We start from the raw sequence: 141,301 nt of genomic DNA, 5'->3' as shown, positions 1-141,301 counted from the left end.
GGATCAGATCAATGATTGAGGCATGACATGTTCTGAAGACAGATCTCAGCATAGGAAGCAGATGTTCTGCTGTCTATAGCATCCTGTTTGAATCAAGGCTGCTGGCAAAAGCAATACAGAGGAAGCCAAATGCGCAAGGATGTTTCCTTATAGGATGCTGGGGATTATTGCTACCTTACTGCTTCCAGAAGTGGCCATGAGGGTACAACCTCTTAAGTGCACTGGAGATGAAGCCATTCAAATTCCACAGGAATGGTACCAGGAGGGAGAACTTCTCATTGGCGGATTGATGTCCCATCTCCATTACTTGTTCCCCAAACTGGTTTTCAATAGACATCCTTCTGAGGAATCGGTTGACTTCCCCTTGTAAGAAATCATTCCCTAACCTGATTTTAATCTAATCATGCTCTGTTCTTTCCATCTCTGTAAAATAGAGAGGCTCCTTCATCATCTGTTAAATAATATAAATGTATCATGGGCCTATGGTCAGAGTCACTGGTCTGAGAGGGGTGGCTATATTAATTGAATAAATAAATAAATAAATATCCTTTTTACTAGCTTGATAAATATAAATGATTTGTTAATTCAACATCCTATTTTCTAATTTAAGCAAAAGCCAATAGACCAGGGCAAGCAGATATTCTGTGGAGAACTGAACCCTGTTCCCAGTTGGGCATAAAAGCACCAGCCCTAATTCGCCATAGCTTAAAAGGCACAATAGTATTTTAAATATTTTCTACCCTCAACCTTTTCTTAATCCATTAGACATCAATTCATTGACTGTACAATGAAAAATATTCCAAAAACTTGTGGAGACATTAGTTATTAATGCCATGTCTCTATTTTTTCATTTATTTATTAGATTGCTGATGTCCACCTGTCCTAATTTCAAAAAAGCCACAGGGCATCTTTTTTATTAAAAAAAAAAAAAAGTGTATCAAGGACTAACACCTGCATGAAAAGTTTAACATGGAAATAATCTCTCCTTTCTAAGGGCAGGAAAAAATGGGACTTCTTCTGTAGACCTCTTCTACATGACAACTGTTAGGATATTTCAGGAATCTTATAATGTCTCCCTTCTGAAAACTCACAGTTCCTCCACTTATTCCAAAAGGAATTCATTACTTTACATTCAACCATGTAGAAGACCTTTCCTTTAGATATTTCGGGTGTATCACAGTTTAAGTATCCATTAAATGGTACAGTTAAACAATCCACTTTACATTGGATATGAATCTTCAGCAGTAAGAAACAAACTGTGGAACTTCAGCAATATCTCTAATATGCACAACACAAGGGCAGTCTAGGGATGCCAAACGAAAACATATTTCCCTTGATCTCAATCTGTCTTTCTTGTAACTATATTTGCCACTTGATATCTCTTCCTCTAGCACCATAATGCATAGCACAATTCTCTTTTGAAGCAAGTCACTTTATTTGCAGTGTGGTGACAAAGTTCTACCAACACATCTTGGCTTTAGTGTTTGCCGTAAAAGAGATCAACAAGGATCCTTGGATCTTGCCCAACATCACTCTTGGCTTCCACATCTACGACAGCTATTCTGATTCACTAATGACCTATCGTACCACATTGGACCTACTTTTTAAGTTACATAAAATTGTCCCCAATTATATTTGTGGGACTGAAAAGGAAATTATGGGAATCATCGGAGGAATGAGCCCTGAAACATCCATACGCATGGCAGAAATTTTGCAGCTTTTCAAGATTCCACAGGTTGGATCCGTAGATAAAGATGATCTGAATGATAACTATCACACAGATTATCTACTTTTGATTTCCCCTTCAAGGAGCAACTTGATGGTTTATCACTAAAGAGATGTAAAATTAAATAAGAAATAGGGTAAGGTGTGGAGTTTAGTTAATATAAAGATCCACTAAATATATGGTTGCTTTCAGAAACTGTAAGATGAATTGACCCAAACAGAATTATTGAGTATAGTGATTTGAATCTGTGTGATTATGCTGGCTATCCTTGCCTCACTTATTTCAGTTCATATATTTTAAGTATAATGAACAAAACCATCTGGGTTTAATATTTAAATATGTGGAATACAACATGTTCAAGAATGTTGACTTAGGAAGAATTCAGACATTTGAATCTTTAAATTCAAAAGCTTGTTCTAGATTAGCTACAACAAAAAGGCCTAAGATAAATAGATGAGATAAATAGGAGAGAGAGAGAACATTAAAAAAATGTATGTCCCTTTTTGGGAGATCTCTAAACCAAATCAATATATTCAACATCCATATTTTGAAAACTAAATTTCTAAAATTGTTGACATCAATAAAAATAGAATGATTCCATCCATACTTTCTCTCTATCTTTCTTTCTCTTATTCCTCCTTTCTTTCCTTTAGATTTCATATGGCTCATTTGAATTGGCAGTGACTGATGAATCCCGTTTCCCCCCTTTTTATCGCATGGCCCCCGGAGAAGCTCTTCAGTGTGAGGGTTTGGTCCAGCTTCTTCTGTACTTTGGATGGAAATGGGTAGGACTTGTCATTGCAGATGACAAACATGGAGAACATTTCATACAAACTCTGGAACCCATGCTCTCAAAAAATAAAATCTGCTCTGAATTCACCGAAAGGGTAGACAGAAATTTTCACTTTTATGAGCTATCTGATATGATTGAACGAACTGTGAGTCATGTTACTTTGTTCACAGAGAAGACAACAAATGCAGTTATTATATATGGAGAAAATATCGTCTTTATGTGGCTGGCCTCTACTCTGCTGGTGACCACAGTTCTTCCTCTAACAACTTCTGACTCTACACTGAAACTTTCTGCAAAAAAAGTGTGGATTACGATGGCTCAAAATGATTTCACATTACATTCCTTACAAAAGGCTCTTGATATGCAAATGTTCCATGGTGCTATTTCCTTCTCAATTAGCACAAAAGAACTTCCAGGTTTCCAACCATTTCTACAGGCTCTCACCCCTTCTGGGGTAAATCAAGATGGCTTTATTAGAGATTTCTGGAAGCAAGCTTTTGACTGCTCGGTACTAAATCGTGATGTTCCTGAAGATGAAGAATGTACTGGAGAGGAACGGCTGGAGGACCTTCCTGCTACTTTCTTTGAAACCAGCATGCTTGGCCATAGTTACAGTATCTATAATGCTGTCTATGCAGTGGCTCAAGCCTTACATATTGCTGGCACATTTAGGACAAATCAGAACATACTAAAAGACAAGCATCAAGTGCCATCAAATAATGTAGAACCCTGGCAGGTAAGATTTCCTCTTTTTCAATGCTCTTTTAAAATATTCTCCATGTTCACAACAGAGTGGCAAGATTTAATTAGTCAACAGATTACCGTAGGCCAACTACCTGAACCTCACTGATATTCACCTTTGTCCACCATTCATACATTACAGATGTTGACCCATTGAAGATATTGTCCTTTGCCTACACATCACAGTTCAACTTTTCCCTCTTTTCACAGCAACACAAGTGGTCTTCAACCTTCTACCTTTCTAGCCCTCTGCCCTAGATTTCCTTCCCTTTGCTTCTACTTGCTGTTTTCCAACTTCCTTTCTGAAATGTCAGTAAAGAAAATCATCGAATACTAAAACAAGTTTTAGTATCTAATATGGAATAAGGTCCAATAATAACAATTAAACTTCTGCAATCCTCCATACTTTTTTATTCCTGGTGAAGAAAGGCTTCCTATCTGAAAAGGTGTGTTGTGTGAGGCCATTAGGAAGCATATTTGTTCCTGTTTAACCCTTATTCTCTTTCTTTGGGAAGCTCCACTCATTTCTGCAGAGAATTTCCTTCAACAACAGTGCTGGAGATGAAATAAAGTTAAACAAAGATGGAGTATTAGAAGCTGGATTTGACATTGTAAACCTGGTCACTTTCCCAAATAACTCCTATATCAGGGTCCACGTTGGAGAACTGTGCCCACATGCGTCTCCAGGAGAAACCTTCATCATTAATGAAGACAGAATCCAGTGGCATCATGAATTCACTCAGGTACCATAACAATAACATGGGCTAAAAGAATGGATTTCATATATACTTCTTTTCACACACCTAGCCTTTCTTTGGCCGGTTGCTAGCAAGTAGCTCATATGCCCCAAGTACATATCTGACCATTTCTGTCACAGGTGTGCAAAAGCAGATTTATTATTGGACTGTTTCAGGATGGATATTCTAATACTTCAGAGTTTCCAACTTGTGCAAGAAAATCTATTTTCCTCTCATTAAATGTGGGAACCACAGTGACATGCCCAGATGTGAGGCTGCCCAACTGAAAGAAGTATTGATATCTAGTGGTTCATTCCCCAGAAGGAACTCAGTTTCAACCACATTTCATTGATATATTTCATGCTGGAGGAGGCAAAGTCTCCTCTTTTTCCTGTGAAAGAAACAATAACAACTTCAAGCACACAGCTCTATTCAGAACCTCAAAGTAAGAACAAATGCATAATAACCCAGAATCGAGAAGACAGCAACAGAGAGCAAATGCTGCCTCTGCAAAGAAGTTGAAGAAACAGTGGACCATCTAGTTAGCGGCTTCAAGAAGATGCACAGACTGACTACAAACAACAGCATAACGAGGTAGCAACAATGGTGCACTAGAATATCTGCAAGAAATACTATTTGCCTGGAAGCAAGAACTGGTGGGACCACAAAACAGACAAGATAGTAGAAGATTAGGAAGCTAAAATTCTCTGGGACTTTAGAATTCAAACAGACAAGTACCTCCACACAATACCCCAGAATTAACAATTGTTGATAAGAAAGACAAAAAAAAAAAATCTGGATCATAGACATTGCAATACCTGGAGACACCAGAATAGAAGAGAAAGAACTGGAGAAAATCACAAAATACAGAGACCTGCAAATAGAAGTAGAACTCTGGCAAAAGAAAGTGAAGATAGTACCAGTAGTAATAGGCACCTTGGGTAAAACCCCAAAACATCTGGAGAACCACTTGAAGACCATCGGCATTGGAAAAATCACCATCAGTCAATTGCAAAAGACAGCTTCGCTTGGAACAGCTTATATCCTGTGACAATACCGTTAATGCCATCAAACTTTCTGCCTATCCCAGGTCCTTGAGAAGGACTTGAGAGGTGAATAAAAATGCCAAATCCAGTCTAAACCTCTGGCTGAGTGTGCAACCAACAATAATAGTTTAAATCTATATGCCGCTCAACTCCTAGTGACTCTGGGCAGTTTATTAATCGTTAAAAGAATTGAAAAACAAGGAACAATTAAAATCACACACAAAAATAACACAAAAGAGTACAGCTGGTAGAGAAAACTACCTGGATGGGAAGAAGGAGAAGAAAGAAACAGACATCCATCATCTTTACCAAAGGTCTGGGTGAAGAACATATCTTCAGGGCCCTCTGAAATACAACTAGGGTGGGGGCATTTGAATTCGGGAGAAACCTCATTCCCGAGGTCAAAGGCCGCTATAGAGAAGGTGGGCTTCTGGGCTCTTGATAGATGGCCTTGCTTCATCGATGGAACCTGGAGTGCACCAACCCTGCCAGATCAATTCAGCTCGGCAGATACTATGGGGGACAAGCAGTGTCTCAAGTAACCAGGCCCAATGCCCCTTGGGGGTTTACAGGTAGTAACCGGCATCTTGAATGGGGAAGAATGGGGAAAACACATAAAGATTTGGATATAAATGTGGGCTGTATTTCATTAATTTAAGTTCAACTAAATTAAAAATGAAATACAACTCCAGTTATCATCCTGGCCCTGGCAACATTTCAGAGCATTTCCCCAAGACATTGCTCAAAAGCAGACTGAAACAATTCTGCATCCCTGTTCTGACCCAGAAAACTCCCACTCATAATTCCCAGCTTCTCCTTCCTCCTTAAATTGTCCGAGTCTCCTTCATGGCAGAGCTGGCTATGACCTCCCTCATTCTTATTCATTGGCTGTAAGACAAAAGCAAACCAAAAACAAAAAGTTTGCCTAATACTAATACTCTTTCTTTATTTTTGGATAGCTACCACCTCTCTCATTATGTAATGAACCTTGTCCTCTTGGAAACAGAAAGAACAAGATCGAAGGACAGAAGTTTTGCTGTTATACTTGTGCTCCATGTCCAGAAAAGATGGTATCAAGACATATGGGTAAGATTCATAGCATCCAAAGGAACCTAGGTCTGAAAGTTCAGCCCGTATCCCACTTAACAAGGATCTCCTCAATATTATGGCTTGCTTTACTGATGTACATCAGGGCAGCCTGTTTACCATTTCATAGCTTGGATAACAAAATCAAACTCTGAATGTGTTTATTTTAATGGCTTCAAAACAGGAAAATCAGAGAAACATCTCTCAATGATGGTACTTCCAGCCTTCCTGATTTCCATGAAATAGGAGTTAAAAGAGTGTCCCTCCTCTATTTAATTTTCCCTCTAGTTATTGGTCTAACGAATTATAAGATGTCATACTTTTGAAGAAGCTAAAGCAGAATGCAGAAATTATGGATAACCCAATGACCTGAAAAAGAACATGTCTCTCTGAGTCAGTGTTCTGCCTCTTTCTGTTTGGCTTGAAATTAAAACAGAATGAAATCAAAACTCTGGAAGAAAAGCAGTATGAATTGGTTTTGGTGGAAGAATTAGACTGAAGCCATTTTCAAGGATCATCAAAGCAAAATATACAGGTAGTGCTCACTTAATGGCCACTTGTTTAGTGACTGTTCAAAGTGAAAATGACACTAAAAAAGCTATTTATGAATGGTCCTCACATTTACAACTCTTGAAGCGTCCCCACGGTCACGTGATCACGATCTGGGTGTTTGGCAACCATCTCGCACTTCTGTCGGTTGCAGCAACCCAGGGTCACATGAACGCCATTTGCTACCTTCCCAGCCAGTGTCTGGTAAGTAAAATCAAAGGGAAACTGCATGATTTATTTAAGAACCACATGATTCGCTTAATGACCATATGATTCAATTAATGACCACCGCAAAAAATGTTGTAAAATCAGGTGTGGTCATGTGACATTTTGCTTATTGACTGCCCCACCTAACAACAAGCTTTTTGGTCCCTATTGTGGTCATCAAGCAAGGGCTACTTGTATCTGTGTTGCACCTGGCCCATCCATCCGAAATCACAGGATCTGAAATCAGGAGAGCAGAAACATTCAACAGTTTGAAAGAAAAGAGAATGGCCTCTCAAAGCATGTGACTTTTGCTGAAATCAGAACATACTGAACATCATCAGCAATCACAGGCCTTAAGATCAAGAAAGCAAAAACCTGAAACAGCTCAAAAGAAAAGGGAATTCTTAGTTTGTGATGGACCAGTTCCAGTGGGCTTCCTACTTCCACTGTAAACATATATTTCACACAGGAAAAAGAAGAGAAGCCAGAGATGTCCTCAGGTCCATCTCCATGTCCTTCAGGTTGAATCTGACACAAGGGATGGGGCACCTCACATGAAGCCAGCAGCCATCAAATGGGACACTTCCTATTCGCCTACCCTCTAGTGCTACTGCCTGTTTTCTGTTTCTTCTTCTCCTTTCTCTTTCCCACTCGATGTCAGACACTTGGAAAGTGAGACATGCTGTTCACTTGCTCAGTAATGCTACTAAACCTAGTGCAATCCAACAGGCCAAAAGGCTTTAAATGTAGAAAAATCTAGAATCCCTTTTTCCTACTCATCTTTTACATGCATGTTGGATAGAGACTGACAAAACGTTTTAGGAACACTCATGTTGGAGGAAGTTCCAGAAAGGCAATTCTGAAACTTTGGGAAAGTTTGATTTTGTTCAGAAACTCTTTTCTTCTTTTCAGACATGGAGAATTGTGACAGTTGTTCAGAGGATCAGTTTCCAAACCAAGCTCATGATGACTGCATCCCAAAGACAATGAATTTCCTCTCCTTTGAAGAACCACTAGGCATTACTCTGGTTTCGCTGGCTCTTCTCTTTTCCCTGAGTACAGCTTTGGTGCTTGCAATCTTCATTAAGCAGCGGGACACTCCCATCGTCAAGGCCAACAACAGAAGTCTCACCTACCTTCTCCTTATCTCTCTCTTTCTCTGTTTCCTCTGCTCAGTTCTGTTCATTGGGCAGCCCAATATGGTGACCTGCCTCCTCCGACAAACAGCATTTGGCATCATCTTCTCCGTTGCCATTTCTTCTGTCTTAGCCAAAACCATCACAGTCATTGTAGCATTCCTTGCTTCTAAACCTGGAAATGTTTTCCACAAATGGGTGGGGAAACGGCTGACCTATTCTATTGTCTGGTGTGGATCCCTTCTTCAAGCAGGCCTTTGTATGTTTTGGCTGAGTTCTTCTCCTCCATTCCCAAATCTGGACCCACACACCCTGCCTGGGGAAATCATAGTAGAATGTCATGAAGGCTCCGTCACCATGTTCTACTGTGTCTTGGGCTACATGGGCCTCTTGGCCCTTCTCAGCTTCACGGTGGCCTTTCTAGCCAGGAAGTTGCCAGACAGTTTCAACGAAGCCAAGTTCATCACTTTCAGCATGTTGGTTTTCTGCAGCGTTTGGCTGACCTTTGTGCCCACCTACCTGAGCACCAAAGGAAAATACATGGTGGTGGTGGAGATCTTTTCTATCCTCTCTTCCAGTGCTGGCTTACTGGGATGCATCTTCACCCCAAAATGTTATATTATTGTAATTAGGCCAGAGTGTAATACAAGAGAGCAACTCATACGCAGAAAAATATAGGAACTTTTCTTATTTCATCACAACTGCCAGTGTATCACCAGATGTAGACCAGTCTATTCACTGTAGACTTAACACTGTGCATTGCCCTCTTCTCTGTTTCTGCATAAAACTGAAGCATAGATTATGTTGTTTTTCACAGTATAGGAGGCTTCCTGGATTAATTGCATGATGGACAGATCCTAAATTGTTTGTCTCTTGCAATCTAATGATTTCAACTCAATCCTATTTGAAAATCTTTGTTAAGTATTTGTGTGAGAAGATGAGCCAGAATCAGCACAACGTGTTGAAGGGCACTGGCTTACTTGATTTCTATCCCAACAGTGTAGAGCACTAGTTTATTTAACCCAATTAAGTGTACATTTTGCTTAATATAATAGAAATATTTTTAAAAAATTATTCTGACAGTCTTATAGGACTTTGAAAAAACTTTTAGTATGTTTGGATAGTGAGGATCCATCCATATTTGGCAGTGGAGGAATTGCAGGTATGACACTTGGAAACTAGGTTAGGAAAAAAACAATGATCCGTGTAGATACGGCTGTTTACCTCGTTCTTTGTGAGTGTACAAAAAGAGAATTAAACACCCTGTTACATTTCTGTTGTAACTTGTGGGGAGAGTGTCAGTGATCCCAGTCACATTCTGGCATTAGTTTTCCTGGGTCAGCCTTTTGTCAGCTTTCGGTTGATCTGCCCTCTTGAGCTCTTAGGCCTGTCCTCATTCGCCTTCTGATCCACTCGCAGGTTGCACTGTGATCAGTTTTCCTCCAGGAAAAGTTACTATGGTAGGGCAGCCAATCTGCACACATTCTCTGCTTCAGACGTACCTGTGGCTGAGCTCAACAAGTGAGAAGAAGTCTAAAAATCCTTCTCTTCACCATGGTGACTTCTGAACAAGTACAACCAGAATTTAGCACCATATGGAAAGCAAAACTATGTTCCTCCAAGCTGGTCTGAGTGAAATAGCAACAACAACAACAAAGAACTGCAGACAGGGGGCATGGCAGGCAGTCTCCACACAAATGCCCACAAATAAAATATGGATTCACAGCAATGGAAGTTTCAGCCACTGCTAAGGCTAGAGGGAGAACTGATTTTTCAAGGGCTTTGAGGAATTAGATTTTTTAGAAGTTTATATAGCATCAGGGCTAGCTGGCAGATGAAGTCACTTTACAGGCAGAAAGCACAGCACGGGGGTAGCAAATGGTTGTGTCACAGACCTTAATGCCCACTTGATTGTTTTCATAGCAGGAACTGATTATACTTGAGAGTACAGGACTGGATAGTAACAGAAGACAAAGCAGGAAGTGGTGGCAATTGCTGAGAATGCCAGCAGTGTCTTCATTGCCTACCCCAAGGAGGCATCATCCCAAAATATTGTTCTGGAGATCGACCTTCAATTGTGGTCGCTGGTTCTGAATGACCAGATTTCTCCCTTTTGCAGAATCACTCTATCATTTTAATGATGGCTGAATTGGGCGACAGAAAATGTATAGTAGGAAATCACAAAAGAATACACAAGTTACAGATTTTGCAGCAATATGGCATTGTGGTTAGATGCTATGACCTTAGATGAGAGATGGATTAAAAATAGAATTATTTTTTCTCTTCTCTCACTTTGCCCAGGGAGGGAGGGAGGGGAAGGGGAAGGGGAAGGGGAAGGGGAAGGGGAAGGGGAAGGGGAGAAATTTGCAGAATTAGAAGGGCAAAGTAAAAGGGAACATTGGGACATATTTCGGTCAAGTTTCAGGTTGTGGTTTAGTTTGGAGATGGCACTGGTCACCCTTGTTGATGCCTGTGGTGGAGCTGGGATGGGGTGGGGTGTCCATCGTTGGGCTTCTTGATATCTCAGCAGCCTTCAATATCATCAACTAAAGTATCCTTTTGGATCAGCTTCAGGGGTTAGGAGTGTGAGACAACATTTTACAATGGTTCTCTTACTCAATTTTAAATCGGTGCTACCAGTTTCTCTGTGTAATGAGAAATGCCCTCCTGGTTACAGCAAGAAGAAAGAAGAGGACAAGAAATGCTGCTGCTATGATTGTGTTCCATGTCCAGATACAATGTTCTCAAGCCAGGAAGGCATTCTCAGTTATATTATGGAATATATTCAGTATAAGGAAAATACATAAATATTCTATTCGCTGTTCTTATGTACTTTGTAGATTTCTTTTAGATATCATAGTGTATTACCATCATACTTTATACTGTAGATCTGGATTTTTAGACCTCTATGTTTGAATATCATAAGAACACCTTTTGGCAACAAAGGACCATCACATCAGATAATTCTGATGACCTTTTATGATTAATATTTTCTTGCAATTATGAAGAATAAGTTACAAATTTTGTTCCACTTTCCTTCAGTCTGAGAAGAAATGAGACTCACAAACATTTGAGGGTTTTAATGCCCTACTTGTTCAACTTAAAAGTACAGTGAGTTAAAAGTGAATGTGACAGCACCAGAGGAAAATACTTGGTGGCTGTGGAGATCTTCTCCATCTTGACCTCCAGTGCTGGGTTACTCAGTTGCATCTGTTCCCCTAAATGCTACATTATTGTGGTGAGGCCCGAACTGAATAGTCGAGAGCAGCTTATTTGAAGAAAGAAAGAAATCTGAGATAGGTAGTGAAGTTCCTTTATGTGTGCGGTGTGTCTGTATTTATGTATGTATGTGGCTTATTACCACCTCTCCTTTAGGAGCTCAAGGCAACATACATATGTTCCCTGCTATTTTTCCCCACAAGAGCCACCATGCAGGATAGGATTGCCCAGTGAGATTCCATGTCTGAAGATAAACTACAACCTAGTTGTCCATGGTGCCAGTCTACACCCTTAACATCCAGGAAGACAAAATAATTATGTGTGATTATGTGTCTTGTTACCTAGTGGTATTTCTCTTCTCTTTTATAAGTAAATAAATAGATTTAAGGATTGTAGACTGCAATTCAATTATAACTTAGAATATGCTAAACAGTTTGTTAATTATCACTTGCTTGTATATATATATAGATAAAATATATTTTTGTATATATTTCTGCATTATGGGGGCATGCCTTCAGGAACAATGGGTGAGAAGTGATCTAGAAGAACACCTTTCCTTGATAACACTTATCCTTATTCCTGCTGTAAGACAGGCTGCCCTCATTCTGACATAGAAGCCCCCATATATTCTAGCAAATTAACAAGATCACCACATGGATAATTTTAAGAACTTTGATTGAAACAATGAAATGATATTCTATGGATTTAGGAAACGGAAAGCAGATAGCCAGGAGCTGGTTGGCAAGGGAAAAAAGTGAATAAGTGAATGTGTCTTTGTATGAAAGTATACTTGGAAGTACTATATCTGGCCTGGAAGAAGGAGAAGGGGAAGAGGAAGAAGGAAGAAGGAAGAAGGAAGAAGGAAGAAGGAAGAAGGAAGAAGGAAGAAGGAAGAAGGAGAGACAGAAAAGAGAGAATGATCATTCTAACCAAGATTTTATTTGATAGTCTTAATTTAGGTTGTAAAGGGTTTTTGGTGGTATTAACAATACTTGGGTACAACACAGTCAAAGACCAAATATTATCAATTACACTTCCTAGACAACCCTTTAATATGACTGTTATCCATGTTTATGCGTTAATCACTAACCGAGAAGAAGAGAAAGTTCATAAGTGTTATAGTCAAGTTCAGTTTGAAATTGACAGAACATGTGAGTAAGATGAGCTGATTGTTGTTGGAGACTGGAATGCCAAAACTGGGAATAGTGAGCAGAAATATATAGTTGGACTATATGGCTTAGAAAACTGAAATGAAGCAGGAGAAAAACGTATCAGTTTCTGCCAATGCAATTGTTTCTTTGCAGCTAACACAGTTTTCAGATAGTAAATTGATTCCAAGAAGGTGAAACAACAATGGAAGGAGTATTCTGAAATTCTCCACAGTAGAGATGCTAACAGCCAAGATATCTTAGAAGATATTCTCCAGATACAAGAACCTCTAATGCTAAATGATGAAGTTAGATCAGCTCTCTGGACATTTCAAAAACAAAAGGCTACAAGCAGTGATAGCATATCTATAGAAATATCTAAACCACAGTAGAAGAATCTAGTTTCCAGACTATGCCAGCAAATCTGGAGAATGACACCAACTGGAAGAGGTTAATCTACACACCAGAATTAAAGAAATAAGACTTAACAGAGTGTGCAATTTCACCTGCTAGCAGAATAATGCTTAGGGCCATTCAAAACAGATTAGAGCCTTACATGGAAAGGGAAACACCAGACGTTCAAGCTAGTTTCAGAAAAGACCAAGGAACAAGAAGCATTAATGTTGATGCCCTCTGGATACTTGAGAAAGCCAAAGAACACCAACAAGAAGTCAATATGTACATCATTGATTCTAGAAAGGCCTTGGACTGTAGAAAGGCCTTGGACTGGATTGACTGTATTTGGATTCCATTGGACTGGAAAAGTTATGGGTGCAGCTCAGGAGCCCATGTGACCTCTCTGCTATGCGAGTTACACTGGTTGTCAGTGAACCTCTGGCTACAATTCAAGTACTGGTGATCACCTATATAGCCCTTCCCAGCATAGGCCATGGCTATCTGAGGGACTGTCTCTCTCCCATTATTGTTGCCCACCCCATAAGTTCTGGCACACTTCCTTGCCCCTTCTCTTAAGCAATGTCATCTCATTCATTCCAAAGTTTAAGACATTGGAATAAGCCAAATCAAGTTGTTTTGACATTATACACATTTTTCACTTCTGCAAGATTACTATTAACATTACAGCTTTACCTGTGCTATATTTATCACAAATACTGTAATTAATGTCATAAGTCAACTCTCCAGAGATCTGAAAATTGCACTAGAGAACAATCAAACTCAGCTTAGTCAAAAACAGAAATAAAGGTCTATGCTCCCATTCATGCATTTGGTTAGGTTTGGGTGTCAGTCGGAACTCTCTCTGTCTGAATTTTGAGCGTCTTTGCATAGGTGAAGCTTCAGATGACTGATTCAGTCAATACTCAGGACATAACTTTGTAACTGTAAGAACTCTCTTGCCAGCAGTTAGAGGTCCATCAAATCAACTGGGATGAACCAAGGTTGACTGCTGGAATGGTGCTGCAGGGAAGCAGGAGAGTGACAAAATGCAGACAGATGTTTGGCTGCAGGACAATGGGGGCTATAGTACTGCTGAGAGTGGTTCTACTGCTGACCTCCCAGCTGACCATCACAGTAGAAACTGTCCAGTGCACTGGAAATGTTGCTGTTTCTGTTCCACATGAATGGTACCAGGAAGGCAAATACATCATTGGTGGGATGGTATCGCTCCTTCATTTTACATTCCCCAACTATATCTACAATATGCACCCTTCTGAGCAGTCAACTACCCTCCCATAGTAAGGAATCAATTCCCAGTCTGAACCATAGGGTGAAGTTTGATGTTAATTCTTTTTATTGATTTTGTGCCATCAAGTTGTCATCGACTCTTAGCAACCACATAGATAAATTTTCTCCATTACACTCTGTCCCTTACCTGGTCTTTCAAGTCTTCGAACGCTGGTGTTAAATTTTTAATGCTTTATATTTCTATGGCCACCAGTTCCTCCTGTCTTTTTAAAGGGGGGGGGGCTTCATTCTTTGTTTTAAAAATATGAATGGATCATATAGTATGTACCATCTATATACCTATGATTATATACATCAAATTATTTGTCCTTTTCACCTTATCCTATCTCATGCCATTGGAGGCAGCTCTAGAGATAAGTGATTCCCTTGACCACTTGCTTAATTCCTTGGCTTTTGGTGTTCCCAGGAATTAAACCTTGAAAGATCCATGCAAAACTAACTTGCTAGCATTCAGCCAAACTCTCTGCCCTATGAATGGTTCAATAGCTACAACATAACATTAAAAAAAAATAAGAATAGTAGAATTATTGACCTTTCATGGGCCAATTGTATTCTGTTTTGGCTGCAGAACATGAATCTAGAATCATCTTTTTATGAAAAGATCAGGAGGGCTCAATTTGGTCGCAATTGTACCAATGAGAAAGAAAAAGACCTCTTCTATATTCTTCAGTACTGTTGTGAACCAACTGTTAACTTGCTCAAGAATGAAAACACTATAGACCACTTCCTAAATAATACATATTTCCAGCCATTCCTTTCTTTAAGAATAGAGTCTTCTGTTTGGTATGGTCACAAATGCGTAAGTTCTATTTACCTCTAGTCTTTCTATTGAGAGTGGAACATTTTCTTCCTAAAAGTTCAGACCATTTTGGTTTTCTTATTCAACTCAACTAAGCTATTCTTTTTTTGCTAGTTTTTCCCTTTGTAGGAGAAGGTAGAAAACTTTGTTGTTGTTGTTCAGTCTTTAAGTCATGTCCGACTCTTCGTGACCCCATGAACCATATCGCACCAGGCCTTCCTGTCCTTCACTGCCTCCTGGAGTTTGCTCAATTTCCTGTTCATTGCTTCAGTGATGCTATCTAACCATCTCACCCATCCCCTTCTCCTTTTGCCTTCAATCTTTCCAGGTTGTCTCTTTACAAAGAGCAGATCTAGAGAGACAGATTGATTAATCTAGCTCTGTAGATTAAATAGACTTTTTTTCTCCCTCACAAAAATGCAATAAGTGCTGGGGTGGGAAAAAAACAGTATCAGAAGCAAAGTTTTTCTTCATTCTCTCTTAAGTGAAAATCATTTCATGTATAGTGAATTATCAATCTGCATTTACTTCTGCTTATTCCAACCTACTGAAATCATTCTCAATGGAAAGCCTCAAATTAATAGCTATATGGGCCACATACCAGAATTATACTGTGAAACAAGCAATGATGAAAGCAGGAATTGTTTGGAGAGGAGCAGAAGAAGAAGAAGTCCATTTATAGATGTTAACCTGGTTGCTTCTCCTACCTCTTCTTTAACTTGAAGTTTCCTGTTTTAGGGAGAAGGTACACAATATTGCCCCTTCATGGATCACTGCCTTGTCATGGCGAAGGGGCTTGCGTAACTCAGTGAAGCCATGAGCTATACCGTGCAGGGCCACCCAAGACGGACAGGTCATGACAGAGAGTTCTGACAAAATGTGGTCCACTGGAGAAGGAAATGGCAACCCACTCCAGTATCCTTGCCAAGAAAACCCCATGGACAATGTTAAAAGGCTAAAAGATATGACGCCGGAAGATGAGCCCCTCAGGTCAGAAGGTGTCCAATATGCTACTGGGGAAGAGCGGAGGGCAATTCCAAGTAGCTCCAGAAAGAGTGAAGCGGCTGGGCCAAAGCCGAAAGGACGTTCAGCTGTGGATGTATCTGGAAGCAAAAAGAAGGTCCGATGCTGTAAAGAACAATATTGTATAGGTACCTGGAATGTAAGATCTATGAACCAAGGCAAGCTGGATGTGGTCAAACATGAGATGACAAGATTGAACATCGACATCTTGGGAATCAGCGAACTGAAATGGACGGGAATGGGTGAATTTAATTCGGGTGACCATTATATCTACTACTGTGGGCAAGAAACCCTTAGAAGAAATGGAGTTGCACTCATAGTCAATAAGAGAGTGGGAAAGGCAGTAATGGGGTACAACCTCAAAAACGACAGAATGATCTCAGTGCGTATCCAAGGCAAACCATTCAATATCACAGTCATCCAAGTCTATGCCCCAACCACTGATGCTGAAGAAGCTGAAGTTGACCGCTTCTATGAAGACCTACAACACCTTCTAGAACTAGCACCAAAAAGATATCCTTTTCATCATAGGGGACTGGAATGCTAAAGTAGGAAGTCAAGGAGTAATCGGAATAACAGGCAAGTTTGGCCTTGGAGTACAAAATGAAGCAGGGCAAAGGCTAATAGAGTTCTGTCAAGAGAACAAGCTAGTCATAGCAAACACTCTTTTCCAACAACACAAGAGACGACTCTACACATGGACATCACCAGATGGTCAATACCGAAACCAGATTGATTATATACTTTGCAGCCAAAGATGGAGAAGCTCTATACAGACAGCAAAAACAAGACCAGGAGCTGACTGTGGCTCAGATCATGAGCTTCTTACTGCAAAATTTAGGCTTAAATTGAAGAATGTAGGGAAAACCACTAGACCATTCAGGTATGACTTAGATCATATTCCTTGTGAGTACACAGTGAAGGTGATGAATAGATTTAGAGGATTAGATTTGGTAGACAGAGTGCCTGAAGAACTATGGACGGAGGTCCGTAACATTGTACAGGAGGCAGCAACTAAAACCATCCCAAAGAAAAAGAAATGCAAGAAAGCAAAATGGCTGTCTGATGAGGCTTTACAAATAGCTGTGGAAAGAAGGAATGCGAAAAGCAAGGGTGAAAGGGAAAGATATAAGCAATTGAATGCAGATTTCCAGAGAATAGCAAGGAGAGATAAGAAGGCCTTCTTAAATGAACAATGCAAAGAAATCGAGGAAAACAATAGAATGGGGAAGACTAGAGATCTCTACAAGAAAATTGGAGATATGAAAGGAACGTTTAGTGCAAAGATGGGCATGATAAAGGACAAAAAAGGCAGGGACCTAACAGAAGCAGAAGAGATTAAGAAGCGGTGGCAAGAATACACAGAAGAACTATACAAGAAAGATCTTAATGTCCCTGATGTCCACGCTGGTGTGATCACTGACCTTGAGCCAGACATCCTAGAGAGTGAAGTCAAGTGGGCCTTAGGAAGCATTGCTAACAACAAAGCTAGTGGAGATGACAGTATTCCAGCTGAGTTATTTAAAATACTAAAAGATGATGGTGTTAAAGTGCTGCACTCAATATGCCAGCAAGTTTGGAAAACGCAACAGTGGCCACGGGATTGGAAAAGGTCAGTTTATGTTCCAATTCCAAAGAAGGGCAACGCCAAAGAATGCTCAAACTATTGTACAATTGCACTCATTTCACATGCTAGCAAGGTTATGCTCAAAATCCTACAAGCTAGGCTTCAGCAATACATGAACCGGGAACTACTGGATGTACAAGCTGGGTTTCGAAGAGGCAGAGGAACTAGAGATCAAATCGCCAACATTCGCTGGATCATGGAGAAAGCACGAGAGCTCCAGAAAAATATCTACTTCTGCTTCATTGACTATGCAAAAGCCTTTGATTGTGTGGATCACAACAAACTGTGGCAAATTCTTAAAGAGATGGGAGTACCAGACCACCTTACCTGTCTCCTGAGAAATCTGTATGCGGGCCAAGAAGCAACAGTCAGAACCGGTCATGGAACAACCGATTGGTTCAAAATAGGGAAAGGTGTACGACAAGGCTGTATACTGTCACCCTGCTTATTTAACCTATATGCAGAGTACATCATGAGAAATGCCAGGCTGGACGAATCACAAGCTGGAATTAAGATTGCAGGGAGAATCATCAACAACCTCAGATATGCGGACGATACCACCCTAATGGCAGAAAGTGAAGAAGAACTAAAGAGCCTCTTGATGAGGGTGAAAGAGGAGAGTGCAAAAGCTGGCTTGAAACTCAACATTAAAAAAACTAAGATCATGGCATCTGGACCCATCAATTCCTGGCAAATAGAAGGGGTAGAAATGGAAGCAGTAACAGACTTCATTTATTTGGGCTCCAAGATCACCGCAGACGGAGACTGCAGCCATGAAATTAAAAGACGCTTGCTCCTTGGGAGGAAAGCTATGGCAAGCCTAGATAGCATATTAAAAAGCAGAGACGTCACCTTGCCGACAAAGATCCGCATAGTCAAAGCTATGGTTTTTCCAGTAGTAATGTATGGCTGTGAGAGCTGGACCATAAAAAGGCCGAGCGCCGAAGAATTGATGCCTTTGAACTGTGGTGCTGGAGAAGACTCTTGAGAGTCCCCTGGACTGCTAGGAGGTCAAACCAGTCAATCTTAAAGGAAATCAACCCTGATTGCTCATTGGAAGGATCGATAATGAAGCTCAAGCTCAGATATTTTGGTCACCTAATGCGAAGAGAGATCTCTTTGGAGAAGACCCTGATGCTGGGAAAGATTGAAGGCAAAAGGAGAAGAGGACGGCAGAGGATGAGATGGTTAGATAGCATCACTGAAGCAATGAGCATAAAACTGAGCAAACTCAGGGAGGCAGTGAAGGACAGGAAGGCCTGGCGCAATATGGTTCATGGGGTCACGAAGAGTCGGACACGACTTAACGACTAAACAACAACAACACAATATTGATTCTCCCATTTACTTAAAGCACAAGTTGTTCATGGACAATTAAAACTTTATTCCAAAATAACATGACATGAACAGATGGTATAAAATAGTGTTTTTCAAATTTGGCAACTTTAAGATGTGGGGACTTCACCTCCCAGAATTCCCCAGCCAGCATGTTGGCACAAGAAAATTTACAAGAGAAATGTTTCATTGACAGAAGTGCTCCAAAGTCTCCTTTTCCTTCATTTCATGTAATCTTCAATCTCTTTTTCCTTTCCTTTTCATTCTCTTCTCCCTTCTCTCCAGCTGACAACTGTTTCTCTTTCTCCTTCTCTTAAATATTTTTTTACATTTTGTTACATACTATTTACTTGCATTTTAAAAAGATACAAGTTATTCTTTCATCACCCAAATCACTTGCTTTGCAGTGTGGTGGCAAAGTTCTACCAACACATTTTGGCTCTGGAGTTTGCCATCAAAGAGATCAATCAGGATCCCCAGCTCTTGCCTAACGTCACCCTTGGCTTCCACATCTACGACAGCTACTCTGATTCCAAGATGACCTATCGCACCAGTCTGGACCTGCTCTTCAAAGTGCACAAGTTTGTCCCCAACTACATATGTGGGACCCCCAAAAACCTCATGGGAATTATTGGAGGACTGAGTTCTGACACTTCTTCACGCATGGCCGAAATTTTTCAGCTCTTCAAAATTCCTCAGGTAGAAATTAAACCTCTACACTCAGGGAATTATTACAGATTACAAAGAACTCTTTCTTCTCTTCCTTTGATGTTCATAAGTTGATGGTTTAGAGATCATGAGATATATATGAATCTACAGTATTCCTCCCTCTGCAAGCAAACACATAATGAGTTTTAGGTATTCCAAATAGCTAAGATTAAAAATAATTATGTAACAATATTTATTAGAGATGTCCCCAATAATATACATTCAAAATATATAAGTAATTAAAGATTAAGTGTATAGAGAATTTATGCTAAACAAAAGGGATATTATTTTCAAAATACGAGAAATTTTAAATATTTCTTCCAGTTACATTTGGAGGTAAAAGAAACATTTTAAAATAACACAATTCTGTAAAAAAATATATTTTTCCTTTCATGCTTTTTTGTTTCTCAGTGTTTAGGTATTTTGTTCGGCTTTCTTCCTCTAGATTTCATATGGTTTCTTTGAATTAGAAGTTGCTACTGAATCTCGTTCTTCTTCCTTTTATCGTATGGTCCCCGATGAAGCTCTTCAGTATGAGGGTTTAATCCAACTCCTTCTGCATTTCAGGTGGAAATGGGTAGGACTCATCACAGTGAATAACCTAGATGGAGAACATTTTTTGCGAATCATGGAACCCCTGCTTCTGAAAAATAAGATCTGCTCTGAATTCACAGCAAGATTTGAAAAAAATATGCATTTAAGTAGCTTTTCTGTCATAATCCATGAAGCACTGAGACATCTCATCATTTTTACAGAGAAAAAAGCCAATGCAATTATTTTATATGGCGAAAACATAACTGTGATGTGGTTGGCTTCAGCATTACTACTAGGAGTTTATCCTCTAACTGGTCTGTTTTATAATGGGACTCTGTTAACCGCAAAGGTGTGGATTACAACAGGCCAAAATGACTTCACTTTACATATCCTACAAAAGTCATTTCCCATGCAAATATTTCATGGTGCTCTTGCCTTCACATTTCATACAAAAGAGTCCCCCGGATTTCAGAATTTTCTTCGGAACATCAACCTTTCTGCTAGGAAAAGAGACGGTTTTATTTCCAGCTTCTGGGAACAAGCTTTTGAGTGTCCAAATGACATATGTCATGGAGAGGAAGCCCTGGAGACTCTTCCTGCACCTTTCTTTGAAATGAGCATGACAGGCCACAGCTACAGCATCTATAATGCCGTATCTGCTGTGGCGCACAGCTTGCAGGCAGCTCTCGCACCTCCAGCCACCCACCGAGGAATGGAGAGTTATGCCAGAAAAGTAGAAAAAGTGGAACCTTGGCAGGTAAACCTCCTCCTCTTAATTTTCTTTTTAATGGCCTGCACGGTTAGAATAGAACTGAGGGGCCTTCCCATTACCCACCACTGCTGCACTCCCCAAAGTTAATTGGTACGTATCTCATTTGAGCCTTACAAATCGCAGGCATTTGATCATACTGTATTAGTCCTGGGAGAGCAGATTCTATTTCAGTTTCCCTAGGCGGCATGGAAAAGTCCAACAGAGACATCCACATGCATTGGTCTAAACCCTCATAGAAATTTCATCATAATTAGAAAGTCAAGCACAGGTTCTGATCACAGGAAGAGTTCTAGGAATGCACATAGAAAGCAGATATACTCATCTTTAGTTAATCACTTTCTGTAGAGAAACCCATGCTATTTTAAAAGAAAAATTAAAGTTGTTCCATTCTTTAACCCTGGTTTCTCACTGGGAAGAGTACCCAAAGCCATCCACATACACTGATTGAAAGAACACAGGATGAATATTTCAAACCTGTCTCTTATTCTTCACTTCTTGAAGATCCACTCATTTCTGCAGAGAATTTCCTTCAACAACAGTGCTGGAGATGAAATTACTTTAAATGGTCATGGAAAGCTAGAGGCTGGATTTGACATTGTGAACTTGGTCACTTTCCCAAATAACTCCTATATCAGGGTCCACGTTGGAGAAGTGCACCCACATACTTCTCCAGGAAAAACCTTCACAATTCATGAGGACAGAATTCAGTGGCAACCAGAATTTACTCAGGTATATTCATCATTACATTGTTTAAATGACAAAAATCATGTACGCCCCTTGCCATGGCTAGATATTATGCCAGAGATCCCAAAATATGCCAAGATGTTTGAGATCTTACAGCTGAACAGTAAAGAGTTCTCTTCCCCTATTTCCATCCACAAAATTAAGTGGCCCAAGAGTTAAGGTTTCTTTTCATGCTGACACAAGGAGAGTCTCCTCACTTTCCATAAATGTAGCAAATTACAAGGGGACCCCAACACAAGGGATTAGCACTACTCTTCCTGATGGTAGGGCTATCTCTGGCCATCCATGGTGCATCATGTTGGCATTCTGTCATTAGGGTCTCTGTTTAAGGACAAGTGATCTAATATATATATTTTACTGACCTCCTGTCTTTTTGGATAGTTGCCACCTCTTTCCTTATGCACTGACCCTTGTCCTCTGGGATACAGGAAGACAAAGAAGGAAGGGGAGAAATTTTGCTGCTATGGTTGCACTCCATGTCCAGAAAGGATGATATCAAGCCAAATGGGTAAGAGGCATAATGTTAAAGCATATCTCTGTTGTTCTGGAGCATAGCTTTGACTCACAGCAGAAAAGATGCCTCTATCACCCATGACTCTAGGCCCATATTGGAATCTTACTCTAATTGCTGATGGGATATAATAATTAAAAACCATAGCTTTTCTTTTCTTTTTTCTCTTGTTCATTTTTCTTTTTCACACTTTTTTCTTTTTCATTTTGTATTTTACTGTTTGTATTCTTTGAAGTTTTTTGTAGTTGTATTTGCTTTTATTCTTCTCATTTATAATTCTTAGCAAAGATATTTTTTAAAAAATAAACATCTATCTATGATGTTACAGCTTAGGCTAAATGAAGTGAATCTGACTGTTTTCAAGAGTCCCTGTTCTCCTTTTTTTTGCTCTTGAAACATTCAAGCATTGTGAATCCACTTGAACTTTTTCTCAGTACAGGCCATGATCAAATCATTCTAAAAATGGAAGATTTGATCACTCACTGTCAAAGACTTTGATGTGTTTGGGGTACTAGAATTTCAGAGGTTCTGTGATGAAATTATTACCATGGGAGGACTCCAGACAAGGCAGCACTAAAAATAGTACAATTCATTTCCTTTTTTCAGACATGGAGAATTGTGTGGTTTGTCCAAAGGATCAGTTTCCAAACCAAGCTCATGATGAATGCATTCCAAAGACACTGAACTTCCTCTCCTTTGATGAACCACTGGGCATTATTCTGGTTTCACTGGCTCTTCTTTTTTCCCTGGTTACAGCTTTGGTGTTTACCATCTTCATTAAGCAACAGGACACTCCCATTGTCAAAGCCAACAATCGCAACCTCACCTACCTTCTCCTTATCTCACTCTTTCTCTGTTTCCTCTGCTCCCTTCTGTTCATTGGGCAGCCCAATAAGGCAACCTGCCTCCTCCGACAAACAGCATTTGGCATCATCTTCTCTGTTGCCATTTCTTCTATTTTGGCCAAAACCATCACAGTTGTTATAGTATTCTTAGCCTCAAAGCCAGGAAATGTATTTCACAAATGGATGGGGCAAAAGTTGGCCTATTCTATTATCTGCTTCTGCTCCTTCTTTCAAGTAGTTATTTGTGCTGTTTGGCTTGGCACTTCTCCTCCGTTTCCAGACTTGGACATGGAGACACTCCTTGGAGAAATCATAGTAGAATGTCATGAAGGCTCCGTCACCATGTTTTACTGTGTCTTAGTCTACATGGGCTTCTTGGCCCTTCTCAGCTTCACTGTGGCCTTCCTAGCCAGGAAGTTGCCAGACAGTTTTAACGAAGCCAAGTTCATCACTTTCAGCATGTTGGTTTTCTGCAGCGTTTGGCTGACCTTTGTGCCCACCTACCTGAGCACCAAGGGGAAGTACATGGTGGCCGTGGAGATCTTTTCTATCCTGTCTTCCAGTGCTGGCTTACTGGGCTGCATCTTCATCCCCAAAATCTATATAATTATATTGAGGCCCCAGCTCAACACTAGAGAGCATTTAATACATAAGAAATAGAAAAAGAAGAAGATCAAATTTTGAAGAAGTGAATACTTATTTGACATTCAAAACCACCTTCATATACATCAATAAAGAAGTAATTTCATGGAGCTGTTCATACATTTCAGTTACACTGAATTTCTGTCCAAATTCCAATAGTACACAAAAGAGTAATCTATTATGAAATAAATTATCTATGTAGCTAATAAAGTATGAACAAATTTGACTGAATTTGTCTTTCACCTTAGATTTCCTCAGAGGGTGGTGCTTTTTGGGCTGAGGGGGCTATATTAATTTTTCAGGCAAGCAATCCACATAATTTAATTAAGTTGTTCTATTTTGGTTTTCAATCTTTTGCAAACCAATTCTAGTGGCAATAGAGAACTGAGTCAATATCAAGATAAACATTAGAAAGACAGACAGTGAACAAACCTCAAGATTCATTGAAGTTTGTTGAATGATTTTCCCACCTCTTAAAAACCATTGACTTTTGCCACCAAAGCTGATATTACAGATAGTACCAAACAATTTACATCACTCTCAACTCAATCCAGAAAACATGCCATCTGTACGGTACCATTTCAGCTATGTTTTTCATAATAATGTTATTAAACTTTTAAGCAAGAAAGATAAAAACTAACATAAAATAATATTTAAGAGTAGGGAAAGAGAAAAAGGAAGGAAGGAAGGAAGGAAGGAAGGAAGGAAGGAAGGAAGGAAGGAAGGAAGGAAGGAAGGAAGGACAAAAAAAGGAAAGAAAAAAGAAATATAAAGTAATGACTTCCAATTTTCTATTACAACAGTTATAGGCATAAATTTAAATTACTCTTACTCTATTGGTTACAACGTAGCTTTAATTCTTCTATCATGTAATATTTTTTCTAATCATCAAACCCATATATCATAATTTCATTTTTTTTGTATTTCATGCAAGAAGTCCAAAAGGGGGTTCACATCAGCATTAAACTTAATCAGTGTCTTTTCCTAATCAATTTAGCCATCTCAGCCAGCTCCATCATCTTCACCATCCACTCTTCCATTGTGGGTAATGTCAAATCTTTCCACCGTTGTGCATATCAAAGTCTCGCTGCTGTCATCAGATATAAAAACAAAATTCCATGAGTTTTTCCAACTCGTTGTCAATCAGTCCCAAAAGAAACATCTCTGGCTTCACTTGTATATTAATCTTTAAAATATTCTGAATTAATGCATCTATTTGGATCCAATTTTTTTTAGCTTTTTTACATGTCCTCCAAGCATGATCAAAAGTCCCCTCTTGTTTACATTTCCAGCATAAATTCAAAGTACCTTTATACATTTCAGACAATTTTTCCAGTGACAAACACCAACAATACATCATTTTATAAAAATTCTCTTTAAGATTGTAACAATGTAAATTTCAGCCCTTTCATCCACATATTCTCCCATATATATATATGGGCATATATGTATGGGAAAGCCAAGAGAATGAGATTTAGTCTGGCGAGATTGATGTCAGGTTCAGCCCAAGAACAACAGCGAGACAGTCCAGAACAGTTTAGCTCCTTTATTAGCTTACACCTAATAGACAATCTCACCAGACTAAATCTATACTACAACAACAGTAACTATAACCATGAGGCCCTAGTGAGGGGCCAGTCTCATTCTCTTGGCTTTCCCACACTCCAGCTGGGGACTGAGGAGGTGCTTCCCCTGGAATGTCTCTTCCCCCTCCTGGCAACCTTGAAGCTCCATTCCAGAACCTTCCACGCTCATGCCTTCCATCACACCTGGACTTGTAGATATTAATACTTGAAGATAGGAAAACCATTGACATTTGTATCCTTCTAATGTCAAATCTTCCATTAATTTTATTTTGAATTCTCCCTGGAAAAATTCTAATATGTCAATTTAAATTAGCAAAAGCTTTCTCTGCATCAAAAAAAAAAATTAACGCAGCTTGTTTTTCATTATGCTATTCTATATAGTCTTCTATAACATCCAACACTTCTGACATTGTCTTTTAATTGTCTTTTAGGTTAAAAAATCCACATTGATCTTCATGAATAAATTTTTGCAAAATTATTTTCAATCTATCTGCTAAAATTGTTGTGAACAACTTATAATCATTATTCAATAATGATATTGATCTATAATTTCTTGCTAGAGTTAGATCTTGCCCCACTTTAGGTATTAATGCTATATTAGTTTCTTTCCAAGTCTCTGGCATCTTTCCTCCCTGTAGTATAGAATTCATCATATTTTGGAGGGGTTGTAGAAGTTCATCCTCAAAACATTTGTAATAAGAACCTGGTAATACATCTGATCCTGCTACTTTTCCTGGTTTAATCTTTTTTATAGCTTCAGAAACTTCCCTTATTGTTATGGTCAATTCATAATCTATCTATATTTCTCTGTAAGCCTTGGCAAGTTTTGTTTTTTTAAGTATTCATCTATTTTTTTCTAGGGGAATGTCATGTCCTTTTTCTTCTCCTCTGATGTTCTACCTAATTGTGGAGAAATCACACCATTCCAATCTCCACCAAACACAAATTTTCATAAGAAAAACTTGTCAATCACTCCATAAGTCATTTATAAAATGTTCCTTTATCCTCATTTGTGGCATAAATTCCCAGTACCATAATTTTAGACCCTTATAATTCAACTTCCACCTCAACAAATCTGCCATGTTCATCAGTCAGTACAAGTTCTGGTTTTACTTGGGTGTTAAATGGCGTTCCCATGGAAGATCTAAGCCAATTGTTTAATTCAGTTAGGATTTCTGCAATGCAGTTTCATTACAAATTAATCCTTTTGAAAAATAACCACCCCCTTCATCCATTTTCCTTATTAAGCTTTTTAGCAAATATTCTTTATACTTTAAGTCTTGAAACCTTCTTTTAAATTTATATTCCCCCAACAAATGAAGATCTCCAGGAGAAGGATTTATCTGTGGTAAAAGAAAATCTGTCTCAGGGTCCATGCCTCCCAACCACTCAACTTGCGAGCCAACCATAAAACCTCCTGCTTTTGCAGGTAACATATGGAGACCAGCTGTCCAGCGATCAAACAGGTTATTTCACACTCCCTCCTTTGTCCAGAGGAAGTTTGAAATCCAGCGCTGGCTTGTGGGTACCGATCTCCACTATCATGCCATCTCAGGTCCCTTGAAGAGGATGAAACTGCCATTAATCCTCACCAGAAGTCCCCATTTTAGGAATTATTTTAGTGCATGCTTCTTGGTGAGACGGAGCTTTAAATATGCATAAAGATATATTTCTTTGCCATAGGTGAAATCAAGTATCTCCAGGTGTAACCCTTAAAATTTTGAGTTTGCTGGGTAGATAAGAAAAGGAGGAAATAGGATAGTGTTGTGGCCAAAACCTGGCTTAACTAAAGCAACCAAATCACTTTGAAGATACAACATAATTTTATTTGCATGCATACAAGCAATAATACAGGATATACTGCACCCCTGGAAAAAGTTTTCATACTTTGCTGAGCGGCCATGAGCAAACACAAACCAGGGCTTCTATACCTGTGGCCCACTACATTGCAAAGGCAAGACAAAGGAAAAGGCAGACACAGTGGAAAGTACAGTGTGACATTGGAATATTTTAGATAAACCCATCCATGTGACCTTATTATCATTTATTCCTTCCTACTGGGTCAGCATGCTAGCCATATTGTCTTTGAGATATGGTCAATGAAAAGAAACAATTTGGTTTCCTGGGCCACAGGTTCCTGGCTGAGTTTTCTCCCTCTTGCCACTCAGGGTCAATTCAGCTTGCTGCGAATGCCTTCTAACCAGGCCACTTTGCAGCTTCCAAATGTTGTTGTTGTTGAAGTTATTGTTGTTGTTTAAGAGCTGCCATGTGTGGAATGAGTTGCAGTAATCCAACCGAGAAGTGACTAAAGGATGAGCAACCATCAGCAGAGTGTCCCAGTCCAGGAACAGGTGCAACTGGTGCCCAAGATGGATTTGCTGGGTAACCATAAAGTGCAAAGGAGTAGAAAGATTCATGAACAGCCCAATTCCCAAAGTCAGGAGGTACACGTTGAATGGTGTGGGGTTCTTTTTTCTCTCTAGTTGTATTTTAGAGGTTATGCTGGTTCACTCTGAAGTGCAAAACAATGGCAACAACAGTAAAACCTCAATGAAGTCTGTGTGCCACTTCACAAATGTATCCTTCAGCAGTTATGTCCTCTCAGTACTTAGCACAAATCCTAGAACTGATGCTGCATATCAAATCTTCAGGGATTTTAAGGTTGCGTTACAAAAAGAAAAATAGTATTTTAGTCAAAAACAGAGATTAAAAAAAAATATTAGAACTGCACACACTTTGTGGGGAAATCATTACAGAATGCAATGAAGAGTCAGCAGCCCTGATTTACTGTGTCTTCCATATACAGGCATCCTGGACATTCTTAGCTTCATGTTGGCCTTTCTAGCTAACAACTTTCCAAATAGTTTTAATGAAGCCTTAATCCATTACCCTGCAGTTGATGTGACATTTCTGATAGTGTTTTGCAGTAATAACCACCAGTATTCTCCCAGAACCATCTAAATATACAGGAATTGGTTGGGCTGTACGTCTATATTTCCATTCCTAACAATCAAATTGGGTCCCAAGGAAAGGACAGGAAGATTGCTCTACCACCTCCATAAACTTTCTTCTGAAAAGTTTCAAAATCTCCTGTCTTGTTCCACAGACTCTCTTCTAAATGAAGCCCTTTGACACCTTAGCAATTAGGAGGAGATGCATCTAGACTCCCTTTACTTCCAGTGACATCCTTTTTGGCAAGAACTTTGGATCCCTATTATACAGTGATGGACATGTCCTCTCCCTAACATATGGAATGCCCATATTAGCAATATGATGTCTTCCCGCCTTGATGTGCCTGTTGTATCTCATAGCATTTGCTGACCAAACAGCACAAATGGATAATTAAGAGGCATTAAAAACAATGCCATAAATAGGTTGGATTACGAAAAGTGCATGTAATGCTAATTCTGACTACCACTGTATGTGGACTAGGGACAGAAAAGTTTTCTTTTCCTCTTTGATTCCATCCAACAGGCCACTCTGCCAGATTATAGACCTCAAGCTCAGTTCCTCTACCCCCAGGAGCAAGTAGAAAAAGTTTCCTGTGGCATTTCACAAGCATGTTTGCTTCAGCATTTCTACCAGTAAAGTTACCATCTCTGTAGTTATCGCAGACACTATAATTAATTCACCAGGTCAATCCTCCAGGGGCTCTCAAGATACTTCTGAAACAGATTTAGGAGCAAATTCCAGAATAGATATAAACCTCCAGTATATCATTCCCAGTTGAGGGCCATACCTCAAAACTTGTTGAAGTGTTCCTCAGCCATCGCAGGGTCAATAAGAGAACTGCTGCAATAAACTGGGTTCTCAAGATTTTGTATCCATTTGCTGTTCATAGCACAAATATATAGTCCTTGTGGTTTTCATGCTAATGTTTTCAGACTGTTGATCAGCCAGTGCCTAGTCAATTCCACACCTGACAGATTCTCCCAGATTTCAATCAACCACACATTTGAGATACACACCTTCACACTTCACACCAATATGCTACCTCACTGCTGCTGTCAACTCAAGAGGACAACCTTGTTGGAGGAATTGTATAAGACAATTGAAATTGTGCTAAACCTTCAGGGCTGGGTGACCAAGAGAAACCATTGTGGTGGCCAAAGTCTTCTGGTGCTTCCTTAAATTACAAGTGAAGAAAGAGACTAAAAATTAGGTATTAGAGTCAAGAGCAACTCTCTCTCTTCACACTTGGAGCATCCAGACATAGGTGAGGCTTCAGACAAGGGATCAGATCAATGATTGAGGCATGACATGTTCTGAAGACAGATTTCAGCATAGGAAGCAGATGTTCTGTTATCTATAGCATCCTGTTTGAATCAAGGCTGCTGGCAAAAGCAATAGAGGAGAAGCCAAATGCACAAGGATGTTTCCTTATAGGATGCTGGGGATGATTGCCATATTGCTGCTTCCAGAAGTGGCCATGAAGGTACAACCTCTTAAGTGCACTGGAGATGAAGCCATTCAAATTCCACAGGAATGGTACCAGGAGGGAGAACTTCTCATTGGTGGATTGATGTCCCATCTCCATTACTTGTTCCCCAAACTGATTTTCAATAGACATCCTTCTGAGGAATCAGTTGACCTCCCATTGTAAGAAATTATTCCCTAACCTGATTTTAATCTAATCATGCTCTGTTCTTTCCATCTCTGTAAAACAGAGAGGCTCCTTCATCATCTGTTAAATAATATAAATGTATCATGGGCCTATGTTCAGAGTCACTGGTCTGAGATGGGCGGCTATATTAATTGAATAAATAAATAAATAAATAAATAAATAAATAAATAAATATCCTTTCTACTAGCTTGATAAATATAAATGATTTGTTAATTCAACATCCTATTTTCTAATTTAAGCAAAAGCCAATAGACCAGGGCAAGCAGATATTCTGTGGAGAACTGAACCCTGTTCCCAGTTGGACATAAAAGCACCAGCCCTAATTCGCCATAGCTTAAAAGGCACAATAATATTTTAAAGATAGCCATGTCTACCCTCAAGCTTTTTTTAGTCCATTAGAACCAGCAATTCATTGACTGTGGAATGAAAAATAATTCCCAAAGCCTTGGGGAGGCATTAGGTATTTAAAACTATGTCTCTATTTTTTATTTATTTATTAGATTACTGTCCTAATTCAAAAAAACCACATGGCATCTTACAATCTTTGAAACAGCAATGCAAACTTGAAAGACAAAAGCTCATAAGAAGAGTATGGGCTTTTCCTTTCACAATCTTCTCTTAAGCCCTCAGAGCAGAAACAGTTCACTGTGGAAGGAAAAAGGAATGTCTAAATTTATGGCTTTCTTGTTTATTTCTCCCTTCCTCATCACTGAGATTGCCCTGTAATATTTAGTCACAAATTAGTTCCACTCAGCTCAGATTCTTTCTCCTGTAAATTGGAAAGGATCTCATTGAAAAATCAACCCACTCTGTTTCTTCCAACTGACTAACCTGTCTTCTCTTCAGAGCTTTGGGGCACATCTTGTGGAGGATTTAATGATTAATGCCATCCATGATTTTGAATCATTTCAAAGAGCAAAATGTTTAACTTTTACAACACTGAATGTCCTCGGGCTGATTGTGCAGGAATAAATTATTGTTATAATGTAAATGTTTTGTCATTATGGATTGAATGAAAGTTTATAAAGGACTAATGCATGGAAAGATATATATGGAAATAATTGCTCCTTTCTAAAGGCAGGCAAAAAAGAGATTTCTTCTGTAGACCTTTCCTACATGAGAACTATTCAGATATTTCAGCAATGTTATCAGGTCTCCCTTCTATAAAATCTTTCATAGTTCCGCCGATTATTCCAATAGGAACTCATTACATTCTACTCAACCATCTGGAAGACCTTTCCTTCACCTTTTTTCGCAGTTTAGGTATCTGTTAAAGGGTGCAATTAAACAATCCACTTTATATTGGATATAAATCTTGAATCATAGGAAACAAACTCTGGAATTTCAGCAATATCTCTAATATACACAACACGAGGGCAGTCTAAGAAAGCAAAATCAAAACATACTTCCCTTGTTTTCAATCCGTCTTTATTGTGATTATTTTTCCAACTTGATAACTCTTCCTTAGTAGCATAATGCATAGCACAATTCTCTTTTGAAGCAAGTCACTTTATTTGCAGTGTGGTGACAAAGTTCTACCAACACGTCTTAGCTTTAGTGTTTGCCATAAAAGAGATCAACAAGGATCCAAAGATCTTGCCCAACATCACTCTTGGCTTCCACATCTATGACAGCTACTCTGATTCACTGATGACCTATCATACAACTCTGGACCTGCTTTTTAAGTTACATAAAATTGTCCCCAATTACATTTGTGGAACTGAAAAGGAAATTATGGGAATCATTGGAGGACTGAGCTCTGAAACGTCCATACGCATAGCAGAAATTTTGCAGCTTTTCAAGATTCCACAGGTTGGTTCCATAGGTAAAGATAGCAGGAATTATAACTAACCGAGAGATTATGTGCTCTTGATTCAAGGAGCAACTTGATGGTTTATCAGTAGAGATGTAGAATTAAATATGAAACAGGATAAGGTGTGGAGTTTGGTTAATATAAAGTTTCACTAATTGTATGGCTGCTTTCAGAAATTGTAAGATGAATCGACACATACAGAATTTTAGAGAATAGTTGTTTGAATCTGTGTGATTATGCTGGCTATCCTTAATTGCCTCACTTATTTCAATTCATATATTTTAAGCATAATGAACAAAACTAAGTTTAATATTTAAAGATGTGGAAGACAGCATGTGGAAGAATGGTTGACCTAAGATACATTCAAATGTGTGATTCTTGAAATTCAAAAGTTTAGATTAGCTACAACAAAAAGGCCTGAAATACACGAGGGGGGGGGGAGGGAGGGAGGGAGAGAGGGAGAGAGGGAGAGAGAGAGAGAGAGAGAGAGAGAGAGAAGATTCAGAAATGGTATTTGGGACATCTCTAAACCAAATCAATATATTTAACATCCATATTTTGAAAAATAGACTTTTAAAATTGTTGACATCAATAAAAATAGAAGGACTCCATCCATACTTTCTCTCTCGTTCTCTCTCTTTCTCTTATTCCTCCCTTCTTTCCTTTAGATTTCATATGGCTCATTTGAATTGGCAGTGACTGATGAATCGCGTTTCCCCCCTTTTTATCGCATGGCCCCCGGAGAAGCTCTTCAGTATGAGGGTTTAGTTCAGCTCCTTCTGTACTTTGGATGGAAATGGGTAGGACTTGTCATTGCAGATGACAAACATGGAGAACATTTCATACAGACGCTGGAGCCCATGCTCTCAAAAAATAAAATCTGCTCTGAATTCACTGAAAGAGTTGACAGAAATTTCCATTTTTATGAGCTAGATGACATGCTTGAACTAACTGTGAGTCACGTTACCTTGTTCACAGAGAAGACAGCCAATGCAGTTATTATATATGGAGAAAATATCGTCTTTATGTGGCTGGCCTCTACTCTGCTGGTGACCACAGTTTTTCCTCTAACAACTTTTAATGCTTCACAGATACTTTCTGCAAGAAAAGTGTGGATTACGATGGCCCAAAATGATTTCACATTACATTCCTTACAAAAGGCTGTTGATATGCAAATGTTCAATGGGGCTATTTCCTTCTCAATTAGCACAAAAGAACTTCCAGGTTTCCAATCACTTCTACAGGCTCTCACCCCTTCTACAGCAGACCAAAATGGCTTTATTAGAGATTTCTGGAAGCAAGCTTTTGACTGCGCAGTACCAAATCGTGATGATCCTAAAGAGGAAGAATGTACTGGAGAGGAACGGCTGGAGGACCTTCCTGCTACTTTCTTTGAAACCAGCATGCTTGGCCATAGTTACAGTATCTATAATGCTGTCTATGCAGTGGCTCAAGCCTTACATGTTGCTCTCACATTTAGGATGGATCAGAGCATACTAAAAGGCAGGGATCAAGTGCGATCAAAGAATGTAGAACCCTGGCAGGTAAGATTTCCTCTTTCTCAATGCTGTTTTAAAATATTCTCCATGGTTACAACAGAGTGGCAAGACTTAATTAGTCCACAGATCATTGTAGGCCAACCACCTAAACCTCACCTTTGTCCATCATTCATACATTACAAGTATTGACCCATTAAAGATATTGTCCTTTGCCTGCACCTCTCTGTTTAACTGTTCCCTCTTTCCACAGCAACACAGCTGGTCTTTAACCTCCTACTGCCTTTCTAGCCCTCTGACTGGATTTCCTTCCATTGCTTCTTCTTGCTCTTTTCCCACTTCCTTTCCGAAATGTCACCAAAGAAAACCAAGTACCAAAAGTGATTTTAATATCTAACATGGAATAAGGCCCAGTAATAACAAACTGCTACACACCTCCATACTTTTTTATTCCTGGTGAAGAAAGGCTTCCTATCCAAAAAGGTGTGTTGTGTGAGGCCATTAGGAAGCATATTTGTTCCTGTTTAACCCTTATTCTCTTTCTTTGGGAAGCTCCACTCATTTCTGCAGAGAATTTCCTTCAACAACAGCGCTGGAGATGAAATTAAGTTAAATGATCAGGGAGAATTAGAGGCTGAATTTGACATTGTGAACTTGGTCATTTTCCCAAATAACTCCTATATCAGGGTCCACGTTGGAGAAGTGCGCCCACATGCATCTCCAGGAAAAACCTTCATCATTAATGAAGACAGAATCCAGTGGCATCACAAATTCACTCAGGTACCACAGCAATAACATGGACTAAAAGAACCAGTTTCATATACACTCCTTTTTACACACCTACCCTTTCTTTGGCCGGTTGCTAGCAACTAGCTCATATGCCCCAAGTATGTTTCTGTCCATCTCTATCTAAGGTGTGCAAAAGCAGATTTATTATTGGACTGCTTCAGGATGGATATTCTAATACTTTAGAGTTTCCAACTTGTGAAAGGAAATCTATTTTCCTCTCACTGAATGTGGGAACCACAGTGACATGCCCAGATGTGGGGCTGTCCAAGTGCAGGAGGTATTGATATCAAGTCCTTCATTCCCCAGAAGGAACTCAGATGTAACCACAGTTCAATAATATATTTCATGCTGGGTGAGGCAAAGCCTCCTCTTCTTCTTGTGAAATGAACAATAATACCTTCAAGACCCTCAAAGCTTTGGATTCCTTCCATGAATTGCCAATAAATTCTTCATCATCATCATCATCATCATAGGAGGAGGAGGAAGAGGAGGAGGAGAAGGAGCAGCAGCAGCAGCCACCTGGAAAAGCACCATCTGAAATGGAATTGCTGCTCAATATCGTTCAAATATACAGCCAAGATATTGCAACGGAGTTTGGACAAATGTGCCACCCTTACCATCAACAAGGGAAAAATAGTGAAAACTGAAGGAATCAAGATGCCCAATGGAAATAGCATCAAGAAGATCACTGCAAATACATGGGCATCCTTCAGGCTGAACAACAGCAAGCACACTGACTTCAAGAAGAAGGTTAGTAGTGAATACATCAGAAGAGTGAAGAAGATCTTAAAGTCCAAAATATCATCAAGGCGATTAACACCTCAGCACTTCCAGTCATTAGATATACAGCTGGAATAGTGGACTGGACTCAAGTGGAACTAAAAGCCCTGGATAGGAAGACCAGAAAAATCATAACAATAAAAAATGCCCTTCATGCATGCAGCGACGTTGACAAACTCTACCTACTAAAGAGCATAGGTGGGCATGAAATGTTACAAGTACACCAGAAAGTTGAAGAAGAAAAAACAGCATTGGAAGAATATCTGAAGGACAGTGAAGAAGATGCATGGAAGCTAGTATACCATGAAGGCTTGCTGAATACCAAAGAAACCAAACTGGCCTATAAGAAAGGCCAAATGAAGTACAGAAAAGCGATAAGGCAAGGCAAAGTATTACATGGCCACTACACAAAACAATTAGCAGGCAAAGCAGATAACAACAAGACCTGGCAATGGCTAAGAGCAAGAAAGTTGACGAAAGAGACAGAGGGGCTAATTCTGGCTGCACAAGACCAAGCCTTAAGAACAAATCCATATAAAGTCAGAATTGAGAAGACAGCAAGAGACAGTAAAGGCCGCCTCTGCCAAAAAGCTGAAGGAACAATGGACCACCTAGTTACTTGCTGCAAGGAGATCACACAGACTGACTACAAACAACGGCATGACAAAGTAGCAACAAGGCTGCATTGGAATATCTGCAAGAAATACCATTTGCTGCAAGCAAGAACTGGTGGACCACAAAACAGACAAAGTAATAGAAAATGAAGAAGCTAAAGTGCCCTGGGACTTTAGAATTCAAACAGACAAGCACCTGCCACACAGCACCCCAGAATTAACAATTGTTGATAAGGAAGACAAGAAAATCTGCAGCAGAATAGAAGAGAAAGAACTGGAAAAAAATCGCAGAATGCAAAGACCTGCAAAGAATGACTGTCACAAAAAAAAGCAAAGATAGTACCAATAGTTACAGGCACCTTAGGTGCAATCCCAAAACACCCTGCCTGGGGAAATCATAGTAGAATGTCATGAAGGCTCCGTCACCATGTTCTACTGTGTCCTGGGCTACATGGGCTTCCTGGCCCTTCTCAGCTTCACAGTGGCCTTCCTAGCCAGGAAGTTGCCAGACAGTTTCAACGAAGCCAAGTTCATCACTTTCAGCATGTTGGTTTTCTGCAGTGTTTGGCTGACCTTTGTGCCCACCTATCTGAGCACCAAAGGAAAATACATGGTGGTGGTGGAGATCTTTTCTATCCTCTCTTCCAGTGCTGGCTTACTGGGATGCATCTTCACCCCAAAATGTTATATTATTGTAATTAGGCCAGAGTGTAATACAAGAGAGCAACTCATACGTAGAAAAATATAGGAACTTTTCTTATTTCATCACAACTGCCAGTGTATCACCAGATGTAGACCAGTCTATTCACTGTAGACTTAACACTGTGCATTGCTCTCTTCTCTGTTTCTGCATAAAACTGAAGCATAGATTACGTTGTTTTTCACAGCATAGGCGGCTTCCTGGATTAATTGCATGATGGACAGATCCTAAATTGTTTGTCTCTTGCAATCTAATGATTTCAACTCAATCCTACTTGAAAATCTTTGTTAAGTATTTTGTGAGAAGATGAGCCAGAATCAGCACAACGTGTTGAAGGGCACTGGCTTACTTGATTTCTATCCCAACAGTGTAGAGCACTAGTTTATTTAACCCAATTAAGTGTACATTTTGCTTAATATAATAGAAATATTTTTTAAAAATTATTCTGACAGTCTTATAGGACTTTGAAAAAACTTTTAGTATGTTTGGATAGTGAGGATCCATCCATATTTGGCAGTGGAGGAATTGCAGGTATGACACTTGGAAACTAGGTTAGGAAAAAAACAATGATCCGTGTAGATACGGCTGTTTACCTCGTTCTTTGTGAGTGTACAAAAAGAGAATTAAACACCCTGTTACATTTCTGTTGTAACTTGTGGGGAGAGTGTCAGTGATCCCAGTCACATTCTGGCATTAGTTTTCCTGGGTCAGCCTTTTGTCAGCTTTCAGTTGATCTGCCCTCTTGAGCTCTTAGGCCTGTCCTCATTCGCCTCCTGATCCACTCGCAGGTTGCACTGTGATCGGTTTTTCTCCAGGAAAAGTTACTATGGTAGGGCAGCCAATCTGCACACATTCTCTGCTTCAGACGTACCTGTGGCTGAGCTCAACAAGTGAGAAGAAGCCTAAAAATCCTTCTGTTCACCATGGTGACTTCTGAACAAGTACAACCAACATTTAGCACCACTAAACTATGTTCCTCCAAACTGGTCTGAGTGAAACAGCAAAAGCAACAACAACAAGGGATTTGTCCTGTGCCCGACTGCCTAATTTGTGTTTTTCCTTTTTTCCTTTCCTCTTTCAGAGAATCACTCCCCACCCCTTGCAGAGGAGAGAGATTGCATAAACAAGCAATCTCTTCCCGAATGTGATGGACTGGAATGGAGGAAGGGGGGTGAAAACGGTGCTCTCGTGTCCAGAGCAACGCTCTGGAGATAAGCGGAGAAAGCTGGCGCATCCCTAAACATTCCAGAAGATAGTAGAGAGTTGTGCCTGGGAACTACTGGTCAGTCTGAAAAGATTGATGTCAGGCCTAGCCCAAGGAACTCCTGGAGACCGTGTAGGTTCAATCAGCAAGGTTTATTAGCTAGCGCTTATTCACAGAATCTTTTCAGACTGACCAGTAGTTCCCAGGCACAACTCTCTACTATCTTCTGGAATGTTTAGGGATGCGCCAGCTTTCTCCGCTTATCTCCAGAGCGTTGCTCTGGAGACGAGAGCACCATTTTCACCCCCCTTCCTCCATTCCAGTCCATCACACCGAACTACTTTTCTTTGCAGTGCAGCACTGCTCTAATTAGCGAGATGCATGCTAATTAGCACCCTGGGCCAGCTTGCTCTGCTCTCGGAAGTTGGCAAAGCCCCTAATCCATTGCACCCTAAAAGCTTTCTTGTGCAATTTGAAGTGGTTCCGGGCTCCGGGCTCACAGCCACCAGCACCCTAAGCAAGCAGCCACCACCAAGGCATTCCTTTCAATGGGTATTCCCCATTGGGTGCTTCCTAACTCTCTTGTCATTTTTTTGTCCTCAATGAATATAAATGCAAACATTCATTTCCCCTTATTAATTATCCCAGAAGAAGAGGTGAGAATTCCAAGGGGTGGGGGAGTAGGGAATAGGATTGACCCTTTTTACCCAGCTTCCTGGTGAGTTGAGTTCTGGACCATGAACATCACCAGGCTGTTTGGGGTCATTTCCTCCTGATGTAAGTCTTTAGGGGTGATTTCTTAATAAACCTTTTTCAAGATTTATTACCTCTCTGGCATCTCTCTTGGCGTTCTTCTTTGCTGTCAGTCCTGCAAATTCTAAATTAAGTGTCGACATGCAGATTAATGGAAACAGGACTACAGACAGAGGGCCTGGCAGGCAGACTCCCCTACAAATGCCCACAAATAAAATATGGATTCACAGCAATGGGAGTTCCAGCTAAGGCTAGAAGGAGAACTGATTTTTCAAGGGCTTTGAAGAACTAGATTTTTTAGAAGTTAATATTGCATCAGGGCTAGCTGGCAACTGAAGTCATTTTACAGGCAGAAATCACAGCACGGGGATAGTAAATGGTTGTGTGATAGACCTTAATACCCACTTCAGGGGAAGTACAATGAGTTAAAAGTGAATGTGAGAAAGCATTACAATCTTATGGAAAATGCAGTAAGTAATATATCATGAAGTGACTGCCCTATCACAAGTTTTGTCCTTCTTCCTCAACCATTCCAGGCAAGCTCCCCAACTTACATGTGACATATTTTCCTCCACCTAGTGCCTCCTCATGATCTTCATGATGATGTGCTCAGAAAGGGCTGTTCACTTCTCTTGATATATCTCTGAGTACCCCCAAACTCTTGGTTTTTCTCATTTTCTTTCTCTTGAACATACACAAGGTACAGTCACATAAAACAGTGACCCTTTGAGAGACTGGGAATCCATAATCAACTTTTACCAACAACTTCTTCATTTCAACAAGAGGTTGCTTTTGATTATTGTATTTATCTATTTATCTATTTGGCAGTTTATAAGCCACCTGAATCTAAGCAGACTCTGAGCAGTGAACAAAAGATGTAACAACACAATTTAAAAAACAGTAGAAAAGCAATTAAAACAACCATAAATCAAATACCTGCACTAGTTGCCCATAATCAGAGCTAAAAGCATGCTGGAATAATATTGATATTACTTGCTTGCAAAATGCAAAAAGTGTTGAGGACACACATACTTCCAGAGAAATGGAACTGGAAGAGGTTAGTCTATATACCAATATTAAAGAAATGAGACTTAACAGAGTGTGCAATTTCACATGCTAGCAGGATAATGCTAAGGGCCATTCAAATCAGATTAGAGCCTTACATGGAAAGGGAAACACCAGACATTCAAGCTAATTTTAGAAAAGACCAAGGAACAAGAAGCATTACTGCTGATGCCCTCTGGATACTTGAAAAAGCCAAAGAACACCAACAAGGAGTCAATATGTACATCATTGATTCTAGAAAGGCCTTTGACTATAGAAAGGCTTTGGATTGGATTGAACAGGTCAGGCTGTGGAATGTCCTCAGGAAAATGGGAAGAAGTGCATTATTCCCACTTTCTAGAAAGAATTAATATGGTTCCAAAATCTCTTAAATGATGCATCCAGAGTTGATAAAATGAACATGCCAATTCCTCAAGAGAGCACATTTGAATCTCCATGGAACAATCTCTGGGTGATGAAATAGTTAGAGGAACAATAAACAAACAAATAAAAAAGCACTTTCTTCAAAGCCAGTTTAAGTTGCTTTTCCCAGACATTTGGTCATTCAAAGAATTTGATGAGGCAGGAAGATGTCCATCTTGGTTCTGCTGGGACAGTTCTGTGGTTTTTGAGGAGCAGCAACCATAATGCCTTTTTTTGATGAGCATGGAAATATTGGAACTGGAACATAATGTTTTCAGAATTCTATTCTTGGTGCTCTATTTAGATCTAGAACATGAGGCTCCTAGATTGCTCTTCTGCCAGATACATTTCTTCCAAGGGATTTAGCAAGGAATAATCTTTTTAATGCTTTCATGAAACAAATCACTTTCTATAGACTAATATCACTGATGACATATTGGAAATCCAAGAAGTCTGTGACATATTGGAAGTATCTTTTATTCAGCTGGGATGAAGGAGACAGTGTATAATAAACTCTGGGGCTAATAACTGGATTCATCAAAACCAGTATTCTTGGTTATAGGTTTTGTTCCCAAATATATTTTTATTTAACCAGAGCATCCCAAATATATTTTTATTTAACCAGAGCATCCATCATTAGCTTCCAAATAGTGAGTATGACCAGGTAATCAAATGTGTGTTGCTTGTAATGGGTGTTGCATGTGTTCAATTATCTGGCCATGCCTGCCATTTTGAAGTCAGTGACCATCACAGTGGATGACCTTGGATGTAACTACAGCTTAATTGAGCTGTACTGCCCATAAACAATTAGGGTGTTGAGTGAGATCCAGTCATCTGACATATTTTCTGACTCATAGTACCTCCTGCCACAGTTGATAAGTATGGCAACTTTCCTTGAGAATGGAAAATTGGATCAGGAGATAATCACATCTCATGTATCAGTCCAAAAAAAAAAAATCAAAAATAGAAGTAAGCTGTTCTGCCTAAGACTACCTCTGAAGATCTCTAAAGGGTGACCAGACTAGTTAGTATAAAATATAGTACCAAAATTATTAGCTAGCAATGAAATAGGGGAATAATCTATTGAGCAATCACTACAGGTAGTCCTTGTTTAGTGAGCATAATTGGGACCGGCAACTTCGTTGTTAAGCAGAGTGGTCGTTAACTCAACTGTGACTATGCTTATGATCTTACTTCAAATTTCCTTTGCTTTACAGACCTGCAAAGGTCTTAAATGCGAGAATTGTTCATAAAGTTACTTTTTCATCAGTGTCATAACTGTAAATCATCACTAAACAAGGCAGTTGCTAAACAAGGACTACCTGTACGGGCATAAGCAACAGTCTCACAAAAATACAGACCAATTTCATTCCAAGTATCTCCTTCTTCCGAGTCATTCTACCCATCCAAAAATTCACTATGGTTCATTCTGGAATTTCAGGATTGATGCAATAATTCTGCAAGCAAAATAAGATTCTTCCAACATTCTACCAATTACCATGTTTACTTAAGAAGTTCTGTTACTGAAAGCATCACATATTACTTTCCCTGTAGCTGTCATAAATACTGTAATTAATTTGCCAGATCAAACCTTTAGTGGCTCTTCAGATGACACTGAACAAAATAGTCAGAAGGGAAGTCTACAATGGATATAAAGAGCAGCTAAGTTGGGGCAGGATAGTCATCGGGGACTTTGTCTGTTTCAGCTCTGACCATCTTTATTTAGTAAGGCTTTTAAGAAGTATTTTGGCCCAGCAAAAGCAGGTGTCAAAAGCCAGCTTATCTAAATATAGGATCCAGACAGTACCAGAAATGGTGCTTCCTCTAAATTTGAGAGAGGCAAGATATGGTAGGACTTCTGCCCATTGGATGATAAGGATTGTGGTCATACTGCTATCCCACATAGCAATCAAAGCACAAACAATTAAATGTACTGGAAATAACTACCTTCATATTCAACATGAATGGTACCAGGCAGGTGACCTCCTCATTGGTGGGATAGTGTCACATGTTCATTACTTGTTCCCTGAGATTTCCTTCACCCAGAAGCCTTCTCAGGAGTCTTTTCATATCTCACTGTAAGTTATCATTTCCTGCCCTAATATATGATGTTAGTTTTGGTTTTAAGCTAATGGTTCCTCTTAATTTAACCTTCTAGTTATCTCACAGATAAAGCCATCATGTATATATCCTGCTTTGGCCATTACAAGATTTACAGAATTTAGAGCTACCAAAGACTGAACAGAGGATCCCAATTTTCAGGGGGAAAGGTTATCCCAGAAGAAATCTCCTTTTTGCATGGGCATGATGGAAAATGCCTTCTTCTACAAGACAAATCCACATCTTTGAAGAAGGATGTCATCTCCTCTTTTCTGGCTCGTCCAGCCTTCCTAAGTAGAACTTACTTTTATACAGTTGATCAATTTCATTCTCTTGCTCTCAGTTTGTTCCTAATTAATTACATTCTTCTTTGCCAGTGGCATCTAACATTGGTTTCCATCTGACAAATGTAGAATAAAATTTCTGGTACTTCTTTAAAATGTAGAACTCTCTAAGGATTCCAGGAAATGTAACCTTAAAAGTAGATCCCTTGATTCCAGTACAAATTCCTCAGAATTTTCTTTGTTAGGAAGGGCTTTCCCATTGCATTCCGTGAGATAACGCATGATAGAATTATTTTGTGAAGTAGGTCGCTTTATTTGCAGCATGGTGACAAAGTTCTACCAACATGTCTTGGCCTTAGTGTTTGCCATTAACGAGATCAATGAGAATCACCAGATCTTGCCAAATGTCACTCTTGGATTTCACATCTATGACAGCTACTCTGAATCAAAGATGACCTACCAAAGTAGTCTGGATCTACTCTTCAAATTGCATAAGATTGTCCCCAATTACATCTGTCATATGAAAAAAAAAGTCATAGGAGTCATTGGTGGACTGAGCTCCGATACCTCTTCATGCATGGCAGACATTTTTCACCTTTATAAAATTCCACAGGTAGGATCTAAGGCATCAGTTGAGGGAACTGCTATCAATCACAGATTATTCCCTCTTGTTTCTGCTTCTTATAACCATCTCAATGATTTACAAGAAGATGCATGAATAAAAATACAAAAGTCAGAATAAAATGTGGAATTCCACTACTATGATAATGTTCATGCAAATTTTAATTATATTTAGGAGATGGCTATATTCAGAAACTGTGTTTGTAATCTAAAAGTAAATTAATTAACTTGCTTCAGTGGACATCATCTATGGAAGATTAAGTCTGAATACCACCTTCAATAATAAATATTTTGAGTTATGCTTAAGTGTATCTGGGGAAAAATAACTTACTAATGGTATGTGTGAGAAAAATAAAATTATATTGTCAATACCCTTAAATCAAACATTTACATAGATTTAGATGAAAAAAGTCTGCTTTTTTATTTGATTTCAGTGGGACATCAAATGGAAACAGTTTCTTAACAAAGATGAATACACAAAGTTGCAATAAAGGAGTTTTGTGGGGGGGGGGGTCTTTTCTTTTGTCATTTTTGTGCCTTCAAGTCAGTCGTGACTTCTGGAGACTGCCTGGACAAGTCCCTGCAGCTTTCTTGGTTTTTCAGAAGTGGTTTGCTACTGCCTCCTTCCTAGGGCTGAGAGAGAGTGACTGGCCCAAGGTCACCCAGCTGGCTTTGTGCCTCAACCAAGACTAGAACTCATGGTCTCCTGTTTTCTAGCCTGATGTCTTAACCATTGCACCAACTGGCTTTCTAAAAGAAACTTTGTTGTTGTTGTTGATTATGTGGATCTTTGTCGGCAAGGTGATGTCTCTGCTTTTTAATATGCTGTCTAGGTTTGCCATAGCTTTCCTCCCAAGGAGCAGGCGTCTTTTAATTTCATGGCTGCAGTCTCCACCTGCGGTGATCTTGGAGCCCAAATAAATGAAGTCTGTTACTGCTTCCATTTCTACCCCTTCTATTTGCCAGGAACTGATGGGTCCAGATGCCATGATCTTAGTTTTTTTAATGTTGAGTTTCAAGCCAGCTTTCCCACTCTCCTCTTTCACCCTCATCAAGAGTTTCTTTAGTTCTTCTTCACTTTCTGTCAATAGGGTGGTATCGTCTGCATATCTGAGGTTGTTGATGTTTCTCCCTGCAATCTTAATTCCAGCTTGTGATTCTTCCAGCCTGGCATTTCTCATGATGTGCTCTGCATATAAGTTAAATAAGCAGGGTGACAGTATACAGCCTTGTCGTACTCCTTTCCCTATTTTGAACCAATCGGTTGCTCCGTGACCGGTTCTAACTGTTGCTTCTTGGCCAGCGTACAGATTTCTCAGGAGACAGGTAAGATGGTCTGGTACCCCCATCTCTTTAAGAATTTGCCACAGTTTGTTGTGATCCACACAATTGAAGGCTTTTGCATAGTCAATGAAGCAGAAGTAGATGTTTTTCTGGAACTCTCATGCTTTCTCCATGATCCAGCGAATGTTGGCAATTTGATCTCTAGTTCCTCTGCCTCTTCGAAACCCAGCTTGTACATCCGGTAGTTCTCAGTTCATATACTGCTGAAGCCTAGCTTGTAGGATTTTGAGCATAACCTTGCTAGCATGTGAAAAAAGGAAACTTACCTCTTTTAAATGGGATTTTATTGGTTCTAGACATATAGGTTGCAGTTTCGTTAACATAAAGTCCACTAAACATAAACAGAAGTCCTAAAACAGATAACAATGATATATTTATATAAACTAAGTTTTGCATTCTTCTGCAAGAAAAGGTAAAACTGGAATTAAATACATTGTAAAGAAAATATATAAAATAAATAAAACTCTTCCCACTGTGTTCCTTTCTTCCTTTCTCAGTTTCATGTTTTGTTTCTTTCTTCCCCTAGATTTCTTATGGCTCATTTGAATCTAAAGTCACTGCAGAATCACATTTCCCTTCCTTCTATCGTATGGTCCCAAATGAAGCCCTTCAGTATGAGGGTTTAGTCAAGCTCCTTCTGCATTTCAGGTGGAAATGGGTAGGACTCATCACTATAGATGATGAAGGTGGAGAACGTTTCTTAAGGACTATGGAGCAAAAGCTTTTGCAGAATAGGATCTGTTCAGAATTTGCCAAGAGATTTGACCAGATTATTCATTTTGGTGACTTGTCCCAAATGATGGAACAAATAGTAAGTCATATTAACATATTTACCGAGAAAAAAGCAAATGCAGTCATTATATATGGTGAAACTATAGCCATTATATGGCTGGCTTCTATTGCCCTGGCAACAACTCTCATTCCAACTGATAATCAATACGAAGAGAAAATCTCTACAGGAAAAGTGTGGATCACAACTGCCCAGATAGACTTCACATTACATATTGTGCAAAAAAGCCTTGATATCCAAATGTTCCATGGGGCTCTTTCCTTCACAATTCACTCCAAACAGATTCTGGGCTTCCAAAAATTTCTTCAGAAGATCAAGCTTGCTGATGCAAGGGGAGATGGCTTTATCAAACATTTCTGGGAGCAAGCTTTTGATTGCTATGTTCCTAATTCTGATGAAGCAAGAAACATTGATGATGCATGCACTGGGGATGAGAGGCTGGAGGATCTCCCTGCATTTTATTTTGAAATGAGCATGACTGGCCACAGCTACAGTATTTACAATGCTGTTCTTGCCTTGGCACATGCCTTCCATGCTGCTCATACATCTAGGATGAAGCACAGAGCTAGGAGAGAAGAAGCCAAGGAGTCATTCCAGAATGTCCACCCCTGGCAGGTAAAATTTCCTCTTTATGAAAGCTTATCTGGAATTATACGGTATCAATATGGTAGAATGGTACAATATTCACTATGTTATTACAACATTTCTTACTTAATTAAAGTAGCTTATTCAAACATTACAAGTAGTCCTTGGCTTACTATGGCAATTGGGACAGGGAACTCCATTGCTGAGTGATGTGGTCATAAAGCATGATGTCACATGACCACATCGCTTAGCGACAGCAATTCTGGCAGCCCCAGTTGCCGTTGTTAACCGAGCATCATGCAGGTTGTTAAGCAACAACCTCATGTGGTTGTGACTTCTGACTTCCTGCTGGCTTCCACATTGAATTTGTTTGTGGGAAGCTGGTAAGGAATGTCGGAAATCATGATCACATGACTGCAGCTCACTTCAAGGTCATAACTGCAAGTCAGGCACCAAGCACCCAGATCACAATAACATGAAAATAAGAGATGGGGTGGGAGGAGGAGGAGGAGGAGGAGGAAAATGTGATGGAATGGTTTGGTGATGGCTGCACTCGGGGAGATAAGCATTTCCTTAGCCCCCAGAATGAGCGTGGGAAGGTGAAGAGGATCAGACTGGCACCACGCTAAGGAATTCGCAGTGTTTGCTTGCTGGCTTGGGAAGTTTAGATTCAGTCTGGTGAGATTCTGTCTTGTAGATAGAAGCTAATAAATGCTATAGAACTATATCTGTAATGTCTCGTGGAGTTCTTTGGGCTGAACCTGACATCTCGCCAGACTCAATCTAAACTTCCCAAGCCAGCAAACAAACACTGCAAATTCCTTAAGGTGGTGCCAGTCTGATCCTCTTCACCTTCCCATGCTCATTCCGGGGGCTAAAGAAATGCTTATCTCCCCGAGCACGACTTTCACCAAACCATTCCATCACAGAAGAGGATATTTTTAGGTTTACTCCTTTCTTGTTGTGCCATAAGACCTTACTATTTAAACATTTAATTATATTCCAGTCATTATTTTGGATATTTCCACATTATCATCTAACATTATACTGATTTAACATCTGACATTTCATTTCCATAAGTGGCTCCTAAAAAGTAAGATGCTACCCATTAGCAAATGTTTTTCTTCATCTTGCCTCTTTTATTGGTAGAAAATAGGCATCTCAATCCATACAGATCAACTATTGGACATAATTCCTTGGTAATAATACTCTTTTCACTTCCTTCCATACCACATCTCCCTCTGTCTCTTATTAGCTACATTCATTTCTGCAGAGGATTTCATTCAACAACAGTGCTAGAGATGAAATTACATTCAATGAACAGGGTGAATTAGTAGCTGGTTTTGACCTTATGAACCTGGTCACCTTCCCAAATAACTCTTATGAAAGAGTCCACGTTGGGGAGCTGGATCCATGGGCTCCTGCATGGGAAACCTTCATGATTAAGGAAGACCAAATCCAGTGGAACCAGAAATTCACTCAGGTAAGGCATCAATGGCATGATCTTCAGTGATAGAACTTATGCATACTCTATGCCACATGCTTAGACTTCCCATGTGTCACAAATCAGCAAGGGATACATTTTTAAATAAGAATTTGTAAGAATCATCTCTCCAAAGCCACTTGAAGGTGTCCTGAAACAGATGAATCATCAGACAGGCTGATTATGGACATTCTTTTTACTTAGAGTTTGTATCATGTTGAAGAAAGCAAATGTAACTAAGTGCCCAGAGTCACTAGATGCTGGACAGAGTACAAATTGAATGAATGAATGAATGAATGAATGAATGAATGAATGAATGAATGAATGAATGAATGAATGACCAAGCAAGCAAGCAAGCAAGCCATTCTTTGGGCTAACCAAGGCAAAGAAGAAAATGATATCTCACTCCTGAATCCTGTCCATGAAAGTTAAAGGGACTCAAGGTTAAAAACAATTTTTTATGGACAAAAGTGTAATACAAGTAGTCCTCATTTAGCAGTTGCCTCGGACAGTGACTGTTTGCAGTTACGACAATGATGAAAAATAAATTTGCAACCAATGCTTACATTTATGACCTTCACAGTATCTCTCTCCCAGTCACGTTCACCACTACAGTCAGTTATTATGCGTTGTCCTGTGCCTGGCCCTTTCTTTTCCCCTTTTCTCCCCTTTGCAAAGCAGAGAGATTGCCTAAACAAGCCGTCTCTCCCTGAGCTGCTTTTCTCTATAGTGCAGCAGGTCCCTGAAAAGTGCTAAGGCAAGTTAACAAGCTCAGCTCTATGACCTTAATTAATTAATTAGAACCCTCTGGCTGCTACCAGCTGCTGCCGGAAATTGACAACACTCCAATCAGTTTCAACTAAAGGCTTTCTTTTGTCTCCTAAGTGGATGACCAGAATGCTCCTCAGATAGCCAGTGCTAACACATTCCTTTTGATGTGTTTTCCCAATTGTGTGCCTGCTTACTCTCTTAAAATCCCTTCCTCTCCAATGAAAGTAAATACAAACATTAATTCTCTTCTTGCAAATTATCCCAGCACCAGGGTGGTCATTCCCAAAGGCGGGGAGTGGAGAAAAGGGCTGTAAGATTTGCCCTTTTACTCAACTTCCTCATGAGTCCAGCTCCAGAAATCTTCCTTGCTGTTTGGGCTCACCAAGCTGTTTAGGTTCATATCCTCCTGACACTATAAAGCAAAGGAAAGCGGAAGTGAAATCATAACCACAGTTGCGGTCATGTGACAATTCACTTAGTGAGGGCTTTGCTTAATCAGTCACCAGTCACTAAATAAGGACTACCTGTATGCTTCAATTGCTCCCCAATACCATCTTCCTTAGACATTTCTCTACCTCTGCCTCCTGGCTCAGTTGACCCTGTTCATCCACACTGCTTATAAATGTTAAATACTGGAAGTTCAATTAACATAAAGCAAATTCTCAGAATGTCTTCTCAATACTGCTCCCTTCCTATTTTTTAAATAGGTGCCACCTCTTTCCTTATGCAATGACCCTTGTCCTCTAGGATACAGAAAGGCAAAGAAGGAAGGGGAGGATTTTTGCTGCTATGATTGTGCTTCATGTCCAGAGGGGATGATATCAAGCCAGATGGGTAAGGGGCATAAGATTAAAAAAAACTGCAATCAAATTATTATCTCATGATAATTGCACATTTTACAGGGCATTTTATTGTTTATTTTTACTTGTAACTTCTTAGGAGAAAATATTTTTATGAAGGTAAGTTGGGTAAGTAATCTATCATACTTTGTCCACTCAACTATCTAAGCTATTCTGTTTAGTTGCAAGATAGGGAAATCATGATTATGCTTCCTATAAATGTTATCCCACTATCCTGCTTACTGTGAAAAGAAGGTGTCTAAAGAAAGCCTTTCTCTTTATAATCTTTCTCTGCTGAGTTCACATGCTCTATTTTCATATATTGTATTAAAGTGGCTATCGCACCCATTTGAAATAGAATACAACAAACATGGATTGCACTGTGTGCATGCCTTTGTTTCTCTTTCTGTGAGTATACATGTTTGTGTGTGTCTGTGTGTACTGAAGCAAGAGATAGATATCTATCAACAGTCCCATGATCCAGAATCAAGGTAGCATGAAAGGAAGAATGATGAATTTGTGATAGAACACTTATGGCCAAATCCTCATGACCCTGTGTTTGACACAGGAAAAAAGTGAATGCCAATACAGGTAGTCCTCATGTTACAATGACAATTGGGACCAGAATTTCCATTGCTAAGTGATTCATTCGTAAAGTGCAACATCACATGAAAGCATTGCTTAGTGACGGCAATCCTGGCAGCCTCACATGCCGTTGTAACCCAGAGACATGCGGATCATTAAGAGAGGACCACACATGACTGGAGTCCCAAGCAAGCAGGCTAACAGAAGAGAGCTACAGGCCAGTGGGGGCCACAGGTATGCACTTCTGCGCATGAATGGGCTAGCAGAAGCTGCCACAAAACACAGGTGGGCAGGGGGTGCTACGAAGTACAAGTTCCAGGGAATCTCGTACTCTGTAGCGAGGCTCCTCAGGAGAAAAAGCAACAGGAGCGACTTACAGGAGTGACCTGCAAACTTCCCTGCTGGCTTTCCCACTGACTTTGCTTATGGGAAGCCTGCAGGGAAGGTCGCAAACGGTGATCACATGACCATGGCTTGCTGCAACATTGCCTGGATTGCAATCACATGACCATGGGAAGACGGTAATGGCTGGAACCCAGAGGGCCTGTTGTATGTCTCCCTTATTCAGTGCTGTCATAGCTTTGAATGATCACTGAACAAGTGGTTGTAACCCGAGGACTACCTGTATAATTCTATACTATACAGTATATGGATACTGGAAGCTGAATCTTACTAGCACCTTGGAGATAACACATTTCACCTAAAGGACACAGCTCTTATGCAACTAAGGGCATGTTTCTCAATTCTCCAATATTTTATCACTGCCCACCTCCAGAACTTATTGTCCAATTGTCTCTTTTCTACTCCCTGCCTTCTCCACAGATCTTGGGAATTTGCAGTAACAGATTTTTATTTATCTGTTTACTTTTGCTTAGTACTTTCACAAGTTCTAATGGAAGATGCATCTATCTCTGATTTTATGAAAATGCTTTGGGTAAAGATAAAGATAAGGATGCTCTTGAATTAAACTCTCTTCCTAGTGAGTGCATGGAGAAAACAGCAGGAACCTGCTGTTCCTTTGCATATTTTCTAATAAAGCAATGAGTTTCAAAGGAGCAAGTCTGCTTGAACAGAAAGAAAAATGTGCCAACCATAATCCACTTTTACTTGTTCACTTATCCATAGTATCTCAAATACATTCCAAAACTCATGTGATGGACTCCTGATAAAGCAGCGTCCAGTCTTAAGGATGATTGGGATTCTTTCCAAATAATCTTATCTTATCTTCTCATTCCAGACATGCAAAATTGTAAGAGTTGCTCCAAGGATCATTTTCCAAATGAAGCTCGTGTACAATGCATTCCTAAGATGCTGAACTTTCTGACTTTCGAAGAATCTTTGGGCATTACTTTGGCTTCCTTGGCTCTTCTCTTTTCTCTTACCACAGGTCTTGCGCTTGCAATCTTCATTAAGCAACGGGACACTCCCATCGTCAAAGCCAACAATCGCAACCTCACCTACCTTCTCCTTATCTCTCTCTTTCTCTGTTTCCTCTGCTCCCTTCTGTTCATCGGACAGCCCAATAAGGCCACCTGCCTCCTTCGGCAAACAGCATTTGGCATCATCTTCTCTGTTGCCATTTCTTCTATTTTGGCCAAAACCGTCACAGTGGTTATAGTATTCTTAGCCTCAAAGCCAGGAAACCTATTCCACAAATGGGTGGGGCATAAGTTGGCCTATTCTATTATCTGCTCCTGCTCCCTCTTTCAAGTAGGTATTTGTGCCATTTGGCTGGGCACATCACCTCCGTTTCCAGATTTGGACATGGAGACGCTTCTAGGAGAAATCATAGTAGAATGTCATGAAGGCTCCATTACCATGTTCTACTGTGTCTTGAGCTACATGGGCTTCTTGGCCCTTCTCAGCTTCACTGTGGCCTTCCTAGCCAGGAAGTTGCCAGATAGTTTCAACGAAGCCAAGTTCATCACTTTCAGCATGTTGGTTTTCTGCAGCGTTTGGCTGACCTTTGTCCCCACCTATCTGAGCACCAAGGGGAAGTACATGGTGGCCGTGGAGATCTTTTCTATCCTGTCTTCCAGTGCTGGCTTACTGGGCTGCATCTTCACACCCAAAATCTATATAATTATATTGAGGCCTCAGCTCAACACTAGAGAGCATTTAATACATAAGAAACAGAAAAAGAACAAGCTTAAATTTTGAACAGGCAGATAACTGGACATACATAGCCACCTTCATATACATGAATAAGCAAGTAATCTGATGAAGGTGTGCACACATTTCAAACAGTTACATTGAATATTTCTGTCCAAACTCCATTAGTTACACACAGAAGTAGTCTATTAGGAAATAAATTATCCATCTAGCTAATAACGTATGAACAAATTTAACTGAATTTGTCTTTCACCTTAGAGTTCTTCAGAGGTTGGTGTTTTTTTGGAGGGGGGTATATTAATTTTTTCAGGCAAACAATTTTCCATGGGAACTAATTATGTTGTTCTATTTGGGTTTTCAATGTTTTGCAAACCAATTCTAGCTGCAAGAAAACAAGAACTGGGTCAATATCAAGATAGACATTAGAAAGACAGACAGTGAAGAAACCTCAAGATTCCTTGAAGACTGTTGAGTGATTTTCCCATCTCTTAAAAAGCAATTGACTAATTGGGTTTTGCCACCAAAGCTGATAATACAGACAGTACCAAACTATTTACATCACCCCCAACTCAATCCAGAAAACATGCCACCTCTATGGTACCATTTTAGACATTATTATAATGGACAGTTCTTGATGACACGGAGGTTTAAGTGTACATAAAGAAACATTTCTTTGCCATAGGTGAAATCAAGTATGTCCTTGCCTTTTTGTCCTTTTGCTGGGTACATTCGAAAAGGAGGAGATAGGATAATGTTGTGGCCAAAACCTGGCTTTCCCAAAGAAACCAAATCACACTGAAGATACAACATGATTTGATTTGCATGCATACAAGCAATAACGCAGGATACACTGGTCCCCCAGCAAAGTTCTCTTACTTTGCTGAGCGGCCATGAGCAAACACAAACCAGGGCTTCTATATCTTTGCCCCACCACATTGCAAAGGCAAGACAAAAGAAAAGGCAGACACAGTGGAAATTACAGCGTGACATTGGAATATTTTAGATAATCCCGTCTGTGTGACCTTATGATTATTTATCCCTTCCTACTCAGTCAGCATGCTAGCCATACTAGCTTTGAGATACGGTCAGTGAACAGAAACCATTTGGTTTCCTGGGCCAGAGGTTGCTGGCTGAGTTTTCTCCCTGTCACCACTCAGGGTCAATTCAGCTTGCTGAGAATGCCTTCTTACAAGGCCACTTTGAGCAGTTCATATGCATTGGTGGGTGGAGCAGCTCTTAAGTTTGTTAGTGAATTCAGCCCACATGAGTATGGGGAGGGTACCTTCTACCACCATAATAGGTTAAGGATTAGGAACCTAAAACTGGTGTTTGTATGATTGATTGATTGATTGATTGATTGATTGATTGATTGATTCATTCATTCATTCATTCATTCATTCATTCATTCATTTATTCATTCATTCATTCATTCATTCATTCATTCATTCATTCATTTAGAGAATTTATATGGCTACCCATCTAATATGTATAGCCCTGGGCAACTAACAACAGTCCATAAGAAATATAATAAAACCTTTATCAACAAAATGGGAAACAAAGTTAAAATCATCATCACAACAACCAAGGCGCCATCACAGTCCCACAACCCAAACCACACCGATATTGGGCTAGTAACATCCTGGCCCAGGAGCTGGGGAAGAGCCAGGTCTTCACTGCCTTCTGGAAAGACTGGAAGGTTGGTGTGTTCCAGATCTTGGGGGAGTGTCTTTCACAGGCTGGTGCCACAACAGAGAAGGCATGTTGCCTAGTTCCCACCAGATGTCATTGTTTAATAGAGGGGATCTGGTGTGTAACCATCTGTCAGACTTGATGGAATCGGTAGAAACCCCTGGAGGGAGACATCTCTCCAGGTAAACTGTGCCATACAATGCTTTAAAAATGATAACCAGCATCTTGAATTCACCCACAAGCATATTGGGACCAGTGCAGCTTGTAAAATAGCAGTGTAACACATCAAACCTCGATGCACTCAAAACCGTACATGCTGTTTATTGATGTCTCTGTGTGTGTATGTTTGTGTGTGAGTGTGTGTATGTATATATATATATAATCCCTTCTCACCCCTATGGGTGGTAGGTGTCTACCTCAATCTCAGTTCCTCTACCAGAGGCCTGGGAGTTTGAGGGTTCTGTGCAGTATCTTAGCTGTGCCTAGCACTACAGTCTTCTGGAAAGAGAGCCCTGATGTTCTTCTTGGGATCTGTTGGAGCCAGTCTTCCAACCTAGGAGTCACAGCCCCAAGTGCTCCTGCCACCACTGGGACCACTTTGGCCTTTACTTTCCACATCCTCTCTAGTTCTTCCTTCAGGCCCTGGTCCTTCTAAAGCTTCTCATACTCCACTTTCCTGATATTGCTGTCATTTGTCACTGCTACATCTATCACCACCACTGTCTTCTGGTCCTTGCCTACTACCACAATGCCTGGTTGATTGGCCAGTACCTGGATCTGGAAGTCCCACAGGATGTTAGGCCTGTTATTCTCCATGGGTTTCTGTGGAATCTCCCATCTGGACTTGGCAGGGGCTAGCCCACACACTGTGCAGATGTTCCTGTACACAATGCTAGCTACTTGGTTGTGCCATTCAGTGTATGCTGTTCCTGCCTGCATCTTACACCCTGCCACTATGTGTTGGACTGTCTCTGAGGCCTCTCTGTACAGTCTGCCCATTGGGTCCTGTCTAGTGTGGTAGAGCCCTGCTTCTGTGGATCTGGTGCTTAGTGCCTGTTCTTGTGCTGCTATGATCAGTGCCTCTGGGCTGTCTTTAGTCCAGCCCTTTCCAGCCACTGATAGGATTTCCCAATGTCAGCCACCTCAGCTATCTGTCGATGGTACATCCCATGCAGGGGCCTGTCTTGCCATGGTATTTCCTCCACTTGAACTTCCTCCCATGTCTGCTGCTGCCTGAGGCATTCTTTCAGCAGCTCATCTTTGGGTGCCATCTTACTGATGTACTCCTGGATACTCTGGATTTCATCCAGGACAGTGGCTTTGACACTCACCAGACCCCACCCACCCTCTTTCCTCTGAGTATTGGGCATGGGGTAGAAATCTCCACACATGATGAGCTTCTGGATCTTCACATCTGCAGCCTCCATGTTCTTCTTTGGCCAGTTCACCATACTGACAAGGTATCTGATGACTGGCAGGGTGTATAAGTTGATGGCAGGGATCTTGTTCTTCCCATTGAGCTGGCTCTTTAGGATCTCTCTTATCCTTTGGTGGTACTTGGATCTTGCTGTCTTCCTTGCCTCCTCATCATGGTTCCCATATGGCTGTGGGATATCAACGTATTTGTAGCTGGTCTGTATGTCTGCTAAGTGTCCCACTGGTAGTTCCACCCCATCAGTCTTAACTACCTTCCCTCTCTTTACTACCATCCGGCCACACTTTGCCAGTCCAAATGACATCCCAATATATTTCCTCTGAGTATTGGACATGAGGTAGAAATCTCCATACATTGTGATGAGCTTCTGGATCTTCACATCTGCAGTCTCCATGTCCTCCTTTGGCCAGTTCGCTATACCAGCAGAATATGTGGGAGATCAAGGTTATCAGGAATGAGGAGGTGCTTTCCAGGAAGGGGGAGGAGGCAAGAGACAGCATAGTCTGCAGGGGGAGTGTGGGAAGCGAAAGAGGTTCAAGATAGCCACTCCCTAGAATCTCACAGGGTATATCCACTAGTTGCTGTAGTATAGATTTACCTTGGCAAGATTTTGTCTATAAGGTATAAGCTAATAAAGGGACTGGACTGGACTGGACTGGACTAGACTGGACTGTTTTATCGTTGTTCTTGGGCTGGGCCTGACAGGATATCTGATGACTGGCAGGATATACATGTTGATAGCAGGGATCTTGTTCTTCCCATTGAGCTGGCTCTTTAGGATCTCTCTTATCCTTTGGTGGTACTTGGATCTTGCTGTCTTCCTTGCCTCCTCATCATGGTTCCCATATGGCTGTGGGATATCAACGTATTTGTAGCTGGTCTGTATGTCTGCTAAGTGTCCCACTGGTAGTTCCACCCCATCAGTCTTAACTACCTTCCCTCTCTTTACTACCATCCGGCCACACTTTGCCAGTCCAAATGACATCCCAATATATTTCCTCTGAGTATTGGACATGAGGTAGAAATCTCCATACATTGTGATGAGCTTCTGGATCTTCACATCTGCAGTCTCCATGTCCTCCTTTGGCCAGTTCGCTATACCAGCAGGATATGTGGGAGATCAAGGTTATCAGGAATGAGGAGGTGCTTTCCAGGAAGGGGGAGGAGGCAAGAGACAGCATAGTCTGCAGGGGGAGTGTGGGAAGCGAAAGAGGTTCAAGATAGCCACTCCCTAGAATCTCACAGGGTATATCCACTAGTTGCTGTAGTATAGATTTACCTTGGCAAGATTTTGTCTATAAGGTATAAGCTAATAAAGGGACTGGACTGGACTGGACTGGACTAGACTGGACTGTTTTATCGTTGTTCTTGGGCTGGGCCTGACAGGATATCTGATGACTGGCAGGATATACATGTTGATAGCAGGGATCTTGTTCTTCCCATTGAGCTGGCTCTTCAGGATCTCTCTTATCCTTTGGTGGTACTTGGATCTTGCTGTCTTCCTTGCCTCCTCATCGTGGTTCCCATATGGCTGTGGGATATCAACGTATTTGGAGCTGGTCTGTATGTCTGCTAAGTGGCCTGCTGGTAGTTCCACCCCATCAGTCTTAACTACTTTCCCTCTCTTTACTACCATCCGGCCACACTTCGCCAGTCCAAATGACATCCCAATATACTGACTGTAGATCCATGTCAGGTGGATCAGCAAGTCACTGTCTTGTTCACTCTTAGCATACAGTTGATGTCATCCATATGGAGGAGGTGGCTAATGGTAGTTCCACTCCTGAACCCATATCCAGTCCTCGTGATTATCTGGCTGAGGGAGTTCAAGCTTATGCAGAACAGCAGCAGAGACAGTGCATCACCTTGGTTTATGCCACTTGTGTGAGCTGCTTTAATTGAGTTGACTTCCAGTGTTGTCTTCCATGGTCCCTTTGAGTTCTTGAAGAAGGTCCTTAGTGTCCTGTTGACTTTGTATAGTGCCAGGCATTCACAGATCCACGTGTGTGGCATTGAGTCATAGGCTTTCCTGTAGTCAATCCAGGCTGTGCTCAGATTGGTCTGCCTAGAGCTTGAGCCTCGGGCGACTGCTCTATCTATGAGCAACTGGTGTTTTGAGCCTCTGGTGTTGTCCCCAATGCCCTTCTGAGCTGTGCTCAGGTACTGGCCCATATGGTCCTGTAGCTTGGCAGCTGTGATGCCTGATAGGACTTTCCATGTTGTGGGGAGGCAGGTTATTGGCCAGTAGTTGGCCCATGCTGTTCCTGATCGGTTAAAGTAATTTCCCTTTTCCCTGATCATTTAAAGTAATTTCATCTCCAGCACTGTCTTTCATGATCAGCACTGTCCTTCCTTGCGTTAGCCAGTCTGGGTGGGAGCCTGCTGCTAGCAGCTGGTTCATCTGTGCTGCTAGGTGTTCATTACTTCTGTTAGTTTCTTTAGCCAGTAGGTATGGATCATGTCCGGGCCAGGTACTGTCCAGCTCTTCCTGTTCTTGACCCACTGTTGGATGTCTGCTACTGTGATGGTCACTGGTTCCTGTTCTGGGAGATTGCTGTGGTCTCCTCTCAGGTCCTGGAGCAGTGTGGAATTACTATGCTAACATTTTTGAGAGAGGGGATGGAATAAATGTGTAATTCTTTAAATTATATTTCTATTATCTGAATGTGCTCTGAAATTCATAGTCCTGAATTGTGCATTAACAGCATATTGTATCAGATGGATATGGATATCAGTCACTTTGTCTCAGCCTGAGGAAGGAGGCAATGGCAAACCACTTCTGAAAAGCCTTGCCAAGAAAACGACAGGGAACTGACCACGCAGTCTCTGAGAATTGGGCACAATTGAATGGATTAAAAAAAAAATACAGGTACTCCTCACTTAACAATGGTAATTGGGACCAGAATTCACTTCACTAAGTGATGAGGTTCTAAAGCACAATGTCACGTGACCACATTGCTTAGCAACAGCAATCCCAGCAGTCCCCATTGCCGTTCCTAAGTGAGAATCATGGGTGTTAAGCAAGGACCTCCTCGCAACGTCCAACAACAAGTCAGCAGAATAGCCAACAGGAAGCTGCAAATCCAGGCAGCTTGTAAGCAGGCTGGCAGGCAGGTAAGTGGCTGCTGCTCGGTGGGGGAGGGCATGTGGGTGGCTGTAGCAGCATGCAAGAGTGTTTTCGGGCCCTGGGATGGCTGCTGCCAGGTGCAGGAGCCTGACAAAAGGACCTTGCAAGCTTCCTTGCCGGCTTCCCCATTGACCTTGCTTGCAGAAAGCTGGCAAGAAAGGTTGCAAATGGTGATCACATGACCCTGAGGGTACTGCGGTGGCCAGAACTTCGAGAACAGGTTGTAAGTACCATTTGTTCAGTGCCATTGCAACTTCAAAGAGTCGCTGAACAAGTGGTCTCTAAGCGAGGACTACTTGAAGACATGGAGATGACAGAGACAGAGACAGAGACAGAGACAGAGACAGAGACAGAGACAGAGACATTCTATGCTGGTTAATTATGTTCATTTTTGTTTTCCTGATCACTCATTTGCACGAGGGGCACTCCAAAATCCCAAAATCTATAGATATAGATATAGATATACATATACATATACATATACATATACATATACATATACATATACATATACATATACATATACATATACATATACATATACATATACATATACATGAGTCAGTTTGGTGTAGTGGTTAATGCATCAGGCTAGAAACCAGACTGTGAGTTCCAGTCCCGCCTTAGGCACCAAGCCAGCTGGGTGACCTTGGGCCAGTCACTTTCTCGCAGCCCTCAGATTCTTAGGAAAGAGGCAATGGCAAGCCACTTCTGAAAAACTTTGCCAAGGAAATTGCAAGGACTTCTCCAGGGAGTCTCCAAGAATCGGACATGAGTGAACAGATTAAAAAAAATAGATATAGATATTCTACACTGGTTAATTATGCTTATTTTTGTTCCCTGATCACTCAAGTGCACACTGTGCTGTCCAAACTCCCAAGGTCTGAGGTTCAGTTCCCAGCACTGCCAACCAACAAAGATAGAAGTACCATTAGATAAGAAAGACTTCTTTCTTTAAATGACTTTTTGAATGTTTTAATACTGTGGAGGTCTTTTACAAAAGCCTGGATTCTGTTTGGTTCTGGAGGGCAAGGAACAGCCTTAAACTTAATTTTGACAACATCAATTGGCTATGGGTGCATGGTTCTTCTGGCGCCCACGGTTTTACATCCTTGTTACTAATTTAGAGCTGGTGTACAATTTGGGATCCTCCTGGACTCATAACTCCTGCTCAGTGAATAGGTGGCAACTATGGCCAGGAGGGCTTTCACATGGATTTCTCTGGTGCACTAATTGCACATCTTCCTGGACTGGAAATCCCTTCTCACTGTCACCTCACAGATGGACTTAATCACCTCACAGATGGACGATTACAACACACACTACATGGGGCTGCCCTTGAAGACCATTAAGAAGCTAAAGCTGGCCTTAGCAACAATACGAAAGGTTATGGGCACAGCTCAGAAGACCCTTGTGACATCTCTACTACGTGAGTTACACTGGTTATTAGTGAGCCTCTGGCTACAGTTCAAGTACTGGTGATCACCGATATAGCCCTTCCCAGCATAGGCCATGGCTATCTGAGGGACTGTCTCTCTCCCACCATTGCTGCCCACCCCATAAGATCTGGCACACTTCCAACAAGAGAGGAATTGGAAAAGGAGGGGTACCTGTGCCACTGGTTCACATATTTTCAATTGAAAGAACAATTCAAAATAGACATCAAAAATTATAAATTTACAAAAGAATCATCATGGTGGGACACTCAAATTAATACAAATAACGATCATATGATAGCCAAAATATATAAAATTTTATTACAAGCTAAAAGGAGGGAAGTTCAAAATAAAGATTGTATGAAAAAATGGGAGAAACATTTTGGCTATAATACTGAGTATGAATTGTGGGGGGAAATGTGGACCAAAGGGTTAAAATTTACATTAAATTATAATTTGAAAGAAAATTTTTATAAAATGATGTACCGGTGGTACATAACCCCTGATAAATAAAATGTATAACACAATATTGAATGTATGTTGGAAGTGTAAGAAGGAAATTGGTACTTTATACCATATGTGGTGGACGTGTCCAAAAGTCAAAAAATATTGGGAGTCAGTACATTAAAATATTTGCAAAATATTGTCAGCGGAAATTATTAAGAAACCTGAACTGTACCTACTCGGATTTACAGACAAAGAAATTGAGGAAAAACATGGAAATCTTCTATTACACCTGATCACTGCGGCTAGAGTTGTCTGTGCAGCCAAATGGAAAGAGGAAAATGTACCAACCCTAGAGGAATGGTTACTCAAATCTTTGGAAATTGCTCAAATGGCTAAATTGACTGACCAGCTGAAAGATAAAGATGTTGATGACTTTATAACAAATTGGAAACCCTTTTTTGGCTATATGGAAACAATATACTCCATACAGATGAACATTTAGAGTAACAAGTAAGAACTGTGAATAAAATAGAAACAGAGACAAGATGAAGGAACCAAGAAAAGAAGAAGACATGTAAATAGTTAAAACTCACTGTTTAGTTAGAAGGAAACCCTGTTTTTAAAAAATTTTGTGTTTCTTTTTTTTTCTTTCTTTTTCTTTTCTCTCTTTTCTCTTTTCTCTTTTCTCTTTTCTCTTTTCTCTTCTCTTTTTTTTTCTTTTTATGGCTGTGTAGTGTTGATCTTTAGGGGGGGGGGGTTTATATCTGTATTTGCTCTTCTCATTTTAAGTTTGTTAGGTATTTGTGTGTGTTAAATTTTATAAGCCAATAAGATTTATTAAAAAAAAAAATCTGGAACACTTCCTTGCCCCTTCTCTTAAGCAATGGCATCTCATTCATTCAAATGTTTAAGACATTGGAATAGGCCAAATCAAGTTGTTTTGACATTATACACATTTTTCACTTCTGCAAGATTACTATTAATGTTACTCCTTTACCTTTTCTATATTTGTCACAAATATTGTAATTAATTTTATGTCAACTCTCTAGAGATCTGAAAATTGCACTAGAATTTTCTAACAACAACAATCACCTTAGTCAAAAACAGAAATAAAGGCCTGTGCTCCCATTCATACACAAGGTTAGGTTTGGGTGTCAGTCGGAATTCTCTCCATCTAAATTTTGAGCATCTTTGCGTAGGTGAGGCTTCAGATGATTGATTCAGTCAGTACTCAAGGCATAACTTAGTAATTGTAAGAACTCTCTTGCCAGCAGTTAGAGGTCCATCAAATCAACTGGGATGAACCAAGGTTGACCGCTGGAATGGTGCTGCAAGGAAGCAGGAGAGTGACAAAATGCAGACAGATGTTTGCCTGGAGGACGATGGGGGCTATAGTACTGCTGAGTGTGGTTCTACTGCTGACCTCCCAGCTGACCATCACAGTAGAAACTGTCCAGTGCACTGGAAATTCTGCTGTTTCTGTTCCACATGAATGGTACCAGGAAGGAAAATACGTCATTGGTGGGATGGCATCGCTCCTTCATTTTGCATTCCCCAGCTATATGTACAATGTACATCCTTCTAAAGAATCATTTACCCTCCCATAGTAAGGAATCAATTCCCAGTCTGATCTATAGGGTGAAGTTTGATGTTAATTTTTTTTCATTGATTATGTGCCATCAAGTTGTTGTCGACTCTTAGCAACCATTAAGAGTCACCATGTTCGCCATGACACTCTATCCCTCACCTGGCCTTTCAAGTCTTCCAACAATAATGTTAATTTAGTGATGCTTTATATTTCTATGGCTGCCAGTTCCTCCTGTTATTTTAAAAGGGGGGGGGGTTCATCATTCTTTTTTTAAATATACGAATGCATCATAGGCATCGTCTGCATACAGGTCAGACTGTTTATTCTTTTCACCTTATCCTATCTCATGTCATTGGAGGCAGCTCTAGAGATAAGTGATCCCCTTGACCACTTGCTTAATTTCTTGGCTTTTGGTGATCCCAGGAATTAAACCTGGAAAGATCCATGCAAAGCAGACTTGCTAGCATTCAGCCAAACACTCCTCCCTATGAATGGTTCAATAGTTCCAACATCACATAAAAAGAACAAGAATAGTAGAATTGTTGACCTTTCATTGGCCACGTGTATTCTCTTTTGGCTGCAGAACATGAATGTGGAAACAACCTTTTATGGAAAAATCAGGAGGACTCAATTTGGTCACTGCACCAATTAGAAAGAAATAGACCTCTTCTATGTTGTTCAATACTGTTGTTGAACCATCCATTAACTTGCTCAAGAATGAAAACATTGCAGACCACTTCCTAAATAATACATATTTCCAGCCATTCCTTTCTCCATGAACACAGTCTTCTGTTTTGTATGGTCACAAATAAGTTCTATTTATCTCTAGTCTTTCTATTGACAGTTGAACATTTTCTTCCTAAACGTTCAGACCATTTTGGTTTTCTTATTCAATTCAGCTAAGCTATTCCTTTTTGCTGGTTTTTCCTTTTGTAGGAGAATGTAGAAAAGTTTACTTACTCTTAATATCTTTTTACGAAGAGCAAATCTAGAGATTAACTATGTAGATTAAATAGATTTTTTCCCCCACAAAAAAGCAGTAATACTGGAGTGGGGGAAAAAACAATATCAGAAGCAAAACTTTTCTGAGTACCTCCATTCTGTGTTAAGTTGAAGTCATTTCATGTATAGTGGATTATCAATCTTCATTTACTTCTACTTCTTCCAATCTAATGAAATCATTCTCAATGGAAAGTCTTAAATTAGTAGCTATATGGGCTACATGCTAGAATTATATTGTGAAACAAGCAATGATGAAACCAGGAATTGTTTGGACAGGAGCTGAAGAAGAAGAAATACATTTATAGAGGTTAACCTGGTTGCTTGTCCTAGCTCTTCTTTAACCTGAACTTTCCTATTTTAGGTGGGAGAAGGTACACAATATTGATTCTCCCATTTATTTAAATCACAAATTGTTCATGGACAGTTAAAACTTTATTCCAAAATAATATGGTATGAATAGATAGTATAAGACAGCATTTTTCAAACTTGGCAACTTTAAGATGTGGGGACTTCAACTCCCCTAATTCCCCAGTGAGCATGTTGGCCCAAGAAAATTTACAAGAGAAATGTTTCATTGACAGAAGTGCTCCAAAGTCTCCTTTTCCTTCATTTCATGTAATCTTCAATCTCTTTTTCCTTTCCTTTTCATTCTCTTCTCCCTTCTCTCCACCAGTCAACTGTTCTTCTTTCTCCTTCTCTTAAATATTTTTTTACATTTTGTTACATACTATTTACTTGCATTTTAAAAAGATACAAATTGTTCTTTCATCACCCAAATTACTTGCTTTGCAGTGTGGTGGCAAAGTTCTACCAACACATTTTGGCTCTGGAGTTTGCCATCAAAGAGATCAATCAGGATCCCCAGCTCTTGCCTAACGTCACCCTTGGCTTCCACATCTACGACAGCTACTCTGATTCCAAGATGACCTATCGCACCAGTCTGGACCTGCTCTTCAAAGTTCACAAGTTTGTCCCCAACTACATATGTGGGGCCACAAAAAACCTCATGGGAATTATTGGAGGACTGAGTTCTGACACTTCTTCACGCATGGCCGAAATTTTTCAGCTCTTCAAAATTCCACAGGTAGAAATTAAACCTCTAGACACAGGGAATTACAGAAAACTCCTTCTTCTCTTCCTTTGATGTTCATAACTTGATGGTTTAGAGATTGTGAGATCTATATGAGTCTATTCCTCTCTCTGCAAGCAATAACATAATGACTGTTAGGTGCTCCAAATAACTAAGACTATAAATATTTATCTATCAAAATTTATTAGAGAGGTCCACAATAATATGCACTATAAATATATAAATAAATATTACGCAAATATAGAACTGATCTTAAGTAAAAGGGATATATTTTTCAAACACCCAAATGGATGTTTTAAATATTTCTTCCAGTTACATTTGGAGGTAAACTGAATGAAATATGAATTGGAAAGAAAAATTTTAAAATAATGTTTTTCTTTCTCACTTTTTTGTTTCTCAGTGTTTTAGTTACTTTGTTGTGGTTTCTTCCTCCAGATTTCATATGGTTTGTTTGAATTAGAAGTTCCTCCTGAATCACGTTCTCCTTCCTTTTATCGTATGGTCCCTGATGAAGCTCTTCAGTATGAGGGTTTAATCCAGCTTCTTCTGCATTTCAGGTGGAAATGGGTAGGACTTGTCATAGTGAATAACCTAGATGGAGAACATTTTTTGCGGATCATGGAACCCCTGCTTCTGAAAAATAAGATCTGCTCTGAATTCACAGCAAGATTTGACAAAAATCAGCATTTCAATGACTTACCTAGCGTAATCCATGAAGCACTGAGTCATCTTATCATTTTTACAGAGAAAAAAGCCAATGCAATTATTTTATATGGCGAAAACATAACTGTGATGTGGTTGGCTTCAGCATTATTACTAGGAGCTTACCATGTAACTGATATGTTTAATAATGTGACTCTGTCTACTGCAAAGGTGTGGATTACAACAGCCCAAAATGACTTCACTTTACACATCCTACAAAAGTCATTTCCTATGCAAACATTTCATGGTGCTCTTGCCTTCACTTTTCATACAAAACAGCCCCCAGGATTTCAGAATTTTCTCCGGAACATCAACCTTTCTGCTAGGAAAGGAGACGGTTTTATTTCCAGCTTCTGGGAACAAGCTTTTGAGTGTCCAAATGACATATGTCATGGAGAGGAAGCTCTGGAGACTCTTCCTGCACCTTTCTTTGAAATGAGCATGACAGGCCACAGCTACAGCATCTATAATGCCGTATCTGCTGTGGCGCACAGCTTGCAGGCAGCTCTCGCACCTCCACCCACCCACCGAGGAATGGAGAGTTATGCCAGAAAAGTAGAAAAAGTGGAACCTTGGCAGGTAAACTTCCTCCTCTTAATTTTCTTTTTAATGGCCTGCACGGTTAGAATAGAACTGAGGGGCCTTCCCATTACCCACCACTGCTGCACTCCCCAAAGTTAATTGGTACCTATCTCAATCGAGCCTTACAAATCGCAGGCATTTGATCATATTAGTCCTGGGAGAGCAGATTCTATTTCAGTTTCCCTAGGCGGCATGGAAAAGTCCAACAGAGACATCCACATGGATTGGTCTAAACCCTCATAGAAATTTCATCATGGTTAGGAAGTCAAGCACAGGTTCTGACCACAGGGAAAGTTCTAAGGATGCGCATCGAAAGCAGAACACTTCGAATGTAGAAACATGCTCACCTTTAACTAATCACTTTGTGTAGGACAACCCATGCTTGTTGAAAACAAAAATAAAAGTCATTCCATTCTTTAACCTTGGTTTCTTATTTTTTCACACATCATTTTTATTCAGAATGTTAAACAGAATATAAAACCTAACAAGAACTAATGTAAAGTAAAGAAAGAAAAGAAAACAGAAAAAAAAGAAAAAGCCAAAACTGCAAAAAGAAAGAATGAAACACAATAGAAAGAAGCTTCCAATTTTCTTTATAGCAATTATAAGTAGAAATACAATTACCTCTTACTCTATGATTACAAAAAAAACCTCTCTCTTTTTTATTATCTATTTTTTCTAATCATCAAAGCCTTAAGTCATAAATTTGTTTTTTTCTGTTTCATGCAAAAGATTTATAAGTTGTTTCCAGTCAGCAGTAAATGTAAAGATTGTCTTTTGTCTAATCAAGGAGAAGTCAATTTAGCTGTCTCTGCAAGTTCCATCATCTTCACCAGCCACTGCTCCTATGTGAGTAGTGCCAAACCTTTCCACTTTTGTGCATATAATAATCTCGCTGCAGTTATCATATATAGAAACAAAGTCCCATGACTTTTTTCCAGCTACTTGTCCATCAATCCCAAAAGAAAAGCCTCTGGTTTCAGTTGTATATTACTCTTTAATGTCTCCTGAATTTATGTTTGTATTTGTATCCAAAACTTGCTAGCTTTTTTACATGTTCACCAAGAACGATAAAATGTCCCTTCATGCTGTTGACATTTACAAGAATACAGGATAAATATTTCAAGCATTTCTCTTACTCTTCTCTTCTTGAAGATCCACTCATTTCTGCAGAGAATTTCTTTCAACAACAGTGCTGGAGATGAAATTACTTTCAACAATCAGGGAAAACTAGAGGCTGGATTTGACATTGTGAACTTGGTCACTTTCCCAAACAACTCCTATATCAGGGTCCACGTTGGAGAAGTGCACCCACATACTTCTCCAGGAAAAACCTTCATAATTCATGAGGACAGAATCCAGTGGCAACCAGAATTTACTCAGGTAGATTTATTGATTGATTGATAAATCAAATTTATACACTGCTCATCTCACTATCAGTGACTCTAGGCAGCTCACAAGGAAAAAACATAAAAACATTTAAAAACTACAAAGCACATTCATCATTACATTCATTACATGACAAAAATCATGCACAAACTTTGGAATGGCTAGATGTTCTGCCACAGGTCCCCAAGTATTGTTTGAACAAGGTGTTTGAGATCTTACCCAGGAACTATAAAAGATCAGCAGAGGCAGAAAGTTCCAATCTTATAAAGCATTCACAGCTGAGTGGTAAAGAGCTCTCTACCCCTAATTCCATATACAAAATTAAGTGGCCCAAGAGTTAAGGTTTCCTTTCAAACTAGTAAAAGGAGAGTCTCCTCACTTTCCCTAAAGCTAGCAGATTACAAGGGGGAACCCAACACAAGGGATTAGCACTACTCTTCCTCATGGTAGGGCTATCTCTGGCCATCCATGGTGCATAATGTTGGCATTGTGTCATTAGGATCTCTGTTTAGGGACAATTGATTTATTGTATGTATTTATGTATGTATATGTATATTACTGACCTCTCTTTTTTGATAGTTGCCACCTGTTTCCTTGTGCACTGATCCTTGTCCTCTGGGATACAGAAAGACAAAGAAGGAAGGGGAGAAATTTTGCTGCTATGATTGCGCTCTATGTCCAGAAAGGATGATATCAAACCAAATGGGTAAGATGTATAACATCATGTATTTATTTATTTATTTGTTTGTTTGTTTGTTTGTTTGTTAAAGCAATTTATATGGCTGCCCAACTCACGGTGACTCCAGATGGCTTAAAACCCCAAATACAAACCCACTACACCCCCATCCCCTGGCAACAACAATACATTTACACTATCCATTTAATGGGCTCCATATTGACCTGGGATCCCCAGGCCCGCTGGCCAGACCATGTCTTCACAGCCTTTCAGAAGAGTATCAAGGTCGGGGCCAGTCTTATCTCCATGGGGATGATGTTCCACAGGGAGGGAGCCACCATGGAAAAGTCCCTCCTTCTTGGTCCCACCAGATGAACCTCCTCAACAGGGGGAACCCATAATACAACCTGCCTCCCTGATCTGGTAAGTCCGGCAGATGAAATTGGGAAAAGGTGGTCCTTCAGATAACCTGGCCCCAAGCCATGTAGGGCTTTAAAGGTGACAACCAGCACCTTGATTTGGACCCAGAAGCAAATCAGCAAACAAAGAGAAAATTGCCACAAGAGAAGTGACACATGTGCAAATCTAGACTAAAGCCATGTGGGCCACCACATTTTGAACCAACTGAAGCTTCCGGATACTTTTCAAGGGCAGCCCCATGTACAGCGGATTACAATACTCAAGATGGGAGGTGACTAGAGCATGGGTGACTGTGAACAGGGCCTGTTGGTCCAGGATAGGGTGTACCTGGCACGCAACGCACAGACGACTGCACCTACTCCTTGAGAACCCCCAGATTACACACTGGGTCCATCTAGAGCACTGCAACCCCTTCCAAGACAAAAGATAGCAATTCTCCATGAACCAAAGAACCCCAAACCAAAAGCCATTAAGTCTTGCCAGGGTTCAGTTTCAACCTGCTGCACCCCATCCAGACCTTAACAGCCTCCAGGCACTGTGAGAGGGAAGTCATGACATCACTTAACTCACCAGGGCTGAGATAGACAGCTGAGTATCATCAGCATACTGATGATATCTCTCCCCATGGTGAGAGACAATCACACCCAGCCGCTTCATGTAGATATTCCTCTCACTCCCTATGAACACTTACTGGGAACAGCCACTGAGAAGGAAGTGAACAAGGACAACACAGTGCCCCTCCCCCATTAAAACATCTCATTAAACATTAAAGCATATTTCAAATGTTTTGGAGCATAGCTTTGTCTTAAAGAAGGAAACATGCCTGTATCATCCATGACTCTAGGTCCAAATTAGAATCTTACTCTACTTGGTGATGGGACACAATAACTAAAGACTACAGCTGTCTCATAGGATGAAGATCAAACTAAGAACTACACAATTATTTTCAACTTTGTGGTCCACTTTTTACCCTCCATGGACTAAAAGCTTCTGCTCTGTTTCCACACTTCACTCTGGTTTCTTTTAACACAACTTTGGGCAGTTTCTTGTATGCACTATGTGGTTACAACTACAGTAAGGCTAAATGAAGTGGATCTTATTCTGATTCTTTTCCAAGAGTCTCTGTTCTCCCTTTCTGCTCTTGAAACATGCAACCATCGTACATCCACTTGAACTTTTTCTGAATACAAGCCATGATCAAATCATTCCTAAGATGGAATATTTGATCACTCACTGTCATTCAGTTTGACATGTTTGGGGTATTAGAGTTTAAGAGTTTCTGTGATGAAATTATTAGCGTGGGAGGACTCCTGAGAAGGCAGCCCTAAAAATAGTACAATTCATTTCCTTTTTTCAGACATGGAGAATTGTGTGGTTTGTCCAAAGGATCAGTTTCCAAACCAAGCTCATGATGAATGCATTCCAAAGACACTGAACTTCCTCTCCTTTGACGAACCACTGGGCATTACTCTGGTTTTGCTGGCTCTTCTTTTTTCCCTGGTTACAGCTTTGGTGTTTACCATCTTCATTAAGCAACAGGACACTCCCATCGTCAAAGCCAACAATCGCAACCTCACCTACCTTCTCCTTATCTCTCTCTTTCTCTGTTTCCTCTGCTCCCTTCTGTTTATTGGACAGCCCAATAAGGCGACCTGCCTCCTTCGGCAAACAGCATTTGGCATCATCTTCTCTGTTGCCATTTCTTCTATTTTGGCCAAAACCGTCACAGTGGTTATAGTATTCTTAGCCTCAAAGCCAGGAAACCTATTCCACAAATGGGTGGGGCATAAGTTGGCCTATTCTATTATCTGCTTCTGCTCCCTCTTTCAAGTAGGTATTTGTGCCATTTGGCTGGGCACGTCACCTCCGTTTCCAGATTTGGACATGGAGACGCTTCTAGGAGAAATCATAGTAGAATGTCATGAAGGCTCCATTACCATGTTCTACTGTGTCTTGAGCTACATGGGCTTCTTGGCCCTTCTCAGCTTCACTGTGGCCTTCCTAGCCAGGAAGTTGCCAGATAGTTTCAACGAAGCCAAGTTCATCACTTTCAGTATTTTAATTTTCTGCAGTGTTTGGGTGACCTTTGTGCCCCCCTACCTGAGCACCAAGGGGAAGTACATGGTGGCCGTGGAGATCTTTTCTATCCTGTCTTCCAGTGCTGGCTTACTGGGCTGCATCTTCACCCCCAAAATCTATATAATTATATTGAGGCCTCAGCTCAACACTAGAGAGCATTTAATACATAAGAAACAGAAAAAGAACAAGCTTAAATTTTGAACAAGCGAGTACTAATTGGACATGCATAGCCACCTTTGTATAATCATTATCTGATTGAGCTCTGCACATATTTCAAGCAGTTGCAATGAACATCTCTGTCCAAACTCCATAGTACACACTAGAGTAATCTATTGGGAAATAAATTATCCATCTACCTACTAAAATATAAAGAAATTTGACGGAATTTTTCTTTCACCTTAGAGTTTTTGAGAGAGTGGTGTTTTTTGTTTTTTGTTTTTTGAGTGGGGGTATATTCATTTTTCAGGCAAACAATTTTCCATGTGATCTAATTATGTTGTTCTATTTGGGTTTTCAATGTTTTGCAAACCAATTCTAGCTGCAAGAAAACAAGAACTGGGTCAATATCAAGATAGACATTAGAAAGACAGACAGTGAAGAAACCTCAAGATTCCTTGAAGATTGTTGAGTGATTTTCCCATCTCTTAAAAAGCAATTGACTAATTGGGTTTTGCCACCAAAGCTGATAATACAGACAGTACCAAACTATTTACATCACCCCCAACTCAATCCAGAAAACATGCCACCTCTATGGTACCATTTTAGACATTATTGTAATGGACAGTTCTTGATGACACGGAGGTTTAAGTGTACATAAAGAAACATTTCTTTGCCATAGGTGAAATCAAGTATGTCCTTGCCTTTTTGTCCTTTTGCTGGGTACATTCGAAAAGGAGGAGATAGGATAATGTTGTGGCCAAAACCTGGCTTTCCCAAAGAAACCAAATCACACTGAAGATACAACATGATTTGATTTGCATGCATACAAGCAATAACGCAGGATACACTGGTCCCCCAGCAAAGTTCTCTTACTTTGCTGAGCGGCCATGAGCAAACACAAACCAGGGCTTCTATATCTTTGCCCCACCACATTGCAAAGGCAAGACAAAAGAAAAGGCAGACACAGTGGAAATTACAGCGTGACATTGGAATATTTTAGATAATCCCGTCTGTGTGACCTTATGATTATTTATCCCTTCCTACTCAGTCAGCATGCTAGCCATACTAGCTTTGAGATACGGTCAGTGAACAGAAACCATTTGGTTTCCTGGGCCAGAGGTTGCTGGCTGAGTTTTCTCCCTGTCACCACTCAGGGTCAATTCAGCTTGCTGAGAATGCCTTCTTACAAGGCCACTTTGAGCAGTTCATATGCATTGGTGGGTGGAGCAGCTCTTAAGTTTGTTAGTGAATTCAGCCCACATGAGTATGGGGAGGGTACCTTCTACCACCATAATAGGTTAAGGATTAGGAACCTAAAACTGGTGTTTGTATGATTGATTGATTGATTGATTGATTGATTGATTGATTGATTCATTCATTCATTCATTCATTCATTCATTCATTCATTCATTTATTCATTCATTCATTCATTCATTCATTCATTCATTCATTCATTTAGAGAATTTATATGGCTACCCATCTAATATGTATAGCCCTGGGCAACTAACAACAGTCCATAAGAAACATAATAAAACCTTTATCAACAAAACGGAAAAGAAAGTTAAAATCATCATCACAACAACCAAGGCGCCATCACAGTCCCACAACCCAAACCACACCGATATTGGGCTAGTAACATCCTGGCCCAGGAGCTGGGGAAGAGCCAGGTCTTCATGGCCTTCTCGAAGGGCTGGAAGGTTGGTGTATTCCAGATCTCGCGGGAGTGTCTTTCACAGGCTGGTGCCACAACAGAGAAGGCATGTTGCCTAAGTCCCACCAGATGTCATTGTTTAATAGAGGGCATCTGGTACGTAACCATCTGGCAGATCTGGCAGATCTGGCAGAATGGGCAGAAACCCTGGAGGGAGGCAGTTCTGTGCATGCTGTTTATTGATGTCTGTGTGTGTGTGTTCATGTGTGTGCGTGTGTGTGAGTAGATAATCCCCTCTCACCCCTATGGGTGGTATCTGTCTTCCTGAATCTCAGGTCTTCTACAAGAGGCCTGGAAGCTGGAGGGTTCTGCGCAGTATCTTAGCTGTGCCTAGCACTGCACTCTTCTGGACAGAGAGCTCTGACGTTGTTCCTGGGATCTGTTGGAGCCATTCTTCTGTCAGATTCAGCCTAGTACAGCCAGCGCCACTGTTCAGTTGCACCACCGCTAGTCAATTTCACCACCTCAGGCATAGGCAGTCAGAGAAGGGAAAGGAGGCAAACCACAAGCTAATTGCCGGCAGGTGGCAGCAATTAACTCATGGCCGAGAGTAAATTGGAACCAGCAACATTGTAGTGCCGGTGGTTCCCCAGATGCCCCAGGCAACGCGGATTCCAATGCTTCAGGAACACAGCGATCCGGAGGCAATCAGCGACCAGTTGGAACCCGACTTAGGAAACCCCATTCCATCCACATGAGAAAAGCCCCACGAGCACACTGACAACGCGGACAAAAGACGATGATCATTAGGACAATGAAACCTGATGGAATCTGCCATTAAGGAGAGGAGAAGAAGATCACGACAAGCAGAGGGTGACCTGGGACAAGGGCAGGGATGGAACCCAGAGGTACTACGGGTCAAGGGGGGAACACTATAAAACTCTGTAAGAAACCATGCCAAGCCAATCCTGGCTTTGTCTGTAACCGTTACACATTATGCCTGAGTAAACTAACTTTCTTCCGAGCCTGTATCTCACGAGGTTTTTCTTCAGCACCGAAGGCAGCGATCCTTACATCTTCCAGCTTAGGAGTCACAGGCTTTAGTGCTCCTACCACCACTGGGACCACTTTGGCCTTTACTTTCCCCATCCTCTCTAATTCCTCCTTCAGGCCCTGATACGTCTCTAGCTTCTCATACTCCTTCTTCCTGATGTTGTTGTCACTTGGCACCACTACATCTATCACCACCATGGTCTTCTGGTCCTTGTCTGGTTGATTGGCCGGTACCTCCCTGTCTGTCTGGACCTGGAAGTCCCACAGGATGTTAGGCCTGTTATTCTCCATGAGCTTCTGCGGAATCTCCCATCTAGACTTGAGAGGGTCTAGCCCACACACTGTGCAGATGTTCCTGTACACAATGCTAGCTACTTGGTTGTGCCATTCAGTGTATGCTGTTCCTGCCTGCATCTTACACCCTGCCACTATGTGTTGGACTGTCTCTGAGGCCTCTCTGTACAGTCTGCCCATTGGGTCCTGTCTAGTGTGGTAGAGCCCTGCTTCTGTGGATCTGGTGCTTAGTGCCTGTTCTTGTGCTGCTATGATCAGTGCCTCTGGGCTGTCTTTAGTCCAGCCCTTTCCAGCCACTGATAGGATTTCCCAATGTCAGCCACCTCAGCTATCTGTCGATGGTACATCCCATGCAGGGGCCTGTCTTGCCATGGTATTTCCTCCACTTGAACTTCCTCCCATGTCTGCTGCTGCCTGAGGCATTCTTTCAGCAGCTCATCTTTGGGTGCCATCTTACTGATGTACTCCTGGATACTCTGGATTTCATCCAGGACAGTGGCTTTGACACTCACCAGACCCCACCCACCCTCTTTCCTCTGAGTATTGGACATGGGGTAGAAATCTCCACACATGATGAGCTTCTGGATCTTCACATCTGCAGCCTCCATGTTCTTCTTTGGCCAGTTCACCATACTGACAAGGTATCTGATGACTGGCAGGGTGTATATGTTGATGGCAGGGATCTTGTTCTTCCCATTGAGCTGGCTCTTTAGGGCCTGTCTTATCCTTTGGTGGTACTTGGATCTTGCTGTCTTCCTTGCCTCCTCATCTTGGTTCCCACGTGGCTGTGGGATACCAAGATATTTGTAGCTGGTCTGTATGTCTGCTAAGTGTCCCACTGGTAGTTCCACCCCATCAGTCTTAACTACCTTCCCTCTCTTTACTACCATCCGGCCACACTTCGCCAGTCCAAATGACATCCCAATATATTTAATGTAGATCTGTGTCAGGTGGATCAGCAAGTCAATGCCTCGTTCACTCTTAACATGCAGTTGATGTCATCCATATGGAGGAGGTGGCTAATGGTAGTTCCACTCTTGAACCCATATCCAGTCCTTGTGATTATCTGACTGAGGGGGTTCAAGCTTATGCAGAACAGCATAATTTTAATGGACAATTCTTGATGACAAGGAGCTTTAAATATACATAAATAAATATTCCTTTGCTGTAGGTGAAATCGGGAATGTCTAGGTGTAACCCTTGCCTTTTTGTGGTTTTGCTGGGTAGATTACATAAGGAGGAGATAAGATAGTGTTGTGTCCAAAACCTGGCTTACCTAAAGCAAACAGATCATTTTGAAGATACAGCAGAATTTAATTTGCATGCATACAGGCAATGTTATGCTTTATACTGAACCCACAACAAAGTTTGGATTTGCTGAGCATCCATGAGCAAACACAAAGCAGGGTTTATATATCTTTGGCCTACTACATTGCTAAGGAAAAGGGAGACACAGTAGAAATTACAGCATGACATTGGAATGTTTTAGATAAACAGAGGGAGGTGGGAAAGAGGTCAGGGATATGCCCATGATGATCACATGACCTGGGCTGACCACAGTGGCACGGCAGCACAGCAGTGCTGAAGCGGCCACAAATTTCCCAAATTTGAATCCCACAGGAGTAATGGGTTCCTGATTTTGGACGCATTCTGTAAGTTAGTCCACTTGAGGTACCTTAGTTCAAAAATTGTTGCCCTGTGACTCACTGTTTTGCCCAGTTGAAGGTTACAGACATGAGAGTTTTGTAGTATATAGTTAGCTAAGCCATTGCATGGCATAGTGAGGATTATACTCTTGAAGTGGTAGAGCCACTTATACTGTGGTTTGTGTTAATATGTATTCTGTCTGTGAGTTGGGTGAATAGGTATATTCTGGCTGCTGAAAATGCTGCAGCTCTTTCGGCCACCAGGAGATGGTGTAACGAGACTGATATTCAGCACAGGGAATAGATGGAGGTGGAAAAGTGTGCTAAGGAAGAAAGAAAGAAAGAAAGAAAGAAAGAAAGAAAGAAAGAAAGAAAGAAAGAAAGAAAGAAAGAAAGAAAGAAAGAAAGAAAGAAAGAAAGAAAGAAAGAAAGAAAGAAAGAAAGAAAGAAAGAAAGAAAGAAAGAAAGAAAGAAAGAAAGAAAGAAAGAAAGGGGAAGGGAAGGGAAGGGAAGGGAAGGGAAGGGAAGGGAAGGGAAGGGAAGGGAAGGGAAGGGAAGGGAGGGGCAAAGTAGAAAGTAATCTGGAACAGGGAATTCAAAAAGCAGCTTTGGGGTTATGAAAAGCCAAAGGGAAATGGAGAGAGAATAAGATACAGAGGCGAGGAGGTAGAGCTGGGAGGGGTAACTTTAAATTCCAAAGCACTGTGTTTTTGTAGAGAGTAATGAAGATGACCTTGACAGACCCAGGCCAGATTTTAAAGCCATTATTTTTCTCCTGTCTCCTGGAGCAGCATCAAACCATTCTGCCCCATCTTCTACGTTATAGCCCTTCCGGTGCTTGACAACAGCTATCATGTCTCCCTTAAGTCTTCTCTAGGCTGAATAGACCCAGAACCTCCAAGAGGTCCTCGTAAGGTCCTCCAGTTTCTCACCATCCTTTCTAAAATGCTATGCCCGGGGTTCAATATTTTAGGTATGAACAACACAGAATCAAAAGGAATGAGGACTTATCTTGATCTTGATCTTATTCTTCTGTTGATGCATGAGGATTTCATGATGATTTGCAGTTGCATCACGCCATTAGCTCAAGTTCAGCTTGGGAACCCTCAAGACACCCAGATCCATTCCGCACGTTCTGCTTCCAGCATGGCCTCCCCAATCCTATTCACGTCGCCTTTGATTTTTCATGTGTCTGGGTGGAAATGAAATCCCATTATTCCAGCTTGCCAAGATCATCCCCAATCTTGCTTCCACCCTGTAAGATGTCCTCTATCTCTTGCAAACATGTGTGCACTGCAGATGTGAAACTTGTAGGCATTTTTGCAAACTTCTCAAGGCGTTTGAAAAGGGAGGCCTATCAATCAGTCAAGGTGCTTGGATGAGATGCTCTTCCCCAGCAATTACACTGAAAGGGAGGAAATCTTGCTGATGAAAAATGCGTTTCTGAATTCTCTTGATTTGGAAAGGAAACATGGACCAGAGACCATAATAAAAATAAAACAGCCCTTGAGTCTTTGGTTGAGAGCAAGGGTTTCTGCAGAGTCCTCAGCTAGCTGAGAAGATGACAATAATAGTAATTTGAAAAACAGCAGTCCTGTTGACCAGGGGAGGGGATAGGGAATCTAAACTTCATTACAGTAATACCTCAGTTCATGAACGCTTCTGTTCACGAGCAATTTGGTTCGCGAACAGCAGCATTCGCAAAATTTTGCTTCCGTTTGCAAACTCTGCATCGGGTGACGAACATGACTTGCGGCCATCTTCCCTGCTCTGACACGTGGTCGTGGCTTCCTCCAGGTGAGATCACGGTCGCAGACAGACACTTGCTGTGAAGTTTTTTGGTGTGCTTTTTAGCACATCCAGTACATCTAGCATGGCTCCAAAGAAAGTGCAGAGCAAGCATGGTGGTAAAAAGAAAGTGCAGAGCAAGAATGGTAAGAAGAAGGTTTTGAAGAAAATAACCATTGAATTGAAGAAGGAAATTGTAGAAAAGCATGAGCGTGGTATTTGTGTGATCTGGCCTCGGAGTACAAGATGGCGAAGTCGACAATCTCGATTATTTTGAAGAATAAAGATGGTTTAAAAAAAATACATATGGTTCAGAACGGATTAACCTTATTTACACTGAACCTTATGGGGAAATTTGGTTCGGTTCGCGACCAATTTGGTTCGCGACCAGAATTGTGGAATGAATTAAGTTCGTGAACCGAGGTACCACTGTATTTATTTAGTATTGAGATAGAATAATAGCTGCACACATTCAAACTGCAAGGTTTAAAAAAAATCAGTGCATGGATACAGGGATGTCCACAGGAAAGAGGTCCAAAAAGTCACCATGTGGGGCCACAACTATGCATTATAAAAAGGGGGCGGGGCTTTGATTGCATGGTTGTGGCCCCCACCCTGATTTTCCAGAGGACACCCCTGTATGGACAGCAGGCGAAACTCTTCCCTTCAAGGAGAGCACGGGAGTTTAGGAGGTCGGAAAAGCCTTTTCTTGAGAAGCTGCACACAGAAGCAGGCTTTTTTGGGTGATTGTAATAGACCGAATTCTATCACCAGCAGAGTGGCGCAGCGGAAGCGTGCTGGGCCCATAACCCAGAGGTCGATGGATCGAAACCATCCTCTGCTAATTGTTTTCCCTCTCTCCAAAAACTCCTTACATTGACTTTTTATTTTTTTAATGTTGCTAGCGACTCTTTCCCGACACAGCTTTACCCTCTTTCCCGTTCCTGAACACTCGGTCATCAACGATATGGATTCACCGTTCCATTACTGTAAACCAGCGGAGGGAAAAAAAATTGCAGCGAGGGACATTTCCATCGGGACCTATCAAGGCCAAAGCGTGCTTTTTTAAAACTTTGTACTCCAAAGCGTCACGCTAGGATGGGGGTGGTTGCTATTTACAGGAAGGTGTGAAGAACAAAAGCTGTGCGCCCAACGTGGGGCTCGAACCCACGACCCTGAGATTAAGAGTCTCATGCTCTACCGACTGAGCTAGCCGGGCTGTTGCAAAGTAGCCCCGTTTACATAAATTTACTCCGAGCTAGGTTAGGCATGCTTTCCTTGCTACCTTGCAGTCAGGGGAAGTAAATGGTGGTCCGAAACAAGGGCTCCATCTTTTTCCCAGGTTGAAGAAACACGATGTTCTCAGCCAAACTGCAACCCCTGCACAAGATCTCGCTGTGCGACGGGGGGTGGGACTCCCACCACCCTCTCCCTCTCCCTCTTAAATCAAAAACCTGGAAAACTCACTTCGAAATGTTAGAAGACTCAAGAGGAACGTGAGCTGTACGCTGTAATTTCAGTTTAGCGAGACGTTTTGTTTTTAAAACTCCCCCTCCCCCCCAAAAAATATGCCCTCTCTGAGGCTCGAACTCAGGACCTTCAGATTATGAGACTGACGCGCTGCCTACTGCGCTAAGAAGGCACATGACGCAATATGTTGGCATCTTCAACCTAGAAGTTACAGCGATGTTCTATTCCCCACTCAGAAGCAAGGGATAGGTGGCTTAAACCGCCTTTGGGAGTACCCCGATTCCTCTCTCTTGGACCCTAAAGGCGAGCAGAAGTCCTAGCCAACCCTATTCTCCACCGATTGCCCTCATTCCTACTGTTAGGGTCCAAATCAGGTGTGCATTGATCGGCTTTATTTCTCAGCCTTTCCACTCCAATGGAAAACTCAAAGGACTTTGATCAGTTTGGAAGTTTCTGTTCTTTTTACTGTTTCGTGTGCAGCCCAGAGTTGTTACAATAGGGGTGGCTATATCAGTCTTATTAAATAAGTCAATGGGGCGGACAAGAATTGGCAGGATTCAATTTGGAGTAAACGCAGACTGTCTGATGCAAACAACCAGGCTCAAACGATCCTACTTCGGACACATTATGCAAAGACCCAACTCTCTGAAAAGGCTCTCATGCTGGGAAAGGCGCAAGGAAAGGGAAGAAGAGGAGGACCAGCAGCGAGGGGGATGGACTCAGCTATAGTAGCCATGAACGCACCCTTGGGAGACTTGAAAGAACAGCTTAGGGATAGACTGGCATGGAGAAGATCTATCTGTGTGGTCGCCAGGAGTCAGAAATGACTCGATGGCCCATAATCAATCAATATCTATAGTTTTTTTTTATATTGTATTGCTTTTTAATTAATAACAAAAAAGAAAAACACAATGGTAATAATGATGGAGATACATACATTGTCGAAGAGAAAAAACTAAAAAGGTGCTTTACAAAAAAGTGAAAGAAATACAGCAAAAAATAGTATATGTCATTATAACAGTAAACAATTACAGTTCTATCTGTAGCAAATATTATTCAAGTAAGTTTATCTATCTAATGCATTTATATGACAATCATGTTTTTTTAACCTACTGTAATTTGTATAAATGAGTCCCATATTTCATTATACTTGTCCATAGAAAGTCTACGTCTGTAGGCAATCACCTCATAAGTGGCAAGCACAATCAGGTCTTCAATCCACTGAATAACTGAGGCCATAAATTTATCTTTCCAATGCTGCAATATCAGCCTTTTGGCCATAGTAAGGGCATGGAGAATCCATTTATATTATCCAGTTGTCAAGTTCCATGTACTAGGTATGTAATTCAAGAGAATTATCCTCTGAAAATTTTAGCTTTTGTTACACAGTCACATTTATATGGATTATTACTTTCTCCCAAAACTTAGTAAGTATAGGACATTGTAAAAACATGTTTTAAAGAGGTATTGTCCTTATTAAATCTCCAACAAAATGCTGTCATAGACAATTCTTTGTATAAGACATAATAGAGTCTGGTAAATTCTCAATACTATTTTTTGTTGTATAAGTCATAGTTTAAGGTCAATTGACACTCTTGCTATAGAGGTTAAGACACTCTCCCATTGATCAAAAATTCGGAAAATGCCTAACTTGACTCTTCAGGCATGTCTCACACTCACACACGAACCAAAGAGAAACAATTCTTTACATATTCATTTATTTTAAAAAAATATACAGTCCAGTCATGTGTGGTGCTATGTATTATATAAAGAAACGTCAAATAATTACAAAAAGGAAATACAAGTAAAACAAACTCAGTTTCTTTGGTAACTCAGACAGGGAGAATAGTTGTTGTTGGGTGTTGGTGAACACTGGCATGTCACCCAAAACATCATGGCATGTCATTTTTGACACGCATGTCCTAGGTCTAGGCAATATAGGAACCTCTAATTCTTTATTCCACTCATCTCTCAGCATCTGCATATCAAATTGATCTATTGATAACAAATATCTATAAAAACTAGAAGACTTTTTTTTAGTTTTAAAGGATTTAACAACTTGTTAAACAATTAACAATTTAGCATGGGAAAAAGGATTGAATCTTTTTTTATTAGACATTACATTACATAGCTTTCTGACATAATTGTTTCCAGAGATACTAGAGTTCTATTGTATTTAGATCCTAATACCGTCCATCCAACCAAAGGTATTATATATGTATATTCCAACGTTGCCCAAATCGGAAATTTAGCACCAATTGTTGGTTTCCAGTATTTAATACTTGACAGTAGGTAAGCTTGATGATATAGCTCCAGATTCAGAAAACAGAATCCTCCCTCATTAATTGGCAATTGCATTTTCTGTAAAGATATTCTTGGAATCGAAGAACCCCCTAAACATTTTCTAAACAAAGAATTTATTTTCTGAAAATATTTTCCAGATATTTGAACAAGAATTCCTCTCAGAATATACAGTAAATGAATCTGGGAATAATTTTCATTTTAAGAGTGTTCACCTTTCCCCAAAGGGTGAGGTTTAATGACCCCCATCTATCCATATCTGAGGAAACCTCTTTATATATTCTATTTATATCATATGTTCCTGAGTTATATCCTTTGGTATACATATAATATTTAATGCATTCGGTACAAACGCAGAATTGATATTCCTTAAATGGATGGGTAACCAAATTTTCACCTACTGGCATCAACTCCAATTTGGACCAGTTAATAGAATATCCTGCTATTTTACTAGAGGCATCTATCATTTGCATCAACACTGGGATAGTAGTGTGAGGTTTAGGAATAAAGAATATTGTCTGCAAATAAAACCAGTTTATATTCAACCGAATTATGCACTACTCCGTAAATCTCCCCGTGTTGTCCACGAGCACAAGCCGAGGGTTCCACGCAAATATTGAAGAGCAACGGTGAAAGTGGACATCCTCACCTAGTGTCTCTAAATAATGGGAAAGTAGCAGAAAACATACCATTAACCTTCACTTTAGATGTGGGCGACTCATATATCTTGATCCATTTTATGAATTCCAAAGGAAATCCGAATCTATTTAGTACAGCAAACATATACAGTTGATGTATTTTGTCACAGGCTTTTTCAGCATCTAATGATTAAATTATAAATTGATATTTATTTGTATACAAATCTATTAGATCTACAACTAACCTAATGTTGTCTGCTGCTTGCCTAGTTTTCTTACACCCAAATCCAAGAGGACCAGATGCAAGTCCACCCACGCCCTGGAAGACTTTGGAGCTGGTCCTCTCCCGGCCTAGCCTACCTCACAGGGTTGTTGGCAGGGCAAGAAGTAGAGGAGTGCTACTTAGCTTTAAAACAGGGATACGTTTAACCAAAATCAATCCAAATAAAATAAGTTGCAAGGCAAGCTACTGGTATTTGATATCATCAACTGTGGGGTTGGCTAGTCCCTCAGTGGCCTGGCGTTGCTGCCTTGAACCATCGGCCTCCTGGACTTCTTCCCTTTTATTTTCGTGAATGTATTGTGATAGGTTTTAATTGTAATTTATTTATTGTTTTAACAGGTTGTGAGCCACCCAGAGTCCCCCATCGGGGGGAGATGGGCTGGGGGACAAATTTAATAAATAAATAAGGGTTAGCAGTAAGTCCCTTTAAATATAACAGGATTAAACAAGAAGGAAAAGCAGTAACAATACTTTCTTGGTACAAATCCTGGTCAGATTAGCCAGCAGGTATCTGTGTATTCCAGTGTTCCTCAACTTCAGCAACTTTAAGACGTGTGGACTCCAGCTCCCAGAATTCCCCAGCCAGCAAGCAATATTTTTAAAATGCACTATTTGTCCTAGGAGGAATTGAACAGATCCATTTCTCCCCTTCGTGCCTAAAGCAAAGGCGCATTTGTCGTCTCCGCTGGCGGCTACGGCCGGCTGACACTTTTCCCTCTTTTCAAAATTCCCGCGCTTGCAATGATTGGCTCAAACCCCTTTTCAAAAACCCCCGCGCCGGCTCGATGGGAGCCAATCGCCCTTCCTTCTGCGTTCAGCATTTTGCTAAACAAGGCGCCTTGTTGGAAAGTGATAGAAGAAGCCGCGCTAGTCCCCGGCCGCCTAAGATCAGGAGCCGAACAGCGAAAAGCATAAAGAGTTGATGCTTTTTAATAAAGCACGTCGGTCCGAAAAGGCGCCGGCAGACTCCTGATTCACCCGAAAGTTGTTACTTAGGTATCCTCGCGGCTTCTTAATTTAATGTAACTTTGTGGCCTCTTCTTTTGAACATTCGCTTGAGATAGAAACATGTTCTCAATTTCTCTCCAAGATGCTCCCTAAATGGGCCAAATTGCCTTGAAGACGTATTTTACACCTAAACGCGTTAACTTCGTCTAACAAGAGCTATGAGTTGTATTCACACATCTTTCTGATGCTTCTGGAGTTAATCCGTCGCCCGGATTCCCGCAGACGATGGAACCGCGAATTAAACAGACCTTAAAAAAAATTTTTAAAAAACGTAAGGAAGCTAATCCTAATCAAGCGGGGTGTAGTGGGCGAACGTGGCTGCCAAGTTTCTGTGCGATCTAGTCAAGGGTGTTGTGTGAACAAGGCCGTGGATGAAATGAATGGAACTGGGTTTTTAAGAAAGCCACGTTTTATCATTTATTTGGCTCAGCTCGGAAAAAAAGCGGAACGCGAGTCGAGTCGCGGTGGGCGGGGACCCTCGGAAAAATCCAGCCTGATTGCTAAGCCCCCAAGACTACTTTATTTCTCAACTTCAGCAACTTTAAGATGCGTGGACTTCAAATTCTGCTGGCTAGGGAATTCTGTCATTGACACGACATCACCGGGATTCCTGCTCGAAGTAAATTTCCACCCAATCCCAATTTCTGTTCTCCCAGCTCTTTCCATGAAAAGGTGGGTGGCTCTTAAAAGAGCCTTTGGTGTCGTTGTGGGCGGCGGCGGGGCAGCGGGCGGGCCGGGGGGCTCTACTTGCCCTTGGCCTTGTGGCTCTCGGTCTTCTTGGGCAGCAGGACGGCCTGGATGTTGGGCAGGACGCCGCCCTGGGCGATGGTGACCTTGCCCAGCAGCTTGTTCAGCTCCTCGTCGTTGCGGATGGCCAGCTGCAGGTGGCGCGGGATGATGCGCGTCTTCTTGTTGTCGCGGGCCGCGTTGCCCGCCAGCTCCAGGATCTCGGCCGTCAGGTACTCCAGCACCGCGGCCAGGTAGACCGGGGCGCCGGCGCCGACGCGCTCCGCGTAGTTACCCTTGCGCAGCAGCCGGTGCACGCGGCCGACGGGGAACTGCAGCCCGGCGCGGGAGGAGCGCGTCTTGGCCTTGGCCCTCGCTTTGCCGCCCTGCTTCCCACGTCCAGACATTCTGATTCAACTCAACGAAGATAGAAGAAAAAAAGGCAATTTTCAAAGTTCCGAATAAAAAAACCCGCCTTGTCCTGCCCTTTATATACTATTTCAAGGTCTTGCAAATGCTTTTTTTGATTGGTCCACTTTAGCCCCCAGTGTCCAATGACCTTGGGCCCCCGGACTAACCAATGACAAAAGGACTTCTGAAAAATCAGCCAACAGAAGAGAACGATGCCCAGCAGTCGACCAATGAGAACTCACCGCCGGCAAAACCAAAATTCCGGGAAGTTTTTTCTTTCATTTTTGCGTCAATGCGGATGTTAGCCAATAGCGACGAGAGCGTTTTAGGCGCCTCATTTGCATGTGGGCCCTATAAATAGAAGGCTGGCTGCTAAGTTCCGTTTAATTTTTTCTGTTGTGTGATTAGAGTAAAACATGCCCGAGCCGGCCAAGTCCGCCCCCGTGCCCAAGAAGGGCTCGAAGAAGGCCATCACCAAGACGCAGAAGAAGGGCGACAAGAAGCGCAAGAAGAGCCGCAAGGAGAGCTACTCCATCTACGTCTACAAGGTGCTGAAGCAGGTGCACCCCGACACCGGCATCTCCTCCAAGGCCATGAGCATCATGAACTCCTTCGTCAACGACATCTTCGAGCGCATCGCGGCCGAGGCCTCCCGCCTGGCGCACTACAACAAGCGCTCCACCATCACCTCCCGCGAGATCCAGACGGCCGTGCGCCTGCTGCTGCCCGGCGAGCTGGCCAAGCACGCCGTCTCGGAGGGCACCAAGGCCGTCACCAAGTACACCAGCTCCAAGTAGCTTCTCTTTCCCGCAGAGCGAAGAGTTCCCGATGCGAGCACCAAAGGCTCTTTTAAGAGCCACCCACTTGGACAAGGGAGGAGCTGCTGTTACTGGGGCAGCGTCAGGGTCCATCTGATAAGAGCAATGAGAACCTTGAAGCTCTTCAAAAGAGGGACATTATCCCCCGAAGTTGAAGGGAGGAGGGTCCTCTTCATTAGGCCACACTCTAACTATGATTAATGTGGCTTGGAATCAACTTCAAGCCCACTAGAAACCTTCTTTAACTAGCTGGATTGATAAAATAGTTTTTAGTGGGCTTAAAGTTATGGGACCTGTAGTTTTTACACGTGCGGACAATGCCCTGAGAAAAAATGGCTTACACATAAATTGAATTAAACCTACATCAAGGCAGCCCGCAATTCTAAAGTTGGGCGTCTGTAAACATCTATAGATGGTTTAGAACAGTTTTTCTCAACCTTGGTGACTCTAAGACCTGTGGACTTCGGCTTCCAGAGTTCCCCGGCAGCACCAAGGTTGAGAAACACTGGCTTAGCAGTTGCATGTCTCTGAAATCAGAGTGGCTTACATGCAATAATATAGCAATAAATTTTGCAAACTGAGTTAATAAGGAAAGGGGAAGGATCAATTGGGCTTCCTGGGGGGTTAACATGTTTTGCAATGATGCATTTTCACACCGCGGTCCACCGTTCTCTTGCTTAGACTGAAGTTCTCAGGAGTCAGTACAAATCAGTTTCTGAGTCTTTCGCTTGCTACGCATTTGCTGCTTGGGCTTGGGCTCGGAGGTACCCACTCCGAAGGCAACACATGTAAGTATTTTGAAACTTAAACGAGAGTTTTGTGCAAGAAAGTGAGAGAAATTATTCGCATTTACTCCTTCGGAAAAAGCTTCTGCCTTCTCTGAGGTTCGAACTCAGGACCTTCAGATTATGAGACTGACGCGCTGCCTCCTGCGCTAAGAAGGCGCCTTAAGAAGATTTTGAACTTTGTTTAGGAAGTGCCCTTTTGCCATCAATTTTCAATTTTTATGTTAATTCTTTTTTCTCCTTTTCCTACCAAGAGGAGCTGCTCTCCAACAGAACTTCCAACATGTGCATGGTTAACACTGTCAAGCTACACTTCCTCATTGCAGTCAACTTCTAAAATGCGGAGAATTACATAAAACTTCTGCTTCCAAAAGGTTTGCGGAAACAAAAGCAAGCCACAGCTCGGGCGTTCCGCTTTCCAAATCGGAAATGCTACTAACATAGTTTTCTTGGTCTTAAAATAAGCAGCTGGCCCGTACGGGGATCGAACCCGCGACCTTGGCGTTATTAGCACCACGCTCTAACCAACTGAGCTAACCGGCCATCTGTAACAACAGCCTGCTTAGTTTCTTAGTGAATCTAATCTAGTCGAATTACAACCAAATTGGTATCGGTATTACCTGGTTTCACTACATTGTTCAATCAGGATTCCCTGAACCCCTTGGTTTTCATCAAGGATTGCCCTAAGCACCTTCTCATCCTTACTGCTGCAGCACATTTTAAAACACCAGCCTCCATAGAAACCCTTTAGTTTTTTTTTTTAATTTATTTTAAATGGTATTTATTCTCAAATTAATGCTCTGTTTTATTCGAACACTGAAGACAGCATAAAGCTATCTTACAAAGTGTAAAATACCAGTGAAATAAACCCAACTAAACCTGATCCTTAAAATGAGTAAGAATTTAAATCAGAAAGTAAACGTTTCCCCTTTTTCCTAAATTCTGAGTGGGAGACAAATATGACTCCTTTTAGAGCTGCCAGAGAAGGTCCTTTCCCGCATACTCAACAAGACAGTTTTGATGATGGTGGGAAACACTCATCTAAGCAACTGAGCAGTTTCACCAAGACAGAGGCAGTCCCTTAAACAGTCAGGAACCAAGAGTTTTGTCAACACGAATGCCCTAAATTGTGCCCAGTTAGCAACTGGTAAACAATGAAGATCTTCCAGTATAGGTGTCATATGTTTTCTGTCCCTTGCTTTCAGATATTGGTCCTGATAGCCCTTTACGAAGTACAAGAGTCAAAATGGGTTGTAAATAAGGCATGAATAACTCTTGCCAACTGGCTCAAGAAAGTTGGTGTACTAGTGTAGATGTGTAACTGTGCTCCTCTGCAAATCCAGGGGTAGCTGGAGGCAAGGAGCACCCATAGTTGTGAACCTGCTCTTTCAGAGGACGTGCAAATCTGCCCATAACAAACTTCAGCTCAGTCCAAGAATCCAGCTTTTTCTTTACCAGCTCCATCTTGTCTGGATTTCAACTTCTTCTCCCTCATCCATCTTGTGATCAAGATTACGCAACAGTCAGGGGTACTCAGTGCTTCCTTGGAGTGTGAAGGGAAGGAACATCAGAGTTGGGTGTCATCAGTATGTTGATGGCTTCTCACTCCAAAGTTCCAGATTGTCCCCTAATGGTTTCATGTAGATGTTCAACAGCAGACAGGACACGATGAAGTCCTATGAGACACCAACTCAATGAACTAGATGTGGAATAGCAGTCCTTCAACATCCTGTTCTGGCATGTCCTAACAGAAAGGATCCAAATCACTACAAATTACCTCCTATCAAGGTAATCAACACATTCTCATATTCCAGAATAAACTGTTGAAATGGCTTCAAGAAATCAGTATGATCCAACTACATTTGGAGCTAGTGAGGACACCACTTTTTCATATGTGAGACTTCTCATATGTGAGAAGATCTTCAAGGTCAAGATTGGGATTTTTCAATAACAGTCTTATTACTGCACCCTTCAAAGCATGCAGAGACACATCCTGCGTTCAAGGAGGTGTTGGCAGAACCATGAAGTTACAGCTGTTAATGTAATCAACTCGGTCAATTTAATCAACTAGGAAGAGCAAGGACTAAGCAAGAAAGTGGTGCCCCTCATCTCTCCTCCCACAGTCCAAATCTTTATGCTCTAAGAAGCCGAAAAGGAACCACGTGAACCTGACTAGCAATTGCCCAAGCTACTTCCCTATTAGCTGACTGTATGAATCCATGTTAAAGTGCATGTGCTGGTAAATTTTAGTTTCCTCCATATTTTGGAAATATTTCACAGTGGATCTGTGGCTTCCGAAGCCCTGGAAGACTTGAAGAAGAAACAGAAGCTTGTTCAGCGCAGATCTGGAGCAAGTAATGGCAGAGGTTGCCTGGAGATGCGCAACCCATCAGTGCAAGGGCATTTTTTTAAAAAATATCCTTTTTTCACAACACTTAATGGTCAGCATTTATACGGAAGTCTCTCTTTTGAGCGGGAATCAACGCCCCGGATTCATAAAGAACTGTGATCTGCGCAAAGGGCCTTTCATCACTTAACCACCCTGCCAATTAAAACCTGTTTGGCCCCTTATTGTGACTGTTACCACTTCCTCATCCTTACTGTCCTTGCAGTCTTGGCTTGTGGCTCTTACGCGCTGCTCTTTTCCCGTTGCACGTGCGAATCGCTTTGATTACCGGCCCGAAACGAGGCCAGAGAATGGAAACGTTCAGCGGAGCTGGAAACTGCAGCGGGCGCTGGAGTCACACTACAGGAGTCCGGAAAGCTGGTTGCAGCAGGAGCCCGGATAGCTCAGTCGGTAGAGCATCAGACTTTTAATCTGAGGGTCCAGGGTTCAAGTCCCTGTTCGGGCGGCGACCTCTTTTTCTCCCCATCTCCGTGAATGTTGGCTTCTACCTTTGCTTTGGCTGCGAGCGGGACTTGGAAATACGGAAGCGAACAATCCGCCTGATTAGAAGATGTCCACTTTTTTGCCACGTGCCCGTATCAGGCTAAGGCAAGGAGAGGCGCAGTCGCCGCCCCAGACCCCTCGGACTACATCTCCCATCCTCCTGCACCCCATAGCCCAGCTACTTTTTCCCATCCTAGCGCCCTAAATTGCAAGCAATGGAAGGGGCGGGGGGATCTTGGTGATTTTCCATGAAACAATCATCACTTCAATCCCCCCCAGCTCGGAAGTCAGTTCCGCAACGTTTGACGGCTCCACGTGTCTGCCTCTTCCGAAATATCCACGTCCTGCTTTTTCCCTGGCTGGCATCCATCCAGGGTTGTCTTCTCCGGACGGGGTAAAGGCGAGTTCCCAAGTTCCCAGAAGGATGCATCGCCAGTCGCTCCCTTGACTTCGCTCGCCAGCTTTGAATTCAAAGATTTTGCTTCCCTATTGCTAGGGGGAAAAAGAAAAAGGATTTAGCAGAGGATGGTTTCGATCCATCGACCTCTGGGTTATGGGCCCAGCACGCTTCCGCTGCGCCACTCTGCTTCTTGCGAAATGGGGTTTCTTGCCTGCCTTAAAAGGCGAGTCTATCGGGTTCCCAAGAGATTCACGTTTTGTTTTGTTTGGTGGCAAAATGGATTGATCGTTCAATATTATAAAGAATTTAAAGAGGAATTGTTCCAGCCCCTGACAGTCACAATGAATGACATTAAAGAGACAGCAGAGATACCATTAACAAAGGAAGAGGCATCTATTGCTCTGATTGACAAAGAAGGGACAAATCTACAGAAACCACAATTATATAGGCCAGTGTTTCTCAACCTTGGCCACTTTAAGCTGGGGAATTCTGGGAGTTGAAGTCCACCTATCTTAAAGTGGCCAAGGTTGAAAAACACGGATATTGACCAAAGTCTTTGCTGAATGTAGATGATAAACTTTTTACAACAATACTAGCTGAACGTCTAAAGAAATGTGTCCCAGACATAATGTATATTGACCAAACAGGTTACATCCCAAAGAGGAACATTAAGGATCACAGCAGGTTCATAATTAACCTAATAGAACCTATCATTAAAAAAAAAAGGAAGCTGCACTAATTTTTCTAGATGCAGAAAAAACTTGGCACAACCTGCAGATCCCATCTCCTTGCAAGGCTTCTGGATTTAAAGAACAATCGTAATTTCCCGAAACGCTAAGGAAGAATGGAAGTCCGCCACAAAGGAATAAATGGAGGTGCTTCCTTATTTCGAGGAAGAAATGGGAGAACCTTGGGCCATTGGGTCGATCGGCTTCAAAATCTGCACGAAATGCACGATCGAGATTTATCTGATGATTTGAAATATAACTAAATAAATTAAAATGATCGAGAGTTATTCTTTGCTGCAATCATTTGAGTCTATCGTGTTTGAAGAAAGTTGCTTCTTAAAATATAATGGGGGCTGTAAGTTATTGTTATTGTTATAAGTATTATTATGGTAATCAGCAATTAGATTCACAGTCTAAGACTGTTTAAACTTTTTTTAATTATATTTTAAAGATACATATTTAAAAGTTAGAAATAGAAAAGAAAATTTGAAATACAAAATATAAAAAAAAGAAAAAGAAAAGATGAAATAAAGGAAAAGGGGAAAAGGTATGGAAAATAGATAACTTCCAATCTATCTCTGGTCTTAGAAATCATAAGGCTATCATAAGTGCTAGTGTTTAATACATTAAATAGACTGGTTAAACTTAATAATCCAAGTCTTAACCAAGGACCTAAGAATTATTAAGGTAGCATCTGAGAATATAGACAGTTCCAAGCAGGGTTTTTTTGTTTTTGTAAAATTAGGATGTTCAGGTCAGATAAATTCAAAATTTCCAAATATCAAGGGAATCCTTTAGGTATTGCTCCAATCACGATTGGTATAACAGTGGATTTCTTTTTCCATAAGCGTTCGGCTTCTATCTGCAAGTCTGGTATTTTGTTGTTGTTATATGACCAGAACACTTTGAGAAATCTATTATTGCCATTTCTGTCACTGCTACATTTTTATTTGAAGATACACAGGATGGTATATAGGCATTTCTCATTTGTCCTAATAACGCAGTGAGATAGGTTAAGCTGAATCAGTTCCAGATGCCAAGGAATGGTTATTGGAAATGTGTGATCTCTGTTTTGGAAAAGGCAAATTTTCTGCTAATCAAAGGATGCAGCAATATGGGTTACAATGGCAGAGATTCTGCGATATCTTACAATAACATCTTGTATTATTCATATTATAGTAGTGAATTCATTGATATACCCATGACTATTGATAAGGATAAAATATAAGATAGATTTTTTTCTTTTTTCTTTCTTTTCCTTCTTAGTTTGCATTCTCAGTTTGTACTTTTCATTTTTGTTTCAGTTTTTTCTCTTTTTTAAGATTAAAGATTGTTTTGTTACAAATTTTTTTTTTTTAATTTAAAAGGTTAAGCTGAATCAGTGATTGGACCAAGAGCCACATCAACAAGTGTGACAGAGGCAGGATTTGGACCCCGTCTTCCAAGACTGACTCCAAGATGTCTAAACTGGATTGCAGTATAAAACCTGTGCACAAATTGGTTTTGTGAGACGGAAGGGGGGGAATCTATTCTAGCCACAAGCCTTTTCAGATACATTCAGAAATCACAGCCTTCCTCACTAATAACTCAAGTTACATGCTTAGAAGGTAACCTTAACAAATTTACTAGTGCATAATTCTCTCTCGATTAGGATTATCTGATGTGGGCTAAAAGATAGGGGCAGAGTTTATAAAAAGCCCTCCAACTCACACCTGCCATCTAGTGGTCATTCAAATTTGTTTCCCTCAAATATCTAGTTTCAGTGGAGGTGAATAAATAAACCTTTCCACTAGAGCAGTGTTTCTCAGCCTTGGCAACTTTAGGATGTGTGGCTTTCAACTCCCAGATTTCCCCAGGGAATTCTGGGAGTTGAAGGCCACACATCCTAAAGTTGCCAAGGCTGAGAAACACTGCACTAGAGAAATAGGCCTGCGGTGCTTGTGAATTCAGATTTAACATCCAAGGTAAAGTAAATCCTACATCAGTTTGGCCACTCTACTGCACCTGATGAAGTGAACTGTAGCTCACCCAAGCTTCTGCCTTTTAATAAAACGTGTTAGTCTAAAGGTGTGACCAGATTCCTTCTGATTTTGGGGTGCCACAGCCTAATACAACTCTCCTTGACAATATTTAGGGTTCCAGTAACTGCCTAGCCAAGACCCCAGCGCCAGCTTCTGATTTTTTAAATATATATTTTATTAGAATTTTCCAACACAGTAAAAGTACCCCCCAAAAAGGAAGTTTTTAAAAAATGAAAACACATCATTATGCCTTCCACCCTTCTTTCTATCAAGTAATTATCGTCTTATTCTTTTCCCCCTCCTCTTTGCTCCTTTTTAATCCCCAAATTCCAAAATTATCAATTCAGTCTTCTCTTCTTTCAACAAAAAGTCCATATAAAGTTCCCAGTTTTTCAAAAAAGTCTTTGTCGTTTTTTCCCTGACCAAGTTATTGTATGCAAAAAGATGGAAAAGTAATGAAATACCTACCTTGGAAGACCGGATTATAAAGCTAACTGAACTTGCAGAGCACCAGTTTCTGATTGTATAGGACTGGATGACTTTCAAATTGTTTCGAAGTCTACAGCTGGGATCTTCAGCGGAATTCCTAGCTGTGTACACTGAACTTCTGTACCAAAAGCTCTGCTTTGACGACTAATCCGTGACTAAGCCATATTCAAGGAGATCTCAGGTTCTTAGAAAGGGGCCATCCTTGGCTGACTTTGGCTAACCTCATCAACAAAGCAGGGCCAGCCCTCGATTTCTTGGATGGGAGACCACAAAGAAATCCCCAAACCATAGGAAGCCCCAATGGCCAGCCAAGAAAATTTCATAAGTGCAGTTACCTGGAATCCAGCATCTTTACCTTTATTGTAAGTAACGCAGGGTCAGATTTTTATATTCAGGAGATATCTGATTAACTATATCACCACCATGTTGATATCCACTTAACCGTGGGAAGGTCATTCTGCTCGGGTGTCACGATTTAAAAGACTTACCTGTTTCCCTCCCTTCCCTTGGATTTCCGTCTACCATTTCATCAGCTGCCCTAATGATTTCTTAATTTTCAAGTAATTGGTTTTAATGTTTGTCTTTTTTACTCTATAATTTTATTTAATTTCTCACAAGTCATACACCTGACTCATGCATAGCCTTTTCTTAATCAAAAAGGTAAGAAGGTTTTAGAAATAAATAGGAAGAGAAATGTGAATACTGTCGCTACCTTAACTAATTGCTTGTTGGGATGAAATGTCTCTCCAAACACTTCCAAAATTAGTCAGTCGAATATCGCTGTAGTAAAAATTAATGGAGTATCACTGGACATCCCAAAAGGATACCTAAATGGCACAACATTCCCATCCTCCAACAGGTAAGATTCAGATACCTTTTTTTCAGAATACAGAAGTTTGAAATGTATCCAGTCATACTAGCTTGGCTAATATGAGCAGATACATCCACATTTAACAACTTTTGTACAAAGAAGGATGCCTTTGAGGAGCACGCAGGCAACCACACTTCATAAAGTTGTCAGTGTCATCAGGGCAAATATTAAACTTCATTTCATTCCATTTTCATGTATTAAACTTAGAACACAATCTGATTACCTCTGCAAGCCCCGCTATCTGCCTCATTGTGCTGGGGGGTGGCCCTGGGACAAGTGAAGAACCCCAGCAGTGTCTACCGAGGTTATATAGCCTCAACAGGGTCACCCAAGGTGTGAAAGCCTTGCTGAATTAAAGCAATCAGGCACCTGTATTGGGAAGGAGCAATATACAGGTAGGTCTTGATTAGTGCGGTTAATGAATCCCACAAAACGGTTGCATTATTCGAATCTGCACTATTCAAAGTGATATTTGTATGGAATTGGTCCCAGTTCACCAGAAACAGGCCATGGAAAATTTTGAACGTAATTTTTTATATGCATATTAATGAAATATTACAGTAAAGGATGAAAAGAATATACATATAATTTAAATGTGTGGTTCACAAAGTCACAGAGTATAGAAAGCAAAATAAAAACAAAAGAATTCTACCACAGATTCAGGCATTCCAACATCTCGTCCTATTTTAGCGTTGCTATGACCATGTTCCTGTTGCTCAATTACATCAGATGTTTAAACTTGTACTGTTTTTCTCTAATGGAATCTTTTCTTCCTTTTGCACATTTTATTTATTTGTTTGTTTATTTATCAAACTTATCCCCGCCCGTCTCCCCCCCCATGGGGGACTCCAGGAAGCTTACAACAGATTAAAACAATAAATAAATACATAGTTAAAATTTATAAAAAAAACACATTTACAGTACACAGAGTAGAAGGAAGAGGAAAAATCCAGGCGGCCGATGGAAGCAACACCAGGCCTCTAGGCGGCTAGACAACCCCACATTTGATGACCTCCTTCCCCGCCCCAGGCCAGATGGCAGAGCCAGATCTTCAAGTCCCTCCGAAAGGCGGGGAGTGAGGGGGCCCGTCTCACCTCCGGGGGCAAGATGTTCCAAAGGGTGGGGGCTACAGCAGAGAAGGCCCGCCTTCTGGACCCCACTAGTCGGAGTTCTTTTGCCGAGGGGGTTCGGAGCATGCCCTCTCTGTGTGATTGGATGGGAGAAGTTGAAATCGTGGGGGAGAAGCGGTCCCTCAGGTAGCCTGGCCCCATGCCATGTAGGGTTTTAAAGGTGATAACCAACACCTTGAATTGGACCCGGAAGCAAACCGGTACCCAATGCAGCTCACGGAGCAATGGTGTTATGTGGGTCCTTCTTTGGACCCCAAAAATAGCTCATGTGGCTGCATTCTGGACCAGCTGAAGCTTCCGGATACTCTTCAAGGGTAGCCCCATGTAGAGCGCATTGCAGTAGTCTATCTGGGAGATAACAAGGGCATGGGTGACCGTTCAAAGGGCATCCCACATACACTTAGCAGCATCTATAACCCCAACTGCAACTGCGCTAGCCTCACATTAACTGAATTTTAGGTCGCATTAAATGCAGCTTGGTATCAATTTCAATTCACACTAAATCGAATATTGCATTATCTGAACTCGCACTAATCATAACCTACCTGTAGGAAGATGCCAGAGGCAGATGCTCACTTTAGTGACAATGATAAGGGCATCATTCCATACTATACAAGAGAAGGCACTCCAGTGTTTTTACCGAGAAAACTAACGGACGGGAAATATAAAATGATTGACAATATAGTGCCGGATGATGGCCTCCTCAGGTCAGATGTCACTCAACATGCCACTGAGAAAGACCTGAGGATCTTCCAGCGTACTCATGGTGTCTATGATGTGGCTAGATTAAAGCCTTCAGGATGACTAGCTGCTGAGGTCATTATGTAGGAAAAGAAAATCCGAAGCTGCAACAACAGAATTACAGTGGGAACATGGAATGTAAGAAGCATGAATACGGGAAAGCTCAACACAGTGAAAGATGAAATTAATCTACTATGAACTGACATCTTAGACATCAGCAAACAGAAAAAACTGGACACTTTCAGTCAGAAGATCATACTTTTGACTACTCAAGACGCAAAAAATCAAGAAGGAAACGTTGCTTTCACAGTCCGGAAGGATTTAGAAAAAACGATACTTGGGTAATGCAATTATTGACCAAATAATATCAATTAGATTTCATGAATGACCCTTTAGTATGATGGTCATCTAAGCTTGTTCTCTAACCACTGGGGCAAAAGAAAGGGAAGTTGATGAGCTTCATGATCAAGTTCAATTTGAAACCGACAGAATATGCAAGCAAGACGTCCTGCTTGTGGTCGGAGACTGGAATGCTAAAGTTGGAAACAGAGAGGAGAAGAATGGAGTTGGATTATATGGCCTGGGTCACTGAAATTAAGCAGGAGAACAATTTATCACTTCCTGCCAATCCCAGAACACCTCACTGTCCTCATGAGAAACCTCCTAAGAACAGGAAGCCACACTCCAGACAGAACATGGAGAAACAGACTGGCCCCAAGTTGGGAAAGGAGTTAGACAAGGCTCTATGCTTTCCCCTTATTTTTTCAATCTATATGCTGAATATATACTAAGGGAAGCTGGATTGGAAAAAGATGAGAGTAGCTTTAAAACTGAAGGAAGAAACATCAACCACCTGCTCTATGTTGATGACACTACTCTAATAGCCGAAAATGCAAAGGATCTGCAAGTTCTAGTGATAAAAGTCAAGGAGCACCGGGAAAAAATGGGATTAAAATGAAATATAAAGACGACCAACTAAAACATCAGGTAGAACCACCAGCCTTAGAATTGACAATGAAGATTTCAAAGTGGTGGATAGCTTCTGCCTTTTAGGATTGACCATCAACACTAAAGGAACAAGCAGTCAGGAAATACGCCAGACCCTAGTGCTTGGTAGGGTAGCAATTAAGATCTTGAAGAAGATATTCAGATGCCAAAAATGCATCTATAACTACAAGGTCAGAATTGTGCTAGCCATGTTATTCCATGACACTCTATGGAAGCAAAGTTGGACACTGAAGAAGCAGGATAGGAATGGTATGGATGCTTTTGAACTTCGGTGTTGGAGAAGATTCCTGCCAAGAAAGCAAACCAATGGATCCTCTAACAAATCAACCCAGAGTTCTCACTTGAGGCACAAACAACCAGGCTCAAATTATCCTATTTTGGACACATTATCTGAAGACTTAGCTCTTTGGAGAAGGCTCTAATGCTAGGAAAAGATGGAAGGAGAGAAAAAGAAACAAACAGCAGCAAGGTGGATGGACTCAATTACAACAGCAATGGGTGCACCGTTGGAAGGTATGAGGGGCCAGGTTGGGGACCTATTATCCCAGATAGTCTACCTACGAGGTCACTAAGAGTCAACACTAACTTAATGGCATATAATCAATTAATCAATCACTATGATTTCTTTCCAGTCATGTGGTTAACAACTTTCTCTGCTCACTACATTATAAATCTGGCGACAACTTTTGGAGATCACTGAGAACCTTACCCACTTCTTTTCAGGACCATTTCCAGGCTCTGGATTTACCAGTTTACATACCTCTGCTTTATAGCTATTAAAGCTACCAACTTTTAATGCCCATTTTTTAATTTATTTTATTTATTTAGTGGACTTGTCCCCGCCCATCTCCCCACAATGGGGGACTCTGGGAGGTTTACATCAAATTAAAATCATAAATACATAATTAAAAGTTATAAAAAGAGAACCACACTTATAGAGATAGAAAATTTTGGAGAGAAGAGGATTAATGTGTGATTTTCTTTGTATGATGTCGACTGCTGGATCACCAGGTTTGTCATACTTATAGGTGGATGGGTTACACAGAGGTGGTAAATTGAGTGCCTGACAGTTGCCTGTTTCACAAACAAATCTGTTAATGTCTTCTGCTTTATCAAACCCCTTTGGGGGACAGGAGAGGGACAGAAAACTGGGAGGAAAGATATTGAGTATTCTGGAATACTAGTAATTATTATGGTGCTGGTTCCTCCTACCCAACCCCCCACAAGTCCTTCTTTCTACTTGCAGCTATTTGTAGAGCAGTTAATTATCAAACTACCATCCTTTCCTAGTTCTTACTTACGTCCACCAAATGTTATGGTGCCCTACATTTTTGCCCTATCACCAGCTGATCTGAAGACCCAACCTTTTAATCACCACAAACATGAAACCATCCTTCAGGTATCTTTTTAAAAAAAAATACATAATCAACAGAAGCATGAAAAGAAGAGCCTTCCCATTCAAACAGTCTCTCATCCTGATTCCTTGTGATCTGAAAGCCGCGCCAAGCGTTTGCACTGATCTTCCAGAATCCCTCGGAAGACTTCATAGCGGTGGTTGAGGTCCCTCCGGCTGTGGATGTGGTGTGCTGTGCCCAGGGCCCCGTGAGGGGACGGTGTTCCGTAGAACACCCTCTGGATGCGGGAATGCACCAGTGCCATAGCACACATCATGCATGGTTCCCGGGTTAAGTACATGTCATACCCGGTGCAGATGTACGGAAGGCCATCCCCAAGAGGAGGATGCTGGGCATTGTTGTCCACATGAAGAAACGTGCAAGCAGGATGATCTTTATAACTATATGCTCCCCCTCCGTGGCTATGGGCCACGAGGTCAATGCAGACCATTGCAGCATGGAGAAGCGGGTTAGAGCCGCCTCTGCAGTCGTGTCCCACGGCTAAAACTCGGCCAGTGGCCGGGTCCACCACCGCAGCTCCTACAGGCTCCATGCCCTGCCTTGCTCCCTGTTGTGCTGTGTGGATGGCCAACTCCATGTGATTTTGCATGGCAGCCTTTTCCAGGGGAGAAAAAAGACAGCCCTTCAGAGCTTGGGTGATCCGCTTGTTCTCGTGGAAGGAGACAGGCCAGTGCAACACAGCTTCCTCGTACTGGGGACGAGTCAAAGGTGCACAAGCCGGCACTTGGGCCAAGAAAGGTTTCCCCAAACCACACAGGTCTACTTGGCCGCTGGGAAAGAGTTCAGTGAGAGACCGCAAGCCGGCCTGCTCTCCATTGAGGCTTGCAAGACACAAGATGATCTCCAGCGGGTGGGGGCTGCCTACAGAGAGACAGGCACGGATACGTTTCAGATGAGGGTAGTCACTCAATGGGTAGACAGCAGAGACCTCTTTCACCAGGCGGCACGTCTCTTTCTTATCCAGGACAGGGGCAGCATAGACTGGCATTAGCCTGATTCCCTGAGACTCCTGCTCCGAAAGAACAGGCTGCACTTCCCAAGAGGAGGCGCCATCGGGCTCTGCTGTCTTCCGTCGCTTGGAATTGGGCTCCATCAGGCATCCTCGTCACGTCCTCTGGGAGCAAAAGAAAGTGACGATCCAAAATTAGAGTTCTGACAACTGTATAATGGCTGTTACGGCACTAGTTGGATTGTCCACAAGTTTCCTCTCATCTTCTCCTTCCTCCTCCTCAACAAAAGGCAAGGGGTTAACAATTTTCCAACTACTGCACCAGTTTTAAAGATATAAGGCAACCCTTGACCACAGCTCACAACTTCATAAGCGTTAGGATTGCACCAAACTTCAGATTTGGTTCCGGTGTGTGTGGATGGACACAAATGTAGCCATCATTTTTAATTATCTTTTTTAATTTTTTTTTTTTAATTTAAAACCACCAGGTTCTTTTCCAGGATCATGTGGCCGCTCCAGAAGGCAGCCATGTGATCCCAGGAGATGGAACTGGTTTATAGAGTTGCAGATGAGGGCTACATTCATGCTCCTGCACCCTGTGAACCCTTTTTTCCAAACTCATCCCAAAACATTTCACAACTTAAAAAGAACAGAACCCTCATTTTTGCCAGCGTGCCAGTAGTGACACAGCTGGCCTACCAACCTTTGGCTCATTTAACTGACTGACAACTACAGGAACAAACCAGTTTGGTTTAGTGGTGAAGGCACCAGCTAGAAAGCAGGAGATGGTGAGTTCCAGTCCTGTCTTAGGCACGAAAGCCAGCTCGGCGACTTTGGGCCAGTCACTCCCTCTCAGCCCAGCTCACCTCACAGGGTTGTTGTTGTGGGGAAAATAGGAGGAGGAAGGAGTATTTGATATGTTCGCTGTCTTGAGTTATTTATAAAAATAATAAAGGCAGGATAAAAAAATCTAAAAAACAAACAAAAAACAGGGTTTTTCATTTACACTTTTAAAAAAGGGAATTACGAAATGCCAATCCTAGAAGAGCTGCCTGTCTTAAGTTTTTTCTATACCGCACAAGGTTAAGAATGGTCTCTACCGGGTCCTGCTCAGTTTTTGAATGTATGCCTGGGCTTTCAATGGGGGAGTCCTGAGGAAAGGACAGGAGAAGCACTCTGCACAGGCTCAGGGGCCACATTCTTCATCACGTGCTCTTCCTCGTTCCTCTGCTTCCGCTGGAAATAATAAGGCACCCTTAAGAAGTACTATTAATATTATTAGTTGTAATGAAAATAATGTATATGGTAATTTCCTTCCCCCAATCTACAAAAGCCCTTGCAACTATCCCCTTCCCCCACCCAAGAATCTCACTTTCTCGCACCACGTGATTGAAAATCTCACCCCGTTTCGGCTTCTGCAAATTTTCCCCGCAAACAAGTGCCGGCTTCCGACTCTCCGCCGCGTCTGCTCTAGCTCTGATTGGCCAGCGAAGTTCTACGGCTCTCCAAAGAGAGTGCGGTGATTGGCTAGCAGGCGCCACCCTGCAATTCCCATCCCTCCTCTTTTCTTTGACTGCCATTGGGTGCAACAAGAGAGAGAGAGAGAGAGAGAGAGAGAGAGAGAATGATCATCCTAGAGAGGCCATTTCGCCACACTCGAGCAATAGAGAGAAGGGTAGCGGGCCGGAAACAACCGTTGCCGACCAGAAAACGGATGCGGAAGTGAGTGGGTTCCGGAGCTGGGACATGGAGTCCGGGCAGCAGCCGGTGTGGCGCAGCCTGGGGCTGCTTGGACGAGGCGCGGACACTCCCGGGCTGGGTCCGGGCAACTGTGAGAGGAGGCTGTTGTGGGCCGCTTCGTTGCTATGCGTCTTGCTGGATCTACAGTTGCCAGGTAACCATAGTAACCGGATCCCACCTCCATTTCCTTTTTGACCTTAGCAACCGAGCTTCCACTGGCCCCGCCCCTCGTTGCCACAGTCGTTTCCTGTCGATCTTTCTGCTCTTTGTAAGCTCCGCCCAATCATTCCTCGAGAGGACCTCCCCTCTGGAAAACGTGATTGGCTGGCTCCGCCTGTTCTCCCCCATCCCTCCTCTCTTGGTGTCTTCCGACGTAGGCTCTCCTATTAAGCCTTAGTATGTTCCCAGTCCTCAATGTTCTCCTCTCTGTTCGGTCCCGGTTTCATTGGGCCTGAGCTCGGCGAACTCTTTCAGCCTATATAACGATTATCCTCATAGTAATATTTAAAAACTCAGCACAGGACAGGAATAAAGAAATATTCACTGAATTGGGCTACACAAAAACACATCAAAACCTAGGAATAGTGGAATACCAAGCAGGAAACCATTTTACAATAAAAAGAATAAAGTAGACCTTGGTAGGTTTTATAACAACATAGAGCTAATTCCATTTAGTAAAACTAAATAGAATAACCCAAAAGTTTATCCTTGATTTAAAGTTTCGGTAGACTTCAGAACAGGAAGGCAGATGCGTGAGAACATCTAAGGAACAAGTTGCATGAAAAGTGCATTCACGTTACTAGTGCTTTTACAATGTGTGGTTTTCAGGATTTGACCATGTTTGGGTATCGTTTCCTATCTGCGATCTATCAAATCTTGCTCGGTGTTGACCTGGATTAGCAGAAATTGCAGGATGGCGAAAGAAAAATGCGTAGCAGAGGACAGCAGCTCTCTGGTTCGCATGAAAAGGCAATCTAAGAGCCCAAAGGCGGTGCTTTTTCACCATTTCACCAGCATCCCCCCCCCCTCGAAACCCATATGGCCCCGACCTCGCTCTCCATTAAGCCAGTCTCTTTCCACAGGTACCGGAGCAGGACGGTGTACAAACCCAATAATGCTGTATATGTTAAGTCTGGTTTTGTCCCTGATATTTTCTTAATCACTTTCTAGCCTAGGTGGGCCACCCTGAGTGACTTTGCAAGGAGAAGGCAACCCTTAGCAGCTGAAGGAATTGCTAAGAATTTGTGCCTTAGGAATAAATAAATAAATCAGTATTAGTGAGGTGCCACCTTCAGGGTCTGCAGAACTTGTTGTATCACCAGCTTGCTAAGAATGCACGCGAGGACCTAGATCAGTGTTTCTCGGTCTCAGCCACTTTAAGATGTGTGGACTTCCGCTCCCAGAATTCCCCAGCCAGCATGTGTTGACTTCAACTCCCAGAATTCCCCAGACAGCATGCTGGATGGGAAATTCTGGGAGTTGAAGTCCACACATCTTAAAGTGGCGGAGATTAAGAAACTCTGACCTAGGAGGTCCATGCACCTCTTTTTCTAACGCTAACCTAGCTTTTGGTCTCCTGAACAATTTCATCCCTTCCAGGTTTGTTGGCTGCCGGGCAAGCTGAGATTGATAACCATCTGGAAATGGGTCGGAAGCTACTAGCTGCTGGGCAGCTGGCTGAAGCCCTCTCACACTACCATTCGGCAGTGGGTGAGTACCAGCCTTGGGATACCAGTGCAAGATACCAGCTGCCCAGTGGCTGACGCGGTTATATGAACACTGGGGCATTGCCCAGCGTCTCTAGGGTGGAGGCTGCTCACAGGAACTGACAGATCTGTTATGTGGGAATAATTTAAAGGTATAGGAATCAGTTCAGGCAGTTTAAAAAAAGGACAGGTAGAAGAACCAAGCTAGAGCAAGTCTAGCCTGTTCTCCAGCAAAGAATGATGATCACTTATTAACCGTTAATAACTACAAAACAGGCTAGACCTGCTGCATAATAGGATCAATGAGTTGTTTCAGTGTTATAGTCAGGCTTAATGACGAGGTAAAAATCTAAAAAGTTGGTTCTGCTGTCAGGGCCTGGATCTATTAATTTTAAAGATATTACTTTAACATCAAGCACTTTTAAAATCTTCTGATGTGAAATACAGTCTGTCAGGTTCTCCACAATGCAAAAGGCCTTTTCTAAGATAGTGCCTGCTACGACTCGTGTCAAATGGGCCGTGTCTCTTATCTACCAAAATAACACGGTGCTTCCTTCAAAGAGATTACTTTCCTCTTGACGGACTTTTATTAGATAAGTAGCAAGACTCCTTTCCTTCAGTGGCTGCCCTCAATATTTTTACTCACATGTTTAATCTGCCCTTCCTTTGACAAATAAGGCAATTTCCTTCCCCACCACCTTTTTTTTAATCTTCACAATAACATGGTAGAGGTTGCAAGATGACTCAGGGAAGGATTTTGCGTTCTCGGGTGGGAGCACCCAGCGAGGGACCATGTTGTGTTTTTCTGCTGCTTTTTTTGTGCCATGCATCACAGATGGAGGTAGACCTGCATGTTGGTTAGTTCTGAACGCTACCAAGGTTGCCTGTTACCACAGATAACAGCCTACCTTCCTGCTACATATACAATGACACTCTTTGCTTATTTCTTTTCCCCCCAGAAATTGATCCGAAAAATTACCTTACCTATTACAAACGGGCCACCATTTACCTGGCTATGGGCAAGTTTAAATCCGCACTGCCAGATCTCTCCAAAGCTATTGAACTCAAGCCGGATTTCCTGGTTGTAAGTTATTCTTACCTTCACCCCTCTGTCCTCCTGTTCCAGCTGAGATTAAGCAGCAAGGGTTTCTTAAGAGAAAAGGGATTGTTCTGGTCCCAAGATGCTGACCTAGTATTAAAAAGCGGCGGGGGGGGGCTATGTTCTAAGTTGGGGAAGGTGGTTCCAAAGGGTCTGATCTTCTCCACCTCCATAGGCCCGGCTTCAGCGAGGCAACATCCTTCTGAAACAAGGGTACACCCAGGAGGCGAAACAAGACTTTGAAGCCGTGGTAAGGAAAATACCTGTTTCCAGAAACTGTGGAGGAGTCATGTTCGCATTCACTCCATGGCTGAGTAGGGTTTAAAGATGTCCAGGGCCAGGTGTTACTCTCTTCACTTGTGCATCAGCAACACCCAATTCCTTGGCAGTGTAAATTCACCCTTCCTATCTGTGTACATGTCCAGGAAATGGCACTATAGTTGGTGAGCAACATGGGGCAACCCACACCTGACAGCCTGTGCTTTTGGATTAAAATCTTCATGTTTCAGAAAATAATTTTTTGAAATGGGGGAGGAGGGATGAAGAGGGTCATCGATCTAGTGGATAACCTAAATGCTTTCTCCAGCCGCAGATGGACTGTCTGTTGGAATCTACCCATCCCGTTTGATCCGTCCAAAGGGGTGCTCTGTTATTCTCCTCTTGACAACTCAAGCAGGGGGGGTGGCCCTGGAAGCAGGACTTTTAAATACCTGCTCCTGTTGAATATTCAGCCCCCTAAAATCCATATGGTGCCCAAACTCCTATGTTTTCCTGAAGCAACAAAGCCCTGTTTTTTTAAGGAAACATTTGGAAATTAAGGGCTACAGCAGAGATTGTTTTCAGTCCTGTGTATTTCTGTCATTTCTTCTTTGATACTATTCTCATTGTGCCATGATTATTATTGTTATTTTATGAGTTTCTATTTGATTGTTAGCTACCCAGAGTCTCTAGAGCTGGGTGGAATAGAAACGTTGCTAAATAAATAAAGCCGTGTCCAGATCTATTTGAATTTAACATTTTTCTTCAATATATGCAACAAGGGAATGCAAAGTATGTATGTGCTTTTTTATAAATATAATTTAAAAAGCCACTTTCACCAGCTCAAGAGCAATCCTGATGATGCAGAAGCCCAGAACCAGCTGTCAAGGGTCACGGAGCAAGAATTTTCCATGCAAGAAGCTCGGACTGCCTTTCAGAAAAAAAACTATCTGGGAGCAGTCAGTTTTCTGGATCGAGTAATTGAGGTACCTTCTTAATTCATCTTCTCTAAGCTAATGTAATCGAGCAGACAGAGTATTTGACTGGATCCAGACAACCTTGCATTGGAGAAAACATTTGCCTGGGCTTCTCTTCTGTCCCAAGGTGGTCTCGGTATCTTACGACCCCTCTGGCATTAGAATGCAAGGATTTGAATGTGCTTGTTTTGCTTGAGGCCAAATAGGTCCAAAACATGTCTGGGTATTTAAATGCCTTGAAGTCTGAACCCAGCCCTTTCAAAGCAGTGATGTACAGTACATAGCATTTCTGGGCCCAACTGAGAAGTGCTGGTTGCTCTTGTCAAGAAGAATATACTTCTTGATGCGCTTTTATTCTGATACATTCTGCAAAACAGGGGCAGAGCAATGCAACTTTCATGCATGACTGCAAGGCCCAGCAGGCAATATTTAACAAAATGTTTTTCAAAAATGGGGGTAATGTTCTTCACGTGGTGGGTTCTCCCGTGGCTTTTTCCAACCTGTCAACTTCAGATTGATTGGATCACTGTTGGCTGGTGATTATTGGTGCTCTACAGTAGCACATCTGGAGAGCTCTTGGTTAGAAAGACTGCATAAAGTTTCCACAATTAGGATAGGACAAGGTTGAGCAAAATAATTGCCTCCTTGCTTTATTTCAGATCTCCCCTTGGGATCCAGAAGCCAAAGAGCTGCGCTCCGAGTGCTACCTCCATCTGGGTGACTACAATAAGGCAATCATGGACTTGAAACCCACCACCAAGCTGCGGAATGACAACAGGGCTGCTTTCCTTAAGCTCAGCAAGCTCTATTACAACTTGGGAGAACACGAGGAGTCCTTAACGTGAGTGAGGCATGTAAATGTAATGTCACGTTTGCGCTTGTGGTACGTACATAGGAGGAGGGCCACACACAGGCCACTAACTACCCCAACAAACACTTTTCTGGAGACTCCCAGTATTCCAAGGCTGACATGCTGAAATTCAGCACAAAAGAGGCAGGTTAAGACATGCAAACAGTAGCAGTTTGCTTCCAATTCCCCCCTTCAAAACTATCTAGGAAATTGGCCATGGCCCTTCCTGTGATGTTCTGTGGGATGTGAATGGAGAACAGCAACACAGGTCTGGCAGAAGGAGGTGAATCTAGTGATTTGAAGTGGAAGTTAGTGCAGGTAGTCCTTGTTTAGTGACTGCCTCGTTTAGAGATCATTCACAGTTACAACGGTGATGAAAGAATAACTTTACGACCAGTCCTCGCATTTATGACCTTCGCAAGTCTGTAAAACAAAGGAAAGCTGAAGTAAGATCATAAGCACAACTGCGGTTTCACTTAGTAACCACTTGGTTTAACGACCAAGTTGCTGGTCCCAATTGCAGTCGCTAAACAAGGACTACCTGTAAATAAAGTGCAGGAAGGAGAAGTCATATCTCCATGGCATGTCAGAAGACCAAGAGGAAAGATTGTGACTGAATCCCCTATTGCTTTAAGCCAGTGATTCTCCAACATTTTGGTCTCAGGACTCATTTACTTTTCAAAAATGTTTGAGGTCCCCAAAGAGCTTTGGTTTATGTGGGTTATATCTGTTGATATTTATTGTATTAGAGAATAAAATTGAGAAATTTTAAAATATTTATGTGACTTTGCAGACCCCCTGAAAGGGTCTCAGAGACCCCCAAGGGTCCCCAGACCACACTTTGAGAACCTCTGCTTTAAAAAGCCATTGATAATTTAAACATAGTATATAGCATAAATTACAGTTGAGTGAGTTGACTCAGGATATGACGCTCTAAACATGATTGGCAAATTACATGACATGCTGTTAGCCTTTCGAGGTAGGTAAGGTCTAAAAACAGGTACAGAGGAGAATCTAAGGATGTTCCTTGTTGTTGTAAGGTAGAATAACGAAAGCCTATCAGAGTCTCTCTCTGCTCCATTTTATACCCAGTAAACTCAAGCTGAGCTTATTTTGAGTTTCTTCACACACTCAGATTGAGTCATCTCTTTTGAAACTTCCCCCTTAACGGCTTGGTTATTTCTTCCCTTTTCCCAAGGCCAAGTCTACATGCCTTCTCACATGCTAAACCAAAACCAGGGAAGTCACATTATGGCCTAGCAGAATTTGGGAGCCCAAGTCAGCATAGCATGAAGTAGCCTGCTTCCCTTCCCAGACATACCCGTACTCTGCCACTTGCATATGATCTGTCAAGGCCTATCCCAAGGAACTCCAAGAGACCATGTAAATTCAGTCCAGCTATGTTTATTAGCTACAACATCTAGCAAGAATTTTCCGAGACTGAAACCCCAGTTCCCAAAGTCAGCCAGTCACAACAGTGTAAATCCCTCAGGGAGGTGCCAGTCTCATCCTCTTGTTCTTCCCACGCTGTTCTGGCGAGCTAAGAAAATGTTTATCTCCCTGAGCCTGGCCTTCATAATTCCACTCCATCACATGATCCCAGGGATAAGGACAGGTGGGGTTGTGGTTATGGTCTGACATCTCACAGGATAGAAACTTGGCAAGTAAACACATCTGATGTCGTTTCTTTCCACAACCTTGGAATAGGAACGTCATTCTCCCGGAACTTAGATTGGCGCCTACCCTTCTGGCTGTTAGGAAAGGCTTAGAAGACTTGGCATTGCCATCTTGCTTGGGGATCTGGTAGCGGTAGTGTGCAGTCTGCTAAATGGAATATTTTTATTGTTTTTCGTGTGTTCTAATGGTTGTTATTGTGTGATTTTGTGTGTGGGGGTGCTTGTATGGTTTAACTTTGTGAGCTGCCCAAGGACATGTGCGTGAGACGGGCGGTTATATAAATTGAACAAATAAATAAATAAATAAATAAGGAGCAACATCTAGAGCTCCCCAATGGAGAAAGCTCAGATACAAACACAGTTTTATAAACAATGCACAGAAAAGAGAAACTCATAATTTCAGCTACGAGACCCCTAAGCAGAGGGCTTCTCTCTGCCTCAGCCCCCTGCCTGTTCAGTGGAAGGCTTCAGACCTCTCCCTCTTCCGGTTCCCACTGCCTTGTCTCACCCCAACCTTCTCTGCAGCCAAGTGCGGGAATGCTTGAAGCTGGACCAGGATGACAAGGACTGTTTTTCCCACTACAAGCAAGTGAAGAAGCTCGCCAAGCAGCTGGAATCTGCTGAGGAGCATGTCAAAGCTCAGAGGTGATCTTCTTAGCCTGGATGTCAGTATTTAAGCTGGCTTTGGCATTAACAGTCGTTGAGATTTCAACAGCCATCTTTGCGCGCTTTCTGGCCTATCCTTACAACACATGGAGGTTGTATAGCAGAAGCAATATGGATAAAATACTTGGGCAAGCAGATATGGATGAAGTGGTCCTTTCTGTGGTTGAATCCCAGAAACAGGATCAAAGAATATGGAGGTCTGCTATTGATGATACCCATTTTCCAAAATCAGGTCCTTTTTTAATGTCCCATGAAGGGTCTTGATGCTGAATCAAGACATTTATTCTTGAAGCCCAGGACTTTTGAGTCTGGTGGCTCTCAAGAACACCAGCAGTGTGATTTGTCCCAGTTAGCAACTCAAGAGTTTCTTTAGATGGAGCACCCAAAGCACCTGCTTGATCACAGAGAGAACCCAAATTGGTATAAGACATTTTCATGTGACTTTAAAGGAATTGGAGAAGGGTAGGGTTAGGTAACTTTTGGAAGATAAAGTCTTACCAGCTAGCTATGGAGACCTATAAGCCAGTGGCCTCTTCCATGACGTCTCATGGTAGTGAATTCTAGAAGATGATAAAGTGAAGTAGTCGTTTATTATCAGTTGCTTGCTTCATTCCCATTTCATTTTCTTGATAAAGTTCCCAGAGGAATTTGTCTTACCATGAAATGGGATGTTTCCTCTCTCCAACACAATTCAAAATGTAAACCCCTATCACGATTTCCATTTTCTTCTGTCATCTGGGAGGTTTGTTTCGTTTCTTTTTCTTTTTTTTAATCATCATGAGAGAATAGTGCTGAATCTAATTCATAGTCCCACTTTGAGCAAACAAAACCCCAACCCAAATCAGTGAAATAAATCTCAAAGTGCTTTATAATAGATGATGCTTGCAAATGCAGTCTAGCAATGTAATGCACCAGCACAATTAATTTAAAAGCCCAAAGCCCTGGAATGGGAAGGGGAGGCAAAAATGCTAGTCAGTGAGATCGTCACCCCCTTGCTAACTACCCCACGGAGTGTAGCTACCCTCCAGAAACGTGTAAAACGAATGCCCACCCCTCTTAGATCTCAAGGTTCACCAGCTGTGTCCCCTGCCCAATGGTGTTTCTTCTCTGCCGTTCCCTAATAACAGGTACGCAGATGCCATTGAGAAGTATAAAGCGACCATGAAGACAGAGCCCAACGTAGAGATCTACACCATTAAGGCGAAAGGACGGATCTGCCACTGCTTATCCAAGGTAGAGGCTGAACTCGGGGAACCCCTTTGAAATGAATCTGTCTTTGGGTCCCAGGGGATTAACAACCCCATTTGGGAAGCTGCATATGTGGTATAATGTAACAAGAGGAAGAAGGAGGTTAGGGTGTTTTGCTTCATCCCATGATGTTGAAATTGGGATCGATGCTTACTTGCTGACTCTGCCATCAGTCCCCGGTTGGTCTGGTTCTGTGGCTTAGCCTCGCTGAGATTTTGCTTCCTTCTTGTATAAATGGGGACGTGGTCCTTTATCTCAGAGAAGACTCCTGCCTCTGGCTCCAGATGCAGCCTTGACCAAGCTGATCTTCTCCAGATGTTTTGGAGGGCCACGCTAGTCAGAGATAATAGAAATTGTAACCCAGTACATCTGGAAGACACTGAGATTGTCCAGATATTTTGGACTATAATTCTCTTGGCCCTTCTCCAACGAGCTGAAAGAAACTGCATAGGATGCATTTACGTGTCAAACCTCACTTGCTCATAAGAAAGGCTTTAGAAACCTGGCTTTTTCCTCGGGTGTTGGGGACAGGATGATGGAAGTCCTCATCTTGAGGATAGCAATTGCAAGTTCCTGATGGAGTGTCAAGGGTTTGTTTACATGTTGATGGAATTGGCTATCTGTTTTTGCTTATTTTGGGGTTTATGGTAAGCTGCCCAGAGTCACGCTGTTCCATTTGGGCAGCCATACACATTTCTTAAATAAATAAGTAAATAAAATTAACTGGAGAGCGTGTTTAATTAGAGACTGTTGTGAGATCATGTGGGAGATTGGAACAGATGACAGGACTGGCCTGGGAAGAGATGTGTGAATGTGCTAGCCGAAAAAAGAGCAGCACAAATCGTGTTCACCTTCTGCCTCTTGCTGCAGAGCAAACGGATTGTGGAAGCGATAGATCTCTGCAGCGAAGCTCATCAGCTTGATCCCAGAAATATATTCATCCTGCGTGACAGAGCAGAGGCCTTCATCCTGAACGAGGAATTTGAGAAAGGTCAGCAGCTGAGCCATCCCATGCCACGATGGTGGGAGCCTCATCTGACCCGTTTCTTCCTCCCTCCACCCAAGGGTTTTCTGGTTTGCTTCTATATTTGTTGGCAAATACACCGCCCCAGTCAAACCACTCTGTAATCACAAATACAGAAGCCACGCTAGATGAGCCGGATCGTTCATTTCAGGGCCACCCAAACATCTCATCCAGAGACAGTAGAAAGTGATGCAAATGCCTCATCTCTTGAGGCTGGGAGTGTATTTTTTAAAAACATTTTTTATAACCCAACACTTTATTATGAGCATGGAGAAATATGAGACCAAACAGAACGATTCCCTGAATGGAACCCCTTCTTCTATACTTTGTTACAATTGTACACTTAATTTTACTTCAGAGATTTTTTTTTAAGTGCAGTCGGAAAGGGATCATACATGGTTCACCAGGAATTGCTTTAGCACTGCCCCCCTCCACCCGCAGGATAGGTAGGGCTATACTTTCCAGCCCCCCTTTCCTTTTCTTTCATTTTTTGACACTTGGGAGGTTTAGGGGCAAAATTAGTGCCCTGAACCTTGCAGGACACTTTACCCCTTAAAATTCCTAAAACTCTCTCTAAATATGAGTCCTGTCCCTGCCTGTTTTTGGAGTATAGCTGATCACCCGCAGAGTATCTGGTATGGGCTCCAGCTGATGAAGGTTGTATATTCCCATTCAGCTGGATTCTATAAAAGCCTTTGAACTAAGAGGCAAAGCTTGGGGAAAACAAAGCTTCCAAACTGAAAGAATTAAAACTAGCCTTTTTTTTCTTCTTCCATCTATAGCCATTGAAGATTATCAAGAAGCAAAAGAGTTTGATGGTGAAAATGAGGAATTAAAAGAGGGGCTAGAGAGGGTGCAGAAACTGCTGAAACAGTCCAAGAAGCGGAACTATTACAAAATCCTTGGAATTCAGAGGTAAGCAACTCCATCTTCTGTATCCAGTTCTTTCACAATCCAGGATTAAAATTGTAGAGAGGAATTCCCCAGTAATAGAATATTAAAGCTTGTACTTGTGAGGGTTGAAGTCCAGGTTTAACGATTTTGGAAAGCAAGATCAGATGGTGCACTTTTGTGACCTCAAGGCCTCTTTCTACCAGGAAAAAAGAAATTTATTTACATTAACAGACCATCTGGCCTGACAGAATGGTGCATTCATGTAAAATGTTCAGCCAAGCCTTTTTTTTAAACCATAGCTTGTTCAATAAACCACAACAACCTGTCCACCCCGAAGCCATAATTGGTAGGCTCAAACATAGCCCCAAAGAAGCAGATTACATTATGGTTTAGTACTGTGGACTCCCTTAAGAGCTGGAACAGGGGTAGAGATCATAGGCCTTTCCAAATACTACTACAGCTCCCCAAATCTTCCATTTCTGACCCTGCTGGCTGCTGGGAATTGTAGTTCAGCAACTTCTGGAGCATCATAGCTTCCCCACCCTGAACTATCATTATACAGTAGGTGAGAAGTGAAAACATTGCTTGGACCCCAGGCTCATTTAGGTGGCCTTAGTGGGAATGTGGCTAAAAATAATTTGCCTAAGTGTGGGAATCTAAATCCCCAATAACTACAGCATTGTGGACACACTAAATGAAAGGAATAAGTTCAGTTGCTTTTTTTAAAACTTCTCTCCTGCAGTCTGCAATTATCCCCGGCCTCCATTTTTCCAACAGCAGAAGGGAGACTAATGGGGCCTCCCCTGTGGATAATCCACAGCACGGAGCTAGCTCTGGCCCAAAAGAGACGATGCTTCAAATCACCCTATCCTAAACGGATCTATTTTTCATGCCCCCAGGAATGCCAACAAGCAGGAGATCATCAAAGCGTACCGAAAGCTGGCTCAGCAGTGGCACCCCGACAATTTCCAGTCTGAAGATGAGAAAAAGGAAGCCGAGAAAAAATTCATCGACATTGCAGCCGCTAAAGAGGTCCTGACAGATCCAGGTAAAGCCTCTTGGCTTAACGTCTTTTCTGAAGAAGGGGGTGTTTGGGGTCAAAAGAGTTTGCCTTCAACAACAGCAGAAAAACTGGGCAGGGAGATATATGTTTAATATATGTTTTCTCCACCGTGCTATTTTTGTCAGTTATAAAAACTAGGAGTTCCCCCCCCCATGAGATTTTTTTTTCCTTATGAACCGTGGATTCGGTTCTGAATAGGAAGCATAGCAGGCAGAAAGCAAATGTGTCTGCAAACCCGTTCAAGAAAAATATATGTACAGGTAGTCCTCATTTAACGATGGTAATTGGAACCAGCAACTCTGTCACTAAGCAACACAGTCATAAAGCACAATGTCATACGACTGCACCAACTTACAACGGCAGTTGTGGCAGTTCCAGTTGCCATTGTTAGGTGAATCCAATGCACTGCAGCGTCCCATAGTCACGCGGTTGCCATTTGCAACCTCCTGCCAGCTTTCCCACTGATCTTGCTTGTCGGAAGCCAGCAGTGAAAGTTGCAAATGACGATCGTGTGATGTGGGATGCTGCAACCATCATAATTGCAAGCTGGTTACCAAGCACCCGAATTGCAATCATATGACACAGGGATGCTGTGATGGCCACAACTATGAGGACCCTTTGAATTCGTAACTTTGAATGGTCACTGAACAAGTGGTTGTTCAACAAGGACTACCTGTAGTCTGTCCTCATCACTTTCAAAATTCCTTTCCCAGTTTCTGCTGTTTCAAGGTAGAACTATCTGGTGAGATTGGCATGTTCCCAGTAAGGGATTACCACTCCCTATTATATAAGCTAAAGCTATGTCATTAGATAAGGAATTTCATCCAACGTCTTTTTATATTTCTCTTCTACCTTTCCTTAAGGAGTTCAAGACAAGGTTCATTCTAGTGAATATATAGCCCACCTCCCCTTATTCTCCCTACAGTCTTGGTAGGCAGATTGCAAGGGCAACTCTCCCAAAGTCATTCAAAAAAGTTTTGTGATTGTCAAGGAAATTTGCTTCTGGATAGGTGGCCGCACAAAGGTCAGGCCTAGTTAGTATTTGGATGGGAGACCATGAGGAAATGCCAGGGCTATAGAGTAGACAGGAAGTCAAAAAGCCTCCCAGAAGATAGGGGCAAGCCAGTTCCATATTGCTGTAGGAAAATGACATGGGTGTGTCTGTGAGGTCACCAGGAGTCAAGCGAGAGTTAATTTCAGCCTCTATTCCAAACCCAACATTCTAATCTTGACATCATACTAAGTCACAGCAAGCACGAAGCACGTGCATTTTTTTAACTAAGCACATTTTTAAAAAAATCTAAACTCTAAAAGGTAAAAGAATGAAGACCATGCAATTTTGTCCACACCTAGAAATTTTTTTTTAATAGACTTTGAAAGACCCCCTGCTCCAATCAATAGAGGGAGTAAGAACTTAAAAAGAAAAAATTATCCCACCTTTATTATTTTTATAAAAAGCTCAAGTTGGCAAACGTACTTAAATACTCCTGCCTCCTCCTCTTTTTCCCACAACAGCCCTGCGAGGTGAGCTGGGCTGAGAGAGAGGGACTGGCCCAAAGTCACCCAGCTGGCTTTCATGCCTAAGGCGGGACCAGAACTCCCCATCTCCTGGTTTTTAGGCTGGTACCTTAACCGCTAGACCAAACTGGCTCTCGGTTTGTATTTTAGTTTATATTTTACCCTATATACTCGCATATAAGCCCATCTGCAGCTAAGCTGACCCTCAAATTTTCAAAATACCCTGAAAAATGTGCCACCTGCAGATAAGCCAGCCCACATTTTTCAGGGTACTTTGCTTAAAAATTTGAGGTTAAAAAATGTGGATGGGCTTATATACGAGTATATATGGAAATAGGGGTACTTTAAAAAAGTATTATCGTATATGCTTGCAGATAAGCCCATCTGTGGATAAGCAGAACCCGCTTTTTTGGGTGCATAAAGTTCTCAGCTTATCTGTGAGTGTGTACGGTAGGTATCAAACTAAGACTCTCTCTCTGGGCCTGGCCTTCCCATCCAGTCCTAATGCCTTGTGGGTTTTTTCTCCCCCCTTCCAGAAATGCGACAGAAATTTGACTCTGGTGAGGATCCTTTGGACCCTGAGAATCAGCAAGGAGGGTCAGGACATCAGCACCAGTGGGCGTCCGAATTTAACCCCTTCGGCTCTGGGAACTTTCACTTTAAGTTTCACTTTAATTAACCTGCCTGAAGAGGAAGGCAACACCTTGGCCAGTGAGTTGATGCACAAAGATGACAAAAACAACTCCTACGCAATGGAGGGGGGGTTAGTTTCCCTATTTATATTCAAGTATCCCTTTCCAGATGACCAGATGTTTATTGCTCAAGACCACCCAGGACCTCAAGGAAGATGGTGACCTCCTGCTTCTAGTTGTGATTCCCAAGAAACAGTGGCTGGGAGAGGGGATTTACGATGCATGCAGAGCCTTAAACCCATCTCTGAATCCTGCCTTTCCTAGGGACTTTTAAAAAGTTAGGTCGAGCTTAATTATGCAGTCCATCCGAGCATCTCTCAAGTTCTCCTTTGCACCTGCAAGACCTGGGAAGCGATTCCAGCCCAGCTATTCACAACCCTTTGCCAAGGGAACAATTCGTTTTTAAATCCAAGAAAGGTGAAGGTGCCCTTTTCTTTTCTTTTCTTTTCTTTTCTTTTCTTTTCTTTTCTTTTCTTTCTTTTTGCTTTAAAGGAAAGCATGTCACTTGAGCTCACCTTCCCGAGGAAAGCTTGGCCGAACATGTTGACGTGTGAGTAATGCCATGCGTGGGATGGTGTCAGTAACTGATGCGGATGGGGAAAAGAATCCCAGCCGAGTCCTGCGAAGAATTTTGTTATTGCATCATCTCTTCCTTGGTAGGGAGGAGTTGGGGAATAAACTTTTGGGCAAGGCTGTTCAACCTTCAAAAGGCAGGGAGAAAGCCCCTGTGTCAGACTAGAAAAGAAAAAAGGTTGGTTTTGTTGCTTTGAGCATTTCTGGATGGGATTCTTTACTGGTGGATTTTGGTGTTGCACCTTGACTGCTCCTTCTTTCAAGATATGTGGAAGGACATACCCAAGGACAGTATGGATTTGGGGACAGAAGTTGATACCTTTCACCACTCCATGAAATTCCCCTTTGTACCGGAATTTAATATTTTTCAGGCATAATCCGTAGGCCGACAACTCTACCACTGAACGTGAACGTCCTCATTTTCTACAGCCAGTTAAAATTAAATTCCTTCTCCTCCCCCTCCATTTCTATCTAGTACAGTCATTACATAAAACCTGGTCTGCTTCAGTTGTTATCAGAGGCCAAGGAAAAAAGATTAAGGAGAGGTATTAATTTCCGTCTTTACCGAAAGTGTCAAGATTAAAAGTTTCTTACTGCCGAAATAATTGATTTTTTTTTTAACCTTTAACATTTTGTTGGAGTAAAGGTTGAGGAAGCAACAAAAGTGCTGAGTTAAGAAGGCTGAAGGTTTAGCATAACTTTCTCCTAGTTCTGAGCCAGGAAAAATAACTCAGGTTGAAAGCAAGCATTCGAAAATGGGTGTAATTGGGTAACCTGGAGTATGGAGGAGTAGGGGTGTGCATAAAACAAATAAAAATGTTTTTGTTTGAAGCTCTAAGTTAAACAGGTCAAGTTGGAACATTCTGCCAAAATGTTTCAAGTGTATTTGTTCCAAGGTAACAAAACATATGTTGAGTGTCTCATCCACAGGAAAAATGGGACCTCAAAACAAACTCCTTGTTCCCCTATTTTTTTTCCTAAAGTCACCGAAGTAGCTGAGAGCGCTACACACCACACAACCCAGATAAAAATTGGGCAAGGGGATTCTTTTAAAAAAACAACAACATGCATGCAGGTTGCAAAAAGCAGGCTTATTTCTACGCAGCTGATGCCTCCATTGTTTGCTTATAAGGCTTTGGTTTATTAATCATTGTTTGGCCAACACACGGTGTTTTGTTCCAGCTCGGTATGTTTTGCACCTATCTTAAAAGGGAGACTCCTCTTGTGACCCATTGCTGTCAGAAGAGAAGCTGTTCCTCTCAGCTTCCGACCCAAGGCTTATTTGCAAGGATGGGGGAATAAATGTCGCAGCCCTAAACCCTGATTCGAAAAGAAGGCCACTGACTTTGATGGTCTTGCTCCTGAATACATGGGCCTTGTACTATGTCCCATTTATGTTCAGGGTTGCTTCTCCAAGTATGCAAGAGAGTTCCAGCCTCACCAAAACTAGGGCACAGTGCCATGGACGGAAAGACTACATTGGCACAGGAGGAAATCTTGCCCCAGGCTGCTTTCTATATTGCATGACCCAGAAATGGCACCACACAAATACAGGCAATTCCCAGGTTAAGAAGGTCTGACTTACAGACAATTCATACTTACGAACAGGCTGCCTATTACTAAAATTGGCAGATGACGTCGTCCTTCCTTGAGCCGACAAACTGCTGAAGCTGTGTGTTTTTAATATACAGCCTGTTTTCCGTGGTTGTTTCTTGCTAATTTTCCCAACCCTCAGCATGTTTTTTTATCATCTGAGAAGAAAGTTTCAGGACAGCACTAACCTGCTGGCTGTGTTTACTTTCATCCTTGAGGACTAGTGTAGTGTACCAGCTAAAAGATCAGCTATGAAGGGGAATGCGTGCTGGTTTCTAGTCTTTCTAGGTGTTTTGCAGTTGGGAGATTTGGAGACAGACCCTACCTTGCTGAAAGGCTAAGAACGATACAGAGATGGCGTGCTTATTTATTAGATTTACATCCCACCTTGTGTTCCAGTGTTCAAAGTCGCACACATAGCGCTCCCTCTTCTGATTTTCCCCCCATAACAACCAGGTGTAGACTGGGCAGAGGGAGAATGTGACTGGTCCAAAGTCAGCCAGGGGGCTTCTCTGGCTAATGGTGGACTAGAATCAGGGTCTCCCCACTCCTAGTGCAAATCCTCAACCAGAACATCTTAAAACAAGAAGCATCTTGGATTATTAAAATGCTTTTATGGATGCTGTATAAGTGTGATATGGCTGGGCTCATACCAGAGGCAAGGTTGAAATGCACGTACACTCTGCTGTGGTTTGATCATTTAACTCAGCCAGTTGGGTTAATGCACTGGCTCGCTTAACCATGGACTCCCCTCCCCTCCTTCCCTTTCCGACTTTTCATGTTGAAATTCCAAAGAAGACAGCTCACGTTGGGCACTGCTTTTTATACAAAACAGGTCACAGACATGTTTCCTTGTTATGTTCTTTTTAAAAATATATCACAATAAACTCAAGTTGTATTCCTCAGCAGCAAGGAAGCAAAAGCTTGTGGTTCCAAGATGCGACAAAGTTCAAAACGTCTTTACGTTCAGGGATCCATAGCTCCAGTTCTTGGACAAGGAGTAGGAAGGAAGCCGAGTCACTACTTGCTCAGCGACTCCATGTTGGTTAATACTTAGCCCAAAATGAAAGGGTGCTGCTAAACTTCCTGTTCAGCTGGCATCTTAACTTTCTTGTGCATAATGATCTGAAGGATAGATCCTCTAAACCAGTGTTTTGGACCTTGACAACTTTAAGATGTGTGGACTTCAATTCCCAGAATCCCCTAGTCAGGGGGATTCTGGGAGTTGAAGTCCACACATCTTAAGTTGCAGTGGTTGAGAAACACCCCTCTAAACCAAAACCCATGAAGGTATTTGAAGGTCTATTGGATCTCAGAATGGTAAGTGTTCCTCCGTGCTGTTGACTATCTCAGTTTCCTTCTTGAAGAAACAGGAGCCAATGTCCAGGAACATTTTCTTTTAAAAATCTCAAGCTAGCTCTCTTGATGCATGGGGGGGCGGGGGGGGGGCGGGGGAGCAGATGGCCTGCTGCAAAATTCCGTCCCGTCCGTGGCTTTGGGGAAAGGTGGTTCTCAGAACATCCATACGTTCAGACCCTCCAACCCAGATCGTCAATTCACAGAAGACAATGAGTCAGAATAAGCCATGGCCCAGTTGCTCAGCTAACTCCTGGAGCTGTGCTGGAAAAAGATTGATTTGACAAACTGTCGGCAGCATGTTGCAGCCCAAGCAACAGACACGTTAAGAAAAGGTGGCAGTGGTCATTACAGAAAAGCGCACACCGCTCTTGGTGATTCAGGTGGAGAATCAGGTATACATGAAAGCTAAAGCAACTTTGGGTACTGGAAAGTCCAGATGTCCCCAGCTGGTATCTTCTAGATATACTTGGACTTGAACTCTGAGAATCCCAGCCAGCATGGCTGATGCCTCATTGGGAATATAGCATGCTTTTCAAAACTTAGGGTCTTATTCCTGGATATTTAGAAGCAAGACCCCCTTGACTTCAGGACCGAGGAACTTTCTACAGCAATCATAATTAACTACCATTTGATCAAAACTGTTAACCTCAATTTTCCCCTAAAAAGGTCACCTCCCAATTTAGCAACTCCAGCAGTTAGGAGTGTTGACTGGAGGGAAACACACACCCAACTGGGGGGTGGGGGGTGAATCTCCACAATATTAGGAATATACTAGCATTTTTCACTTATGAGCAGGTCTCCATTTCTGATGTCCTCCAAGCGTGGATCAGTTGTTCTGATACATACACTCATGTCCCCTTGAATGACTAGCCACAGGAGGTAACCCCTGTCATTTGCAAAATCAATTATTCTGGACCAGGAGGCATCCATAATCTGAGAAGTAGGTTCCATCCATGCTGAATATGAATATATATATATATACATATAAAAAGTCCATATGCATAGACACCTCTTCTTGGCAATAAATAACTTTGCCCAATGCGGCATTGGCCAGGATCAGATCCAGAAACGTGCCTTCAGTCCATCTTCAGGTTCAGAGTGTCATCCCGACATCAAGAAAGTCCAAACTGAAGAGTAAACAAGGTTCTCCCTTGGTACGTGCCATCTTTGGAAGAGTCTTTGGGTTTCTGGGTTCCCAGGAAGGCATCCAAAAAGTCTTTTTAAGGGAGGGGATGCCTGATCCACCTTTTCCAAGGTTAGACATAAGCATTCTTACCATACTTGCCCGTACTGCTAGCGTTGGAGTCTCTGCGGGGACGAGAGACTGTGGTGTTGGGAGCCGACATGCCACTCTTGGGTGCCTTGTATGGATATATGTAGCTGGTAAGAGCAGAACAGGGAGATGTCAGTGTTTGGATTCAATAAGCTTTCAGCAAAGTATTTGGCACTTCAGCCCTGTTCTCACCTGTTGTCCTGGGATGAGTTTGTCCGACACGAACTGAACAGAAAACAACCTCCTATGATCACCAGCAAGGAAGCACTCCAGCCTAGATAGAGGGCAGGTCCAATTTCATATCTGAGTAAGCAAAGAAGAGTGATCGGTTGGGTGGCTGGCTGATGGATGCATTGATATTTTCACTTTTCTCTGAGACTGGAGATATGGGAGGGGTTGTTTCCCCTAATTTCATCCCTCCCTATAAGGAAGAGTGGGATGAGTCAGAAGGACTGGCTCAAGTCACCCGGTGGGCAACATCTTTAAGTAAGAACGTAATCTGGGTCTCTTGGGTCCAAAGTCAACACCTTAATTATTCTATCCCATCAGAAAAATGTCCCAAAGATTTGCTTCAACCCTCTGAATTAGAAGCAAGAAATTGTTAAAATCCCTTACTTTGGGCTCTTTAAGATACAAAAAAAGTCCTTGGTGGATTCTCTAAGATACAAGAATGGGTGACAAGGGATGCTACATAACCAGCCTGCATTGTTATGTTAAAACAAAGAGGTGGAATGGCCTATTTTCCAACATCTAGCGTCCTTTTGTTTTCCCACCACTCACTGTTCCATTGTAAAAACAGAAGTTGTCAACTTTCCTTACACGGAAGATCTGTCTGCCACCTCAATACCTCAGAACTTACCCCCAGAAAAGCAAACCAGTGTAAGGGTTGAGAAATTGAACAAAAGCAGCCTGTGCTAATCTTACTATTTGTGGAATATATATCCTACTTTCTTCCAAGGAGCCCAGTGCAGTGTAAACGGTCCATCCTGCCACTTTCTTTTTTTCAACCTTTGAGTCAGGCTACTCAGAAAAAGAATATAGATCCATGCTTTAGAGACTTACTTTATTCCAGCATAGAGCGGGTTAAAAAAGTCACGGGTGATATTGAAGGCATACCACGAAATGGTCACCATCCCACACAGGCCTGAACAGAAAGAAGAATATTTAGGGTGAGAAACAGCTTTGGGGACCCTGTTAGCTTGAGAGGATTTGCTTTTTAGAAACTCAGATAGCTGCAGGGCCAAGGGAGAAGGACAATGCCTTCACTGGGGAGAAGAGTTGCAAATGTGAGATGTGAGGCTGTACTACTTGAATCAAGAAATAAAGAGCCATCAGAAGTGTTGTGGCAACGAGAGAACACACAAAATCCACGTCTCCCATGAGCAATGGCTAAATGTTTCTCCTCGATGTTTTGTTTTTTTGCTTTTTTGTTTTTTTAAGTAGAAACATTAGTTGAACATCCTTGCACCCAGCTTGCAAAGCTGGTAGTAGAAACAATCACTAATCTCACTCAATTTACTTAACCTTTTTAACTGTGGATGTCACCAGGAAGTGATGGTGTGTTTTGTGTACATGGTCATCCGCTCCTCATGTTGATGATTTTCCACTGATTCCCATACCATTCGGAAACACATATATGGAACGTATACTGAATTCAAGCTCTAGGCAGCTTACATGGAGATCTCCCCACAGCAAGAACCCTGTGATGTAGATTGAGGTAGATTTCCATGACCGAAGATGGATTTGAACCTGGGTCTCCCTCCTCCTAGTCCAGCCCCTTAACCACTACACTACACTGGCTATGAAGGGTGGTTCTTCAGCAAATAGAACAAATGACTATTGGAGGAGCTGGGTGGGAACACCCCAACAACTGTTACGGAGTCAGCAAGATTCGAACCTGGGTGAGGAAAACCCAGTGGATTTCTAGCCATCGCTTTAATCCCTCAGCTACAAGTATTGCACTGATATCATTGAGTTCCTGGTAGACTAAGACCAGCCATGGAAGCGTTGCCATCCCTGTAAATGAGTGTGCCATCCCTGTAAATGAGTGTGCCCTGCTTTCTGTGATGTCAGCGCAGCGCTAAGTCTAACTGGCGCATGGCATTGTGACATCACAATGTGAGCCTTGTTCTCTGCCAAACATAGACTAGACCTGAGTAGAGAAGGAAACTAATACACCTTCCCACAATCGAGCAGACAACCTCTCAGCTTACCATGTTGTGTGAGTCCAAGAAAAGCAAGGTAGGAGACAGGAACCCAACCCATTGGCCAGCTTGGGGACAAGCCAAGCATATCAACCCAGAAGAGGGCAAGTGTGAACCACTCCTGTATTGTGGCCAAGGAAACTACGTGGATGAGAATTATCAGGAATTCAGCTCAACTCAAAAGGAAGACCAGTCCCAGCATCAGGCAATCTCAGCTGATCTCAAAAAGCTGAACAGAGTTGAACCTGGTTAGTACCTGGATGGGAGACCACCAGGAACTCCTGAGAGTGAAGGCTAGCCTGGGAAGCATCCCAGAGAAAAACACACCACTTGTACATTACTGCCGAGAAAACTCCAAGGACGTGCGTCAAGTCACCAGGAGTCCAGCAGGAGTCTCATAGGAGACTTAACTTTTTAATCCCAATTCCCCAGCAAACGTATCTCAAACATCCTGTTTCTTTGGGCTGGGGGCAGAAGAGCAGAAGGCAAGTACTTTCGTAATCCCACCCAATGAGAACAGCCAGCGAGACAAACGCAGGAGAAAATTCCGCCCCAGCTTACCGGCCAGGATGAACAAGCAGCCCCCAACAACTGCCATCTTGGCCTTTGCGTTGGGGTTATTTTCAGCCACTTTGGTGCACTGTAAACCCAACATGCTGCTCAGGATCCCTAAGAAACCCAGGACCAATGCACTGATCATGAGGGCCCGCGAAGCTTGCAGATATGCTGGAGGGGAGAAAAAAAGGAGAATGGTGAGTGCAGCTGCTTCCCATGACTTTTTTATGTCTGTCTGTCTGTCTGTCTAATTATCTATCTATCTATCTATCTATCTATCTATCTATCTATCTATCTATCTATCTATCTATCCATATGCAAAAGATGAAAGAGAGGAAGGAATGCACGCAGGCTTAACATACCTACTATACATGATTTTATATACTAATCAAAACTAGGGTTACATGAATATTTATTCATAATTAAATGGTTAAGATTTAAACCAGTGTATCTCAACTTTGGCAACGTTAAGGTGTGTGGACTTCAACTCCCAGAATTCCCCAGCCAGCATGCTGTATGTGTGTGTGTATGTATGTGTGTGTGTGTGTGTATACACACATACACACACACATACATACATACACACACACACATTGTATAGATTATGGTATAACTGATTATGCTAAATAATTAAAAGATTATACTATATAGTAGTATACACACACACACAAACACACACCATTATAGATTATGGTATAACTGAAAGATAATTACACTTTCAAGCAACAGGTGATCTACATCACTTGGCTGACTCAACCATTCAGCCGACTGCATCAGACGCTGAAACAAATTATCATTTATACATCAGGATGGCTGGATGGTTTTAGACTAAACCAAACCAAACCAGCCCCGTCAGGGTTTACAGGTAGTCCTCACTTAACGACCACATTAGGGACAGGAAAATTGGTTGTTAAGTGGGGTGGTCATTAAGTGAGTCACCACGTGACTGGCCCCAATTTTACGACCATTTTTAGATGGTCTTTAAGCAAATCATGTGGTCGTTAAGTGAATCCAACTTCCCCAATGGACTTTTTGCTGGAATTTGCTTAGCAACCACGTGATTCGTTTAACAACTGTTGTAAAAAAGATTGCAAATCACAATCACATGACCGCGGGGGTGGTGCAACAGTTTGCGACTGTGATGGAATGGAATTATGAAGGCCAGACTCAGGGAGGGAAACATCCTCTTTCGTCTCCTGAGGGGCGAGGAAGAGATAAGAGGATGAGGCTGGCACCTCCCTGAGGAATTCACTCTGTTTTGACTTGCTGACTATGGGAACTGAGTTTCAGTCTGGGAAGATTCTTGCTAGAGGTTGTAGCTAATAAACATTGCTGAACTGAATCTGCATGGTCTCCTGGAGTTCCGTGGGCTAGGCCTGACAGCAACAGTTAAAAGTGTGAGCACAGGTCATAAAGCACTTTTTCCAAGGCCGGTGTAACTTCAAACCATTGTTAAACAAATGGTCATTAAGCGAGACTACCTGTAATGCAGTATGAAACTGACCATAATTGGAGGAAAAACCTTGGAGCTTGTCAAAGGGATCCATTCCCATGTGGCCAAACCAAAAGTTTATTTTTATAAAGGGTTACCTTCAGGTTATGTTGATAACATCATTACATATCTGCTGAGCAAATAAACTCTGCCCTCCAAAAAAAGTCCTGTTTATTTTCTTCTGTCAACAGGCTCAACCTACCTTAACATTCCCTTTCTTTCACCCAGAACAAAGCAAAGTTCTATGTAGCAACAGCTAGATTGACCCCACAGTACTCATTGGACACATGGCTAGCTTAATAGTTGACCTTAAAAAAACAAACATGCAGCCATCAAGCCAGCTAGCCACCACCTGAAACCCTCCCAACATGGGGTCGCAACTCTCCAAATTCCCAGCCAATCTGGTGCCCCACGGGCTGGGGATGATGCAGCTTGTAGTCTAGCATATTGGCAGGACACCAGCTTGGGGGAAAATGGGTGTAGACAAATGCAGACTAATCTGCTATAGTCACATGAGTGTCTGGTACCGAGGAGAGAGATGCTCTCGGTGCACAGAACCATCTTGCAAATGGTACAATTAGGTAACGTTAAACTCAGCACGGCCATCATCTCCTAATTCCCAGCATTTCAGATCTTCTTTTTTGTCCTTCCAGGTTACGAAGCCAGCCTTCAGGGTTTGTCAGTTGATGAAGACCCTGGACTTGTACCCCAAGGTCTTCCTTGGACTTGTACCCCAAGGTCTCGCCGTGAGGGCTTCCCTGGAAACTTGGAACGTGAGGGAGGGTGGGGAAAGATAAACCAACACATTTCTGGGACAATGTTTCTCTCCTGATCTTTTGTGCTTGGAGATCGTCTGGTCATTTTGGCTTCAGTTCTGCCTCCTTATGGAAGAAGAAAACCACAACAAAAGGTCTGTTGTGTTGGTAGAGGTGTAGTGACAAATATTAACCAGGAAGTAAGAAGAAAGGGGGCATTCCTTGCTTCCACCCCAGCAGTAGTTTGAGCAGGGACAGTCTCGGGCCAGGTGTTCCATCTTCAGTCCCAGGCTGAGTCCTTCTCAGCGTCGCTCCTTCCAATGCCTTCTTTTCCTGCTCCAGAGGCTGGTAAGGGTGGCCCCTGTCAGCCAGGCAATGGAGCGATGCTTTGAAGGGGATCTCGAAATCAAGGGAGAGATCCTAAGATCTGCAACAAAATGTTGCATGGTGGGGCGCTACTGGTCTGGAGCTTCAGGCTCCAAATTTAGAGACACATACTTCTTGGGTCAAACCAAGTGCACTTAAAGGATCAGAAGGAGTTCGGGAGCACCTTTTCCAACGAACACATTTTATGAAAAGGCTAGCCACTCTGTGCATCTGAGGAAGCAAGCTGCATGTCACAAAAACTATTTGTCTTTTCATAAAATGCATTTGTTGAAAAAGGTGCTCCCAGACTCCTGGTTTCTTACTACCAGAGACTAACACGGCTCTCCTCCTCCAATGCACTCAAAGAGACTCTCTTGCAGATAGACATGACTGGTTTTTCCTGGGATAGTCCATATTAACCCTGGTCCCCACCAGTCAGCATTCTGATCCTCTGAACAATTTAGAGTTATATCTGCTCAGGCTGATAACTTATGCATTATCCCCACAGTTGCATTCACATTGCACATGTGGCTATTTTTGTCTGTATTCCTGCACCATATTTAGCCCAGATGGCTTGACCATGGTGTACAGAAGAAGCCCCGGATTGCTGGCTTCGCGCAAGATGATAAGCCCTAAAAGCTATGGTTCGCAAACCAGACTGGCTAAGTTCAAACAACACACGAAGGCAAAACCAAACCAACCACATTTTTCTGCTTTTCGTAAAAGCCGCATGCAAATATTCCATGCAAAGTTGCAAAGCTCTGCACGAGGTAGGTGTGTTTGTTGTGAAAGACACACTGCTGAGAAGTTGGCAAAGTGGATTAGAATTTCACAACTTTACCCCAACCTGCTGGTGTGTCAGATAGACACAGACTTATTGAACCTCTGCAATTGGCAGCGACTTTCCGCAAACAGCCTACCAGGATACTGATGTGCACACTGCCTAAAACGTAGTCTTGGCCGGCGCTGAGAACGATTAGCATAGCCAAAAATGTGTTTACAGGTATTCTTATCTTAACCATTTTCCTATCAGCGATCAGATAATTGCTCGATGCTGCCCCCTGTTGGCTCTGTGGAAAATAGGCGGAGGGATGTATCGATCGATCGATCGCTGCAGGGCGAAAAATACTTTATCCCCTAAAACTTCTCGCCTGATTTAGAACTTGAGCTTGGCAGGGGAAATGAAGCCTGGGCCAAAATAAATAAATACATAAATAAATAAATGAAATCAAACATCCTTATCTCTAGATGATCAAAGAAACATGTCTGAAAAAATGGGTCAGTTTTAGGCAGGGAAGGAGAGCTTCCCTTTGTGTCCTTTGGAAAACCGTTGCTGAATTTCTGCCTGTTGCGCAGCTACGCAGAGCAAGGGGCATGGGGTGGTGGTAAACCTTAACAGCGAGACGGGGGGAATTCTCAGGCCTGCAGTAAGTTGGCAACCTCTGAATTAGTTGCATTAATTCAGTGGGAAAAGACTTATTCTTCGGTTTATGGCAGGAGAATTCTGGGAGACGGAGTGCTGATTTCTCTGGAGGATTAGCACTTTAAGGTGTGTGGACTTCGACTCCCAGAATTCCCCAGCCAGCACATCTGGGGTTCAGCGGGGAGGAGACGCAGCTTGAGTGGGATGGGGAGAGACCCGGAGCAGGCTAACCCAAGAGCGCCTGGACGGCAGCCTCTGTGCTGCCACAGTATGATGGGTGTTGTGGTCTCAAGCATCTGGAAGGGCAGAGGGAAGGGCAAAGGCTGGCCGGCCCGGGATATCTAGCAGCTGTGGGCAGGGAGTCTCCTCAAAAGCCCAAAGACGGCCGGATCGAGATCTGGGAGTCAAGCCGGATCGCCGGGCGGAGGTCTGGGCGCAGAACCGGTGCGCCTCCGTCGCGCCGAATCGACGGCTGGCCAAGACCTTGGCAGGATCCGGGGAGGCGACCCGCCCTGATCCGCGGGTTCCTTTCCAGCCCTGTCCCCCACCCCGGCGGCCTTGGGGAGAGCCGGACTACAATTCCCATCCCTCCCCGACCCCTTCCCCAGGGCGCAGCATCCCAGCCGCCGCCAGCAGCGGGCAAGTCCCCGCCACCCTCCAGGGCTCACCGGGCAGCTCGAGCAAGGACTGGAACTCCCAGCAGTTGTGGACGCCGGTGGAGTCGGTGGCGCAGCTCTGCCACAGGTTCTCGTAGATGGTGGAGGTGGTGATGACGTTGCCGGAGACGCTGGAGACCCTCCAGTAGCTGTTGAAGAGGGTCACGGCCAGCAGCGCCCACCCGACGGTGCTCAGGAAGAAGCCCACCGTCTCCAGCAGGAGCGACATGCTGCAGCCGGCGGGAGCGCGGCGGGAGGCGGCGGCGGCGGCGAGGGCAGCGCGACGGGGACCCCGGCGGCAGGCGGAGAGCGCAAACCCAGCGCAGAGCGGCCGCGGGAGGCGCGTCGAGGCTTCCTCGGGGCTCGGCTGCGCGGAGGAGCAGGTAAGGGCGAGGGGTGACGTCAGCGCCCGGACCGAAGTCCACCTCTAGCGGGAATGGGCAGGTGCTGAGAGCCGCGAGGCCGGCGCGGAGGCTCCCGCGCTTAAGTTCCTCCCCGTCCCTTGGCCCGCTAGTTTTCCGCACCAAGCGCTGCGGGCGGGGACGGTGAGCTGGCAGCGGAAGAGGAGGGGGGGCCATGCGAGGCGCTGCTGGTCCTGCGGATGATGGGCGAGGTAGTCCGGCGGCCTGGGGGGCGCAGGCGCTCGGGATCGCGCGCGGGCAGGCGCATTCCGCCGCCGGCATCCTTTCTGGGGAGAAGGGGGAATGGTTCGGACCTGACGCTGAGCCATCCCGCCCTTCGGTTGTGCGCTTGTCTTGGGAATTCAGGCGTCTGGGTTTGCGACGGAGCAAAAGGCATCTCCCAGCCGCTTACTCAACAAACCTGGTTCAAACAAACCACAGCTGGCTTCAGTGCGCCAACTGTCTCTCTCCTTCTCCTGCTGAAGTCAGGCCACTTCTGGGCAGTTGCCCCCAAATCTGTCCCGCATGTCTTTGAAGCCTGCAGGAACGCAGCTCAACTCCAGAAAGGCATTTGCCTTTCCCTGGCACTTTAGACTGAGACCCCAGGAGCCCCAAGAAGCAGGTTAGCAGAGTGAACCAATGCAGCCCCCCCCCCGTCTCCCCTCCAAATGTTTCTCCCCTTCTCTCTCTCTCTCTCTCTCTCTCTCTCCATCCTGTGTCTCTTTCTCTAGCCTCCTTTTTCCTACCAGCTCTCTTCCTCCATTCCTCCTTTGCAAAGGGATCGTGGCTGCCAGAGACTGATATGCATCAGCCCCCACAACCCAAAGGAGAGCCAGGTCCCTGCTCAGATGATGCGGGGAGGGGCAAGGGGGCTTAGCAATTGGCAATGGGGCTGGAGAGCTAGCATGGTTTCACCACAGGGTTGGGGGCTCATCCAATCCCTTTCAGTTGCAGGCTTAAAAGACCAGAATAATGCCAGGGAGAGCCAGGTGCAAGAACTCTCTCAGCCCCAAAGCTCCTTGGTTGACTTTGGCCAAGTTGTTGTCTCTCCGCAAGCTACCTCACAGGGTTGTTGGTGGGAGGAAAAATTGGAGGGGGGAGCCCCAGATAGGCCACCTGGAGGTCCAACAACCAAAATAGTCATGATAACCAATAAACAAAATAATCTACAGGCTAAGAAACCAGATGCACAATCACAGGAAGTGAATCCCACAATGAGACTTAATCCAGCCTAACTCCAACCAGGATCCCATCCTTCCCCCAGTGAAATCCTAGGTGGGTATCCTGCAATTTCCCTCTGAAAATCCAAATGCAACTCAAGCTGAGCCAGCACCACCAAATCCATATGAAGGCTAACGATGCGAAGGAGAGTGACTCAAGCGACCATCACTGCTTTCTGGAAAGATTCGTGCATTGAGAAGAGTTGGGGAGAAATTCCTGGGAAGAAGATGAAGCCAAGTTTATGAACTGATGCCAGCATGGAAAAAATGAAGAGTATTTGGTTTCTCTCTCTTTCTCTGGGTTTCAGAATAATAGAATTGGCAACATCGTCATGGAACTGATAGATCAAGGATAGACCATAAACAAAAGCAAAATAAAAAAATGTTGCACAGATAGTATCATGATGCAAGAGAAGTGAGAACCTTCCAGAGTTGCTGAACTCCATTTCCCAGCATTCCTCGTCACTGGCCATGCTTGATGGGACTGTTGGGAGTTCTAGTTTAGCAGCTTCTGGGATTCTGGCCTGTGTCCCCCACCTCTGATCTAACAGATTAATTGGATTCATCCCAGGAGGTAAATCAGAAAATGGTTCTACCAGGTTTGCCTTAGGTGTTCAGTTTATCTAGTAATTCTTGCTTAAGCAAACCTTGGCTTATCACCACCAGCAAACCCAGTTCTTGAGCATGTCATAAACTCTTGCAAATTACAATCCATCACAAATATACATCTATACATAATTCACTTTGCCTTCATATATTAGTTGTGTGATTCAGTCCTCATTTATACTCTCCATATAAGTGTTTCTCAATCTTAGCAACTTGTTAAGTCCTTTAAAACTAAGAAACCTACTATTCGTTTGTATAGATATTTGTTATCAATAAATCCATTTGATATGCAGATGTTAAGGGATGAGTGGAATAAAGAATTAGAGATTTCTATATTGCCTAGACAATGGGAGAGTGCCTTAACTTCTATAGAAAGAGTGTCAATGGACCTTAAACTACAACCTATACAACAAAAATTAATATTTAGAATTTATTGGACTCCATTACGTCAATATAGGAAAGGATTGTCAAAAACAGCATTTTGTTGGAGAGGTAATAAGGACAAAGCATATGTTTTTACAATGTCCTATACTTACTAAGTTTTAGGAGAAAGTAACAGACTATATAAATATGATTGTGCGACAAAAGCTAACATTTTCAGAGGATAATTTTCTTTTGAACTATGTAACTAGTACATGGAATTTGACATCTGGGCAACGTAAATGAATTCCCCATGCCCTTATTATGGCCAAAAGACTGATATTGCAGCATTGGAAGATAAATGTATGGTCCCATTCACTCAATAGATTGAAGACCTGACGGTGTTTGCCACTTATGAGTGGATTGCCTATAGAAGTAGACTTTCTATGGGCAAGTATAATGAAATATGGGACTCATTTATACAAAATACACTGGGTTAAAAAAAACATGATAGTCATATAAACCTATTAGAAATATATATGTCTTTGAATAATATGCATATTAGATAAACATATATAGAATTGGAATTGTTTATTGTTATAATGATATATTAACACTTTTCTCTCTTTGTTGTATTTTTTCACTTTTTTGTTAAACCACCGGTATGCATTTTTTCCTTCTTTTTGTCATAAAAAACTAAATTAAATAAATAAATAAATAAAATTAAACAAAATAAATAAATAAATACCTTAGCAACTTTAAAACGCATGGACTTCGACTCCCAGAATTCCCCAGCCAGCACGCTGGGTTGCCAAGGTTGAGTTGCTGAGTCTGAGCAACAGTGAAATAAAGTTTCAAGTCTCCAAGTTTGAGAAACTCTGCTCTGTAGGACCAAATCATGTCAACATACTTCCTCCATATTTATCACTCACTTTTGCATTCAACCCACATTAATTCAGCATCCATCTGTTTATCCTCACAGATTCCTATGCACCCATTCCCCTTGCAGACCATGTCCTGTTTTGTGTTTTCCTGACACACCCAGCTCGCACGGCCACATCTACAGAAGCACTCTATTAAACCCAGCCATAATGCTCTTAGCAAGCGTTTGTTCATCTCACCGTGCTACCCACTTCTTCACTGTCAGCATTTGGCCCTCTTCGAACTCCTCCATCCCTCTCCCCATCTTTAGTCAATTATCTACCAAGGCACACACATTCATCTCCTTGCACTGGCTTTTCTTCATTGATGTATAACTTGCAACTGTTCATTTTCCCAGGCAACTCCAACCCCCTGCGATAGCTTATTGCTCAGATGCATGCTCCTTGTTGCATCATACAAGTTTCCTAATGTTCACTGCAGATCCTTTGGGTTTTCAGCCTCCATCTCCATAAAAATATCTTCATTTTCCTAATCAAGACATCTCTAGCACCGCCACAAACTTTCCTCATACATATATCTCCAGGTATATTACGCAACCAAGGGAACATCGCACTTCCTTGTATTATTTCCTACTCAGGGTTGCTAAACGTTTGCTAAGCGTTCCATTTATTTCCATGCAGAATAAATGCACAGTTCTTCAGCTGCTTCAAAAAGAACATGGTTACCTCATCTTGCCAGCCTGGAAATTGTTCCAATGTATGGAATGAATATATGGAATTTCCTGCTCTGGGAAGCAGCGATGGCCGTGGCGTAGCGCAAATCATGGTCTAGCACTACCTCATGACATAGGGCACATGGTGAGCCTAGCAGGAATGTTGGCTGAGCTAAGCCTTTGGCTGGATCATATGCCCGTTTGGAAATTCCTTCCTTTTCCCTCTTTTTCATGGAAATGAGTCCTATAGTAATGCAGCATTTCTTAGGAATTATTTGCAGCATATGTTAGGTGACCCTGGTGTTTAAAGGTTTTGCTCAGCTGTTACAGAAACATCCACTTCCTAGCATTTCATCCTAGCAGGAATATAGTATTTTCTTTCCAAGAGTGATCACTGTGTGACTTCTTCCTTTAAAAAAACAAAATTGATCTCCCAAGCGGAACCCGCTGGAAGCAATGTCCTGCCCTCAAACATCTTTGAAGTGCCAAGGTGATTCACCTTCGGCTCAAGGAAGAAAAGTTGTGTCATCAACTTGACTGAAGGGTGGGGTGCCTCTGAGCATTGGCACAGCAAATGCCTGTTGCACTAAGACTGGCTCATATGTTTAAAGTGAATGCAATGCCCTATTTTCACTGTAACTCTGCGGCTACCGCTTTGGAAAACGTTGGGTTCTGTTTTGTCAAAGGTTCCTAGTCTCCAGAAATTTTCCAAACGGGCCAGTGGTGGAAAAAGTAGGGAACAGTCCGCAATCACACTTTGACACTCTAATTTTTCCATATGTAAATTTCACTTTAGCTTTAATTAAAGAAAATTAATACGTCGTGGAAGGGCCAGAGTTCAGTGAGTTGTAACTGAAACTTCAGGAAGATACCGGCTTCGGCATTTCAGCACTTTCATGCAACACATCTCAGCACTTTCATGGAACACTCCAGTCTAGTAAGCAAAACCCCAAGCAAAAGACTTTTATAACCTGTATTTTGTGAGGACAGGCTGTTTTGTGCAAAATGCTCCTAGGTGTAAACTCTTCATCTATGAGCCTTAATTATGCACATGAGACCATACACAGAAAAGAGATTTTTAAGCACTTCACCCAACTGCTCTTCACAGGTATCTTGCTTTGAGATTGAAGGCCAAAGATATTTTTATTCATTCATGTGTGTGCTTGTGCAAAAAAAAAAAGTGTGTATGCTGCCCGCTGCCTTCATAGATAAAGTGCCATGAAAACATAAGAAGGGAGGCCTCCAAAGAAGGGAAGGGAAGGGAAGGGAAGGGAAGGGAAGGGAAAGGGAAAGGGAAAGGGAAAGGGAAAGGGAAAGGGAAAGGGAAAGGGAAAGGAAAGGAAAGGAAAGGAAAGGAAAGGAAAGGAAAGGAAAGGAAAGGAAAGGAAAGGAAAGGAAAGGAAAGGAAAGGAAAGGAAAGTCAGAGGGACAAGAAAGAAGGGAAGGAAAAGTCAAAGGACCCTGGATGGATGGATGGATGGATGGATGGATGGATGGATGGATGGACGGACGGACGGACAGACAGACAGACAGACGGTCAGAATGGAAGCAGAAACAGTGAAATCAAAAGGGCTGGCAAAAAAGTTATGTTTTGAGACTTCCCTTAAATTGCAGGAAGGAAGGCTCTTGTTTCAACCCCAAATGCGAATTATTCTCTGCTAAGGGCTTTGCTATGGAGCCACTGAAAATAATTTTTTCTCCAACTGTTGGGGAGGTCAAGTAGAACTCTTGGAAAAAAAGAACAAAAATCCAAATGGCTCCCCTTCTGCCCTTTCTTTGCCATTTGTACCCATCCCACAGTGCTGGGTGCTTGGTTGCTTTTGAAAACATTTTCTTCTTTAAAATAAAAAGGCCAGAAGTGGGGGGGGGGGGGGAATAGATCGATTGATTAACAATGAATAACTAATGGCGATGGCTACTTGTTGGTTGAGTCTTGTTGTCCCTAGACAAAACAAGGCAACTCTACATGGAAATATTCCCATTATTTCCTGCCCAATCCATAAATGGAGGGGTTTCTGTTGCTTTTTAGTATTGTGCTATATCGATCATGGCTGCTTTTCTACACTTCCCATCGACGCCAAGAGATTTGCAGCTCGTCATTTGTTTAGTGGATCTTTTGTGAACGTGGCTGCTGTGGATTGTAAGGGAAGAGTTTTGCCCAAGCCTTATTTATTTATTTGCCACATTTATCTCCAGCCTTTCCTTCAGGAGTTCAAGGCAGGATATATGGTGCTCTGTTCTCCTATTTTTATTCAGTATAACAATCCTGTGAAGTAGATAGGGCAGAGAGAGAGGGGCTGGCCCCAAGTCACCCAGGAAACGTCTATGGCTGAGGGTGGGTTTGAAACTGGGCCTCCTCCTCTTAGTCCAGCACCTTCACCAATGGTGATTATTCAGCAAATTAGGACAACTGTGATTTAGCACCAGTGAGAGGGGGAAAGGCAGTAGCTGTGAGAAAATTGGGCATCTTCCATTTGAGACTTCTTAAACTTGCATTCAGTCATCGTTATCTGCAGAATCCCTGATTAATTTCCCCAATGGAATTTCCAAGGACCCTGGAGGGGGTCGGGAGCTGTCATTTCCATATCATTTGCATATTTTCAGGCTGAGTATTTTCCTCCTCCAATCCTAGTCTGAATATCCATTGGATCGTGGCCGATCGAGCAGACACGTTCTCCAAACGTAAATTTGCTTTGGGGTTTAATTGTCTTCCATTCCAGTAGAGAATGTGTGCATTTCAAACCAGGTCCTGGAGACCACCTGGATATATTTTTCGGAAAGATGTTCTTCCCCCATGGGGTGACAGCAGAGTATGGCCCAAAAAGTCAAGATGGCAGCTACAGCAGTGCAATTGAAGCTCTGCCCTTTTTTTATGTACAATATACATCTCTGGAACTTCTCCCCAGGAGGTTCTGAAGATCTTATTGTAATATCAGGATCCCCATGTTCAGACTCTCTGGACTTTGCTCGCACTTAATTGTCAGACTGCTCCCGTGCAGTATGATTCATAGAAAATGCAAGACACTGCCTTATACCCCATCAGCCTGTTTATTCATTTAACCCCATAGTTGTTCCATTTAGCACAGTGTTGTCCAAACTTGGCCACTTTAAGATGAGTGGACTTCAACTCCCAGAATTCCCCAGCCAGACATGCTGGCTGGGGAATTCTGGGAGTTGAAGTCCACTCATCTTAAAGTGGCCAAGTTTGGACAACACTGATTTAGCATTTCAGAGACTGAAAAGGCATTTTTTTTCCAGCTGTCCCAGATTCATTTAAAGAATCTATTTCACCACCAAATGCATTTGACATGTGTCTCCCCACATTTATTGGGGCAGCGTTGATTCTGTTCCCTGGCTAAAGGTCCGTTAGCACCATCTTGCTTAAATATGCAAGAATTTGTAGAAACAGGCTGGTGAAATGAATCAAAGGGAAGTTGATGCCAAAACTGATTTCCCAACTGAAAATAAGAAACATCAGAAGTGCCTATTAGGGAGAGACTGGGGTAATGAGAGACAATTCACACTCACTTAGCATTCAGCCCTCTGCTGCAAATCTTTATATTTTTTTCCTTTTTGAAGGGCTATCCAATGCAATTTCATTTTAAAAATAAAATATTATAAGAAGGATAAATAGCAGGAGTCCTGAACTTGGAGCTCAACTGGTGGTACTTTGAAAACATCTCTTTATCGTTTTCTTCGATATTATAGTTCTATTTTAAGCGTATCAATTATTTCTAGATTGGCCGCTCCCTATAAATTAGCCCAGTTTATACAAATCGGTGTCTTGCTTTAAGAAATTAAGAAATGAGATGGACGTGGACTGTGTTCAAGGATGCCTGGGACCTCCTTTGGTCCCAGGCATCCTTGAACACAGTCCACATCCATCTCATTTCTTCACCATCATGACTTGACTTGGGAAGCTGACTTGATCTGCAGAGCTCGTTCTCAAGCAGCGAATGAGTCCCCATTCCTGTTCAGCTCCTTGGCATGCTGGTCTGTGCACTGCAATCCCATGACTTCCTGTTCCCAGCTGATGTCTGAGTGTCATTGGCAAAGGATTGCCAATTGTATTTTTGTTCCCTCTTGGAATATGTCAGAAATAGGACCGGTATGACTACAAGCTCCTCCGCAAACCAGCCTCTCTCTCTCTCTCATTTTGTTTCAATAGGAGGGCATTGGAAGATTGGAGGTGCATTTCGCAATCTCAATGGCATTAGCACTGTTTATTTAAGAGATGAGGAAGAAAATCAGGCTTTGATGGAAAAGGCCTAGGCAGGAAGGAACTTTTTCAAACAATAAGCAAACTGTTTAAGCACCACTGAGACTGTCATGTGGGTCTTTGAGATGCCAAATAGGTGTGCAGGAGGCCAAAGGAATTTTAAAAAGAGCAAAGCCGAGAGGTTTTCAAAGATATTGCCTGGTAAACCGAAACACATGCAAACATTCCCGAAACACATTTCCCAATATTATGCTAGTAAGCTGCCGGCACATTGTCCTGAACAGTTCCTCCACTCCTCTATTACAAGATGCTGCCTTTCTGGTAAGAAAAGTTACATCACCAGAGAAAGGGCAAAACAGCATGGGATGTGAATTAGTGATTTCTTCATCAAAGGGAACAATCCCTTTTTTTTTTTTTTTGGCATTGGGTACTGCTGAAGCTCTCTGCTCTCTTTAGAGTCAGCAGAAGTACCAGAAAAACCCAAATCAAAATGATTAGGGGTATAAAGTAGCTCCTCTGTTGTTGTTGTTGTTTTTAATTGGGGATTTTTAGCTTGAAGCAAAGAGAGAGATGATCAAAGAACAGCGAATGATGCATGGTACAGGAAAAGCAGTTAGAGTTTCTCTCTCCTCCTTTCAAAGTGTCAGAGTCACCTACTGAAACTAAGCATCGAGAGATTCAGTACCACGGTAGAATTCACCACTAACCGACATGGTGATGGCCCCCAGTTTAAATGGAATTTGACACAGTTAAGGAAAATTGAACATTCACAGGTAGAAGACTTCACTTTTAAAAATCTCTTTAAGTTACTTAAGGTGTTCTCTAAGAATAGTTAAATAGTAAAAGTCCATCTCACCCAGTTGACACCCTTCTCTTCCATCTTCCTTTGGAGCTGTCCCGGCTTTCGCAGCCATTTTTGGCTGCCTCTCCTCCACCGGCTTCAAGAGCTTCTCCCCGGATCGATCTGGGACTTGCGGCGTCCCTGAGATCCGCGGGACGCGCCCTTTGCGTTCGCCATCTCTACGGGACGGCTTAGGTCCATCGGGACCGTCCGGGCGAGGAGATATCGGCTGCCATCCTGGGAGCCCAGGATCGCCCGCCGTATCGCCGCGACGCCAGCTCCGCCCTCTCAGGTAGAAGACTTGATTGCCGTTTGCTGTCACTGGACCCACAGCCAGCATCAGCTTAGATATCAACTCCAGGGACAGACAGTAGAAGTGGGTCACCAGCCTCTTTGTGAGCTTTCTGGATGTATCTAGTTGGTCACTGTGATGTTCTTACGATAATGCAATGCAATCCCATGGCCATTAGATTTCATCAAAATGTATTCTTATCTTTTAGTAACAGCCTTCTTTAGGCAGCCAGTTAGCTGCATTACTCACCCTAACATTATTCCATTTCACCTTTTCTACTTCCTTACCTTTATAAATAACATCTCATATAGTTCTTCAAATTTCCCTGAATACGGTCTCACTTTGTTTCCTAGTGACCCTATTTTAGCTAAACTTTTATTGGCATTTACTACCCAAAAATGGTAGTAAAGGCATATTATTTCAATACTTCATTGAGTATCATTACCATCATGTTTTTAGTATTAACAGGGTAAAAAAAATATGGGCATTTTAATTTCTTTTTCATAGAGCTGGAATTCAGGATGCAGGAGTGGGTTTCTTCAATAAACTCAATCAACAGTAACCAGGATTGACAAAAGTCAGTACCCATTTTACAATGCCTACGTTAACTTATGGAATTCTCTGCCACAAGATATGGTATTGGTTACTGGTTTAAGTTGATTTTTAAAATGGATTAGATTCTTAGGGGAGATGCTATTTTCATTAGCTGTTTGCATAAACAGAAGTGCTATAATTCTAAATACTAAAGCAAATGATGGACCATCAAGTTGTGGCATGATTTGGAACAAGCTTGACTTGGAACAAGCTTGACTTGTAGCCACTGTATCTTTACTAAGGCCATCTTTTTCTTATTGGTTGATTGCTCTGATATCACAGGGGCTCAAGCAGGTAAAAGAATTCTGCCTCCTTTAGGGAGTTGATGGGAATAGCCCCAGCAAAATGCATGAGTTCTGATTTGCCATTGGCCTAGTTGCTTTGGTACTTTTAGATCAGGAGTTGGGATTGGCCAGGTGTTTCAGACAAGCATTTTCTTCCTATCCCCCTGTGTTCTTCACCTGAGAATGGTGAGAAAAAGAATTGGTCATTGGTTATCAAGCAAATTAAGCTGTCCAGTGGTTAAATATGAGGAGCAACTGGGTCAACAACGAAGTATTCCCTTTTGCTTTGTTTTTAGGTGAAATAAGAGTCCTTGTCCATAATCTTGATCCTCAGGTGAATGCCTTCAAAAATCAAAACAGGAGCTGTACAATTATATCAGCCCCTTTTATTACCAGCAAAAGGACCTGTTTGCAAATCATTGTACATTTTTTCAAGGAACTCTGTTTAGCAGCCAAGTCAGCCAGCTTCAAAAATTGGATCAGATGCCCCATCAGCTCTCCAATCAGTGTTTCAGTTCAAGGGGGAAATCAGCCCTTGAACTTGCTAGGGAAACAGAGTTTAAAACAACATTGTAGAACAGGGAAGCCTGCAAAAAAAAAAAAAAAAATCCACTCTCAAACAACAAAGTTTTTGATGAAAATTTCTTCTAAGCAGGATTACCCGGAAGTCACTTCACCAATAAATAGCAGCTGTGAAAACCTACACTCTTATGAGCAAGCTTTTTATTTGTCCCTAGAGAATAATACATTGCAAGCATAATATGAATTTGGCAGACATGGGAAAAGAATGTTAACTAGCCATTATGGTTGTCCATGTGTGAGTGTGATGGGAGTTTTAGAGCCAAGTTTCTTCCAAATGTTGACAAGCTTTAGAAAATCTATCTCAAGTAGGAAGAAAGAACTCTTTTCTGCAAAGGAAAAAGATGTTGGGTTTTATTTTTAAAGTAGCAAGCTGATTCACAGCAATGGGTTAAACCATTACAGGAAGTCCTCACATAATGACCAGAATAGGGATCGGAAAAATTGTCGTTAAGCAGAGCAGTTGTTAAGCGAGTCACACCCAATTTTACGATCTTTTTTGCAGCAGTCATTAAGTGGCAAATGCACTGTGTCCGTTAAGCAAATCACACAGTTGTTAAGCAAATCACGCAGTTTCCCATTGATTTGCTTGCCAGAAGCGGCTGAGGAGGTTACAAATGGCGATCACATGACCCTGGGACTCTGCAACTGTCATAAGTTTGAGCTGGTTGCCATGCACCCAGATTGCAATCACATGACCATGGGGGTGCTACAACGGTTGTAAGTGCAAGGATCGGTTGTTAGTCTCGTTGTTCAGGTACTGTTGTAACTTCAAACAGCCACTAAACGAATGGTTGTAAAGTGAGGACTACCTGTATTGTTTCCTATTCTAATCCTTCCCATCTGTACCAGCATCATGCATGCTTAGCAAACTTCCGAGCAGTAATAAATTTCAGGGGTGCCAAGGCTCATCCCAAATTCACCTTCCGGGATGGAAAGAATCAGCTTTGAGAAAGAGAGGTTCGCCCAAGAATGGAGCAACCTATACTTGCGTAATTCTTAAATTCAGCGCAATCTGCCAGTTCATGTTGGAAAGAAGAAGGTTGCAAGAAAAGAACGGTGGCCCTTTTGTGTTTGGACCCTGCCCATCACTAGGATCAGCCCATCCCATTTTAAAAGACCCACCTCCACGTTGTCCCTCAAATTCCCTACCCCTAAGCTATGCAGGGTCGCGGTGATAATAACTGAAACCATAAGGGATGGTTTATTTTATCTCTTGCCTTGACAGTGAGCCATTCTTCCAAGGAACCCTGACCAGCATCTTGGCCTGTTCTCCTGATCCTAATTCATCCCCACCACTAACCAGTCCAGGCTACAGTATGGGGGCAGAAATCACCCATGGAGAATCCCTGCTGCTAGCAGAAATCTCTTTATACCAGAGATGGGCATCCTCAGAACAGACAGGGACTGTGATTCAGGTTCTTGACCTGCTGGGGGGCACAAGATATCATCTGGTGACCCAGTGACATCCCTGGGAAGATCTTGGCTAAAACGGTTTGACTGTGGTATGGAGATTTCTGATGTTCCAAAGGTAAGAATGGGGACAAGAACCTACTCAGAGGCAAATCACATTTATGCCCGCCCTTCAACACGGCCGTCTAAAACTATGGCCAAACTCATGCAGTTGAAATGTGGCAAGCCTTAAGGGGTTCCAGTTGGATGCTGCTGGGGGGGTACACATGGGCATTGTTCCCCACATTACCATGCCCTGTTTATACCTGGCAATATTTCATTTATTGATTGATTAGGTTTACACCCCACCTTTCTGTCTGCACAACGTGCAAGCCACACGTGCATCGAGTAAAACTACACTTAAAGAGCAAAAGGAATGCAATGAACATCAAGGCCAAATTAGAATCAAGACAATTAAAATCGGTTTTGAAGTTAAAAGCTTGGCAAATGAGGGTTTGTTCGTTTTTTTCTCCCCAGCTTTCTAAATCCTGGGAGAGTGGGATACAAACATGACTCCTTTTAGGGAGCACATCTCGCAGGCATTTTCCCACATGCTCAACCGGGAAGTGTCTAGCCATGATGTGGCATCTCTGAAAGGGCCTCTTTTGCCAGTCTGGGTAAGTTAAAAGAGGGAGAAACAGTTCCCTAGATACAGTCTCCAGTGAGAAACTTGATTGTGGATTTCCTTTGCATCTAAGGGCCATCACCAGACCGAAGCTTAAAATAACAAGGAAATTGTCACTTCTAGGGAGCCGAGGTGGTGACACCAGAAATACAGCTCTGGGAGGTTCTAAGATTTCCTGCTGGAATCCCTGCCCGATTAGGTCTCTGTCACAGACATAGACTTCAAGATAAAGAAAGCATCAGGTTTCTAAGTAACTCAGAAGGTGTGAAACAGGATGCTTGATCCGTTGTGCAGCAGTGCCAAATTTAGAGAAGACTGTGTTTTTGTTTAGCTTGGGGTTGAGGTTTTTTTTTTTTCTTTTTTGGTCATGTTAGTATCTGCTGTTGTTTCGTTAAGCTGTTGTTCTTCAGTTACATAACAGCTAATGAAGGCCTTGCTTCCACAGAGAACATGAACAACGGTTTAATTTTCTGGAGATGAATGCTCTTTTCTGATTGGCTGATTGCTCTGAGGTCACAGCAGTTCTGCGGTGGTAGAGGAGTTCCTCTCTTTTGGCTGCTGTTTCAGCTTCTCTGATGCCAAAGTAGCCTGGCATAGGTGTCGAGAGGGCATGAGCAACCGACAAAACATGGTGCCACGTTACTACGCGGTGGCCTCGTCTGCCATTGACCTGGTTGCAAGTCTGAAGTCTGAGCGCTGAAATTGACTAACCTAGCAGATTGCCTTCCTGCCCAGCATCTTTTTCTACTGAGTTATCAATTGAGACACAGCCAGAATTCATTTTGGTTCTGAAACAGCACAGAGAACACCCCCCTGAAGAAGCCACCATGGAAAGCCACAGGCTGCATTCGCTAGGCTGAAAAACTTGATAAACCAGAATGAATATGTTGCCTTGACAGTCCTGTAAGCCAAACTTTGTGGCCTCGTGGGTCATCCATCCAAACCCCCCAAAAGCCATCATTCTAAGTTTCTTAAAGCCAACACTTACAACTGACAACAAACTTTGGGTACAAGATGCAGAAACCGCTAATGGCAGTTTGTTTCAAGTTTGGGCAATGTAGCAAGCCACCCCAATTGATTCAAGTTACTTGGAGTCAATGGTGGCATCGTGTTCTCTTCGTAGCATGAGGACAGCCAGAAGTCTGGAATCAGGCTAATTTCTCCGGACTTTGCTATCCCATTGTTACAACAGAACAAAGTCCGTCCATCATAGACCCCGGAAAATACCTTTATCCTGCTTTTTCAGGAGGTGAGACTTGTGAAAAACTCAGCAGCTGAGAAAAGGAATCTGCCTTGTTCAAGGCCTTTTGAGTTAATAATTAGTTGTGCTGATTAGGGACAAACGGAAGAGAGGTGTCTGCCACAATCCTCTCCCTGAGAAGGGAGAATCAAGATCAGACCCAGCCACGGTCAAGGAACAGGCAGCCCACGTTATCTAGGATACGAAAAGCAGGCGCCTCAACCCAACCACTGAACGTGCATCTTTAGAGGTTTACGGAGCTTTTGATTTTAGTCCTGGGATGCAAAACAGGCAGGCTGCTGATCTCCGAGTGGGTGAGGCCAAAAATATTAGCCCCAAATGCCACTATTATGATTGCTGGAACGGATGGGTTTGGAAGGAGAATGCCTGACGTCTCGCGTTTCGTAGCCTGGGGTGTAAAACGAGAAGGCTTCCTCTTTTGATTCAGAAATAGGGTAGACCGCTTGAGTTGAGGTTGGCTCCTGATGGCCGCATCAGGAAGTAGTTGGCACTTTCTTCGCAGCGTCATGGAAGTGGTTCGTCTCCTCCTCTTTTGGGAATTTCTTTTTCCAATTTCCCACCGCCGTGCTCCAACCCTTGTTCCCACCCCTCTTCGTCGGCTGCCTGAATTCCTCTTCTCGCTCTGTTTAAAGGTACAAGCAAGGGTGGAGCATAAGGCTTCCCAGAACCAAGGGTCAGCTTGGCCTCCAAGATGTCCATGGGGGGAGGAGGTCAAAAAAGTCAAGACAGCAGCTGCGACTCTGCCAACTCATTTTTACATATGTTGCAGTATGCTGAATGAGGGTAGGGCTTCGACTGCACGATTGTAGCCCATGTCTTGATTTTTTTCACCTCCCCCCCAAATATCCACCTTATAAAGGCTGATCGTTTCTGGACTGCTGCACCTGAAAATGGAGAACCGTAGGTTTGAATGCTTCGTACAACGAGAGTCTTGAGGAAAACGCACACGGCGAGATTAGAAAGGAAGCAATTTGGACAATCTTATCAGAGAGCCCATCTTCCCAGGCAAACAAGGCTAATCAAAGAATGCTTTTAAAGAACATATTTTTATTACGTGGTTGATGGTATCTCTGTTGCTATATCTCCTGTACCAATTTGATTCCCTCTTATCTGCCACTTTATCAGAGATCAGTTTTTATAACTCTAACTTGGCAGAATGGTGTGTTTTTGCTCTACTTAAGCTTGATGGAGAAAGAGATAGCGCAGTCAAGTTTTGGGTAAACAAATACGTGCGCCAGTTGGATTGGCCTCATTTGAGCACTTTTGCTGTGGTGCAAACTTTGGGAATGACAGACCCGTCATCTTCTTCAGGGTTATTCCAGAAGAAAGGCCTATTGTGATCAGTGGAAAGTGCACATGGAATTACAGCTAGGAAGGCATGAAATTTCCATTGAAATCAGTGAGAAAGGTACTCCTCTTTTGCACTCAGTTGCGATGAACCGTTGCAACGTAACGCACCAACGTAGTACAAACTCCTATGCCAGTTTACTCAGAATTAAGGTCCATTATACACAACAGGTCTTATTCCAAGGCTATTCAGTGCATAGATTTGTACTCCTTCTTTGCAACCGTTCATTCTCTGTATCGTTCTCCGTATCCCCAAGCCGGCACCTTTCAGAGGTTTTAGGACAACAACTCCCAGAATCCCCATTCAGACTGTAGTGGCTTCAAAATCTCTGGAGAAGCATCAAGGTGAGAAAGACTAATCTGTTTCTAGCTGTGTAACAAGAATACTTTAACTTTAGCAGATCCTTCTCAAACTCAGGTATTTTAGTTTTTTTAAGCTTACACATCATGGGTCCAATTTCCTCCAAATGCCCGCCTGCTTTCTGGAGCTCGAGGAAGAATATGTAGAACTCCATCCATGTTCTTCACAACAACCCTGTGAGGCAGTCTAGGATGGACAAGAGTGAATGTCTCAACATCACCCAGTGTGTTTCCACGGCTGAGGGTGGATTTCAGTCTGGATTCTTGGGTACCACACCCACAAGTAGCAAATAAAAATGAAAACACCCTTTTTATTTTGCAATTTAAGAAACATAATTCTTGCTATAGCCAACTCTCCTTGATGTGCCTTTTTTTCCCTTCTTCTTCAAATTTATGACTGCAGAGTTTTGGCTTCCAGTCCAGGAACAAACTGCCAGGGCAAACTCACGTTGCTTTTCGTGGGAGTGGGGAGGACAGAGCAAATCCAACAGGCCCTGCCAGGAATTATAAATTAGCTGACTCAGAGATACTGTAAAACTAAGACGGGGTTATATTACTTCTGTGGACTTTGGTTGGCCTATCCGTGGCTGCACTTTCAGAGAAAGCACATATCTTAGCCCACCAACCTGAGGGTTTCAAGGCATAAAAAGGGCACCTTAAACCAAATTAATATTAATTTTATGTATCCAAGTGTTTTATGGACTGGCCATTGACCGCAATAAAAATGTTCTGTACCTTAAGCCTCTGCCTGACATAAGCTATCTATCTTTTTGTCTCCTAAACCTTACTTTCTCTCCCCAAGGCACAAAAAAAGATTTTAAAGGGCCACACTTACCATTTCTAGCCAGAGTTAGTTTTGTACCCCTGAACTAAGAGAAGGCAGACAACAAAAATTCCAGATCTGGGGCTGAAGGAGGCTGGGATGAATATTAAAATTCAGTCTTTAGTTGTAATATAGTTCTGGGATTCACCCAGCTGATTAAGCAAGCCATAATGTGGTTGCTTTTCTTGTTGTGTAACAGGAGGTTGCAGCTTATGGTTTAGACAGTTCCACACATTCAACTAATCGTGGTCTATTCCCTAAACCCCGTTTAAACAAACCATCGCTTGAGGTGCTGTGCGAATGCAACCACTGTCTTCCTTGTGAATTGTAGAAGACGGAGGAAATGTCTGCGCAACAGCGAAGCCTTGGAACCCGTTGGATTCCCATACTGTATTTTAACAACCTTATTGCATCATAAAAGGTATTCAGGGGATTTCATATATGAAATGTTTGGATTGCCCTTTCGAAGGAAGAGT

The 141,301-nt window shown here is 42.2% G+C and overlaps 10 protein-coding genes and 7 non-coding genes across 17 annotated transcripts; 9 read left to right on the top strand and 8 right to left on the bottom strand.

Moving 5' to 3' along the window:
• The first annotated feature begins 2,442 nt into the window (after positions 1–2,442).
• On the top strand, positions 2,443–8,699 carry LOC112543162 (vomeronasal type-2 receptor 26-like). Its single transcript, XM_088143921.1, has 4 exons — positions 2,443–3,255; positions 3,776–4,003; positions 6,003–6,129; positions 7,798–8,699. The coding sequence occupies exons 1-4, from the start codon at positions 2,443–2,445 to the stop codon at positions 8,697–8,699; spliced, it is 2,070 nt and encodes a 689-aa protein (XP_088000047.1).
• An 11,277-nt stretch (positions 8,700–19,976) lies between these two features.
• On the top strand, positions 19,977–23,650 carry LOC103051469 (vomeronasal type-2 receptor 26-like). The gene is made up of 4 exons (XM_088144081.1): positions 19,977–20,875; positions 21,392–21,619; positions 22,016–22,142; positions 22,752–23,650. The coding sequence occupies exons 1-4, from the start codon at positions 20,093–20,095 to the stop codon at positions 23,648–23,650; spliced, it is 2,037 nt and encodes a 678-aa protein (XP_088000207.1). The 5' UTR covers positions 19,977–20,092.
• Positions 23,651–40,636: 16,986 nt separating this feature from the next.
• LOC148215237 (vomeronasal type-2 receptor 26-like) lies at positions 40,637–42,954 on the top strand. Its single transcript, XM_088143920.1, has 4 exons — positions 40,637–40,685; positions 41,374–41,536; positions 42,164–42,455; positions 42,898–42,954. The coding sequence occupies exons 1-4, from the start codon at positions 40,637–40,639 to the stop codon at positions 42,952–42,954; spliced, it is 561 nt and encodes a 186-aa protein (XP_088000046.1).
• Positions 42,955–44,396: 1,442 nt separating this feature from the next.
• Positions 44,397–51,020, top strand: LOC148215236 (vomeronasal type-2 receptor 26-like). Its single transcript, XM_088143919.1, has 4 exons — positions 44,397–45,212; positions 46,438–46,665; positions 48,144–48,270; positions 50,098–51,020. Exons 1-4 carry the CDS (start codon positions 44,397–44,399, stop codon positions 51,018–51,020), a joined length of 2,094 nt encoding a protein of 697 aa, XP_088000045.1.
• A 6,085-nt stretch (positions 51,021–57,105) lies between these two features.
• Positions 57,106–68,835, top strand: LOC112543090 (vomeronasal type-2 receptor 26-like). Its single transcript, XM_088143918.1, has 8 exons — positions 57,106–57,210; positions 58,505–58,652; positions 62,058–62,067; positions 62,489–62,780; positions 63,660–64,067; positions 65,226–65,453; positions 66,039–66,165; positions 67,913–68,835. The coding sequence occupies exons 1-8, from the start codon at positions 57,106–57,108 to the stop codon at positions 68,833–68,835; spliced, it is 2,241 nt and encodes a 746-aa protein (XP_088000044.1).
• Positions 68,836–75,997: 7,162 nt separating this feature from the next.
• Positions 75,998–76,069, top strand: TRNAM-CAU (transfer RNA methionine (anticodon CAU)). Its single transcript has one exon. It is a non-coding gene; the product is annotated as a tRNA-Met (tRNA).
• Positions 76,070–76,371: 302 nt separating this feature from the next.
• Positions 76,372–76,444, bottom strand: TRNAK-CUU (transfer RNA lysine (anticodon CUU)). The gene has a single exon. It is a non-coding gene; the product is annotated as a tRNA-Lys (tRNA).
• A 350-nt stretch (positions 76,445–76,794) lies between these two features.
• On the bottom strand, positions 76,795–76,867 carry TRNAM-CAU (transfer RNA methionine (anticodon CAU)). Its single transcript has one exon. It is a non-coding gene; the product is annotated as a tRNA-Met (tRNA).
• A 774-nt stretch (positions 76,868–77,641) lies between these two features.
• LOC103061245 (histone H2A type 2-C-like) lies at positions 77,642–82,120 on the bottom strand. The gene has a single exon (XM_088144205.1). It carries the CDS (start codon positions 82,056–82,058, stop codon positions 81,669–81,671), a length of 390 nt encoding a protein of 129 aa, XP_088000331.1. The 5' UTR covers positions 82,059–82,120; the 3' UTR covers positions 77,642–81,668.
• Positions 82,121–82,475: 355 nt separating this feature from the next.
• On the top strand, positions 82,476–82,894 carry LOC103061485 (histone H2B 7-like). The gene has a single exon (XM_007444262.4). The coding sequence runs from the start codon at positions 82,479–82,481 to the stop codon at positions 82,857–82,859; it is 381 nt and encodes a 126-aa protein (XP_007444324.2). The 5' UTR covers positions 82,476–82,478; the 3' UTR covers positions 82,860–82,894.
• An 857-nt stretch (positions 82,895–83,751) lies between these two features.
• Positions 83,752–83,824, bottom strand: TRNAM-CAU (transfer RNA methionine (anticodon CAU)). Its single transcript has one exon. It is a non-coding gene; the product is annotated as a tRNA-Met (tRNA).
• A 310-nt stretch (positions 83,825–84,134) lies between these two features.
• On the bottom strand, positions 84,135–84,208 carry TRNAI-AAU (transfer RNA isoleucine (anticodon AAU)). The gene has a single exon. It is a non-coding gene; the product is annotated as a tRNA-Ile (tRNA).
• Positions 84,209–86,444: 2,236 nt separating this feature from the next.
• Positions 86,445–86,517, top strand: TRNAK-UUU (transfer RNA lysine (anticodon UUU)). Its single transcript has one exon. It is a non-coding gene; the product is annotated as a tRNA-Lys (tRNA).
• A 554-nt stretch (positions 86,518–87,071) lies between these two features.
• TRNAM-CAU (transfer RNA methionine (anticodon CAU)) lies at positions 87,072–87,143 on the bottom strand. The gene has a single exon. It is a non-coding gene; the product is annotated as a tRNA-Met (tRNA).
• A 4,449-nt stretch (positions 87,144–91,592) lies between these two features.
• Positions 91,593–97,766, bottom strand: ADAT3 (adenosine deaminase tRNA specific 3). Its single transcript, XM_007435806.3, has 2 exons — positions 97,710–97,766; positions 91,593–96,472 (listed from the first exon to the last, which is right to left on the bottom strand). The coding sequence occupies exon 2, from the start codon at positions 96,449–96,451 to the stop codon at positions 95,414–95,416; it is 1,038 nt and encodes a 345-aa protein (XP_007435868.1). The 5' UTR covers positions 96,452–96,472; positions 97,710–97,766; the 3' UTR covers positions 91,593–95,413.
• A 179-nt stretch (positions 97,767–97,945) lies between these two features.
• On the top strand, positions 97,946–112,755 carry LOC103050950 (dnaJ homolog subfamily C member 3-like). The gene is made up of 13 exons (XM_025171535.2): positions 97,946–98,201; positions 99,647–99,757; positions 100,713–100,837; positions 101,028–101,102; positions 101,953–102,096; positions 102,747–102,928; positions 105,139–105,258; positions 106,407–106,512; positions 107,398–107,518; positions 108,334–108,466; positions 109,345–109,493; positions 111,563–111,737; positions 111,828–112,755. The coding sequence occupies exons 1-12, from the start codon at positions 98,054–98,056 to the stop codon at positions 111,703–111,705; spliced, it is 1,557 nt and encodes a 518-aa protein (XP_025027303.1). The 5' UTR covers positions 97,946–98,053; the 3' UTR covers positions 111,706–111,737; positions 111,828–112,755.
• Positions 112,756–114,733: 1,978 nt separating this feature from the next.
• On the bottom strand, positions 114,734–124,231 carry CLDN15 (claudin 15). The gene is made up of 5 exons (XM_025171534.2): positions 123,980–124,231; positions 119,282–119,446; positions 117,579–117,660; positions 116,709–116,819; positions 114,734–116,623 (listed from the first exon to the last, which is right to left on the bottom strand). Exons 1-5 carry the CDS (start codon positions 124,194–124,196, stop codon positions 116,500–116,502), a joined length of 699 nt encoding a protein of 232 aa, XP_025027302.2. The 5' UTR covers positions 124,197–124,231; the 3' UTR covers positions 114,734–116,499.
• Between the last annotated feature and the right edge of the window lie 17,070 nt (positions 124,232–141,301).

Source organism: Python bivittatus, unplaced genomic scaffold (assembly GCF_059951505.1).
Source record: "Python bivittatus isolate LINGU-HERP-01145 unplaced genomic scaffold, Pbiv_v1 ctg000430_np1212, whole genome shotgun sequence".
NCBI classification, from domain to species: domain Eukaryota; kingdom Metazoa; phylum Chordata; class Lepidosauria; order Squamata; family Pythonidae; genus Python; species Python bivittatus.
Note: the sequence above shows the minus strand (reverse complement) of the source record. Positions and strands in the feature narration are given on the sequence as shown.

Bases quoted from the DNA above. Each gene is read 5' to 3' on its own strand.
- LOC112543162 (XM_088143921.1), top strand. From the start codon at position 2,443: ATGGCCCCCGGAGAAGCTCTTCAGTGTGAGGGTTTGGTCCAGCTTCTT. The intron at 3,256-3,775 runs GTAAGATTTCCT...TTCTTTGGGAAG, and splicing joins ATAATGTAGAACCCTGGCAG to CTCCACTCATTTCTGCAGAG. The intron at 6,130-7,797 runs GTAAGATTCATA...TCTTCTTTTCAG, and splicing joins GATGGTATCAAGACATATGG to ACATGGAGAATTGTGACAGT.
- LOC103051469 (XM_088144081.1), top strand. From the start codon at position 20,093: ATGGTCCCCGATGAAGCTCTTCAGTATGAGGGTTTAATCCAACTCCTT. The intron at 20,876-21,391 runs GTAAACCTCCTC...CACTTCTTGAAG, and splicing joins AAAAAGTGGAACCTTGGCAG to ATCCACTCATTTCTGCAGAG. The intron at 21,620-22,015 runs GTATATTCATCA...CTTTTTGGATAG, and splicing joins GGCAACCAGAATTTACTCAG to TTGCCACCTCTTTCCTTATG.
- LOC148215237 (XM_088143920.1), top strand. From the start codon at position 40,637: ATGCTTATGATCTTACTTCAAATTTCCTTTGCTTTACAGACCTGCAAA. The intron at 41,537-42,163 runs GTAAGTTATCAT...CTTTATTTGCAG, and splicing joins GAGTCTTTTCATATCTCACT to CATGGTGACAAAGTTCTACC. The intron at 42,456-42,897 runs GTAGGATCTAAG...ATTTGATTTCAG, and splicing joins ACCTTTATAAAATTCCACAG to TGGGACATCAAATGGAAACA.
- LOC148215236 (XM_088143919.1), top strand. From the start codon at position 44,397: ATGGTCCCAAATGAAGCCCTTCAGTATGAGGGTTTAGTCAAGCTCCTT. The intron at 45,213-46,437 runs GTAAAATTTCCT...GTCTCTTATTAG, and splicing joins AGAATGTCCACCCCTGGCAG to CTACATTCATTTCTGCAGAG. The intron at 46,666-48,143 runs GTAAGGCATCAA...TTTTTTAAATAG, and splicing joins GGAACCAGAAATTCACTCAG to GTGCCACCTCTTTCCTTATG.
- LOC112543090 (XM_088143918.1), top strand. From the start codon at position 57,106: ATGGGTGTTAAGCAAGGACCTCCTCGCAACGTCCAACAACAAGTCAGC. The intron at 57,211-58,504 runs GTAAGTGGCTGC...GTCACCTCACAG, and splicing joins GTAAGCAGGCTGGCAGGCAG to ATGGACTTAATCACCTCACA. The intron at 62,781-63,659 runs GTAGAAATTAAA...TCTACTGCAAAG, and splicing joins AGCTCTTCAAAATTCCACAG to GTGTGGATTACAACAGCCCA.
- LOC103061245 (XM_088144205.1), bottom strand. From the start codon at position 82,058: ATGTCTGGACGTGGGAAGCAGGGCGGCAAAGCGAGGGCCAAGGCCAAG.
- LOC103061485 (XM_007444262.4), top strand. From the start codon at position 82,479: ATGCCCGAGCCGGCCAAGTCCGCCCCCGTGCCCAAGAAGGGCTCGAAG.
- ADAT3 (XM_007435806.3), bottom strand. From the start codon at position 96,451: ATGGAGCCCAATTCCAAGCGACGGAAGACAGCAGAGCCCGATGGCGCC.
- LOC103050950 (XM_025171535.2), top strand. From the start codon at position 98,054: ATGGAGTCCGGGCAGCAGCCGGTGTGGCGCAGCCTGGGGCTGCTTGGA. The intron at 98,202-99,646 runs GTAACCATAGTA...CATCCCTTCCAG, and splicing joins GCTGGATCTACAGTTGCCAG to GTTTGTTGGCTGCCGGGCAA. The intron at 102,097-102,746 runs GTACCTTCTTAA...GCTTTATTTCAG, and splicing joins TTCTGGATCGAGTAATTGAG to ATCTCCCCTTGGGATCCAGA.
- CLDN15 (XM_025171534.2), bottom strand. From the start codon at position 124,196: ATGTCGCTCCTGCTGGAGACGGTGGGCTTCTTCCTGAGCACCGTCGGG. The intron at 119,447-123,979 runs GTGAGCCCTGGA...TCTCCCCTCCAG, and splicing joins GTCCTTGCTCGAGCTGCCCG to CATATCTGCAAGCTTCGCGG. The intron at 116,820-117,578 runs GTAAGTCTCTAA...TTGCTTACTCAG, and splicing joins CCGCTCTATGCTGGAATAAA to ATATGAAATTGGACCTGCCC.